The 144179-nt window shown below is 39.7% G+C and overlaps 7 protein-coding genes and 2 long non-coding RNA genes across 21 annotated transcripts in view; 5 read left to right on the top strand and 4 right to left on the bottom strand.

The window, feature by feature from the left end:
• Positions 1-2332, top strand: part of LOC144083692 (voltage-gated delayed rectifier potassium channel KCNH8-like) — a 19779-nt gene extending 17447 nt beyond the window's left edge. Inside the window, exons 13-15 of the mRNA XM_077611711.1 lie at positions 417-529; positions 605-657; positions 728-2332. Of these exons, the coding sequence (XP_077467837.1) occupies positions 417-529; positions 605-657; positions 728-1198 (637 nt within the window). The 3' untranslated portion in view covers positions 1199-2332. The remainder of the gene's footprint in view (positions 1-416; positions 530-604; positions 658-727) is intronic.
• Positions 2333-6341: 4009 nt separating this feature from the next.
• On the bottom strand, positions 6342-29921 carry LOC144083642 (voltage-dependent L-type calcium channel subunit beta-4-like). Of its 4 annotated transcripts, none has more exons than XM_077611635.1 (14): positions 29762-29921; positions 13326-13445; positions 13130-13252; positions 12907-13028; positions 12063-12115; positions 11523-11542; positions 11319-11399; positions 10559-10617; positions 10333-10433; positions 10112-10263; positions 8785-8880; positions 7774-7986; positions 6796-6834; positions 6342-6706 (listed from the first exon to the last, which is right to left on the bottom strand). In XM_077611635.1, exons 1-13 carry the CDS (start codon positions 29840-29842, stop codon positions 6805-6807), a joined length of 1251 nt encoding a protein of 416 aa, XP_077467761.1. In that variant the 5' UTR covers positions 29843-29921; the 3' UTR covers positions 6342-6706; positions 6796-6804. The 4 variants fall into 4 exon arrangements, with proteins under 4 accessions (XP_077467761.1, XP_077467768.1, XP_077467775.1 ...); XM_077611642.1 differs by having other exon boundaries at positions 7816-7986; XM_077611649.1 differs by lacking the exon at positions 29762-29921 and adding an exon at positions 16329-16534.
• An 89-nt stretch (positions 29922-30010) lies between these two features.
• Positions 30011-45474, top strand: cbln4 (cerebellin 4 precursor). Of its 3 annotated transcripts, none has more exons than XM_077611686.1 (4): positions 30011-30073; positions 38358-38713; positions 41041-41157; positions 45031-45474. In XM_077611686.1, the coding sequence occupies exons 2-4, from the start codon at positions 38453-38455 to the stop codon at positions 45226-45228; spliced, it is 576 nt and encodes a 191-aa protein (XP_077467812.1). In that variant the 5' UTR covers positions 30011-30073; positions 38358-38452; the 3' UTR covers positions 45229-45474. The 3 variants fall into 3 exon arrangements, with proteins under 3 accessions (XP_077467812.1, XP_077467794.1, XP_077467802.1); XM_077611668.1 differs by lacking the exon at positions 30011-30073 and adding an exon at positions 31802-31999; XM_077611676.1 differs by lacking the exon at positions 30011-30073 and adding an exon at positions 31982-32064.
• Positions 45475-58850: 13376 nt separating this feature from the next.
• Positions 58851-59727, bottom strand: LOC144082213 (uncharacterized). Its single transcript, XR_013303193.1, has 2 exons — positions 59680-59727; positions 58851-59528 (listed from the first exon to the last, which is right to left on the bottom strand). It is a non-coding gene; the product is annotated as an uncharacterized LOC144082213 (long non-coding RNA).
• Positions 59728-62368: 2641 nt separating this feature from the next.
• LOC144073352 (putative N-acetyltransferase family 8 member 5) lies at positions 62369-65723 on the bottom strand. Its single transcript, XM_077599108.1, has 2 exons — positions 65623-65723; positions 62369-64275 (listed from the first exon to the last, which is right to left on the bottom strand). The coding sequence occupies exons 1-2, from the start codon at positions 65639-65641 to the stop codon at positions 63539-63541; spliced, it is 756 nt and encodes a 251-aa protein (XP_077455234.1). The 5' UTR covers positions 65642-65723; the 3' UTR covers positions 62369-63538.
• Positions 65724-77403: 11680 nt separating this feature from the next.
• On the bottom strand, positions 77404-80744 carry pfdn4 (prefoldin subunit 4). Its single transcript, XM_077611698.1, has 4 exons — positions 80624-80744; positions 79832-79939; positions 79004-79144; positions 77404-77693 (listed from the first exon to the last, which is right to left on the bottom strand). Exons 1-4 carry the CDS (start codon positions 80648-80650, stop codon positions 77562-77564), a joined length of 408 nt encoding a protein of 135 aa, XP_077467824.1. The 5' UTR covers positions 80651-80744; the 3' UTR covers positions 77404-77561.
• Positions 80745-83875: 3131 nt separating this feature from the next.
• LOC144074956 (uncharacterized) lies at positions 83876-84544 on the top strand. Its single transcript, XR_013301036.1, has 3 exons — positions 83876-84129; positions 84215-84279; positions 84469-84544. It is a non-coding gene; the product is annotated as an uncharacterized LOC144074956 (long non-coding RNA).
• A 1374-nt stretch (positions 84545-85918) lies between these two features.
• On the top strand, positions 85919-97565 carry bcas1 (brain enriched myelin associated protein 1). Of its 5 annotated transcripts, none has more exons than XM_077611506.1 (12): positions 85919-86191; positions 88973-89113; positions 89823-89876; positions 91074-91109; positions 91558-91770; positions 93013-93075; positions 93329-93370; positions 93467-93523; positions 94180-94218; positions 94869-94988; positions 95421-95639; positions 96874-97565. In XM_077611506.1, the coding sequence occupies exons 1-12, from the start codon at positions 85955-85957 to the stop codon at positions 96943-96945; spliced, it is 1293 nt and encodes a 430-aa protein (XP_077467632.1). In that variant the 5' UTR covers positions 85919-85954; the 3' UTR covers positions 96946-97565. The 5 variants fall into 5 exon arrangements, with proteins under 5 accessions (XP_077467632.1, XP_077467623.1, XP_077467640.1 ...); XM_077611497.1 differs by having other exon boundaries at positions 89787-89876; XM_077611514.1 differs by lacking the exons at positions 93329-93370; positions 93467-93523 and having other exon boundaries at positions 89787-89876.
• A 5191-nt stretch (positions 97566-102756) lies between these two features.
• On the top strand, positions 102757-111506 carry znf217 (zinc finger protein 217). 4 transcript variants are annotated; one of them, XM_077612213.1, is made up of 5 exons: positions 102757-102921; positions 105442-106790; positions 107623-107730; positions 108678-110003; positions 110599-111506. In XM_077612213.1, the coding sequence occupies exons 2-5, from the start codon at positions 105482-105484 to the stop codon at positions 110709-110711; spliced, it is 2856 nt and encodes a 951-aa protein (XP_077468339.1). In that variant the 5' UTR covers positions 102757-102921; positions 105442-105481; the 3' UTR covers positions 110712-111506. The 4 variants fall into 4 exon arrangements, with proteins under 4 accessions (XP_077468339.1, XP_077468332.1, XP_077468324.1 ...); XM_077612206.1 differs by having other exon boundaries at positions 102917-103021; XM_077612198.1 differs by lacking the exon at positions 102757-102921 and adding an exon at positions 102952-103262.
• Positions 111507-144179: the final 32673 nt, after the last annotated feature.

Raw genomic sequence — 144179 nt, 5'->3', positions numbered from 1 at the left:
AAAAGCTCCAAATTTCCCGTACTTTTGTGTTTTGTTGGAGAACTTGTTAAGACCCTGACTGACGTCCCTTCCTAAGGGGACAACTCATGTACATACAAACTCTTATACACTCACACGTCCGCTCAGTGAAACTGCTCAGGGCCATTGTTGGCTTTTATTGATGCGTAGACCGTGTTGTTTTACATTGTTTTGTCGCCGGTCTTTTGGTCGCCTGTTGTTTGGGTCCGGGCGACCAAAAGTCCGGCACACAAAAGACGGCGACCAAAAGACGGCGACCAAAAGACCGGCGACCAAACGACCGCACACGCTGGTCGCCAGTCACACAGAGACAGACAATCATTAATAGCACCCACGATGCACCATTAGTGATGTTTATGCTCTCTGATTCCCTATTTCTTTTCTCACATGTGCATCAGCTTGGTAGATGGCGTTGAAATGGACAACAAAAGTACTACTCAAGACACAAAGTTTGACTTTCCTCATTCCAGTACGACACAGCGCTCCGTATCCAGCTCGGATTCAATCCCAGGTAACCTAAATCCTTGTTTTTGAACGCGTTTTTCATTATCAATGATGTCTTTTTGCCTGTTCTTGCCATGCACAGAGGATGGCGATGATAGCGACACAATGAAGGCTATCGCAAAGCTAAAGCAAGAGGTGAGAATGCTGCACTCAACCTTGCTAACCTGACATTAATTTGAATTTTCCCTTCCTATCGCCGGGCCAGATGAAAGTTCTTTCTCACCATGTAACCAACGTGAGCCAGGACCTTCAAGAAATGACTCGACTACTCAAACCACTTTTTCACAACCAGTTGATAGCCAGGGCCATCAGCCCACCTTGCATCGTCTCCTCACTCGCTTGCTCCCCGGCACCACCGATTTTTACACAGCACGGCAATGGACGCATCCCAATGACCGAAACGTCAGCTTTCCCGTTCGGTACGAAAGGATCGGACTGTTGCAGGAGGGCGACGGAGTTCGATCCCCTTTCCCGTCCCGATTCACAAATCCCCCTCTCAGCTGGCTCTCCTTGCTCAGCTCCACCGTCGCTTCAAAATTCTCCACATGAGCAAAACCTAATGTCGATCCCCTCCTGGTCCCCCTCTATCTCCTCGCAGAGTCTTGACCCGGGCTCGTCCCAATATTGGCCCCGAGCACAGCACCCCACCGAGGTCAGTTTTGTGGACGAGGGGTAGCCGTGAGCCATTTTCGGACCAAATGTGGGGAAACGGCCTGAGACTGCCATTGGAAATCTATTGGCGCAACGGTAGTCTCTGCTGCGGTGACATAATATGTGATAATAAAAGTTTTATGGCTTTAAATTAAATTTGATGGTTGGATAATGAGGTTCCTACAACAATAATAGAATCAGGGCAGCTTGATTGTTGCATAATGAGGTTTCTCTAACAATTGAATCCCGGCAATCAAACTCATTTCGCATTGTTTTCCATTAGAGGAACATTTAAGGCTCTGGGAAACATAACGAACGCAAATAATTTCATGCACGCCTTCTCGTTTACATCTGGTTGTAAAGGTTGATGCGAGTAGAGAATCACAAATTCACGAGACAATCATCATTCACCTGCTGTATTTTTACAGCTTTATATATAGTAAATCCAGTGGTGCATTTCAGTAATGTAAACAATGGTAAAATAATTGATCCCGGTTTGGGTATTAAAAAAAATCTAACACTTTTCACGTTAAAAAAATAATTAAGTGTGACGATTATAGGGCTGGTGTGCTCTCCCTCAGGTATTCCAACACACACAGACTTTTTTTTTGCAGTTAAATCAACTAACAATATCTTGTTAATGCAATATGTAACATTAAGAATTGGACTGCTAAAAAATATGACATTAATGTTTTAATTTCTAAGCATGTACACTGTACAGCAAGAGCATAAAGTTCCTTATTGAAGGTCCTATGGTGACCCAAGAGCCTGTGTCTCCCTCTTTTGGCAAATCAGGGTATCACATCTTAATTTTACATTGGTCTGTCCCCTTAATATACATAATGGCGTCGTTTTTACCTTTGTTATTTTTGTTTTTCTTTTCCCATTCTTGTATAATTTTTTAATCTGGTGGAAAATTGATATATCTGTATTTATTTTTATTTATCTCAGCCTATAAATTTTACTTTGTACTGTTTTAATCTGTTTATTCGCACTGATCTGGGGCCACGGTGATGCTGTAATTTGTCAGAAAATAATGTTGTAATGAATTATACCAAATTGTTGGACCTGTTTAGCCTGTTGTCAGGAGTGTTAAGAGTTCTATTTTGGTCTTGATGAAGATATTTAATGAGTGATTATATATATATATATATATATATATATATATATATATATATAAATAAATATATAATAAATATATAATATATAATATATTATATATATATATATATATATATATATATATATATAGCCATATTTTACTCACCAAAAATCCTTTTTACCTGTACACAATATCCATCCTCCTTTCTTTCCTCCTTCTTTTCTATCGCCATCGAAGCTAATGCTGAAAGTCGAGCCTGTCCTGACGTATTTCTGGCATACGTTTTTATTCGATTTAGTGCTGAAAATGTTCGTTGCTGGTTGTGACAGGCTGGCTTCCTTTGGAGTTGTCCGACCCTTCTTAATGATGTCCAGCTTTTTTTTCTTCAAAAGTCCGTCTTGAAAATGGCTTTGACAGTAAATCTACAAATGAATCCATTTCTTCTCCTTCAGCCATTGCGGGTTGACAAAACCGCTATTAAATCAACACAACAATATATTTGCTTGTGCAGCTTGCTACAGATACAGCTTGCTAGCTCTGGCTAGTCCACTCTATCACTAGCCAATCATAGTTGGTGAAAGCGATTACGTATCCCTACGCCTGCGACAAGGCAATGACGTATCCCTACGCCTGCGACAAGGCAATGACGTATCCCTACGCCTGCGACAAGGCAATGACGTATCCCTACGCCTGCGAGAAGGCCTTGGTGTCACCAAGCCGAATTCTGATTGGTTAAAGCAAAATGCTTATCGACGCTTGTTTAATGCAGCAAAGCCTGCAGAACTGATTGTCAAGGCCTTGAGGCAGATTTCTGACCCTGGCAACAAATAATGGCTGAAATGTGATTGGTTAAATGCTTTAATATGAAAACACCATACCTGTCAACCTCTGCCGATAACTGCCCTTATAAATGATTATGATTCCCCTTACAAACCCCCAAAAAACCTTACAAACACCGTACGACTCGTATATGTCTTCAAAAATACTGTTTTTTTAAGATAGTATTTTTCTTATTGTTTTATTGTTACACTAGCACATTTTGCCGTCTGGTGGACACACAGTGTCATTGCAGCGTTAAATATTTGATGGAAGAAAAATCTGACGACAGATCCGAAAAGTAGTGCATTTATTTCATCATCAAGCAGACGAGGAAAAGACAGTGTAGTGCAAACATACTCCACTAAATACCTGAGAAGGTATCGTGATAGTCTCAGCCTGTATTTCTGCAAATTGCTCCGTTTTGTATTGCATACACAACCCTCTTGATCAAAGTGTGCTTTAGGTTTTTGTAGAACCCGTTTGGGTTTTGGAAAAAGGAGTTGATTAATGTTAAGAGATGGAGGATAGAAGTATTACTTTTTTTCTACAATTCCTGCCGGACTGGTCATTGCACTTTTTGCCCTGAATGCGGGGCAATGTAGTGCTCTTTAGTTGAAACCCCCCAAAATTGGCCTAGTTCCATTTCATCAAGTTATTATGCTTGCTTTTTTAGTGAAAGAGAAAATTCCAAGGAGAAAAATCATCGGCAGTATCCAGATACATGTCTAGAATTCTGTATTCTGTTAACTTGTTAAAACTGGCTCACAATTGCCAAATGGTTTGACTTCTCTGGACTTTGAAATGTCATTTGAAAAGCAAAGTAACATTTTGCAGAAAACGTACAGATTGCTTTCCCTCATTCATTTTTAACCCAGTTACATTAAACAGATTAATATCGACTTGCATGAAAATAATTATCTCATAATGTCACTTGAATCACTGTACAATTAATAAAGAATGGATTATTTCAAATAGCATTGATCTTATTGAAGATTTTTGTTTAGAAAGAGTCCATCCTTTAGATACCAATGTATTCTAATGTGGAGTACGTATAAGAAAATGGGTGCTTCCTGTGGTTTGTGTGCTTCTCCACAGTTGTTGTGCAGTTGGATAATAATCCTAATCATTATAACTCAGAATTGTAACATTATTTCCATTTTAGGCATTCAGTCTGTACAATGAAGCGGTGATACTGCATACATATTAAGTCTGCATGGGGAAGCTTCTGCAAAGCCCTTCTGATGAAACAGCAATACATTTATGTCATGCACATCCTATTATTTACAATATTAACCAGTGGATGGGATGTAGAATAAATAATAAAGAATACATGAAATGTCTGTTTACACTGTAAATACATATTTGAAGTCATTAAAATGACTAAGTTGTGCATTCTCTTGATTTATGTAAATTCTATTTCAATAGAGATATACTGCAATTCATTCCCTTAAATGCATAAAAATCTGTATGAACTCAAATGTACAATTACACATCTCCTTGGCAGGTGGTATGCAGAGAAAAATGGATGTATTTGTGTAATGTATCCTGACAAATGCCATATGATCAATCTCTTTTTCATACTTTTACAATTTAATTATGTTCAGTATATACATTTCAAGTCATTACCTGATATACGAGAGTAAAATGTCAAAAATACATTACTATAGCTGAGTAAAAGTTAGTTAGTGGTTTCAATCACTCATATACATATACCCCCACACACACACATATATATATATATATATATATATATATATATATATATATATATATATATATATATATATATATATATATATATATATGTATATATATACATATATACATATATATATATATATATATATATATATATATATAAATATGTATATGTGTATATATACACATATACATACATATATACTATACACCATTCGCACTGAGTCACGGGGAAAAAAAACACTGAAAAAATGCAATGCTCCGCCCAGTGCTCGCAGAGACATTACAAAGAGGGAGTTGCGACCAGAGACATCACACGAGGGAGTTGCTGGGAGAGAGACAGTGCCCATGATGTTCTTATGAGCAGCATCTCACGTCCGCTGGCTGCTCGTATATCAAAATTTGTCTCGTATCTCAAGATAAATATTTGCCTGAAATTTGACTCGTATCTCGGATTGCTCGTATGTCGAGGTACCACTGTATGTGTGTGCGTCTTTTGTTTGACTAAGCATTTTTGATGCTTGAATCTTTAATTACAACTAAAATAATATGTGGTCCATTGATTCAGTTTGCTGGAGATCCCTGAATAAAATCACAATGTGCTTTGAACGTGTTTTGATTTTTTTCCCTTCTCTGATTCTGGTTCAGGTATGACTGATTTCATCAAAGATACATAATATGATAATAAGAAATGAATTCTAAGTGAGGCATTTGGCAGTTATACATCCATGACTTGACAAATGAAGGTTTGTTTCCCTATCACGTTCCGAGTCTGTGCTTAACATGCATGGGTTTGTGCAGAAAATACGTAATCAGCTACCACATATGTTTAGTGTAAAAAACAGACCACCACAAACAAACAAACAAAAAAGCTACTTGATATGAGAAGTCATGAAATACGGAGATTTCATCCTTTTCTAGAAATGTTTGGTTCAGTTGGAATGTCTTTTCTCACGGGTGATTCGTGAGAGTGAGGAACCTTCAACATGTTTGTCGTCTTAAGCCCGCTACACACATCAAAATTTGCGATGTGACATTTGACAAAAATTCTCGTGTTTGTCGTAGCGTCAAGGTAGCAACCAGCGCCATTAGTAGCCGGAAGCTGAAACGACAACTATCACTTGTTTGGGGTGACCCTAATGAGGATAAAGTGGTTCAGAAAATGAGATGAGATGAGAACCTTACCAATTAAGTAATATGATGAAGGTAGTTAGTGGTATTGTTAATAGTAATTGATATAAGTACTACCACTACTACTAGTAATATGAGTAGTATTGGCATTGGCAATATATAGTATTGGTGAGTAGTAATTTGAATGCCCATGTGTTAGTTAGTAGTCTTTTTAATAGTAGTGGTAGTAATCTGTAGCAAAAATAGAACTGAATAGTAACACAGTAGTAGTAATTCTAGTGAGGAGGAGGCATTCTTGGTTGGAGTGCAATTATGGAGATTAGGAGTTATTGGACATAGCTGTTAGTTGTAATAGTGATAAGAATAATATAATGAATTAGTAATAGTACTGTGGTAGTATGATCACAATAACGTGAAAAACAGTAGTAGTTGTTTTAATTGTGTAAGCAAAGTACAGGGGAAATGTTGAGAGCGTTCTTCACGTATGTAGTGGGCTTCATACTGAATGACAGACGGACCCAAAGTGGAACCCCTCACCATTGTGTGACGCACAGTGCCAGACTGCGTACGTGTCTGTGTGTTGCAGAAGGTGATCAGAAGGTGTGCAGAAAGCGACCCTGAGTTGTCACATGGCGCCGGGAGCAAGGGGCAGTACTGGATGTCACACTGGGAGAACATTACTCAACTTCCATCCTCTTTGTGCTGCTACTCATGTCGCTTCTCTTTATTCACAATGAGCATGCTCATGCTGCTACTGCACCAAGTTGGCACAATAGGCCCCTCCTGGTCTTCCACAAAGGGACAAAAAGAGAACATTGCAAAATAAAAACTAGGTCATCTAACGGTGGGAAAATAGTTGGCGTACGACTCACCGCAAGTGCTCACTCGATTAACTCTTGAGTCTCAGAGAACTGGAAAAAAAGCAAGATAACATGTTGGTAAAGAATTTCTGTAGCAAAAGGTGCAACACCGATGAATGTTAATGCACAAAAAACACTACCATATGTAAAATACACTTCTGCCAGCGGTACTCGGATGATTCGCCTAAAGACGTCTCGCCGATGGACGTTTAACAGACGGACAGGTCGCCGAATGGACGTTCCGCCGAACGTTCATTTCGGCTGGATTTGAGAGCATTTTGAGCTGTTTGGCGAATGGACGTATATAGACGTTTTTTTGCCTTATCGCGACATCATCGCGACATTTTACCGAGGAATTCACTTCCCTGGGCTCGGTTCTAATGTCCAAAGAGCTCCAGTATTTGTATTTAATCATTAAATGCTGTTTTAGGATGGATTTGACCTGATTGCTGTCATTTCACGGCTCGGTTCTGCTACATCTGCCCGCCCAAGAGTGCTTATTCCCGGGCTGACATGGCCGTCCAAGAGTGCTTATTCCCTGGCTGACATGCCCGCCCAAGAGTGCTTATTCCTGGGCTGACATGCCCGCCCAAGAGTGCTTATTCCCGGGCTGCCATTGACGGTAGAATAATAAATTGAGAGTGATGAGCGGCAAAGGGAAATGAATCATTGATTTTTACTATAATTTGGACAACGCCAGCGGCGGGCCGGATTAAAAATCCTAACGGGCCGTATATGGCCCGCGGGCCGAGGTTGAAAAACTTGCACACACACGATCCGGGGGCGAGCGCGCGAATCCCGTTTCGGCGAAACCTCCATTCGGCGGAACGTCCATTCGGCGACCTGTCCGTCTGTCAAACGTCCGTCGGCAAAACGTCTTTAGGCGAATCATCCGGTCACGTCTGCCTGCTAAATTAATTTCTACAATATCACATTATATTCCTGGACTTTCAATTTTATTTGTAGTAATAGAGGAGTGGGACACAGTACCATGTTGAGAGGAACACATTGTTGATGCTCTTGCGATCTGACCTGTTGACTGGAGTTCGCAGATGGAGGGGTGATCACGTTTTGGTCCTGGACCAGATTAACAGGGGCAGAACAAGGAAGATGGGTTGCACGCCAGTAAATGTCCAGATACTCGGCCAGGTGTTCGCACGCGTCCTCAAGCTGGTTCTCGTCTAGAATCACGTCAAACATCTCCTGGTGGGCCCACAAACAAAAGATCAGCAAATACTGCACAACTCAATCAATTCATGTTCTATGGAATTCCCATTCATTGATAGCCAACCCTGCAACCTTTAATTTTTATGCAGCATGGAAAATATTTCTTTTGTTGTTCCCTATGGGCCTGAAGATGACTTATTTCGCCCAATAAAAGGATTAATTGACTTGTATAAAGGGGAAATGTTGTGGGCTTATTAATACATTATTGGATAATACTTAGAGCACAGGTGTCAAAGTGACGGCCCGGGGGCCAAAGCTGGCCCGCTGCATCATTTTGTGCGGCCCGAGAAAGTAAATCATGAGTGCCGACTTTCTGTTTTAGGATCAAATTCAAATGATTATAGATGTACATTACATTTCCTGATTTTCCCCTTTTTAAAATCAATCATTGCATTTTTTTCAATCCAATTTTATTTCTTTTGTGTTTTTAGTTCAATGCACATTTTGTAAGATCTAAAAAAATATATAGATATTTTCCGTTTTCCAATTTAATATTGAACATAATTAAAAAATATATTTTGTTTCCATTTGAAATGAAAAACATGATTAAAAGAAATTTTCCATTACTAAGAAAAAAAAAGCTCAAATAAACATTGCTTTAGATCTATAAAAACTGACTATTTAGGGCTTTTGATCCAGTTCTTTTAAATCAATTAAAAAAAAATCTAAATATTAGACCTAAAGTGGTCCGGCCCACATGAAATGGAGTTGACATTAATGCGGCCCGCGAACCAACCCGAGTTCGACACCCCTGACTTAGAGTAAAGGACGTACAGGTGGACACTGAGCAAGTTTGTCCCCCGCCATCATCTGGACGTTCAGATGTTTGCTCTGGGACTTCCCTCGAGATTTGATCAGCCTCTGCAGAACCTGCGAGTTCAGACCAAACAAAGATACAAAAAGAGTTACAAATTTAATCAAATCCAGCATTAAAGTTTTAACACACAACAGTTCTTGGCCCTCTATTATTTAGAATTTATACTGCCACTTGGCGGTATTATTTGCAAATATAAAATAAGTTTTCATTGTTATGCTGAAGATAGCCAATCATGTGTGCCCTTAAAACTTAATAGCCCAATTGATTTACTGCATTCAAAAGGTGTGTCTCGTTGAAATTAAAAAATGGATTAAATGGTAGATTTTTTTGCTTCTTAATCCTGAAAAAGGCCACACAATAGCGCAGTAGTTCTTTCCCCTGTCTTTGGTGCATGGGATTGAGTCCCATTCGGTAGCGATGTGAATGTGAGGGTGAATGGTCGTCTGTTTCTACATTTGCCCTATGACTGACTAGCGACCAGTCTTGGGTGTACTCTGCCTTTCACCTGAAGATAGCAGGGATTGGCTCCAGCACGTTTCGACCCTGACAAGGAAAAGCAGTGTTGAAAACGAATGAATCCTGAAAAACCAATATGTTGGTGTTTGGCCTGCTTGGACACACGTTCGTGTTTAAAACACAAGTACTTATATAGTTCAATTAAGGTAATATCACTCAAAGTGAGTAAAAATCTTGGGCTTTTATTTGAGCCAGCTCCTTATTTCCAGTTCCACATTATGAAAATTATTATTAAAACTACATTTTCTCATCTCTGCAACATCCCAAAGATAAATTCGATCGTATTCATTAGTGATGCAGATACAATAATTCACGCATTTGCCACGTCCCACCGTAACTATTGTAATAAATTGCTCTCTGGTCTTCCCATGTCTGATATAAAAAGCCTGCAAATGGTAAAGAATGCTGCAACAAGGCCACAAGGATGGTAAAGTTTGATCGCATTATTATTTACTTTTACAGGCTAACTTGCATGAGCTCCCAATTCACGTACGATGTGATTTCAAGGTCCTGCTTCTCAACTATACTTCTATTGGTGGTTAAAATCAGTGGCGTGAAAATGACTTTTAAACATTCATTCATCTTCCGTTCTTATCCTCACAGGGGGTGCTGGATCTTAACCAACTATGAGGAGTAGGCCACTATAAAACATGTCGTATAACAATAGTTTTGGGATGCACGCCTTCTTATCAAGTGTCACATTAATCAAGTCGATAGTTTGAGAAGAGAAAAAAATAAGGCAGCGAATGAGGTGGGTTTGGGCTTTACTTTGGGTGAAGACACTTTAACGTAGACGACGATGGGAGCCAGGGAAGTTTTGAGAAGCTGCGAAGGGTGGTTGATGGTGTCTGCATCCAGGACAACCAGCTGCAGGGACTTGGCGAGCTCAAAGATCCTCTCAATCTCACTCTGAACCTCAGCTGAGGAGCACAGACAGAAGGGTGATATGAACATTCACAGCAGAGGGTAACAATGTTGTCATTATTCACCGAGGCTGGACCGCGTGTTGGATCGCTCCATGATGGCCTTCTTGTTGAGCACCGAGCGCTTGGCCAGTGACAGGTCAGCAGTTACTCGTGTGATGGAAATCCTGCAGACCAAAACATCGTCAAAAAATGGACATTATAGCCATTTTGATTCATTATGCAGCAAAAAATGCAATCTCTCCTGGCTTTAAATGATCTATTGGTATCCAACAACTACATCTGTACGCACCTGCCATCGAATCTGTGCTTTAGGAAGTCAAACAAGGCTTTCTGCATCATGTCAGTCACCTGCAAACAGGATTTAATTTAACTTTTTTACTCCTCACAATATATGCCAGAGGTAGATAGAAGGAATGTCAAATTTTGCATAATTATACAAATTTAAATACTGCTTAAAATGTATAAACATGCATTTCCACACTGAAGTAATGACAAAAGTACATAAATTGAAAGATTCCACTTCGACTCACGTTTCTTAGACTTAAAATCCGAACATTCATTCGTTCATTCATTTTCGAGCCGCTTATGCTCACAAGGGTCGCGGGGGGTGCTGGAGCCCGTGTGCGGTCGATTGGTCGCCGGTCTTTTGGTCGCCGTCTTTTGGTTGCGGTCTTTTGGTTGCGGTCTTTTGGTTGCGGTCTTTTGGTCGCCCCAACCGCGACAACGGGCGACCAAAAGACCGACGACCAAAAGACTGGCGACCAAAAGATCGGCGACCAAAAGACCGGCGACCAAAAGAACGGCGACCAATCTACCGTGTACCCTGGAGCCTATGCCAGCTGACTGAATTAGTGGCCAGCCAATCGCAGACAACTAGGAGACGGACAGCCATTCATGCTCACACTCAAAGGTAGCGCCAATTTAGAGTGATAAATGAGGTTAACATGCATATTTTTGGGGATGTGGGAGGAAACTGGAGTACCCAGAGAAAACCCACATAAGAACATGCCACCTCCGCACAGTGAGGGCCAACCAGGGAGTTATCTCACCTCGTAGCCTTTCAGCGACGGCCCAACCAGCACCACCGGCCGCATCGAAGGTACAACATCATACGGGGGGAGGAGCTCCGTCTACAGCAGACAAAGATCAACACAGAAATGTTGACACAAACACAGCTCCAAATTGTATGATGTAATTGTCATGAATGGTACAAAGACATCCAATCAATCGCGTATATTTCATGAAACACAAACCTGTTTCTGCTTCTGTTTGGCTTTCAGAACAAACAGACAATTTTGTTAAAAAACATGGACGAAACACAACACAACACTGTTAAAAGTCATGCATTTTATGCATCACATGCATTCAACTTTTTAAATTCTACCCTGTTAACATGGCGTACGTCAGGGGTGTCAAACTCATTTTTTGTCGAGGGCCACGTGGTAGTTTCGATTACATCCGGAGGGCCGTTATGTCTTCCAACTAGGCTGCCAAAATTAATCAATTAATAAATTTGACAGCTTTCTCGATCGTGCTAATCAATAGATCATTTTTGGACATTCAAATTAGTACAAATTGTTTGCAATTATTGATTTAAAATGAGGAAACATAGGAAATAATGTACAATCTCCATTTGAATTTCATCATAAAACAGAAAGTTGGCACTCATCATTTACTTTCTCGGGCCACAGAAAATACTGCAGCGGGCCAAACTTGGCCCGCGGGCCGCCGCTTTGACACCTGTGGCGTACGTTAAAAGACTCGAGCAGCTGTCGCTTGGGAGGCAAACGTACCAGCAGATGGTGGTGTGGATCTCCAACCTCCGGATGATGCGTTGCCTCCTTTCCTGCAGGGAGACAACATTTAAAGTGTCAGTGGACGAATCACCCTCAGGTGGCAATTTAGAGAAAAGCCAGGAAGACATGAGAAGTATATGTGCCAGTTAGGAAGTCTTCATGCATAGCTTCGGGCCAATGACAGCAGGTGGATGACGTCTTACACACAAACTGTGTTGTGGCATGCATTCCAAATTGTACTTTTCCTTCATTTCTTTGATTTTGGCAAAAAAAATGGCTAGAAATAGATTTTAGACAGATAATTGTAATGGCACTTGCTAGCTATACAATGAAATATTACAGTGTTTCCCTTTATTTTTGCTATTTCCGAATTGGATTTTTTTTCCTTATATTTTGGGAAACCTTCCTTTATTATTCATTTAACAATAACAAGTCCCCCGGACACTGTTTTTGTCGTTAGCCAGAAGTTACTTGTAAATGATATTTTTATCTATACATCATTAAAAAACGTTTTTCTTTTATTATTTACTTCTCTGCTATACAGTTCTGAATGTTCAATCCCAGATTTGGCCCTTCCTGTAAGGAGTTTGCATGTTCTCCCCCAGGGCTGCGTGGGTTTTCTCCGAGTAACAATACAGTGCCTTATACTTTATCCACATTTAGCCATCATCCAAAACGGATTAATGTATTTAGGTTAAGGCTGCGGGGTTTTGTTAGAGGGCTATGCCATACCAAAACGTGGAAAAATCAAAATACTGTCCATACGTCCATGAAATGGACCTTGCATTTAATCTGACCATTTTTCTCCTGCAATGTAAATGTTGTCTACATGGCCTCCAACCTTGCTGCTGCCTTCTGCTCCTGTTTGATCCTGATGGCCTCAAGTTTGACGGGACTCGGAATGAACGTGATGTCTGCTCCCTCCTTCACCAGTCGACCGATCCACCAGTCATTGTTGTATTTCTGCAGGATGGCAACGCACACGGCTTTGAGTGTCCAGACAGATTTATTTCGCTTTGCTAAAAAAAAAAGGCAGGCATCTTAATTACAGACATCAGGATTACCTCTTTAATGTGCAGAAAGTCTTTGGTTTCAAAATTAATGGCTGCGCCTTGGACTGGACAATCTTCATCCAGAGCCCCGCAATAACTCACATTCGTTTTCACAGCAAAGGCCACTGGTTTTGACTGCTCCCAAGAAATTCATTTTCAAAACGGAGAAAATTTCAGCCAATGAAAAGGACAAGAATTGAAATTTGACCTTAGCTCTCTCCAGCTGAAGCTGAGCCTGGCGCTCGGCTTCGCGCCGAGACGCCTCCTGGTCGTCCTCCAGGGACAGGTCGGAATCCGAGGGTCGACTAGTGTAGGAATCGGCAGAACCCTAAAGGAAATTTGGAAAAATTCACTAACACTGAGTAGAGTATCGTATTTTCACGGCTATAGGGCACACATAAAAGTCTTAATTTTTTTCAAAAATAGACAGGGCGCCTTATAATCCAGTGCGCTTTATATATGGACCAATTCTAAAATTGTCATCACGATAAAATAAAATAAATCAGTCGATAGGGTACACCATCCTCTACAGCTCTCACAACTACGGCAAGCAGCCCCCGACTCTATTATTTTCCTCATAGAAAAAGTACTGTGCAGTGACTGCTGGGATATATGGTTCTTTTGTCAATACACCCAATGGATAGTGGCCTGGACATCGACATCAACACAGCTTTACGAACCATGGAAGGCAGCGTTGGAATAGTTACGCTAGCTACTAGCTAGCTACTATTTGCGAATGGATTGTGGCCGCCTGGACAAATGTATAAAACTCAGCGTTTTTGATGACTCATTCGGACAATTGTTCAATTCGGACACAGAAAATGAGGACTTCGATGGATTTGTGGGTGATGATGACGTGAGTACATTGTAAAATGGCTAAATAAAGTACAACCGAACTCAGTTTTTTTTCCGTTGCCTTTTTAAAAACGTGTTTTTAGCGTGTGTCTGTATGTTTAAGCTGGCGTATGTTTTGCCATGCCTGGCTGCGTCTATAAAAACGGTGCGTCCTTTGTGGGTGTAAAAAAAGAAATACAGAAATAGCACTCGTTACTGACACTGCGGCTAAAAATACGATGTGCCGTATAGTCGTGAAAATACGGTAGCTATAACATGCTCCCCCAAAATAGTAAATTCACAGAAGAAAAAAAATGGGTGTACATATCGAAATTAGGAAATGCACAAAAAGAATAGTTCCAAAGATCATTATTCTAGGACTAGCAAAGATATTGTCGTTTAAAGTTTTGTGAGTGAGTGTAATAGAAATCAAATGGATTCAACTTTGTTACCCAATCCGCTCTTATGATGGAACAAAGTAAACACCTGTAACCTTCTTATTTTATCAAGATTATAATACAAATGGCCAATGAAAAGCGTAGTCAATAATGGCTACAAAAAACTTTCAGACTCTAAAACGGAGGAAGATGAACTTACTTATTTTTAAATTTAAAGATGAACATGAGGAAAATGCAAATGCTACCAAAAATCATTTACATCTGAAAATGGCAACACTAATCGACCAACATTAGTATTTTTGTTGCAATGTTTGTACCATAACTTTTAAATTTAGAGTGAATGGATGAAATACAAGCTCAGCTATAAATGTATGAGGTATGCATATCGCTAGCTTGGAGACAGCAACGAAACGCAATTCAGCACCTGGGAGTCCAAAGCAGACAGCTGTCCAAAAGAAGCCTAGGAGCACCAAGAAGTGCTTAGCTTCCAAATTGTAAACATTTTCTAAACGTAAGCTTCCCCGTAGCAGAATGCAAATTACTTTCAATGACTTAGTATTGAAAACACCACAGAAGCACAAAACGTACAATGTAGTGTACTGGCCTGTGGGTTTTGTTCTGCCTAACAGGCATTTTTAAGTTCCATCTAATCTTAATCACATGCTTATATTATGACATTGACGTGTTGAGCATAGACAGTGAGGAACCTCCTGCAGCAGGAATGGTAAATGGTAATATGCCATAATATTGTTTGTTACACAATTTTAGGTGCAGTCAAACAATTATGTAAAGGCGCATGTTTATATTTTCATTCATGGGAATGCTAAGCTAATTGTCACTGTACTGAAATGCTCATCAACGCATTTTGATGCATAGATTTAGGAGGCAAGGGTAAAAATGTATTGGCATGATTTGAAGATGGGAATGGAATCATCATTTGTTAAATTATGATTGGATGAACTGGTTTTAGACATTTGCATAAAATGGGAAAGTTCCTTTATACCATGTCAGAAAAGAAATACAGGCTGTGCTTAAATAAGGTTTGTTGATGAAAAAAAGATTCATAAAAAGATAATCCTCAGCATTTGAATAAGGTTTCAAAAGAGAACTTAATTGAATATATTAATCAAACAATTAATCAAAATAAAACAGAACATTTATCCATCACAGCCCAGTTTAAGAGGTAATAAAAGCATCTATTACAGTCAACCAGCCAACATTGTAATATTATTTTTACCAGGATTAGCTATTAATGACTTGCCAACAACTACTAATTCACAATTGGATTGGATTGGATTGGATAACTTTATTCATCCCGTATTCGGGAAATTTCGTTGTCACGGTAGCAAGAGGGTGAGGATGCAGAAATAGGAAAGGGATTTTAGACATAAGTAAATAGATAATAAGTAAGTTAATAAATAAATAAATACATGAATAAATATATAAACAAATACATGAATAAATATATAAATAAATAAGCGTGTTGCTGAAATATATATATATATATACATACACGTGTACATACACATATATATACATACATACACGTGTATGTATGTATACATACATACATACACATATATACATACATACACATAGATGTACATGCATGCATACGGTAGGTCTTAACACTCAGCCATTTGTTTTGTTAAAGAGCCTGACCCAATTATGAGACTTTGGGACTCGGTGTTCAAGAAGTTTACCTCAAGATTTCCCCCACCCCATTCAAACTACAATGAGAGGAAAATAAGGTCAAAATCATCCAAGCTATTTCCCGTTTTCTCAGTCCCTCGGGTTTGGTCAAAAGGCTGCTTTACGAGTGGAGCCGCCAGAAAACAATTTGCCATTTTCCACCTGCAAGAAAGTGTAACTTCATGGTGAATCGGTCTATATATAGAAGCGAGAGAGCTAGCGGGGGATTGGTGACCGTGAGTCTGCCTGCAGAGCGACGCAACAAAGACGGGATCATCGCAACATACCTTATTAACGATCAGTCCGGTAGCGCTGGAGTCAGACATGACTGCCCCCCACCTCCCCTAAGGTTGTACGGGGGGAGATGGAGGGAGGCACCATCAGCCTAAGTGCTTCACAGCTGCCATTGCTGCCTTCCCTACAGTCATTTCCGACACAAAAGTGATGCAGCGACTCCAAGGCTGCTCTGTGTACAGCTCAGCATCAGCATAAGCATCAGCATCAGCATCAGCATCAGCTCCACCCCGATCGAAAATCTCGAGCGTCTGACTGTGCAGCATTGCACGTTGCTACTACGTGTGGCAGCCAATCGCTCATTCAGGACATTCTGGTGTCACTTTTAGAATTCAAGGGGACAGATTTCCATGCCCAGTAGCGCGGTAAACAAGTGGTTGGCACAGCTGGCTTTCAGATGGACGATTTTTGTCTGCTGGAATCGTACATGACATCTCCAAGTGGGCCCCGAGTTTGCCTGGGTTTCTAGTTTCCGTGTGCGGTCGATTGGTCGCCGGTCTTTTGGTCGCCGGTCTTTTGGTCGCCGGTCTTTTGGTCGTGGTCTCTTGGTCGCCCCGACCGCGACAACGGGCGACCACAAGACCGGCGACCAAAAGACCGGCGACAAAACAAGGTAAAACAACACGGTTTACGCATCAATAAAAGCCAACAATGGCCATGAGCAGTTTCACTGAGCCGACGTGTAAGTGTATAAGAGTTTGTATGTACATGCGTTGTCCCTTTAAGAAGCTACGTCAGTCAGGGTCTTAACAAGTTCTCCAACAAAAAAACAATACAAGTCCGGGAAATTTGGAGCTTTTCTTTAGCCTAATAATTACTAGGGCATTAAGTATGACTAAATAATAATTCACAGTTTGTATTTAGGGAATTTGAGCAACAATTTTAAATGGTAATTATCACTTACCTTCCGGGCGACCAAAAGACCGGCGACCAAAAGATCAGCGACCAAAAGACCGGCGACCAAAAGACCGGCGACCAATCGACCGTGTAGTTTCGACACATTTAAAAAACACATGCATTTTAGCTTTATGGAAGAGTCAAAATTTTCTCAAACTGCGAGTACGATTTAGATATTCAGTCCTCCCATGTGGTTTTTCATGTTCTCCCCGGGCCTGAGTGGGTTTTCTCCGGGTAGTCCGGTTTTCTCCCACATTCCAAAGGCATGCAGGGTAGGCTGATTGGACACTTAAAATTGCCCCTATGTATAAGTGTGAACGTGAATGGTTGTAGGTCTCCTCGTGCCCTGCGATTGGCCGGCCATTAATTCAGGATGTCCCCCGCCTCGTGTCCAAAGTTAGCTGGGATAGGCTTCAGCACCCCCGCGACCCTTGTGAGAATAAGCATTTCGGAAAATGAATGAATTTTTAAAGTAAGTATACAATACTATAATGAACTAAAATGTCCCTGCCTGTCAGAACACTCACAGCAGATCTTGGACTTTCTCCCAGGTCCGTTCCCGCACATCTGATATTGCACCACAACACAAAATGAGTGTCTAATGTCTATGATATTAAAAACCACAATATGAAATTGCTTAACGCATTAGTCTTAGTTTGGTCATCATTAATGGAAGCTGAATAATATTAAAATGGCTCTTGCAGCTTTCCATTATTCAGTAGCCAGCATTTGGTGAGAGAGAAAAAAAAATAGTGCACATCCCTGTCTTAAAGCAAAAGAGCAGTCTCGAAGCCCTCCACAGCTGGGCTTGGCTCATCTGCAGGCCTGAGGCACTGAAGACCCTACTTTGGCGTCCATTAGGTTGGTATGCTCTCATCAGCCTCATTTAAGGTCGCTGCCTGTAAATGAAGTGCACTTCACCACAGCTTTTAGCAGAAAATGTCTCAGGGCTTGAGTCCTGAAAAGTTTTTTTTTTTTTAAATGAAAAAGCACACACAAGAATCGAACACAAACACATGCTTTAGAGTGGAAAATACAAAGTGACTATTTTAATCATTAGGGCTGAACATGAAGCAGGAGTTGGGGGTGCCTCCAAACAAGCCAGGGGTTGGCAAGGGAAGAAAGAAAAGGCAAAAAAGAAGGGAAACGAGAAAAAATAACACTGAGAAATAATCGTTTGCCGTTAATCCAATGTTAAACAAAGATAGAAAGTGAAATGATGACAAGAGGATTAAGAGGGAGATGGCACAAAATAAGATTAGCACAATCTTGTCAGTTTTTTTATACTCTTCAGTCAGTCTAATAATAGCTCTGCATTGTCTCCGTTCTCTTTTCCATCTCTACTTCTTCTAATTCTTTTCATTTTTCCTTCTCTTCCAAATTTTCACCTCCATTTGACCACTTTGTCTCCTTTTCAGATGACATATTGCAAAGTTTACTGAGTTTTGATGAACTCCCACCAGAAAAAAAGCAGATTTAAGATCAATCAACCATCTTGACAGACTCTACCTTACTAAGTACTAAGAACTAAATGTCTGTCACAGAGAAAAACACAAAAAAGCCCCCCCAAAACAACAAAAATGATCAATCATTACACTATGCAGTATTTCTTTATGCTCCTGATACTGTCATGCAGTTTTTCGACTGGTTCTTTTTTTAGCACTTGTCACAAGAGGACTTAAAAAACACAAAGATAAACACCAACGCCGTGTAAGGTCGAATAAGGATATTTGGCTTTTGATAGCTTCTTTGTGTTAGATGACATGTCAAAAAGATCAATTGAACCCGAAGAGAAATTAAGACAAAGAGGTCAAGAGTTAATGCCATACATCTGGAAAAAAAATCGATCAATTCATTAGCTTTCTGTGGACATTTCATATTCAAAAAGGAGCTGTAAAATAAGCTTGAGGAAGGGAGTTTGCTAAATTCTCATTTCAATTTGGAGGCAAAAAGGAAGCTGAGGCAGCATTCCGGGCAGAGGTGGATCATAGCATCCCTTGACAATGCAACCAGAGTATGGCAGAGTGGATCAATAGGAGAGCCGCACAAACGCTCCACCCTATTTCGAACTGTTCCACCCTACTAACATTGCTTTGGAATACTTATGCAGCCAAGATACAAGTTTACAGTGACCCTCTATTCGTTGTGGGTTACTGTATGTGTTCTATGCTGAAATTTCCAGAATACGGGATGAACAAAGTTATCCAATCCAATCCAATCCAACTGGGATAGATGACACACCAAAAAAGAGAAACCAATAGAAGCCATGTATTAAAGTTGTGTATACTACAACTTCTTATTTAAAGGTTTCTTTTCTCTTTGCTATAAAGTAATAGGAGAAAAAAATATTCACATTTCTTAGAGTTCACTAAATAAAGATCAGGGTTCGTTTTTCCAGTTCGGAAAATAAAATGAAAATGTTCTGTTTTCACTCACCAAAATGTTCAACCAAACCATAATATTTTGTTTAACATTAAAGTTTTGGGTAGCTCGGCGGCCGAGTGGCGCTTCAACGGTCCCCGTGACCCTTGTGAGGATAAGTGGTTCAGAAAATGAATGAATTAAGGTTTTGAGGATACTAGGTGGGCTATTTACCTCTGGTTGTATATAAAAATAAATCTTAAAACAGCTGCTATTAGATCACACAGAGAGAAGTAGTGTACACAAATACAACAATCCAGGCGTATCTTTTATATCTTTGGGATTTTATTCACTTTTTGCATCTCTAAATAGCACAATGGACTGTAACTTGCAAAAGAGCTCAATTCTGCCCAGCATGATATGGCGCAATGTGTTAGTATACTCTGGAGGAGCACAACTCTAAATTAGGACTTGCCTGTATACATACTACAAAAAAGTAGGTGGCTCACTGTGTGTCATTTCAAGTCACTGAAAGACCAGCCATGTTTTCCACCACAGACGACAAACCCACACGGTAGGAATGCTCTGACATCTTGGGTTAGGCATCCGCAAAGAGAAACACTACTGATGCAATAGGGACAAGGCAATGACGTGGACGCACGCTGACATGCGAAGGCTGGCACCCTTCGAGCACGAAGCAGCGATCCAGGCCAAGATGATTCGCCTTTCATTCACGCTGTTGAGTTTAGACCAACGCAGGGCCACTCCCATCACGATCAACCACTGGTGAGCACTGGTCATGTTGCGTCTTATTTTGTATTCATTGATACTGCTTTCTTCACTTTCATACAATTTCCCTCATAAAGACACAATTCCCCGTTTGATGCTGTTATTTATCATTTAAAATAATACACAGTGAAAAAATTAAAGGTACAACAAGACTGTGCTTGGCATGCGTAATGTATGCGTTCGCACGGGACCATAACATTCATTCATTTTCCATAGCGTTTATCCCCACAAGGGTCGCGGAGGTGTTGGAGCCCATCCCAGCCAAATATACGAAGCAGGTGGGGGACACTCTAAAGTGGTTGCCAGCCAATCGCGAGGCACAAGCTGACGCAAAACCATTCAGGCTCAGACTCATACCCAATCGAGTTAAGGACCGCAACATGCAACACAAAAATATTGCCGTGACATATCCTCACAATATGTTTTTGTCACAAAAAAATAATAATACAATCGACATTTGGCTTGTCAGTCCTTCAACTGTGTGCATAAAATGCTATTCTAAAGATGATGACTCTGCTGAAGACAAGCAAACTGAGGACAAGGATCACTCCAATCCTTCCCTACTCTAAATTCACATGAGTTCAGTAAAGAGTTCTTAAACAAGTGTGTCCTGACCACAATCAAGCATGTGGTAGAAGAAACAGGCATGACAGTAAAGGTAACTACTATGACTTCCAGAATTGTGATGGACTCTAGCAGATCAGGATCATCTCCACCAAATTTGAGATGTTGACAAGAGGGAGTCAAAACAATTCCTTTGGCAAGCTGTCTAGCTCTTTTGAAATCCATACCAAAGAGTGTGAGGGCAGAAGTAGGAAATACAGTACTGGCGAAAACACAAAATGACACTGCACAGTTTCGTTTGGAGATGTGTTCAATTTGTTTCCTGCAGTTTGGCCATTTATTCAACACCGCAGTCACATACTGTATCATTTAATACCGTTCTTGTTCAATTTTTCTCCCCTTTTTAATATCAGTCCTTGAGAAAATCACACCTTTTCCAATATATTTAGTCAAACATGCAATCTAGATGGTCTGGAACATCTGCAACTATTAGAAGATGAATAGAATTTTATAGCCACTATATTGGCTTACCAAGCAGTCCAAGAATAGGTTCAAAAAAGAGAAGAAAAGAAAAGTCTTTCTCACATTTCCATATTCAGCCTCACCCCATCATTTCCCAAGAGCTGTGTAACAAACACTAACCAAATAACTAACCCACATGGAGCTGCACCTAATTGCCCATTGCAGCATTCTCCCCAAGATGACACGTGTTTGCTGCTCAGCTGACCTCTTTCCAGCTCTGGGTTTGAGTTGGGCCTAATTGGTGCCTCTTGACTGAGCGAATGTCAGACTTATCAATATGTAATGGTGCCCTACATAAGCGCACAAGCTCACAATTCTGGCGTTAAGACATCACAACTGCCGCTGGGAACATTTGCTTTGAGCCTTGCTCTTGATGTGTCCCTGGAATAATTGTTTGAACCACCCACGATGCACACAAGCCAACATGTTCCCCAGCAGGACCTCCCCCTTGCATGGATGGATGACAAGCTACCACCAAAATCAGCATAAGCAGTGTTTCTAAACAGGAACGCAATCTTTGGCTATCTCAGCATTGCTGCTTCATCAACTTTAATCAAGGCATTGCACACTGATGCATGCACGCACATACACAAAGAAAGCACTTTGCCCCCCACGGGACAGGCTTTTAGTGCTCCGTCTCATGCACTATTTAATTGACCCGGCACAGGAAGCCCGGCGGTCCCAGATGCAATCCTTCTCCCCCTGAACAAGTACGCCCACCCGCATCATCCGAGATTCTCGCACGACGCCACGGAATGCCTTTTGCTGACTTTTTGCTGACAAACACGCGTGAAATTGGCTTGCTGGCGGATTAGTGGACCTCACAAAGTTTCCTTTGACGTAAGAGGAGTAGAGGTGTTCTTTTTATGCCATTCCCGTGTTGTCATTCCATGCAGCAAAGATACAGGAACAAAAAGAGAGTACTTACTCCGTGGGAGGTGGGAAAGCATCTCTCTTTCTTGATTTCTCTGGCTCTGCTAGGCAGTCATGGTGCGCTCTCTCTCCTGGGCAACATTCAAGTGCACCGTTGCATGAGTGTACACGTTCTATCTCGTGGACTTTGTGCACAGCACCACCGCCCTCCAGTGCTGCTACGTCAGCAAGCCTCTATCTCGTCTGCATATCGTCCTTCTCAGCCTCTCTCCTCCCTCACCAAAGTAACACAATTACAGCACAAGCATCGTCTTCAGCTACAATACTGAACGGCGTTTCGAAGAATTTACCGGCAGCTTCAAGTTAGGCGGGGGACCGATTGGCACGTCCTCCCCACCATTCTGAATTCGAACCAGGTTCTGGCTTTCCTGTGTGGAATTGGATGTTCTGCCACTGCCTCTGGGGGTTTTCTCTTGAGGCACCATTGCTAGCTAGCCAATGACCTGTTGCTTTCAGTAAAGCGTCCATGTTGTTGATGCCAAACTCGAATTAGCCATAATCGTCATTGCACAGTGGTAAACTTGATTGCCAGTGGTGTGTATGAATTGGATAACTTTATTGATCCCGTATTCGGGAAATTTCATTGTGACAGTAGAAAGAGGGTGATTAGACAGAACAACAAAGCAAAAGCACAAAGTACAAAGCAAATCAAAATAAATGGGATCATTAAGAATCACCAAATCAAATCATTAAGACAGAAAAGCAGCAAAAACACAAAAACAAGCAAGAGTGGACGGAGCTACCGCCACCGGCTGCCACTTGAACGGCGCCATCTTGGTTGAGGTAGCAAAGACGGATACAGACTCAAAAAGACGATGTAAAGTTGGACAAAAACTGGAACCACACACAGGAAGTCTTCCACAAGATGGGGGACTTCTGCAGACGGTGACCGAGGTAGAGAATATGCAGAGTCACTCTTCCAAGCTTATCCGCACAGTTCCTCATTAGTCTGGAGCTGAAGACAACAGTAGCAGAGTAGAACCCCTCGACTCCGTTGCTGGTAAGCGCCGACAGCTCTTCCATCTTATCCCATAATGGAATGGTTGGTCAGAAGCGTTGCTTCTTCTCCCGGCACTTTTGTCCAGCTCCGAATTTCCAGCGGCACTGTGTTGCTCCTTCTGCTGCGTATTGTAACAGCTAGTCCCATGTGTGTGACAGCGTAGGCATGGCTGAATGGTTCCAAAAAAAGCAGTAGCAGAAAGAAGCCAGGCTAACAGAACAAGGAAAGTTGTAAAAACATTAAAGTAAAAAGTATAAATTCAGAGTAGGGGTCTACGAACCTGTTCTCAAAGGCCAAAGTGGGTCCTAGTTTTTGTTCCAATGGATCCAGCACCGACAGTTTAATCAATGGGGCTTCTGCTAAAACAAGCAGCACCTGACTACATTTAACTGATTCCACTTGTCAAACAGCAGATTGGTGAAAAGGTGTGGTCTTGTTTGGTTGGAATGAAATCCCGCACTCCACTTTGTGTAGTAGTTTGGAGACAACCCTGATTTAGAAAGTTCAACAGACCTTCTGTGTATGTCATAGAAAGCTGCAGTATCTGGAAAAAGTCCATAAAAGCATGGGGAGAACATGAAAACTCCACACTGAGCGGCTAGAACCCAGGAAAGTGCTCCTCAGTCAATCGGAATGCCAAAGAAAACAGAGTGACCACCAGTGTAGAATCCTGATTAACAATAATTACGTAGGTAAATAATGCAAACCGCTAAAGTTACAATACGTTCCTCAACCCAGATGTTGTGGGATTGAACCCCCCCACTCTACCAACTACGCCATGACTACCAAATGTCTTGTTTTTTTAATATATAGTAGATTATAGGATAACTTTATTCATCCCGTATTCGGGAAATTTTGTTGTCACAGTAGCAAGAAGGTGAGGATGCAGGAATAGGAAAGGCATTTTAGACATAAAAAGATAGGTAAGAGTAAGTTAATAAATAAATTCATGAATAAATATATAAAAAAACACATAAATATACATGCATGCATACGGTAGGTCTCAACACTGTGACAACAAAATTTCCCGAATACGGGATGAATAAAGTTATCCAATCCAATCCAATCCAATTATATTCTACTATATGCATTTATTCTAGCAGACCTTCAAATATGATGGTGATATTAATATTGGGGGTATGATAACAACATGGATTGTCATTTGAACCAACTAAATTAACCAGTAGAGGACATTCAGAGAACAAATAATACGTTTTAAAATATCGCATTTGGCCTTTGCCATAAATTGTACGCTGAATGTTAAATTGTAAAAAATAGATGTGATTTTTGGGGGGGTCATTTTACCACTTTTATAGCACTAAATGACTTCTTTTGACAAGACTGTTACGCAGTTGCTAATCAATGAAAATATGCATACAGAAAAGTCTAATGCGCCAAAGTGCCGACGTGACGCTCCTATTGGTACATTCAGGACTCGGCTCTCTCACCAGCGGTTTAAATACATATTTTACCTCACAGCTTAGCAAAGAGCCACATATGGCTCCCGAGCCATAGGTTCCCTACCGCTGCTTTACGCACTGTGATGTATGACATAAAAGGCATGTATCAAAAATTGACTTTGAAATATAAATCAAGAAGGGCACTCAAATAAAGATGACAATTGTGGAATTTACCAGTAAAGATTAATAATTCATAGAACAGCGGGAAAACGGAGTAGGCGAAGGGGGGCAAGGAGAAAAGAAGGAGCAAGGCTGCCATTCCAAATCCACGTGTAGAAAGACGTGAATAAAACATGAATGAATGAAGGTTCCAACGATAAACAGTAGATGGCTTCCTTTTCGGGAACTGCTGCCAAGCATGAAGTGCACATGTCAGTTTGTCTTTTTTGGCCTGTTTCAGGCCTCCGAGGGCAGAATCCTGCTGCTGGTGCATTATGGATGCACTGGAGCTATTTTAAGGATCTGCTTGGCTGTGTTTTGAATATTTGAGGGAAGTGACATGACACCTGGCCCAGGAGTCCTTTCATACACCTTCTAGAAGTTAAGATGAGTTTAGACTGACTGGATAACGCAATGTTAGTGTGAACCTTATGTCATGGTAAAGCACAAACAAATAATAAATAAATAAATATATAGATTAGGGCAGAATTTGACATTTGGTATTGCTATCTCGGCTTTAATGAAAAAAAAACTTCACATTCAAATTTGCAACGTCATTCAAGGTAAACCACTGAATAGCTGAATGGAACAGGGTGTCATGTTTTGTTTTGAGTTTTTTTTTTTCCACAAACCTGTCTTGTCCTTCTGATTGTCCATTATTTTCACCGGTCCTCATGTGTCAGCTTCCTGTTCCCTATGTCTCGTTAACCCATGACTCATTTCTTGTCACGTCTTTGCCTGTCAAAGTATTGCCCTGATTTGTTTCATACTCTAGCATTGGTTTCCATCTGTAATTTTGGACTGCTTGCCTTAATTTGCTAGTTTTTGGGCCTCTTTAATTGAACTTTTAGAGTTCCTCCCCTCATTTTCACGCCTGCTCGCCCACATTTTGAGACAGAAGGTCCTTCTTAATTATCGAGCCCAAAATAAAAAAAGCTCAAACCAAACCTCTTAGTCTTAAAAAACGTTTGCTAAGGCTATGTGGAAATTTGGGCCTTTTAGAATACCATTTCAAATATCATTCATATTTCTGTGTATTTTTCTTTAGCAGAAGAAGAATGATATAAACACATATTTCCTAGCTCTCAGAATAAAATATGATGAGGTGAATCAAGAATTTACAAAGGCAATATGAGGACCTCCTGCCATTTATCCACAGGAGACACACTGAAGCAAAGAATTTAATTTCCTTTGTCTCGAGGAGATTTTCCCAGCTGGACAAAACATGCCACTCACTCTGTACTGTATCTCGTGTAGCCACTTTTCACATTTCAACAACCTTGAACAAGATTCACACCCTTAGGCTAGCTATTGGAATTGCCATTTGGATTTGTGTAATGATGTTCACAATCAGCAAGCCATTGGTTTTGAAGATATTGATGCATAAGAGGATTTGTTGTTTAAAAGACTTGTCCACAGTAACAAACAATCTGTGTGTCCTTTTCTGTTCCTATGGGTTGAATAAATCTTATCACATTTGTGCATATTTAGGGGTACACGGTCGATTGGTCGCCGGTCTTTTGGTCGCCAATCTTTTGGTCGCCGGTCTTTTGGTCGCCCGGAAGGTAAGTGATCATTACTATTTAAATCGTTGCTCAAATTCCCTAAATACAAACTGCGAATTACTATTTAGTCATACTTAATGCCCTAGTAATTATTAGGCTAAAGAAAAGCTCTAAATTTCACAGACTTTTATTGTTTTTTGTTGGAGAACTTGTTAAGACCCTGACGGACGTAGCTTCTTAAAGGGACAACGCATGTCCATACAAACTCTTATACACTCACACGTCGGCTCAGAAACTGCTCATGGCCATTGTTGGCTTTTATTGATGCGTAGACCGTGTTGTTTTACCTTGTTTTGTCGCCGGTCGCTTGGTCGTCGGTCTTTTGGTCCCCCGTTGTCGCGGTCCGGGCGACCAAAAGACCGCGACCACAAGACCGGCGACCAATCGACCGGCGACCAATCGACCGGCGACCAATCGACCGCACATGTATTTAGGATTGCCACACTGAGATCAGTACAAACGTTCAATTTTCAGAGACACCGAATACAATAGTGTTCTTATGCTAAAATATGGCTTAGGTTGCCAGATTCGGGCCTTTTAGTGCATTCTGGGCCTTATCAGTATTTATTAATAATATTGGGTATATACTGAGTAGATGTGGTTTACACCTATGAGTTTTCTTTTGTCCAGCTTTATTTGTATAAATGATTACACTATTGCATATCTGAGTTTATGGGTATCACCATGACCTATGCTGTGGTGGATGAGATTTTGCTGGATGTTAGGTGTATACTGTCACTCATGATGGTGGTATTGGTCCAAAAACATGACACTGGTTTGGAGTTTTTACATATCAGATTGCTGATAAAGCTTGAAAGATAAAGGATGTGTTAGGGTTATTATTTGATTACATTATTATATATTTGCTTGCAATGAAGAACGCTTTGCTTTACTTAGGATAATTAGTATACATGACATTATTTGCTTGCAATGAAGAACGCCTTGCTGCTGATTATTATTAGTATATATTTGCTGACAATGAAGAAGAATGTTTTTGAGGACCATCGTCCTCTCACACGGTCGTTCACACCGAAGATCCGGAGGACTCTCAAATGTTTTGACTTTGACTTCGCACCAGGTGGTGATACCGCTTCCTCGGATCAGGAGGACTTACAATTGTTTTGACTTCTGTGTTGTCCACAGCCCTCCCTCGGGAAGAACAGACAGACCTTCAATTGTTTTGAGAACTGAGATGCATGTTGTTAATCTTATGTAATATGTAACATGTAATAAATGAGCAAGAGAGGATTCGATTCGGGAGAATGATCTTGACCGAAGACGCGTGTGGATCGATTCTCTCTTGCAGGAACCCGGTTATTAGTCAGATGTCTGTTTTATTACGGCGTGCATTTGGGAATGCCTAATGGTGAACCTATCAGATGCATAGAATTCACAAAATAGGACTAAAGGTCCTGTTAAATCCATATAAAGTCAAGCAAAATGACCACCCGATGGTGCAGTGGTTCTTCCGCTTGACTTTGGTGCGGGCAGTCTGGGTTTGATTCCCACTCTGTGGCAGTGTGAGTGGTTGTCTGTCTCTCTGTGTGCCCTACGACTGACTGGCTGGCTTCCAGTCTAGGGTGTAGTCTGCCTTTCGCCCAAAGACAGTTGGGTTAAGCTCCCGCAACCCTTTAGAGCACATGTGTCAAAGTGGCAGCCCGGGGGCCAAATCTGGCCCGCCGCATCATTTTGTGTGGCCCGGGATAGTAAATCATGAGTGCCAACTTTCTGTTTTAGGATCAAATTAAATTGAAGAGTAAAGATGTATATTAAATTTCCAGATTTTCCCCCTTTTAAATAAATAATTGTATTTTTTTAATCCATTTTTTCTGTGTTTTTAGTTCAAAAATCATTTTGTAAAATCTAAAAATATATTTTAAAAAAGCTAAAATAAATATTGTTTTAGATCTATAAAAAACGGAATATTCAGGGCTTTTAATCCAGTTCTTTTAATCCATTTATAAAAAAAAAATCTAAATATTATATCTAAAATGGTCCGGCCCGTGTGAAATCTAGTTGACGTTAAAGCGGCCCGCGAACCAACCCGAGTCTGACACCCTTGCTTTAGTTTAGAGGATGGGCGGCATGGAAGATGAATGAATGAAAAAAGCAAAGTGAGCTGAGGTTGAATAGCATGCCACATTCATACCATGCTTCATATCATACAAGATAAATCACTATACTAATGGGAAAAATAGAACACTCTGGTGGTTCCTGAAGGTTTCTGGGTGACATCAAGGGGTAGAAAAAAAAAAGCATCACAGAATGGGAAATATGGAGCAAAAAGAGCCCCTAGCGCAATTATTGGTAAAGATAAACTGTAAATAGGCATTCAACAATAGCACCAACATAGCTCCAACAAAAAGCCTGAAGCTGAAATGACACAGAAATTCGTTGCCCCCAAAATGTGCACATAAATGATCACTAACATTTCTGACATTGAAAATGTATGCAAATGATCTCAATGTTGATAGACCAAAACTAACCATTGAAATCGTGGTGAATCCACCTATTCCAATGAAATTAATTTAACAAGAAATGAAAGGATTTACACTAAAACGCCATAAGAGGGGAGCAAAGTACTAAAAATGCAAGCCAGTTTTGAAACCATGTCAAATTGCACTGAACAGTTTTGGAGTTTTTAACAAACAGTGATAACATTTGCTTACCGTATAAGCTGCAAACACAAGTAATGCTACTCTTGTTAAAAAATAACAACATTTTTGTGATAGGCCTTTCTAATCTTTTTTATTTAATTGTTTTTTAACCAATGTATTTTTATGAGAGAATCCTTTAACAAAGAGATAAGGACACAGTAAATCACTCCTCGAGCAACTATAACATTTAAACAGCTATATAATTTAAATGTTGTCTGCTGCGGCAATCAATTTTTCCTTGCATATCCTTCCTGTTACCATTTTGTTGGCAATTTTAACACAAGACTTCAATTAGGGAGGGTTTATTCAGGCAATTATTGTTATTTCTTTCATCCATCCGTCTTCCATAATGCGTGTGTTTTCTGAAGTGAAACATCAACTTGCTTTTAAGATCCTAACCCAAACTCTCTATTTGACTTTTACAATAAAAAGATATTGACGATTGTAAATTATTCCAATCAGATTGATGTTTATCCACTTTTTCTTGAGACAAAAAAAATAAAATTCTGACCGGCTTACCTCCCATGAATAAATTTTCTTGAGAAATTCCCATCTTTTCCAAATAAAACGGTGGGCAAACTCGTCCACAAAGGGCTGCATTGTGTGCAGGTTTTCATTCCAACCAATCTGGTGTTTTACAAGTGTAATCAGTTGATTGCTGTCAAGTGTTCCTTGTTTCAGCAGAAAACTCATTAGTTCAACTGTCTGCACCGGATAGGTTGGAACAAAAATTTGCACCTCCAGGAGCCTCTGAGGACCGCTTTGGATGGCACTTCCTGCCAATGTGTATCCCACTTTACCCCTGCACATGAATACTTATTTTTATTTCAGGTTGTATCATTACAATTGTCAAAAATTATATTCATGGATTTTTCATTTTCAGTCTGCATTTCCATGCCAGAGATGTAACCAAATCTTCCATCTGATATGAGTGATGATGATTCAGAACATTTTTATTTGTTTGTGATGCTTAGCGGAAATGTCAATGCAATCGCATTGGATGGGAATTAAAATGCAACGCAGGAAAACACTTTGCTTCACAGGACATCCAAGCACATCGGTAAACTAGGAGAAAAATAAATGCCATTGGCAGGAAGTAGCTGAGAAGGATGGGACAAATGCAAATTGACAATAAAAACAAAACTGCATTCATTCTATTGCCATCTATTGAGTAGTTTGCCTTGAATTTCAGTTCCATTGGCGCTGTCCAACGTTTTCAGCTTAACCCCCCCAAACACCCACAAAAACCCTTAATCTGTTTTTCACCAGTGTGACTGTTGTATTTAATAGGATTGATGTGATTTTAAATCTAGCTGTCTTTCTATATCTATCTGTCAGGGCGGATCGGCGTGTAAACATGCCCTTAAATTGCATACTGATTAGCTTAGAAATCAAACGGGAGGAAACGCATGCGGTTTAGAGAACATGCAAATAAAAATATGGTCATTTAGTAGCAGTGTGATTGATGGGTGCGTTTAGATACCCTTGAAAATGAAGATTTGACCTTTTTCAAGTCAGTGCACTCAGGTAGGAGGTGCTTCATATTGATGGGAAGCTTCTTGATTTGATGTAAAGCAACGAAAAATGATCTTCATCCAATCAAATGTGTTCTTTGTTAAGGAAATGATGAAAATAATCCAAATAACGCAATTTAACATCATTCTGGAAACTTACCATTTTCTATAAATGAAACAAGAGAGGTGGATACAAAATAAGCAAATATTCTATTTTTTTGTGTTTTGCTTTAGTGAATATCAATATTTCATCATTAGTCAGTGTGGCTTTCTTACAAGGCATTATTGTTCATTGGCTTTAGCAACTTCAGGCTGTGAAGTTATTGAAGTCAGACGGCAACAGCTCCATTTTTTTTCTTCACACACTGTTATTTCATTTCAACCGTCTCACAATGAAAGCAAATGGTGGCATTAAATCAAATTGAACGGAGACGAAAACCTTTTTTTGCATGCACTTGTAGCACGTTTTGGCATTTGACGTTTTGTGTGTGAGATGGTACACTACGATTTCTATAACTTCCAATGATGGTCTGGAGTCTGGTTGAGGGCATTTTGGACCTTCTTCCCATCAAGCCAAATCAGCTTTAAAGGTTTCTGAGCATGGACAAGCCAATTTAAATCGTTACAGATTTTCAATATCATTCAGGTCAATGACCATTCCAGAATGTTAACGTACCGTATTTTCACGACTATAAGGCGCACCACATTATAAGGCGCACCCTCAATGAATGACACATTTTATTTTTTTCCATATATAAAGCACACTGGATTATAAGGCGACCTGTCTATTTTGGAGAAAATTTAAGACTTTTAAGTGCGCCTTATATTCGTGAAAATACGATATGTGATGATGTTATCGAATGTAACGTTATCCTTTGTAGATTTTGAGCAGTGTTTCATTGCCTGATTGAAATACCCAGCCCCTATCACAGATTTGTAACTTTGTTCCTAAGAATATATATATATATAGATAAATAGTCCAAAATTAATGGATAATATAAGTCAGGGGTGGGTAAACTAGTCCACAAAGGTGGTGGTGGGTGCAGGTTTTCATTCCAACCCATAAAGAGAACACCTTTTCACCAATCTGGTGTCTTACAAGTGCAATCAACGAATTGCAGTCAGGTTCTTCCTGTTTTCTGCAGAAATCTCATTGGTTAAAGTGTATTTACTAGATTGGTTGCAACAAAAACCTGCACCTACAGTGGTCCTCGAGGACCGGTGTGCCCACCCCTGCCTTAAGGTAAAGGTTCACTACTACGTTCCGCATTTGATAAAGTCTTTTAGTTCATCTGCTCCTCTTTGAAAGTAAGTTGTTACTTTTTGCAAGCTATTTGGAAGTATTTGTGTATGCAGAAAATGAGAAAACACAAGTTCTCTAGTGGTTGCGTGTTGGTGCCTGGTTGTTCATGTCAAGAATTCCCTCATCATTCATTTCTTCTCCTCCATCAGCTCATTGGCAAAAGTTAAAAAGTCCTACTTTCACTTGAGCCTTGTGCTTGTTAAACAGAGACATTGTGTGTTTTTTCCAGAGGGATATTAGCACTTGACACAATTACATATCAAATAATCAACCCGCCCAACAACACAGGCCTGATTATTCATCTCATTGGGTCAAATGAGGTGGTGTTAGAATGGAGGAGGGAAAATAACGGAATTTTTTCAGCCTTATTACTTGCATTTTAAGCATGTTTGATGTGTCGGGGAATTAATTTCACCACAAATAAGGAAGTCAAATAATTGTGTTTGCCTCGCTGTTGATTAGCTAGAAGATGGCAACGCGCAAACGGCTTCTTCATTTGTTTCTTTGCTAGAGTAGCTTCTGGTCAGTCGCATTTAACACAGTGAGAATGCCGTGAAGGGAAATGGCGAGGGATTCCTCCTCTCATCTTTTGCTAAAGTAAGACTCTAATGTTGGATGATTTGAACTTTGGCGAGGCTCGAATAAAATGGCGCTCATTGACACATACACAGTCAGAGTTCTTTTCATTTCCACTCTTGGTCTTCCTGCTGAAGCCCCTCAAGTTCTTTTGGATCCCTGGTGCTTACATTTTGACATGTGTGATCACTTTGTACCCTCAAACCCACAAATGTAATGGGCAGTTGTACTCAGTAGTCACTCGATCGTATAACGTAAGATAGCATAACAACATAGATTAATGTCATATGATAGCCCTACTTTAGAATTCCCAATAGCATAGGTCAAGGCCGAAGGGTGTCAGACTCGGGTTGGTTCGCGGGCCGCATTAATGTCAACTCGATTTCATGTGCGCCGGACCATTTTAGATATAATATTTAGATATTTTTTTAATAAATTGATTAAAAGAACTGGATCAAGAGTCCTGAATATTCTGTTTTTATAGATCTAAAAAAAATGTTTATTTGAGCTTTTTTTCTTAGTACGGGAAAATCTCTTTTAATCATTATGTTCCATATTAAAGTGGAAAATAGAAAATATTTTTATATATATTTAGATTTTACAAAATGATTTTTGAACTAAAAACACAAAGAAAAACATGGATGAAAAATTTGCAATTATTGATTTAAAAGGGGGGAAATCAGGAAATATAATATACATCTATAATCTTCATTTTAATTTGATCCTAAAACAGAAAGTCGGCACTCATGATTTACTTTCCCGGGCCACACAATATGATGCGGCGGGCCAGATTTGGCCCCCGGGCCACCACTTTGACACCTGTGGCATAGGTGATCACGGAGCATAAATAATTTTAAAAAAATTTATATAATACATTTATTAACAAGGATCTCAGAATGCCATAATATGGCACTGTTTAGTTTAGCCTTTTGCGGCTTGATGTAACATTGCCTCATAATTTCGTGACCATAACACTTGACTTTTTTTCAGTGGTCGTCTTGCTGATTTATTGAAATCCATAAGGGTTATTGAAGAATAGTCTGTTTCTCCTAAAAGTGTAAATTGCTTTGTGCTCGTGTAGCAGTTGGACATATAGGTGTAACTGTTCTAAATTTAATTTGAACCACTGTCGTGAGCAAGTGTCCCCACTGGAAGCTTCAAGGGCTTGTGTGTTGGGCTCATTCCTAAAATGTTCTCGACCCGCTTTAATGAAGCCAAGGCCATCCGTTCCCTTCTGAGGTGTGCTGCTATTAAGTTGACATAGACTGAGATAGACTCTTTGAAATGAATGCCTGACTACATTGAAAAAAAAAACAAAAAAAGAACTTGACAATTTCACACCCATGGCAACTTTAAGATTTGCTTGGACCTTTATGACCTGAAGTAAATTGGATTTAAAAAAAGAAGCTTTTCCTTGTATTGTGTCTCATTATGAAATCAAACAACATTGCTCTTTAATACTGTCCATCCAAAACTACAATCAGCGACGATTTAATGGTGCGTTCCCTGTGTAAAGCATGGTTAAGTGTTTGATTTTCTATTACCTATTACTATTTTTCCTTGATAGAAAATGTTCACGATGTTTGCTGTTCGCAAATTTTAATGACTAAAGTCTGATTTGAACCCTAATTGGACTTATATATATACAAAAAAACATTAAAATACATTCTTTGAAGTTATTTTTATTGTTATATTCTAAATTTTAAAAATAAATCTCCGTGTTAGAGTCAATTTCTGTTCTGCTTATCCTCACCAGGCTCCCAGGGTGCCGGAGCCTATCCCAACCAACTTTGGAGAGTGGGCAGGGGACACACTGATTTGGTTGCTAGCCAATCGCAGACCACAATGAAAGGAAATACCATTCACGTATAGCTAGATACAATTCACAGTCTTCAAACAGCCTACCATGCATGATTTTGCAATGTAGAAGAAAACCGGGGTACCCGGAAAAAACCCACGCACGCATGGGGAGAACGTACAAACGGGAATCTTACGAAACAGGCTATTGGTGCTCAGAGAGAAAAAAAAACATAACCTATATAAGTCTCACCCAAGTATTAGTCACATACAGTATGACAATAAAAGAAAGTTTGTCCCTTGTGGGCCAGAAGTTAATAAACTGATCTCATTCAACATCACGACGCAGCAATATGAAAGCGGAATGCTAAACTAAGTGGTCTTATTCAGAAAGAATAATTAGTGACTAGTACAGATTGATTTGATTGAACACACAACTGCACTCCAACGTTCCCCAGGTTGCAGTGGAAAAGCACAAATCAGATCTTTTGGTCATGAAAAAGTCTTGTAGTGTAAGTTTATCATTCGTTTAATCATTTAAGTTTGCCATAATTTGTAGCTGTGAGAGCAGGGCAAAAAAAGGCAGTAGTACTGTTTTATTTTTACTTTAAAGTTCTTTTTTTGGTCATCGCTGAATATGAAATCACATGTATTTAAAATGAAGGCTCCCAATGTCAGGCTTTTTCAAACTGCTTCTTCAAACAACGATAAGACTTAGTCACGAAAGGCCTTCAGTGTTGAGCTATAAGCACTACGAGAGCAGACAATTGGGGAATAGGAAGCCAAAATTAGGTTGCTCAGTTTCGTCCCTGCAAGACAAGTGCAGCAAATATTCAGTCTCAGATGTTTTGTCTCTTCCTCTTAAAATCCTCCTGAAACCAATAATCCAAGTGATTGTCTTTCTTATTTAGTCGTACGCGTGTGCTGTTGCCAAGAAAGTTGCCTCTCGGGCAAGATGTGTCTCTCACTGCATGATATGTTAGACAGCACTGCAGTGGAAAAAAAAGAGGATTTTCTTCAGCATAATAAATAACGCACCAATTGTTTGTGATGGGTTGGTCTTTTTAATATTAATTTAATGTAATATTAATATTACTTCCATGACTTTCAGCAATTTTATCAGTGCACTAGAAGAATTACTCACTGAACTGCTTTAATTATGAAGGGTCCAAAAAGTACCTACTTTCACCAATGTGCATCAAGCTAGCTGAGTTATAAGCCATTTTGTCAGGAACGCAATTTAATTTTTCTCCTTCAATGGTGAAGAAAACTTGGAAGAATATCTGGATTTAAAATTGTAATAGTTTTTAGAACGCGTTCCATAAGATGATTCCTGTTTTTGTATCTTTACCTGATACACCTTGGTCATTAAATGTCACCAGAGGGGTACGGTCTGGGGATTTGAACCATGCCGACCAATCCGTGTACCCAGCGGCGGTCCGTGCATTTCCTAGCGACGCCTTCAGCTGTCGGAATCAATCCAACCCTCAAAAACTATTTTAAGGCTATAAAACCTCTACTGCAGCTACAGTTTGCGACACAAAAAAATCATCAATAATAACCTCATACAATTGAAATATTATTTAGGAATATAGCCATATTTTACTCACCGAAAATCCTTTTTACCTGTACACAATATCCATCCTCCTTTAGTTCCTCCTTCTTTTCTATCGCCATCGAAGCTAATGCTGAAAGTCGAGCCTATCCTGTCGTATTTCTGGCAAACGTTTTTATTCGATTTAGTGCTGAAAATGTTCGTTCCCGTTTGTGACAGGCTTGCTTTTTTGGAATTGTCCAACCTTTCTCAATGATGTCCAGCTTTTTTTTCTTGAAAAGTCCGTCTTGAAAATGGCTTTGAAAGTAAATCTGCAAACAAATGCATTTCTTCTCCTCCTTTGGCCATTACGGGTTGACAAAACCGCTATTAAATCAACACAACAATATATTTGCTTGTGCAGCTCGCTCCAGATACAGTTTGGTAGCTCTGGCTAGTCCACTCTATCACTCGCCAATCATAGTTGGCGAAAGCGATGACCTATCCCTACGCCTGCGAGAAGGCCTTGGTGTCACCAAATCAAATTCTGATTGGTTAAAGCAGCAGTCTTGTTGACGCTTGTTTAATGCAGCAGAGCCTGCAGAACTGATTGTGAAGGCCTTGAGGCAGATTTCTGACCCTGGCAACAAATAATGGCTGAAATGTGATTGGTTAAATGCTTTAATATGAAAACACACATCTGGAAGCAGTGCAACCAGGGGGGAAAGCTATGAAAGGAAGCTAACAGACAATTTGGAATTATTCAATAAGTATTCATGGACAAAATATAATTAACATCAGTCTGCGATTCAGATATTTCTTAGGCCAGCAGAGAAGTCCTTGACGGCCTTGACGGCACACCACTGCGTGTACCTGATAAATGTTGATCTAACCAATGATGTGCTTTAATACCAAAATGAGATGGAGCTCCATCTTGTTGAAAGTAAGTTGGGTTCCACAATGTAAAACTGTGACTACAATGTGCTTTAGAATGTTACTATATCTCAGCCTACTTTGGACGAACGATGGACATATGAAAACAGGAAGTGGGCATTTGAACACTTCCTTCACAATCACACATTTGGAACGAGCCCAATTACTTTACAATTAGCGAGTGGCGTTCAGCCTAATCAGGGCAGCGATACCTGGGTGGTACATATTTGTTAATGCTGGTCATTTAAATTAATGACTGCATTGAATGCCACAGCATGTTCACCTTCTCCTCTGGTGTACTTAACCACTGATTTGGACATGGATGGCTTATTTAATATTCAATTGGACAGCTAGAGGTCACCAACACTGATTTCCAAAATTTTGAAAGGTTGATGTGGGTTAAGTGGAATAACCAATGTGTCGCATGCTTGTGGGAGTTCTGCTTTGAGCTTCCCAGTTTTTACAATTTCAATAGTGAAATGCTTTTGTTGGGGGAAGAAGCTCACATGACAGTGGCTATGGAGTTTATTGTTTACTGCACAGCACAGTGTAAATATCTTAAAAGTGACATTTTAGGCATTTTATGTCATGCGCACCATTTTAGAGATAGAAGTAAACTTGTTTTGTACCATACGTGCCACATTGGTTGCTCATGTCCTTGTCTAACTCAGGAGAAAAGTGAAGAAAACCCATGCAAACACTAGAAGGACATACAAGTGGGAAGTATGATTTATTACCAGTAAAACCGCAGCAATGCACAGTTCTCTAATTATTTTCCCACACAAACAAAACCAGATATATAAACATAAGAAAACTTTTGAACTGTGGTTGCTGCTGTCCTGAAAGGGTTCATTAGAGGGAAATAATTACTACTTCAAATGTATTTACAGCAGCCTGGCGAGCAAGTGGTTCATGCATCGGCCTCACAGTTCTGATATCGTGGGTTCGATCCCAGGCCGGTACTTACTGCGTGGAGTTTGCATGTTCTCGGGCTTGTGTGGCTTTTCTCTGGGGTACTCTGGTTTCCTCCCACATCCCCATAACATGTAGAGTAGGCCAGTTGAAGCATTTAAATTGCCCCTAGCTATGATTGGTTGTCTGTTTCCTTATGCCCTGCGATTGGCTGACCAATTCAGGGGGTCCATCGCCTTTTGCCCATACTTAGCTGGGCTCCAGCACCCCGGCGTCCCATGTGGGGATAAGCGGTAAGGAAAATGAATGAATGAATGTATTTAGAATCTGTGCGCGCTTAGATGAGTGGGTGCGTGCGTGTTTATATGCAACGCACGCCTAGATTTGGAGTCGGGGGCGCGTGCGCGTGCGCGCATGCAGAGAGAGTGCAGCTCTGCGCGCAAGTTGTCTGCCAGTGCGTCTTTGGATCGGAACGGAATCACTTGACGTGCGTGATACGGTCGAATTCCTCCTTTTAACCTCTTAAGACCTCGCGTCCATATCCAGGATCCGAATTGGGACTCGACTTGATCGATGATGAGGGAGTCTCTGGTGGAGCCGACGCAGGTGGGGACCCGCTAGTGGGACGACGGCTCGTGGAAATGCGGCTGCTGGGCTGGAGCGTGCTGTGGGCTCTGGCCTCGGCGCTGAGAGCCCAGAATGACACGGAGCCCATCGTGCTGGAGGGCAAGTGTCTGGTGGTGTGCGACTCCAACCCGGACGCCGACTGGAGAGCGTCCAACTCGCCCCTGGGCATCTCGGTGCGCGCCACCAGCTCCAAGGTGGCTTTCTCGGCGCTGCGGAGCAACAACCACGAGCCCTCCGAGATGAGCAACAAAACCAGGATCATCTACTTCGACCAGGTCCCCCACGTCTCTCTTTCGTGTGTGTTCTCGTGCGTGTGTCATGTATATTGTGTTTGGGGGAGGAGGGGTCTATCACGATCTATCACTTTGACCCTCAAGGTATTTAACCAAACAACGGAAAGTTTTTTCCCTCTTTATTTGTCTTTTCTTTATGTTATTATGAGCAAAAATAAACTGCAAACAGGCAGTAGCAACAATCAATATTGGAGGTTGGAGGACATCCATCCATTCTACTCACCCATACATGCATTCATCCATCCATCAACCGCTCCAGTTCCATTTTTTACCCATATTTATCTATATATAAAGGTCAGTGGTTAGCATATCTGTCCGACAATCTGAGATCAAGGGTTCAATCCCCGGTGAGGTCCGACATTGCTGTGTGGGGATTGCATGTTCTCCCTGTGCCTGCATGTGTTTTCTCTGGGTACTCCAGTTTCCTGCCAAACCTCAAAAACATGCAGGGTAGGCTTGTTGAGCACTCTCAATTGTCTGTGGTACGTGTGTGTGCGTGAATGGTTATTTGTCTCAGTGTGCCCTGCAATTGGCTGGCAACCAATTCGGAGTGTCGCCCACCTATTGCCCAATCTTGCCTGGGATAGGCTCCAGCACCCTAGCGACCTTAGTGAAGATAAGTGTTTCGGAAAACGAATATATATTACCGCAATTTATAAGAATGTTTTGACTTTGGATGTCAAGTAGCAATGCATATTCAGGCTTCGTTTAATTGTGACCCTGTTTAGGATTCTTCCTGTCGCTATTATCCAAGTCCAATTTTCCAATGTTGCCCTCAAAAACCAAAAATAGAGCAAAGCTCACACACACTAATTTAATGACTGTTTATTGAACTAATGTCTCGTGACATCATTGAAAAAGCCGCTTGCGACGTCCAAATATGTAAAATGAAATGTTGTGATATCTGAAGAAAATACATAACAGTCAGATCCATACACAGGATCTTTTCAGATAGATGAGACAAATGTGCGTATCAATTTTTCACAGTGTTGCTCCTGATACGTAATCAATGCAATTCCATATGAATCGCAATGAATTTATTATAAGAGTGATCTAAATCAATTTTCCTTTCTTTTATTATAATAATAATAATAATCGGACATAGGCTTTGTCATCATCATTGACTCGACAAAAGCTTAATTGTCATCATACCCAGCTGCGTATGACGAAATTGGTAGTGCTTCTCCATAAGGTGCATTTTCCCGGCAAAAGACCCAACTAAGTGATAATTTCAGACTTGTAATTTGGCATTCTGCCATGATGGATACATCGCATCACCCCCCGAGCGGATCACTTACCTCTCACTGTCTCTCACTTACCTTCAGTCAGCCGGTAGGAGGCAGATCACCGCCCAACGTCTTTTCATGTTACCTCACCCCGTTATTACACAGAAGGGATTGTGTGTCGTGTTACCGCAAGTTTAGAGTCCTGATGGATTTGGGAAAAAAACTGTCCTTAAGCCTATTTGTCCGTACTTTGTGAGACCTATAGCGTTTGCCAGGGGTCAGCAGCTGGAACAGGTTGTGACCAGGGTGGTATGGGTTCCTGATGATGTTCCTGGCTCTGCTGAGGTAACGAGGGCTGGCAATGTCTTCCAGTGAGGGCAGAGAGCAGCCGACGATCTTCTGTGCAGTGTTAATCACTCTCTGCATGGCCTTTTTGTCTGCTGCCGTGCTTCCAGCGTACCACACTGTGATGCAGTATGCCAGGATGCTCTCCACAGTGGCTCTATAGAAGGTTACCAGAAGCTTAGTGTCCAAGTTGTTCCTCCTGAGTACCCTGAGGAAATGGAGTCGTTTCAAAATAAAGCAAAACAAAGTATAGAGCAGGGTTAGGGAACCTATGGCTCGGGAGCCATATGTGGCTCTTTCCATGGGTGCATATGGCCTTCCACTAACCTGTGAGGTAAAATATGGAAATCACTGGTGAGAGAGCTGAGTCCCAAACGCACCAATAGGAGCGTCACGTCGACACTGGCAATGACATTACTTCTAGCACCACTTTAATCGTAATTTTGTTTTTCATTACTCTTCTGCATGCATAATCTCATTGAAAGTGATTGGTTGGCAACAGCATAACAATGTTGTCAAAAGCATTCAGAGAGTTTTTGTAATTTAAAATTGGTGGAATGACAAAAAAAATCACACATTTTCATATATTTTAGTTTTTCAATTCTGAAAATGGCTCTCAAGAAATAACATTAGAAAATATGAATTGTTTATGTCTCTCTCTGTCAAAAAGGTTCCCCACCCCTGGTATAGAGTGAAGATGGATTGTTTAATTGATTTTTTTGTTATCTTTTCTTGCAGGTTCTCGTTAACATTGGAAACTTCTTCACATTTGAGTCAGTGTTTTTGTCCCCAAGAAAAGGAGTCTACAGTTTTAACTTCCATGTCATTAAAGTGTACCAGAGCCAGACCATACAGGTACATGCTTCTGTCAGAAAAATGTAATTGTGCTACACTGAATGGCTAATGTGACAGTTCAAATAGGCGTCATTTGCGGCATGGAGAAAACTAAATCAGATGTGAGGTCTTCAGATCTCAATGTGCCAATTTGAGACTAAAATATAAACCTAGTACACAAAAGAAGTGTCCTTCACTGAGCAAGAAAAGCAATAGAAAACCTCAAAGGGATATTAGCCGCATTTAAATAAATAAGAAGAACAGTCAGCTCACTGTAATGAGTGTAATATTTTTTGTGTTGTTTTGTATAGTTTTTTTTCTATGGGGTGTCTCTCACAACGATAAAATCTATTGATCACGAACAAAGCCAGTAGTTTTCTGCATGTATCTTAATCCAAGTATGTGAAGGGGCTCCCAAATTACTCAGCAAGTCACATGACAACTTGCTTTTATGAAGTCCTGATCAATGTTCCCTCTAAGCTGCACACGTGCGCAATTGCGCACTACTCTTGTCTTCTCTGCGCACAGCAAATCATATGGAGCGCACAAAATAAAATCCCGTTTTTATTTTGTTTATTTTTTTTATTTTTTTAGCTGTGAGGCCGACTCGCGAACCACTCATTCGCCGGGCCGCCCATTCATAGATATTAATCATTACATTTTATTATTACTAAATAATTTATGTGTAGTAGACATGCACCTGCTTATGGCAGGTGTGATACTAGTGTGTGCCCATAGCGAGCAATGATGATGTTGCTCACACCAGTACTCAGTGTGCTCAGGGAGGTTGTCTTTCTGCCCAGACAAACAAAAAATTAGAGGGAACATTGGTCCTGATCAGTGTTCCCTCTAAGCTGCGCGCGTGCGCAATTGCGCACTACTCTCGTCTTCTCTGCGCAGCAGCAATCATATGGCGCGCAGTAAAAAAAAAAATCGGATATTTTTTTTTTTTTTTTTTTACCCACGATGGCGCCGTTTAAGCGGCAGCCAGTGGCAGTAGCTCTGTCCACTTATGTTTTTCGTGTTTTACAGCATGTTTTACATGAAAAATTAGAGGGAACATTGACATGCACCTGCTTGTGGCAGGTGTGATACTGGTGTGCCCATAGCGAGCAATGATGATGTCGTGACCGGATGATTCGCCTAAAGACGTTTCGCCGACGGACGTTTGACAGACGGACAGGTCGCCGAATGGACGTTCCGCCGAACGTTCATTCGGCGACCTGCCCGTCTGTCAAACGTCCGTCGGCGAAACGTCTTTAGGCGAATCATCCGAGTACCGATGATGTCGCTCACACTGGTACTCGGTGCGCTCAGGGAGGTTGACTTTCTGCTCAGACCAACGAAAAATTAGAGGGAACATTGGTCCTGATGCACTATTACGTCAAAGCCAAAAATGTGATTGATAGTGTTTACAGGAGTCGTTTCTGATGATAACATTATATCAATTTCAGAAGAATTTTTTTAAGTCGTGGTAAGGATATTTGTGTTTGTTACATTATTGCAACAATTGGTGGCTTGGTGATGAAATGCTTCCTTCACCAGTGATATTGCAACGGATCTCGATGGATGCTCGCATTAAGTGTGGCTGTAGGATTGGGAACTTTTATTCTTAGCAAAGTTGTTGAAGGGGAGTTTGGTGTATTTGTATTTGTTGATATGTCCCTTGTGCCACACAATGCTTTCATTTTGACTCTTTGGCATCTGCTTCTGCTAGAAAAAGGAATTTGATGAGCAATATATGACGAGGTTGGAACTGAATGTGATTTTTGCCACTAAAATAGCCGAGTTTTTGCCATACTAAGAAATACATTATACTGTCCTTGGCGTATTTTGACAAATATCACAACACTGATATTTTATCAAGAAAAGAAAATGTTTGTATTCTTGATTTATTATTGCTTGTTTAGGTGATGTGCTAGCATGGATGCTTGTGAAGTTTAGACATTTTCGGAGGACTAGCAAGCACCTAGAATAGGAGCAACAACAAAAAAACGTCAGCCCCATTCATCAGTGCTGAAAAAGAAGCATTTCAGGAGGCTAACAGCAAGGCTTTTCGGTGACGAGTCCATTTCGCGTGTTCGCATTTTAAAGCGGTATTTCCATCCAAACAATTTGGGGATATCACTCAAGCTGACAGAGAGGATTTTTGAAAGCTTTCTCCAAGTTCAGGAAAGCACATTTATAAAGGCTTTCTATATTGTCCTGATAATGTTACATCGGAATATGTCTTCCAAAACAGCACAATAGCAAAATACCCTTTTCAGCCCTATGTGAGGCGTTTGATGACGTCACGATGGCTAGGCTTTAAAAACAAAAAAACAGGGTTATTTGTTGACTCTCCCTGGTATGCTAATTTGCTCTTTGCCGAACAAAGCTCAATGAGTTTGTCATCATTGCATGTTGAGTGTAAACGTTGGCTATCTAACAGCTGAAACGTATTCATTCGGAAATGTGTCGCATGGTAAGAGACAGTCAAAAATATCTGATGTCAACTTTCAATTAAAATTAAACTCTTGGAACTTTAGTGTAAATCAGCCCTTTTGGCCAAAAGAGCAATTTAATATTGGAATGGGTATGAATATAGGACATTTTCTGAAAGATTTATTTTAATTATTGGACACTCAATAATATATTATTGTTAAAGCCAACTTCTAATTGGTTCTTTCCATTTGCATGGTTGCATTGTCCTCTGTCAAACAGGAAGTAGGCTGCTAATTAATAAATGCAAATGCAGTTTTTACTTTACCCATTTCTTCTATTTTTTCCAAATAATTTCTTCTTTTTTTTCTTTTAACTTTTGGGAATGTATCAGGCATTCATTCTCCTAATTTCTATTCCCGTTAGGAAAGTGAATATATATATATATATATATATATATATATATATATATATATATATATATATATATACATACATATACATATATATATATACATACATATACATATATATATATATATATATACACACACATATATACACATATATAAACATACATATACATATATATATATTCCTATTCAACTAACATTCTATTTCTATAGCATTCAGATGAAATACGTATTTATTGCGTCACAGTCTGAAGAAAATAACTCATTCATTAATCTCTATTTTCTTAAGAACACTCCATAAAATTGAAGTATGTTACAAATGCAACATACTTGTTATGCTATCCATCTCCTGATTACACGAGTGTGTTATATTCTGGGCTGTAGTATGCAAAAGAACATAAGGAGAACATTTCGGGTCAAGAGAATTGAAACATTCACATCTTAGATGCACTCTCGACCAATGTAACGAACGCTTCCAGTGAAACTATCATTTGGTCTTTTCATAGTTTTTGGGTGTTCCATTTAGAAATATTTTATTGCAGGCTTAGCATCGCTTAACATTCTCATACAATCATTGTTGCGATGAATACCTGTTCTCTTTTTTTTACATATATAAGAATAGCTTAATTACTGCATTGATTGGTGACTTTTAGAAGAGTTTAGCCACGAAAAGAAATAGAAAATTATAGCCAGACGGCTTACTGTCTTACTTAGCATAGAGTAAGTAAACACATTTACTATAAAGGCGTTAGACTGAAATATATAGACACAAATCTAAAAACACTGAAGGTTGGATTAAATAACAGAATCTAGTTGAGTAGAGTGGAGTTGGGGAAAAATATGTCAAGTGCTTATTATCAAAGTTACGGTATAATAAGACCTGTATTAAAAAAAAGAGACCGTCTTGTCTGTGAGTCAATGATATGAGATGATATCACAATTTTGAAGAAGAACCTCATTTTCAAATCAAATTAACATTTTGTCTCTCACATTTGAGCTGTATTCTGTGTGTTAAAAAACAATTTGAAGATGTTTTGACTCTCATTGTTTGGCTTAATAGGTGAATTTGATGTTAAATGGGAGGCCCGTCATCTCCGCCTTTGCGGGGGACAAGGACGTAACCCGCGAGGCCGCCACGAATGGAGTCCTGCTCTATCTGGAGAAGGAGGACAAAGTCTACTTGAAATTGGAGAAAGGAAACCTGGTCGGTGGATGGCAGTACTCCACATTTTCTGGCTTTCTTGTCTTTCCGCTGTAAAAAAATAGGAAAACAACAACAGTTTGCAAACTGCGTAACTTCTCTTTCGTCATGTATCATTGCCATAAATGTATATTGAAAGCTGACTGCCAAACAGCATCCAAAAATATGTTTTTGATAATGCTTTCTTTAGCTAGTGCCATTCTGTCATTCACATTGACCACAAAAGGAAGTATTCTCTATCAATCAAACACTTTTGTCCAAGTATATCTGCCTTTCTGCTGACAAAGGTTACGGTGGTGTGGCCAAAATTTACAATATCCTTTATTATTATTTTATTTAATGTAGCTATTTTCGGGGTGCCCGGACATTTCGTCGATGGACATTTCGTCGACGGACAATTCGTCGACGGACACTTCGTCGCCAGACAGTTATAATAACAGACGAATTTAGGGTTGTGTTAAGAGGGTAGAGATTTGTTTTAGTCGAAGAGGAAGATATCGTTTTAATGGCAACTGACACTAATCTCGATTTATTGGCAAAAAGTTTGCACTGGTTTTGCGACGGTACGTTCGATACTGCACCTGACAATCATCAACTTTATACCAGTGCATACTTTTTGCCAATAAATCAAGATTAGTGTCAGTTGCCAATAAAACGATATCTTCCTATTTGACTAAAACAAATCTCTCCCCTCTTAACGAAACCCTAAGTTCGTCTGTTATTATAACTGTCTGGCGACGAAGTGTCCGGCGACAAATTGTCCGTCGACGAAATGTCCGGTCACGATTTTTGTTAGCAAATCCATACTGTTTGATTACAGGTGTTTACTTGATGAAAACTGTATGAATATTGATGTCTATTATGTCACTTATCTGACAGCGCATGTGTAAACTGATGTTATTTATGTTTTCACCACGGACAAAAAAAAATATTCAAATCATCAACATTTGCCTTCAACATTGAACCGGATTTCAATGGGAAGAAACGGCTTGAAGGTTGCTCAAAATTTCCCCCAAATTTCCTGTATGCAGGAGGATGAATGAGCTAAGCAGACTCACTGTACTCAGACAGCATTGTTTTTATGTTTAGCCATTTTTAACCTTGTTTTGTACTGGTATGACAATTAAGAATGTTTTGAAAAAAAGGCATGTGAGGTGGGTCTGTAAAAAAAAAAACTTGCGGCTCTGCTCAACATGTCAGTTTTTTTCCTGCAGTTCGAACAGCAAAACTATGATTTATTAATTTTTAAATCCATCACCGGACTTATGTAAACATAAATTAGATATATGTATCCTTTGGCCATACATGTTCTGCTCAAATGACCCATATGTTACGGAAAGACGTAAGGCGACACATTTGTTTGACAAAATAGGGATGAATCAAAAGCTTTGGTGGATATATGGTAGGAAGCCGAACACAGTCAGGGGCGAAAAGATGCTATAGAACTGAGAAATATATGCGTGTAGCAGAGGCCACAAAAAGGCTTGAATAATTCTGTTATTGTAGAATGTCCTTCATAGCAACTTGCTGAGTGAACTTCAAGGACAAAAGAAAAATCTTGAAATTGCCACAAAAGTATCTTGTTTAATTTGAAAGAAACAATCTTATTTAACTGAATTTAGCATTACACCATTACGTGTGAATGTAACCAGAATAAGTGATTTTTTTTCCATTTCATTTTTACACATGAGCTGAGAATGTTAAAACGTGTTTTTTTAACATCTCCTGTACAGTCAATAGAGATTTTATCATAGGGCAGTGTTTCCATGCAAAAATGTATCTCATCTCATTTTCTGAACCGCATTATCCTCATTAGGGTTGCGGGGGGTGCTGGAGCCTATCCCAGCTGACTCTGGGCCAGAGGCGGGGGACACCCTGAATTGGTGGCCAGCCAATCGCAGGGCACAAGGAGACAAACAACCATTCACGCTCACATTCATGCCTAGGGGCAATTTAGAGTGTCCAATCAGCCTACCATGCATGTTTTTGGAATGTGGGAGGAAACTGGAGTACCCGGAGGAAACCCACACAGGCCCGGGGGTAACATGCAAACTCCGTGACCGGACGATTCGCCGAAAGACGTTTCGCCGACGGACAGTTCGCCGAATGGACGTTTCGCCGAACGGACGTTTCGCCGAAACGGGATTCGCGCGCTCGCCCCACCCCCGGATCGTATGTGTATATGTATTTCAACCTCGGCACAAAAAACAACACAATGAAAAACATCCCCACTTTTATTCGTTTAATAAAATAATAAATTAAACACTTTAATTTTTTCGGCGAAACGTCCGTTCAGCGAACTGTCCGCCGGCGAAACGTCCGTCGGCGAAACGACCGTCGGCGAATCGTCCGAGTACCTGCAAACTCCACACAAATGGACATGACCTAGATTTGAACCCAGTACCCCAGAGCTGTGAGGCCGACGTGCTAACCACTCGCTCCACCGGGCCGACGCAAAAATGTATATCCATGGGAAAAAAAGTTACAGTTCATCAACAATTGGTGATGAAATGTATAAGTTTTATGGTACATTACATAGTACATTTCCCTATTCATTTTGTTTGTCAGTATTTTTTGGAATAACACCATTGAAAAATGTTCGTAACGTGTTGAACCAATGAGATGCAATGAAGACAAAATGTTTCTTTTAATATTCCTATTTGAATCAATAATACGAATGTAAACATTTGATGACATTGTAAACTTTGTGAAAATCTTGGTCATTTGTAATCCCAAAAGAACAAAAGATTAGGTAATATCAAGGCATAAGTAAGGTTTTGAAAGTCAAAAATAATTTAAAAACGTGGCAATTTTCATGGCAAGTTACAAGACATTCTCTTTAAGTAAAATGTTTATCAAAATTAGAAGTACTGTCATTTTTTTGGACTACAAGGCACACCTGACTATACATTTTTTTCTTCATTTCCTGGAATATACACCACAGCTGTCCACATTGTAGCGACCAGGAAATGTCATTGCAATACAGTTTGAAACGGCAAAATTAAATGCAGAAAAAAATGCGTCGGAATATCCATTTTCAAATTAATGTTGGCACCCACCAAGATATTTGTATTAGTGCATTGGTTATGTATGCAGTAGATTTTTATCATTTGATTAATGGATTGTAAGAAATCCAACCACCTTGTGAAATTGATTATCAGCTCTTTGCGCCCTGAACCAGTGGGCAGCCAATCGCAGGGCCCAAGATTGGATCAATGTTTATTTGCATTTTAATTTACCAGTAGATTCGCCAATTGAATGACATTTCAAAAGGGGGTTTGTAACAGTTGAATATGTAGATAAATTATGAAACATAATGGCAAGAACTGAAAAAGAAGAAGAAATCCTTTCATTAAAAGCTTATTCCCACACAGTTTGGAATTAACTGTGACAGATAAGAGACTTTTTGGGGGTTGTACTTTATCATTTGAAGGTGTTTTTTTCAGTAAGGTTTTATCAAATCACAGAGACCTTACAGCTAGTGCAGATCATTTTCGTTTCCTAAGCAGTTATCTCTCTTTTTTTCCTCCCTGATGGAGCGATTGCTCGTGAAGTTTGTTAAGAAAAGTTCACTTAAGAGTTTAAAATTCTTCCGTACAAAATGCTACCTGGCAGTTGTAATAATTTTTATAAACTTAGTTTCTTTCATACATGGTCTTATTTTTAAAGGCTAATTTAACATTCAGATTTCAATATAGGTAGTGAGGTTAGGAAATTCAATCATTTATTTCCGAACTGCTTATCCTCACAAGGGTCACTAAGTGTCACCAGGCAAATTGGTCTTCAGCCAATCGGAGTGCACCTTAGGAAATTTAAATTTAAAAATCAAATCTAGATAGTTATTGTTCCACTCTATAAAGCATAATAATGATCTTCTCATTGACATTCTGCCATTCCCTAAAAATAATTAATGCTTTTATTCTACTGTATTTAAAAAAATATTTGTTGTTGTTGTAATTGTTATTTAATCTTTTAATTTGTTCCAGTGGGTACATTTTCAAGATTTGCAGTTCATTTAATTCCTAGCGGAATGAAACAATTCCAACTATTTGTTGATGAAAAATACTATTTATATAGAGATATATATTAAACACGAACTTAAAAGTGGGGGAGTCATCTCCTGCTTTAGTCATCTTAGTCGTCGTCATGACGCTAACCACGAATGACTTGCCTGCTTTCAGAATAATTCCTCCTTATTTTACTTTTGCATGGCTCTGAGTGAGTTACTTTATGTCAAGCTGATGCTAGCTAACATGGACACCACGAGGACACTGAAAAGTCGCTATCTAATCTGTGTTGAAGGATAGCGGGGTCTGTTTCCTGTCAAGGCAACTATACTATAACCATCAAGAGACTTGAGTAGCTGAAAAACAAAACCCAAGGAGGCCAAAGTGTTGGGATACGTGATAACAAGGGAATGTTTTTCATTTTATTTAGAGTTTATAGTTGTTCCAGTAATCTTCATCCCTTTGCAAGAATTCCCACTCGGGGATAATGATCATTCAAATATTGTAGTACTGGAATAAGGAAAAATCCATATTCATGCAGTAAAAAAAACACTAGATGGGGAAAAAGCAAGTAGGGAAACTGTTGCAGTCAGTGATATTTTATTAGCGTACGTGAAGAGAGAAAAAACGCAATCACCTTGTTGAACTCAACTCAAGAGAGAAAAAGCAAGATTTCTTGAAAATACCGACAAAATAAATGAGGTGCAAACAGGCAGCTACCGAGTCAAGGCCTGTGACTGAATTGTAAGAAATGACTTTAAAAAAACAAGGCTAGAGTGGGTGAAATAAAAGAAATCATGGACTGCAGATGATAGGAGAAAATGAATGCTCAGTGATGAGTCATGTATCCACATTATCATGATTCTAGAGTTTTTGGTTTGGTGTCCTTTCAATGAGATTCATGAAGATGCAGGAAGCATGCAAATTTCCCACATTCACTGGTCATATGGGGCTGCATAGCAGGAAAGTACACGGAGGAAATGGCAGTCATCACAGCTTCAATATATGGATATAGAGTTTTTTTGACACTCTTATTACTCCATAGATTTAACCAGTGGTGTGCCATCAGGGCCTTCAATGCCTTCTCTGCTGGCCTAAGAAATATCTGAATCATATATTATATTTTGTCCATCAATACTTATTGAATAATTCCAAATTGTCTGTTAGCTTCCTTTCATTGCTTTCCCCCCTGGTTGCACTAAATCCAGATGAGTGTTTTCATATTGAAGCATTTGACCAATCACATTTCAGCCATTATTTGTTGCCAGGGTCAGAAATCTGCCTCAAGGCCTTCACAATCAGTTCTGCAGGCTCTGCTGCATTAAACAAGCGTCAATAAGACTGTTGCTTTAACCAATCAGATTTCGAGTTGGCAACACCACAATGCCTTGTCGCATGCGTAGGGATACGTCATTGCTTACACCAACTATGATTGGCTAGTGATAGAGTGGACTAGCCAGAGCTACCAAACTGCATCTGGAGCGAGCTGCACAAGCAAATATATTGTTGTGTTGTTTTAAAGCCATTTTCAAGACAGACTTTTCAAGAAAAAAAAGCTAAGCATTAAGAAAGTTCGGACAACTACAAAGCAAGCAAATCTTTCACAACCGGGAAGGAACATTTTCAGCACTAAATCGAATAAAAACGTATGCCAGAAATCCGACAGGACAGGCTCGACTTTCAGCATTTGCTTCGACGGCGATAGAAAAGAAGGAAGACAGAAAGGTGGATGGATATTGTGTACAGTTAAAAATGATTTTTGGTGAGTAAAATATGGCTTTATTCCTAAATAATATTTCAATTGTATGAGGTTATTACTGATGATTTTTCTTATGTGTCGCAGCTGTAGCTGCAGTAGAGGTTTTATAGCCATAAAATAGTTTTTGAGGGTTGGATTGATTCGCTGAAGGCGTCGCTAGAAAATGCACGGACCACCGCTGGATTTAACGGGTGTTCAGCAATGACATCCTGTATCCTCTTAAAGATGATGATGTATCTTGCCAAGGAGTCAAAGCATTGAAAACATTTCTTCGAGAAAGACTGAACATGGGCTCTATTTTCATGACTGACACAATTACAGATTAGAAATCGACTGATGTGTTTTTTTGTAGGATTAATACCGATTATTTAGTAGTAGTTAGAGGAGGCTGATAACCGATATTATCAGCCGATATTCATTTGCAGTGTAAACTTTGGTGTAAAAAAAGTAATGCAAGCCCTGAACTTCATATAACTTTATTAAATCACATGTCGATTATGATAGGCGTGGCTGTGAATTGAGCATGAAACATCAGGCAGGAGAGAGAGGAGAAGCGTGCCTGCTTCTTAGCCAAAATAACACAATCTTAAATTGATTTCTTCATATTGGCCGGTCGAATTAAAAAGGGAAGATACCAATATTCGTCAAATTGCCAAATATCGGGGCCGATTATCAATTTATGCGAGATGGTAAGGTTTTAATACTGCGAGAAGAGGTGTTTCAAACCAGGTCTTGGCAATTCTGCGCACATGCAAAGGCAAGAACTTTTGAAATAAAATATTTTGTGCCGCTCTGGTCGTGAAACCTTCAACATCAATGACAGTAGCTCAGTGATTGAAAATGTCAAAATAGTAAGTCGTTTCATCAGCGGTGTTAGATTCTGGGTTCTGGCTTTGCACATAATTTGTCCCTGGCCCTTTGCATTTGTTTCTGTGGCCAAGGTGACAGTCAACGTTCAGTTTGAGCTGGTGCACTATCAGTTGGGGCACAGGGTCTAAGTCAAGGGTGTCAGACTCGTGTTGGTTCGCGGGCCGCGTTAACGTCAACTCAATTTCATGTGGGCCAGACCATTTTAGATATAATATTTAGATTTTTTTTTTTTTTTATAAATGGATTAAGAGAACTGGATTAAAAGCCCCGAATATTCAGTTTTTATAGGTCTAAAAAAAGGTTTATTTGAGCTTTTTTTTCTTAGTAAGGGAAAATCTCTTTTAATGATTATGTGCCATATTAAAGTGGAAAACAGAAAATATTTTTATATATTTTTAGATTTAAAAAAATGATTTTTGAACTAAAAACACAGAAAAAAATGGATTTAAAAAATTGCAATTATTTACTTAAAAGGGGGAAAATCAGGAAATATAATATAAATCTATAATCTTCATTTTAATTTGATACTAAAACAGAAAGTCGGCACTCAAGATTTACTTTCCCGGGCCGCACAATGCGCCGGGCCAGATTTGGCCCCCTGCCACCACTTTGACACCTGTGGTCTAAATCAATGCCTGCCTTCAGATATGGGTCACATATGAACAAAGAAATTAGAATAGACCTGACTGTCATGTTATGGTCCCTGTCCGTACCTACCCGTTGCATGCCCTGTGAATCGTGGCAAAATGACTTGACCAACAAGGACATCTTGCAGACATTACAGCAGGCATTGATCGATTTGTCTTCCCACATTTGGGTTCGCCCTGCCATTGATTATCTTTTGCGTGTCACCGTGACAAGCCATGTTATAAAGGACATTTTTCTCTGGTAAAGGATAGTTGTGATAAGAAAAGAGAGGAGGGTAGTCCATTACACGCCTGCATTAGTGACATTAAGGGACAATACCACATCTCTCTGACAGAATATGTCGGCAAAAAAGTCACCCCCCATTGTGTCCAGTTATTAAAATGGGTACTGTGCTGAAATATTGTTTAAAAAATCTAAATTATTACTTTCGCGCATAAATTTAAGAGTGTGGACATTTATGTCTGAGATTAACCAGAACTTCTACGGGGTCTTTTTACACAATTATATATGCTTATACTGAAAGGGATGGTAAACTTGAAGTAAAAATTCATATATTGTTGGATTGGGCTAAAGTAGAGACGCTTTTTAACAACCCTGACAAATTTGAATGAATGAAACAAACAAGGAGAATTTTCAACTAGGCTTTAAAAAGGGAGAAAACAGCACGCTTGTGAGTGCTTGGATTCGATGAGCGTGTGGATCGAACCCTCGACCCCAGAACTGTCGCCATGTAATTTTACAAAAACTAAAAGCAAATTATTGATATATTGCATGCGTCCCTAGAACAACACCATTAACACTAACCATTAATTGAATCAAGAAGAGTTTGACATATATACTAATTGTACTAACCTCACCTGGAAAAATATGTACATGTTAATAGTGTCGAAGGACGCACTGTGTTGCCTTTGTCTAGCAGCAGCTTTTGTACGTGATCGGCTTGTTCAAAACCCCATTGAACTTTTGCTTGTTAGATGGTGGTTCGAGGTCACAAGGGGTGCATGACTAGCTCACAGAGAAGTATTTAAAACCTTGTGACAGACACGGTCAGGTTGTAAGGTCATAGAAAATGAAACCATAGCAAAATATTGACAGTATTTTATAATATTACAACAAATTAGAGGCCGGTGGTTGCGTTATTTGTGTGATGATATTATAATTTTCGCCGAATAAACAGGATTTCTAACAAAGGGGGATTAGACGCATGCAAATAAAAAACCTCGTCATGTGAGGTGCCCCAAAAAGTATTTCAATTGGGAAAGTAAGGAAAGATAGATTTGTTCTACAGAATTATAGCGATGGCTTCAGCTTGAGCTAAAGGGAATAAAATAATTATTACATGAAATAAGAGCAGTGATGGTTTTTGAATGGTTGGCCTTTGAAGCCCATTTACCCCTTTCCTGTGGTTAATTCCAAAATACGGAAACAAAGTACTTGACTTAACTTAAATCACATACTTTTGTTTTCATGTAATGTTGTGCATGTTTTTTTAAATCGCTTTAGAAGTTAAAAATGAAAAAGTTCCACCTTTCTAACAACATTTAGCATGTACGGCTGTGTCAACATTATGCAGGAAAAAGGCATTCACATTTTAATCCCAATATTGTGTACATGAAAACAAATTCTTCCTTTGGCATTCATGAGTTTCAGCAGAAAAAAAATAAATCAAAGTCAAGTCTGAATATGTTTAAAAAAAAGTCCTAGCCTTAAGACAGGATTGCTGTCACAAGTGATACATTGTCGCAGAGCTTCACTTATTGCCTCAGAAAATCAGAAGGAAATAACTTGAAAGCCAAAGAATTGCTCCTTTACCCAAATGATAGCTTTTCAAATGTTCTGATTGTGCCCACACATAATGCATCTTTCTGCACGCTGGGGTGGATCTTAACAACGACTTTAACGTTTGCATTTGAAAACACACATGGGTGTCAAAATAATGTCAAATCTTGAGTCTGGCCAGCAGATTGCAGTTGAAAGTGAAACAAAAATGATGTTGTAACTTTGCAGTTAACTGTTGAAGCATTTACAATGCACTCTTGTCACATTTGATAAATGAAGATAATTAGATTTTTTCACGCGTTTGTCTGTCTCTTTGTGTTGAATTCCTTTGCTAAAAGGTTGCAAAGTACAAGTGGGTGCGCGGGCTAATTCGTAAATTTGAGGAAATAATTGAACAATTGTCATAACTTTATTCATACGGGATGAATAAAGTTATCCAATCCAATCCAATCCATCAACTCTGGTCCTCAAGAGCAACTATCCAATCTGTTTTTCATATTTTCCTCTCCTCCAACACACCTGAATCAAATAATCCGGCTCATGATAAGTCGTCTGGACACCTTGTTGATGAGTTGATCACTTGATTCAGTTGTTGATGATGACCCTTGAGATAAATGTTTACTGTGTACAACTACAAACAATGAATGAAACACAACTTGTCATGTTTTGTTATAATTCTTGAACATTTCAATTTATGAAAAGCATAGCAAAGACAAAACTCCTTGTTAGCGTGAATGGTTACATTAAAATATTAATTATGAGAAGGGAAGAGAGCATCATAAAAGACAACACACATCCCGTCTTCCACCACTTCAAACTGCTGCCCTCTGGAAGGCGCTACAGAGCCATAACAACCAAGACAAACAGACTCAAGGACAGTTTCTTTCCAAGAGCTGTCACGATACTCAACTCGAGATCTGCACCTAGAACTAGATTGGATAACTTTATTCATCCCGTATTCGGGAAATTTCATTGTGACAGTAGCAAGAAAAGGCATAGTTACAAGTTAGACAGTACAGTCGCAAAGGCCACAGAACAACAAAGCAAAAAACAGAAATTACAAAGCAAATCAAAGTAAATGGGATCATTAAGAATCACCAAATCAAATCATTAAGACAGAGAAGCAGCAAAAAACACAAAACGAGCAAGAGTGGACGGAGCTACCGGTAGCAAAAACGGATACAGACTCAAAAGACGTAAAGTTGGACAAAAACTGGAACCACACACAGGAAGTCTTCCACAAGATGGGGAACTTCTGCAGACTGTGACCGAGGTAGAGAATATGCAGAGTCACTCTTCCAAGCTTATCCGCACAGTTCCTCAGTAGTCTGGAGCTGAAGACAACAGTAGCAGAGTGGAGCCCCTCGACTCCGTTGCTGGTAAGCGCCGACAGCTCTTCCATCTTATCCCATAATGGAACTGTTGGTCAGAAGCGTTGCCTCTTCTGCCGGCACTTTTGTCCAGCTCCGAATCTCCGGCGGCACCGAGGTATTGCTCCTTCTGCTGCGTATTGTAACAGCTAGTCCCATGTGTGTGACAGCGTAGGCATGGCTGAATGGTTCCAAAAAAGAAGTAGCCGAAAGAAGCCAGGCTAACAGAACAAGGAAAGTTGTAAAAATATTAAAGTAAAAAGTATAAAGTACAAAGTAAAGTAAAAAGGAATGTAATAAGAAATATGAAAACGTAATAAAAAAAGATAGAAGGGCTGTAAAACACGAAAAACCTAAGTGTACAGAGCTACTGCCACTGGCTCCCGCGTTATGTATTACTATTTATTGATTATTTATTCATCATTATGCGTTCGTTTGTTTGTTATTGAGTCCATAGACTCAGCGAGTGGTGCACTTTCAACAACTTGGCTCTGAACTTCTTCAAAACCATGGAACTCATCCTGGATCCGCTCTGCTGATCTCACTTGGATTACTCATTTATTTATTATTGAATATTTATTTGTCTGTTTGTTTGTTGTTGTCATTTGCGCACTACGTGATGAAAGCTTTCAATCTCATTATACTTGTATAATGACAATAAAAGTATTCAATTGAATTGAATTCAATTTATCTAGTATGAATGTATTTTTTGGGCCACGTGGGAGTTCTTTACTCCTCTCATTCCACTTTAGCTTAAAATACAGATCCATTTCAATTATGAATGCTAGGCGCATAACCTAACAGCAGCAAATCGTATGATTGAAAGTGTTTTGGGCATTGTCAGCATAATATTGAGGATGAGGTGAGAAGAGTTGCTGAGGAATGTTGACAAGCAGGCAACATTAGAAGGAACCTTTGGGCCGACTCGGCAGGAATTGCAAAAAGGGCTAACCGTGATGCCTGCTGAGAGAATTGAGTTCCTTTTTTTCTTCTTCTGGTCCTGCGAGGGGTCTTTTGATCATCTGGTTCCTCATTACCCCTATTGTTGTGTGCAGCGTGTCACCATTGTAGTCTGGAGGGTTTAAACAAAAAACACTTCTCTGGAAACTCAAATCACGGGAATTGTCATCCCAGAAGGGGAAGCAAATTACGTCACCTGCGTAAAAAATTTAAAATGATTGGCGAACAAAATACAGAAACATCCACTAGTGTAAATTGTAGCTGTCCTAGGAAATCGAATATCAATATGAGAATACTTTTGTTTAGTGCTAACATATTGTGGGCCTTTGTCTTATGTATCTGGAACGTACTGTAGGTAAACAAGATCATTATCATTCACATCATTATAGCGGAAAGATGAGTTCTGCTCATGCTGTCGGCACTAAGATCTTGATACCAATGTATTATTTAATGCTCTTCCAAGTGAAAGTCAAGGTTACTAATCGCCTTGAATAAAGAACAGAACTCTTCTTGTGCCTATCACTATTTCCAGCCATTATTAATTGGACACACTCAAAAATTACTTCTAGAAATCACAGTTGTAAAATTTAAAAAGCACCCCTTTTCATTCCCAAAGGAAAAAGATGATGCTAACACCTTTGTTCATTCCAGAAAAGTCAATTTTTATGAGGATTTACTTTTTAGGCATGCTCTTTTTGTCCCTCTCTTTTGTTCTCTATTTTTATACATACAAATACATTGAAATATAGTCAAAATGCATTCAAGTCCAACTTTTGTCACATGCAGCATTAAAAAAAAAACGTACACAAAAGAGTACTGTGAAGCACAGAGGCAGTAATGAATAAAAAACACAAATCCAGTGGTGAGAAAAAACAAAACAGCTGGTCTTGTCAAAGCTCTAATATGCCTTACTGCATCATGGCTTCCATGCTTCACAATCCGGTCAGTAAATCCTTCTTACCTCCTTGTTATTTTGTTTGTTATTGTTCGTGGTGATCGTGTCCAAGTTAAAGCAAATGATTTTTCCCATTACTGTCTTTTGTATTCTGTTCAGAGAACCCTGACTCGGTTGTAATTGGTCGTGACCGGACATTTGGTCCCCGGACGTTTGGTCCCCGGATGTTTGGTCGCCGGGTTCGCTCGCTGTCAAATTATGACAGAGACTTTACTGTTGATATTTTGATATTAGATATTTAGATATTAAACTCACACTCTCTCTCTCACATGATTATAATTTTGAGAGCTGGTTTCAACAGTAACAACCCGGCGACCAAATGTCCGTTCTACCAAACGTCCGTTCTACCAAACATCCGGTCGACCAAACGTCCGGTCGACCAAACGTCCGGTCAACCAAACGTCCGGGAACCAAACGCCCGGGGACTAAACGTCTTTCGACGAAACGTCCGAGTACCGTAGTTGGTTAACACTGCAACCATTATTGGTTTTACATTTCAATATTGACAGCATTTTTGGCTACACCCATGGGTTCTTGACTCATTGCCTGCCGTTGACAAGGATAGACATCAATTTCTTTTAAACTTTAGGGACTGGCTGTGAATGGTCATCTTTAAGTGCCATTGGCGGTGTTCAACGCCCAACCCATTTTGAACCTGGAGAGTTTGGCAGAGGTTATTCGATGTTGGCCTCCACCAGTCAAAAGAGAGAGAGAACGTTTTTTTGAACAATTGTATGTACCTGTACCAAAATATGCCATCTAAAAAAGCTGCATAGTAATTTAAAAAAATACCCACACCAGGAATAAAGATTGTGAAAAAATGGGAAAACATTTGAATTATTCAATGATAAACTCATCCCCTGATGATTAGTGGTTCAAAATAAAGAGCGATAAAGTGATTTGAAAAAGTATAACTGTATTATATACTATATAATACTTTTTATTCTGAAAAAGAGACATTTACACATTGACCCAGGTGAGCTAAATTGTGGCCGGAAGACCTAAATGTCAATCAGAAAGTAGGCATATGGAAAATGTATTTGATTTTCAGATTAAATGAGCACATCACTGTCTGCAACCATGATTTGTTTAAACAGAATATAATCTGACGCATTGCCTCTCTGATAGAATATTGGACAGGCTGTGGCTGTGTCTAGCTCCTCTGGTTTCTTGTTTCGTTTTGGGAGCCATCATTAACTTTCACTCTTCAGTGAATTTGTCTAATAAGAAATTTTAGGATATGAAAAGTGAAAAAAAACACATTATGCCATGTGGTGTTTGAATGATTAAAAACCTGCAAAAAAAACAAGATAAACTGCATGGTGGTACTATTGGATTGGATTGGATAACTTTATTCATCCCGAATACGGGAAGTTTCATTGTGGCAGTAGCAAGAGGGTGGTTAGACAGAACAACAAAGCAAAAGCACCAAGTACAAAGCAAATCAAAGTAAATAGGATCATTGAGAATCACCAAATCAAATCATTAAGACAGAAAAGCAGCAAAAACACAAAACGAGCAAGAGTGGACGGAGCTACCGCCACCGGCTGCCACTTGACCAGCGCCATTTTGGTTGCGGTAGCAAAAACGGATACAGACTCAAGAAAAAGACGTTGTAAAGTTGGATAAAACTGGAACCACACACAGGAAGTCTTCCACAAGATGGGGAACCTCTGCAGACTGTGACCGAGGTAGAGAATATGCAGAGTCACTCTTCCAAGCTTATCCGAACAGTTCCTCAGGAGTCTGGAGCTGAAGACAACAGTAGCAGAGTAGAGCCCCTTGACTCCGTTCCTGGTAAGCACCGACAGTTCCTTCATCTTATCCCATGATGGAATGGTTGGTCAGAAGCGTTGCCTCTTCTCCCGGCACATTTGTCCAGCTCCGAATCTCCGGCGGCACCGAGGTGTTGCTCCTTCTGCTGCGTATTGTAACAGCTAGTCCCATGTGTGTGACAGCATAGGCATGGCTGAATGGTTCCAAAAAAGAAGTAGCCGAAAGAAGCCAGGCTAACAGAACAAAGAAAGTTGTAAAAACATTAAAGTAAAAAGTATAAAGTACAAAGTAAAGTAAAAAGGAATGTATTAAGACATATTAAAATGTAATTTTAAAAAAAGATAGAAGGGCTGTAAAACACGAAAAACATAAGAGTGGACAGACCTACTGCCACGGGCTTCCACGTGACGGCGCCATCTGTGTCATGTTCTGCTGCTGGCTGCTTGTAATTTTCCATGACACGCCCCAGGTGTGTGGCAGTGGGCGGAGCACCCCGTATAACACCTGCGTCCCATCTCGTCAGGACGGCATTTAAAATCAGGCTAGCCAAGGGAAGGGTGTCGAAATATTGCCTTACTTGTTGCCATTGCCGGTGTGTCATCTTGTGCATTTTTTGTTCATATTAGTTGCTAGATGTGTTTGTCTTGGTTTTGATTTTGTGTTTTTCTGTAGGTATTAAGTGGTTTTTTTTTAGTTTTTGTTTCAGATCAAGTCATCTGAACTCATCTCTGCCAACAACCTCCCCTGTTATCATTAGTTTTATTTAACCATGTCTTTCCATAAATGGAAATTAGATGTAATGAAGGTTGTAATGCTTTTTGGTTTTCACAGAATGTAACCCTAACTTTCCTCATTAAGTGAGTTATAGGAGTACAGAACAAAGTTTCTCCTGCTCCCAAATATGTGAATTTCAATTACACAATAAAATTCAGATTCACCCACACAAATGAGTCGAATGGAAACTCACCTGTAACCCTTTTGTTTGTCATTAAATCTGAATATCAGTATTTCATAGCATAGACTGACCTCAATGTCAAAGTCTTATACCCAGTCCTTTATCCTCTTTGTATGCCGTACTCACACAAGTACGCACGCACACGCACACACACACATACACACAGTGTTCTCTTAGCTCCAAGGAATTTTAAACCTCCCAATGTCCTGACACTATTGCATTTTTCATTGGTATTTTAAGCAAAGAGTTATGCGGTCTTAAAAGAGCGCTGGCATTAATTCCTCCGAGGTAGATGGATTCAACTTCTCCCTGGAAAGCGGCTTAACATGAAGTTCTCCCCCACCCCAAATGATTGAACTACTCTTTTCTCACATTTGACTGGCCCGTAGAACAATAGAATGACACTATTCAATGTTCTATGAATTGTAGAGAGACTAGCATTGTTGTGCAAAGACTTGAACAAATTTGTGGATTTTGGTCTTCCAGATGTTACACAGAAGACATGCATGTCTACACCTAAATTGACCCTTGAGACCCTACCAGAATAAATTGATGCTTAATGTTGTTTTTCATTTTCTCCATGTTTTTTTTCTATTTATTGTATTTAAAAAAACAATCTATCAAATCACTAGATTGACTTGTGAGACCCTACCAGAATAAATTGATGCTTGATGTTGTTTTTCTATTTCCCCATGTTTTTTTTCTATTTATTGTATTTAAAAAAACAATCTATCAAATCACTATTTTTTTTGCCCACAACTAGGTATTTAATGTTGATAAAAACACTCATTACAGTGCCAAGTGTTGCATTGATATATATTAAGTCAAGCCCCACTTTGTAGAAAATAATGATCCAACATGCAATGCCTTTATGAATCTAAAGGCTAGATGCTAACATGAATATGAACAACTTTTGTAAATAAATTCCATCAATTTTGGAGCTGTGAAAAGATTCGAAGAAAAAAAATTACAAGTGCTGGCCTTTTGCAAATTGTATTGACGTGTAGTAAAAGCGGTAAAGTTTGCCACCGTCTTCATTGTATCACTATTCCCCCTGTTCCTTCTTTCTCTGAGCCCCCACATAAAACCTGTTTCTGTCCTGCTGCATTCTCTCAATAATTAAAGCAATATAACGACGGGACTCTAGGAAACTCCCATGTGGCACATTAAAATGGGTCGTCCCTGTAAAGACATTCAGATTTACACATTTTCATGTCTAAGAAGCTGAACAGGACAGGTTAAGAAAAAAAAAAGTTTTGCCTGACTTGTGGCATGATTTGTTGAAATAACATTTTTTTTCATAGAACCCAACTGCAGTTACACTATTTTTTTTTGCGTTGAAGTTTGTGTTGCTTTGCTTTTAAAACATGTAACTGGCATGTGTAACCATCCAATTTACTGTAAATCTAGTAAAGTTGGGTAAAAAATATTTTCTAAAACTTGTTTCACTGCAGAGTATCTGCAGTCAGACCCAGTGCGTCCATGGAAAGGTCAACAATGTTGCTGTCTAAGGTTGTGGGTTCCACTGCAGTGCATACACACATCTGAAACAGTTGTTAAGATTAGAAATCAAATGAATATTTAAAAAAAATAGCTTCATCAACCACACAGTATACTACAATATATTAATTCATTAAAAAAATAATGAATAAGCACAATTTGTATATTAAATCAATCCATACATAGTCTGTGCCATTTTTTTTCAGTGTCGTGGAATGTAACCATTGTTTTGTGTTGTGATACAACAATGAATTGAAGTGTTGGGGAAAACATTTTCACCTTAGTTTTTTTTTAGCACGACCACTCGTGTTTATTCCATATGGAATAAATTCATTCTTTCTTTTCTGTCTGTATCAAGTTGCTTCCTTGTGGTCCAGGGGGACATTTGACTAGATAGGACTACTTTTTCCCCTTATCACTCGACCGTCAACTGGAGAATTGCACAACATGACTGCTGTGAATGTATTGGACACAACTTAGATGCTGCTTGTCCTTGAAGATATTTTTCTATTTGAGGAATGGCCATGATGATTGCCTTTCTAGATCGAGTCTTAGTTCTGTCAAAAGATCAATGACATAATTTTAACGATTTTTTTGTTCATTGAGTGCAAAAAGATGTAAGTTTTCCGTTTTATTTCACCTCATCATTCATTAATATACAAACGGGGGTCATCAAACCATTTGAGTTATTGTAGAAATCAATTCATGGAACATTATTCTTTATGATTATTATTTTTTCCAAATCATTCGGCTATGGGGAAGAGAGTCATCTGACAACACAGGTCAACGACCACCATAGACAACTTAACATCGTCTGACTCTGGAATATGTTGGCAGTTCCCTCATGCCTTGCGTGATTCGACTCCTTCAAATCAATTTCCTTTTCCATCAAGTCAAGTACAACCAGTGCGCCCGTTCATTTTAAGGCGATGAGAAGTTGACGGGTGAGTGGCAGCAATGGAGAGGGCTATTATTACACTAACACCAGTGCAAAGCGCCCTCTTTAAAAAAAGAGGCTGATAGTCGCCTCCGTACAAACCCATGTGCGGTCGTTTGGTCGCCGGTCTTTTGGTCGCCGGTCTTTTGGTCGCCGTCTTTTGGTCGCCGGTCTTTTGGCCGCGGTCTTTTGGTCGCCCGGACCCAAACAACGGGCGACCAAAAGACCGGCGACAAAACAAGATAAAACAACACGGTCTACGCATCAATAAAAGCCGACAATGGCCCTGAGCAGTTTCACTGAGCGGACGTGTGAGTGTATAAGAAAGAGTTTGTATGTACATGCATTGTCCCTTTTAAGAAGGTACGTCAGTCAGGGTCTTAACAAGTTCTCCAACAAAACACAATAAAAGTACGGGAAATTTGGAGCTTTTCTTTAGCCTAATAAATAATAGGCCGTTAAGTATGACTAAATAATAATTTGCAGTTTGTATTCAGGGAATTTGAGCAACGATTTAAATGGTAATTATCAATAACCTTCCGGGCGACCAAAAGACCGGCGACCAAAAGACCGCCGACCAAACGACCGAGTACCGTACAAACCTACACAGGATCTAACTTCAGATGGTCACAAAAAGAGATGCCAGTGATTTTCCTCATTCATTCATTTCTCGACTGTACAAAAAGAGGCATCTACTTGAGAGTAGGAATTTATTTCATAAGGTGGGCCGGTAATTGATTTTGCCGTGGCATTTCTTTGAGTCGCAGACCCTGCTTGAGCGATTACAGACCATTTTTTTAAAGCATTGAAGTGAAATAATGTGCTGCACCATCCCAATTTGAAAATGTCTTTTAAAGGAATTTCTCCATGCGCAACACACTGATTCTGGCCAGTTTGGAGATCCAGCGATTGCCATGGGTGTTACTGTGGGATGACGTCTGAATAAAGCCATTCTTTCGTAGGAGGGACATGGCCCCCGTCTGTGGTGAGCTGACATCCAGTATAAGCCGATCGAAGCCCCGCTCTTTGCAGAAGTCCAATGCTCTTTGGGTCAGTTGGTAGCCCAGCTTCCTACGACGCCACGGGAAAGCCACCGCCAAGTGGGACATCTCGCCGCTATCTCCGCTTCCGTCGGGCGACGATCCTGTCCCCAAACCGCCGTTCAAGTTGCCGTGGTGCTCGTCTTCCACCCTCATTTGCGCCCTCACCGTCACCATGCCGACCACCCTGGACGTCTCGCTGTCTCCTGCCTCCGCCACCCAGAAGCCATGATTCGGGTTGGCGAGGTAGTTAGCTTGGATGTCAGCCATGTCTGTGGTGAGCCTCCTCAGCATGTAGCCCTCATAGATCTCGTGGCAGCAAAAGTAGATAAGCCCTGCCCAGGCTGCGCCGAAAAGTAGCCCCTGAAAGTACGAACTGCCTCCCAACACGTAGCCAGCCATGGAGATGCTCAGCGCCACCCCCACGTGGTCCGAGTGGCTCATTGACCTGAAGAAGGCCGGGTATATGTTCTCGCGGATGCTGTCAAAAAAGAGCTGTGTGACCATAGCTTGATCGGAGGGCCGGTATTCCCTGATGGCGAGCTGGACTGGAAAAGTAGGAGGCAAAACTTAGTGGGTCAGCTTTTAAGATCGAAAAACCTTCCTCATGAGTTGTCGGACATGCATACCTCTCAACTTATATGCCTTTACCATATTTTATACGTTGTTTTGTTCATTTCAAATTGTGTTCACCGTATAACAATTTTTGGAGGGGATTTTTTTGAAATACGTTTTTTTGTCAAATTTATGTCATTTTATCCATTTCAGCCTCGTCATTGTCGACTGCATATATAGTCATGCTTTAAGCATGATATGCATACGGGCATTCCCCTTTCACACGTCCGCCTTTTCACGATATAAATATAGCACGTCAGCAATCAATGTGCCCAAAAATTTGATTAAAAAATTACAATTATTGATTTAAAAGGGGGAAAATCAGGAAATGTAATATACATCTATACTTTTCATTTTAATTTGATCCTAAAACAGAAAGTCGGCACTCATGATTTACTTTCCCGGGCCACACAAAATGATGCGGCGGGGCAGATTTGGCCCCCGGGCTGCCACTTTGACACATGTGGTTTAAGTTAACGCCTTGTGGCTTGATTTTTCACAATATAAATATAGCGTGTTAGCAAGCAATTGATTAAAAAATTACAATTATTGATTTAAAAGGGGGAAAATCAGGACATTTAATATACATCTATACTTTTCATTTTAATTTGATCCTAAAACAGAAAGTCGGCACTCATGATTTACTTTCCCGGCCCACACAAAATGATGCAGTGGGCCAGATTTGGCCCCCGGGCCGCCACTTTGACACATGTGGTTTAAGTTAACACCTTGTGGCTTGATTTTTCACGATATAAATATAGCGCGTCAGCAAGCAATTGATTAAAAAATTACAATTATTGATTTAAAAGGGGGAAAATCAGGACATTTAATATACATCTATACTTTTCATTTTAATTTGATCCTAAAACAGAAAGTCAGCACTCATGATTTACTTTCCCGGGCCACACAAAATGACCCAAGCTGTCAGCGTCATACAGCGACATCTACAGAATCTTGAATTTAGTGCATACTGATTGGGCACCCTGTCCACTTTGGAGAAAATTTTATGTGAGTAAATATCTGCCAATGTACGTTTTTTTAATCACTTAATAGGGGAATTACAATCATTAATAAGGGGAGCAATTGATAGGTAAGCTGCCAAAATAACTGTTGTTCTATCAAAGCCATTTCTATTCTAGATAGTTTGGAAGAGGAAATACTCGAACACTTGAGAAAAAAGAATAGAATAAAGAATAACAAGACGACTAATGCCTAACAAAATTGTGTCATGCCGTGTCTAAGCAAATAAAGAAAATAAAAAAAGATTATTCAAAACTTACTGTTGTTTTTTTGGGCCATGATGACGGCTTTTCTTCTACAATTTCCGTGGACTATGAACTTTTTGACGCTGTGCTTGGCCCACAGACTTAAGCTATCGCTAATCAGCGAATCACAGAGGGGATGTAAGTTATTTGGAACAAATCCCTCTTACACCTCCCTCCAAACACAAAACACACATTGCGATCATCAAATGAAGCCGTCGCCTGAGTGGACACGCTTCAAATCAAATAAATCAGTGTTGTTTAGAAGAACGGAAGTCTTTCCAAACGTAATTACTATCTCAGCTGACAAACTCTGCAGACGAGGAGGATGAACACCAAACCTTATTAAAGCAAAGCCTAATTTGAATTGGGTTTGTCTGTGCGTCACCCCATGAATTAACGTTTGTTGCGGTCGCGTCCTCCCCCGTGATTTCTTTAACACACCTTAGTGAAAGTAAGGTTTATAAGGTAACGGACACATAGTGGCAGTGTCCGTGTTTTGCCCAGTAGTGCTTCTCCCTCATGTGTTCTAATTTGCTCTGCAGTAAAACGGCCTTTGGACCCGCTTAAAGCAGCAGAGTCCTTCATGAATGCGGAAGTGCCAGGGGGGGGGGGGTCAAGCCTGTCTCAAAGTCTCTTGAGCCATCTTTTAATGATTTAGGTTCACGCAATCACGTCTCAGAGCTCCTATCCATCCAATAAGGTCTCATCGGCATTCATATTCACCAACTTTTCCAGATGTTTACGGTTTTTCAGAGCAAAGACAACTACATTATCTTAATTCATATAAGTTTGAAAGGCGATTGAGTCCGTTTGAAACAGTATTACCAGTGGTGTGCCGTCAGGGCCTTCTCTGCTGGCCTAAGAAATATCTGAATCACAGACTGATGTTAATTATATTTTGTCCATGAATACTCCAAATTGTCTGTTAGCTTCTTTTCATTGCTTTCCCCCCTGCTTGCACTGCTTCCAGATGTGTGTTTTCATATTGAAGCATTTAACTAATCACATTTCAGGCATTATTTGTTGCCAAGGTCAGAAATCTGCCTCAAGGCCTTCACAATCAGTTCTGCAGGCTCTGCTGCATTAAACAAGCGTTGATAAGACTGTTGCTTTAACCAATCAGAATTCAATTTGGTGACACCAATGCCTTCTCGCAGGCGTAGGGATACGTCATCGCTTTCGCCAACTATGATTGGCTAGTGATAGAGTGGACGAGCCAGAGCTACCAAACTGTATCTGGAGCGAGCTGCACAAGCAAATATATTGTGTTGATTTAATAGTGGTTTTGTCAACCCGTAATGGCTGAAGGAGGAGAAGAGATGCATTTGTTTGCAGATTTACTGTCAAAGTCATTTTCAAGACGGACTTTTCAAGAAAAAAAAGCTGGACATCATTGAGAAAGGTTGGACAATTCCAAAGCAAGCAAGAATGTCACAAACGGGAACGAACATTTTCAGCACTAAATCGAATAAAAACGTATGCCAAAAATACGACAGGACAGGCTCGACTTTCAGCATTAGCTTCGATGGCGATAGAAAAGAAGGAAGACAGAAAGGAGGATGGATATTGTGTACAGTTAAAAAGGATTTTTGATTTTAAAATATGGCTATATTCCTAAATAATATTTCAATTGTATGAGGTTATTATTGATTATTTTTTATGTCTCGCAGCTGTAGCTGCAGTAGAGGTTTTATAGCCATAAAATAGTTTTTGCTGAAGGCGTCACTAGGAAATGCACAGATCGCCACTGAGTATTACCACATAGCAAAGTCATGTGACCTCACTGGACACAATAATTCTGAGGTCCAGATTTGCTGTTTTGGTTGAAAAATACAACTGAACACTTAACAGACACGTGCATGATCTTCTGTTTATGAACAACTAAAACAATGAGCGGGCCATTCATAAACTTCTTCCTTTTTCCCATTTTTGTGTGCAGAAGGTGGGCTTCGTCCTGAATCGGTTGATAGCCAATTGAATTTTGTTTTTTTAGGTTAAGCATTTTTTCTCTATTGTCAGAGGTGTAAAAAATTCACAGTTTAAGTCACGGGTGTCTAGAATTTCAGCATTATTTGGAATTGTTCAAGAGTGTCAGACTCGGGTTGGTTCGCGGGCCGCGTTAATGTCAACTCGATTTCATGTGGGCCGGACCATTTTAGATATAATATTTAGATTATTTTTTTATAAATGGATTAAAAGAACTGGATTAAAAGCCCCGAATATTCAGTTTTTTTATATATCTAAAACAATGTTTATTTTAGCTTTGTTTCTATATTTTTAGATTTTACAAAATGATTTTTGAACTAAAAACACAAAAAAATGATTAAAAAATTACAATTATTGATTTAAAAGGGGGAAATCAGGAAATTTAATATACATCTATACTTTTCATTTTAATTTGATCCTAAAACAGAAAGTCAGCACTCATGATTTACTTTACTGGGCCACACAAAATGATGCAGCGGGCCAGATTTGGCCCCCGGGCCGCCACTTTGACACATGTTGTTTAAGTCAACACCTTGTGGCTTGATTTGACTCTGCTTATAACATTCCTGCTATGATTACAGTGCTTAGAAAGCATTAATCAGGCTTATATATGTACTTCAATTCTTTTACTTAAAATAGGTCAAAAGCACTTGGGTAATTTGCCATTGTGTTGAGCAAAGTTCGGGTCAGTATGTTGCTGTGGAAACAAGCCACTGTATGCATTCACACTGCTTGGTATGCTTGACACATTGTAGATGCATTAAGAGTGCAAACCATTAAATTCCCCCTCATATGCAGGCATCATTTAAACAAACTCCAGCCCACTTTCCCAAAACTTTGGAATTGGACCCGACTTGCCTCTAAAGTGGATATACGTATGCCGTGCAAAAAATACTGCATAAACATCCATTTAGTCCAAATGCCTTTCATTATTTCTCCATGTTCAATGAAATGTTGGGGCTCTAAAGGAAACCTTTTTATCTGTGAGTGCTCGTCAAAGCTAATTGGGGCAGGGATTGGTAGTTTTTTAAGGTGATTTTTGGAATACGATGTAATAAAAGTGACCTCAAAGGTCAACGGCATCCCCGAATTTCAAATATATTGGGGTTTGTTGTAAGAATAAAATGATAAATAAAAACAGGATACAATGAGTTTCCGCGATATAAAGAGAATCATAAAGAATATACACTATATTAAATGTTCAAAGTGATGAACAATATTTTTGGGAGCTGAACACATTGGCACAATTAAACTTTCAATCCATTTTGATTGGGAGAAGCTGCCTGCGAATGGTAGCGACCAAGCCCCCCGCTCTAAATAGATTGGACATCTATGTGCGTCAATGATACAAAAAAAATCCTCCTAGTTCAATATTTTGTTTATAACAAAGTACAATTTCCCTGAACAATCTTAAACACATTTCAGTGGCAGCAAGGCTGCAGGCGAAATTATTATTGTTATTTATTTAGAACTTCCATTACCTGACGGTATTCAATATTCCTCTTAAACATCCACCGTCATTTGACTGAGAGCATTTTAATTCGATGCATAATCTGCCAAACTCTGGCAAAGTCCCCAACTTTATTGATGCAAAAATTAAGTGCCAAGTTTTCTATGCATCAACTCATTATATCTAATGTAACAACTATAATGCACTCAGCTTTCCATAAAAGCCTGACTCTGGGTCACCTTTGATGAGGGGAGAGGAATGCAGATTAAGCTGAGGGGTTGCTTGAGTGCTTGTGTGAATAAATATTGTTTATACCTGTTTATCAAATTTCGTTACTGCTGGCCGATATGAAACAAAAAACAATTTCCCTCACAGGCGGATCGGCGGATGAGTGGTTAGCGCGTTGGCCTCACAGTTCTGGGGCCGTCGGTTCGATTCCAGGTCAGTCCTGCCTGTGTGGAGTTTGCATGTTCTACCCGAGCTTGCGTGGGTTTTCTCCGAGTACTCTGGGTACTCAAACATCCCAAAAACTTGAAGGGTAAGTTGATTGAAAACTCTAAATTACCCCTACCTATGAATGGAAGGTACACGGTCGATTGGTCGCCGGTCTTTTGGTCGCCCAGAAGGTACGTGATAATTACTATTTAAATCGTTGCTCAAATTCCCTAAATACAAACTGTGAATTACTATTTAGTCATACTTAATGCCCTAGTAATTATTAGGCTAAAGAAAAGCTCCAAATTTCCCGGACTTTTATTGTTTTTTGTTGGAGAACTTATTAAGACCCTGACAGACGTAGCTTCTTAAAGGGACAACGCATGTATACATACAAACTCTTATACACTCACACGTCGGCTCAGTGAAACTGCTCATGGACATTGTTGGCTTTTATTGATGCGTAGACCGTTGTTTTACCTTGTTTTGTCGCCGGTCTTTTGGTCGTCGGTCTTTTGGTCGTCGGTCTTTTGATCGCCGGTCTTTTGGCCGCCCGTTGTCGCGGTCGGGGCGACCAAAAGACCGGCGACCAATCGACCGCACACGGAATGGTTGTAATGATTGCATAAAGTTACCTAGTATATGATCCAGGCCAACTGTGACCCAAAACGGAACAAATAAAGATGGGGGAAGTCTGCCTAGTAAACTACGTAAGACATCTCGACGCCGTCTGGTGGTAAGATATAACTGTGAGAGTTATCAGCTCCATACCTGTCATTCCAGAAAGATTTTCCATAAATCATAGGGATTTGTGAGGAAAAAATAAACACTACGGCCGTAGTGCTATAGTGATACGGATTCACAAGTTTTTGTAGAAGCATGGAGCCCCCCCAAAAAGTGAGCGTGTCTTCAGCCAAGTCCGGAAAGTTCAAACTGAGTTTAGGAAATCATTAGCTCTTCCTTGCTGCAATGCAAAATGAACATGGTGGGATGTTGCTTTTTTAAGCCAGATGAAGAGCACTTGAACTTGGCAAGGAAGGCAGTTTCAGAGTACAATGCAATCATGTATAATACGTAGTTCTTTTCAAACATGATTATGCATATTCTATTATTTCATGATTACACTATTGATTTAAAAGTGTATTTTGTGTGTCACACAATAATAAAATGTGTATTTAAATGTTCTTTCTTGTTGTTGCTGTTTCACATAAGAATACTGAAGTCCATATAAGGATTTTTGTAGCCAGTCATACAGATTTATAGAGTCTTAGGTTGGTCAATGCTTAATACGTGGCGGTAGTAGTTATAGATAACGAAAATGACGACAATATTCATTTTATTATTGTTTTGGCAATATATAGCAGCATATCTGACAGCAGTGGAGCCCGGCTGAGCTTGAACATGGAAAGGGAAGAACCCCTGACAGTTCATGATGCAATCGTGGGGTAGATGCAGATAAAACTGACAGAGCAACACGGTCAACAATTCCACAACAAGACTGCTTAGCATTCTGGCTGACAGGATGAAGATTGTGTGCATGCTCTTTATTCTAAGGAACTTGGTATTTTCGCTATTGCAGTTCCGCTAATAAAGTGAGGTGTGTTCAGGTTGTTACATCGGTACTCGTTTGGTCGTCGGTCTTTTGGTCACCCGGAAGGTTATTGATAATTAACATTTAAATCGTTGCTCAAATTTCCTAAATACAAACTGAGTTATTATTTAGTCATACTTAATGCCCTATTAATTATTAGGCTAAAGAAAAGCTCCAAATTTCCCTGACTTTTATTGTTTTTTGTTGGAGAACTTGTTAAGACCCTGACTGACGTAGCTTCTTAAAGGGACAACGCATGTCCATACAAACTCTTTCTTATACACTCACACGTCGGCTCAGTGAAACTGCTCATGGCCATTGTTGGCTTTTACTGATGCATAGACCGTGTTGTTATACCTTGTTTTGTCACCGGTCTTTTGGTCGCCGGTCTTTTGGTCACCCGGACCCAAACAACTGGCGACCAAAAGACCGGCGACCAAAAGACCGGCGACCAAACGACCGCACACGGTTACATCTTGGGGGTCAATTTTCTGTTCCAGGTTGTGTTTATTACACAACAATTTTGATTTCTCACATTCACTTATGAGTGCCACTACTGTAATGGCATTTACATTTTTTTAAATCCTATTTCCCCTGAATCTGACACAGAAGTAGTGTGAAATAGTGTGAAAAGCAGGAAGCTTAGGAAAGAGCCTAGTGGGGGCCAGTAATCAGGGCGTCTGACGTCATTCTGACCAACATGGCTCAGCTATGGTGACTGAGTTAAAAATCCAAAGCACAGAATAGCATTAAAGGATCATTTCTCAACAAGTGGTGGTGGGATGATGTTGCTAAAAGCTTAGCTGAAGTCAACTTTCGATCCCCAAAAAAACGTGTTCATGCAATGAGTACTGAGTGCAGTGTAGTTGCTAAATTGTGCAATATAGTAACACTGAAACACTAAATTATTGCTGGCCTCTCACTCAACAACTAGAGCCCTGTTGGCGTAATACATAGTACAATCCATGCACGATGTACTGGTGCACTTTCAGTTGTTCTCTCTACTAAACATAATTTGCATAGCAGAAAAACAGAGCCATACTGATTCGCTGCCTCGCAAATTGTAAACATATGTTAAAGCCACAGTGGAGATGCTTTTTGCTACAATGCGGAGCGGAAATTTTGATTTAAACAAACAAACAAGTCATAATTTCTCCTTGTTATCCCTCCGTTGTAGCGAACAAGTACGTTGTAAAAGTGTGCCCTCGTGAGAACGACGACGGTACGTGTTGCTGCAACATCAATTGAGGCTAATTGGCTGACAGCAGAGCTGAGTCGGTGCGCGCTAATATGACTGATCTGCTCTTTTAAATGTTTTCTAGAACATAACCCTGCTGGGTTGAATGCAGAGTATTCATCCTTCGGAAGTAAATGCCATCGGAGGAACACTGCGTAACAACATGCATACATTAAATTGGCTCGCTAGAGCCACCCAGAGGTCGTCAGCTTGGCCAATGTGGCCCGACTGATTCGCATCAATGACATTTCCCAAAGTTTGGAGAGTTAACTTTTTCATTTTCTGAACCGCTTATCCTCACAAGGGTTGCGGGGGGTGCTGAAGCCTATCCCAGCTGAGTTCGGGCCATAGGCGGGGGACACCCTGAATTTTTGGACAGCCAATCGCAGGGCATGAGGATACAAAAAAAAACATTCACGCATAGCTAGGGGCAATTTAGAGTGTTCAAATGTGTGAGGAAACCAGAGTACACAGAGAAAACCCACACAAGCCCAGGGAGAACATGCAAACTCCACACGGGCGGACCGACCTGGGATTGAACCCAGGACTCCAGAACTGTAAGGCCAACGCACTAAACAAAAAATCAAAATGGGGAAAAAATGTAATTAGCCAAACAACACATTTCAGTCATTTACTGGTGCCACTAATTGGCTCTATGACAAATGAAGTTATTTTTCTGATGGAAAAAATCGGTACATGGTCGATTGGTCGCCGGTCTTTTGGTCGCCGATCTTTTGGTCGCCGGTCTTTTGGTCACCCGGAAGGTAAGTGATAATTACCATTTAAATCGTTGCTCAAATTCCCTAAATACAAACTGCGAATTATTATTTAGTCATACCTAATGCCCTATTAATTATTAGGCTAAAGAAAAGCTCCAAATTTCCCGGACTTTTATTGTTTTTTGTTGGAGAACTTGTTAAGACCCTGACTGACGTAGCTTCTTAAAGGGACAACGCATGTATACATACAAACTCTTACACTCACACGTCGGCTCAGTGAAACTGCTCATGGCCATTGTTGGCTTTTATTGATGCGTAGACCGTGTTGTTTTACCTTGTTTTGTCGTCGGTCTTTTGGTTGTCGGTCTTTTGGTTGTCGGTCTTTTGGTCGCCGGTCTTTTGGTCGCCAGTCTTTTGGTCGCCCGTTGTGGCGGTCGGGGCGACCAAAAGACCGGCGACCAAAAGACGGCGCCCAAAAGACCGGCGACCAATCGACCGCACACGAAAAAAATCACCTGCTCATTCGGGACCTTCAAATTCATACACCTTTCCAAAATAACCCAAACGTAACAGTATCGAAGCAAACTAATTTTTTTCATTTGTAAATGCAATTTGTCTATTTCATAGATTTTGGACAGCACATTTATGGCAAACAAGGGTAATTTATGCAGGTGTTTTCCTCAGTCAGACAACCCCCACCCCAGTATTTGCTCACTCTCAACTCTCTCCTCAGAGCTTTTGTATTCTAAGCAAAGTTTACACAATGAAACGTAGACATAAAAAATTTCTAAATAATTGCAGTTCTTGCTCAGTTGTCCTGTGACGCAAATGGAAATGCAAGCAAGACTTTATGTTGCACAAGGGGTATATGATTGTTAGAGTGGGAATTAAAAACTCTGGCTTTCCTTGATTTTCCTTCAAGTCCTTCATAAATGAAGATAAAGAAATCTTTAAATAAACCACAAGCTTTTAGCTCGGGGACCGCGGCACGTTCCCAGTGTACTCGCCATTCTTTATTGCAAATACACACACTGACTTGTCTCTCTGGTTGCGATACTTCGTGCCGCAGTGTTATGTTTGTTTTTAGTCTTGGCTGATCAACGTGACAGATGGAAATAAAATGAACAACATCTCAGCAGACCACTGTTGATGTTCATGAAAGCAGAGGGACTGACCTCATTATAGACAAACTAATAAAAGTTTCAAACATAATATATCTTCTTCCAACTGTGTGTGTGTCATTTGCATTTCTCTTAAATGATCGCACACAGCAGGCTTGATGCGTTTCAAATTTCAAATCACTACACAGCTCGCATGACTTAATCTCCTCATGCATCATACCTCAGATCATCGGTCTCTGTGTTATCACTCAGAACCTCCATGAGGTTTATCATCAAGTCGAAGCAGGTGTAATACAACAAGAGCATACTACTACCTCGGATTTTAGACAACAAGCGATCCCCAATCTTGTTCCTTTCTGGCCTCCAATCTAAAAAACAATTGCTTTTCAGCTCATGTGAGATGAATAAAAATTGGCGGACTGAAAATGGTCTGCTCAAATGTGATTGAAAATATGGTTTTGGTCCAAAACGCTTCTTTTACTGACTAACACGACCAAAATCAGATACCCGGTGAATGAAGGTATATTGGCGCGATGCACCTCGAAGCACTTAGCCTTCTTTGATTTGGTAGATTTATGCACAGAAACCCACCCATTGTTTGCGCGCGAGGGGCCATTCCTGGTGGCAATGAACATTTGTGGCCAAATATACAGCACATTTGCAAAAAATAGCCAAACTGAGATTCTTTGAGGAATCTGTTCATCCAGTGTGTTGGGGTTATTCTAGGATATTATTATATATGTGCGCATTAATCATTATATATGTGTGGAATATTAATCATTATGTGTGTGAATTATTAATCACATGTACATATGTGAAACATTAAAAGCTTAGTACAACGTTACCAAGAACACTTCTACCCTGCAGCTGGCTCCAAGGTCATTTAATTGTTTTGAGGACTATTGACCTGACAGATCACCCAGTCCTGGGCCGAGGACTGTTGATCTGAGTTCGCAATGAAGATCTGTGAAGGACTCTTAAATTGCTTTGACTTAGATTCCGGCAGATGGCGATAATTGAATCAACTTCCGAAAATAATCGCATATTGTTTTCAAAATAGTGTCGCTCGTTTCACCTTTTATGGAAATTGTTATGCTTACTTCTGCAAATTCTTACGCAGTTGTTTTTGGTTTCCGACCTGATATGCAATGGTTGTTGCAGTTGTTTTTTGACCTTAATTGTGTTATTCGGTTAGCTTATGCAATTGTTTGAATAAGATAATCTTAAGTGTTTTGATTATGTGCGACTAAATGGACAGAAGAGGATGCCTTTCTTCAGAATGCTCCGGTGGCAAGGACGAGCCAGGATCGATTCTCACTTGCAAGTTTAACGCTAGATTATGTCTCCGATGTCTCTCCCTTCATTAAAGTATACCTATTAATAAACCTATCACAGTGCCTTCAGAACTTGCTGAGGTCTCACGAATTCTTTACATATGGCATCTTATTTTAGGGGTATTATGACTTTTGCACCACCAAAATGGTAAATGTTGTGTTCCAGGTTCTATCAACAACCTCAGTTTTATGGTATGTATGGGTTTTGCACGCACTGTATGAATCTCATTCATTCATTATCCTCATAAGGGTTGCAGGGGGTGCTGGAACCTATCCCAAGTAACTGTTTTCACTAGGCGGGGGACACCCTGAATTGGTGGCCAGTCAATTGCGGGGCCCAAGGAGACAGAAAAACGCACGCTCATACCTTGGTGCAATTTAGAGTGTCCAAACGGCCTACTCTGCATGATTTTGGGACGTGGAAGGAAACCGGAATACCCGAAGAAAACCCACGCAAGCCGTGGGAGAACATCCAAACTCCAGCAAAGGTTGTTGTGGATACTCTGGTTTCCTCCCACATTCCAAAAACATGCATGGTAAGATAATTGAACACTGAATTGTCCATAGGTATGGGTTTAAGTGTAAATGGTTGTTATCTCGCTGTTCCCGTGATTGGCTGGCAACCAAGTCAAGGTGTCCTTCGCCAACTGCCCATAGTTGGCTGGAATAGGCTTCAGCATTCCTGCGACTATTTGTCAGGATATGTGGAATGTAAGGTGAATGAATGAATGAATGAGGAAGTCTCAAGGCTGGTGCCTTTCCATGAATGTAAGGCACAGCATAAAATCAGCAAACAGTAGCCCCCATATGTGGATTTGTTTGACCGTCTTGACATTTTGAATGCGCGCCTAAAAGCAAAGGGCAAACACAATAATGTTCTTTCAGTGTAGCGTCCCAACAAAGATCATGCAGCTAACACTGAGGAACATAGAAAGATGAATAAAATGACCTCCACGCTCGTATTTTTGTTGTCATAATTCGTTTTCCTTATGTTTCGGCAGTTTCGCTAATCATGTTTTACTGCTGACAGTTAAAAAAACACTCCTAAAACATTGCGGTCACCTTTCTCAAAATATTTTTGTTGTTGTTGTTATATTAGCTTTAAATTATTATTTTGATTTTTTTACACAGGTGGGCCAAAAGTAGGGACATTAATTTAACTGTATGGAAGCCATATTGTTTAAAAGCTTTGAATGTATTTTTAAAGAAGGATCTTTTTTTTTAAATAAGTGTCATTGTAATATATATATATATATATATATATATATATATATATATATATATATATATATATATATATATATATGAGTTTTGATACTCATCAGTATTTCTCCACAATTTCCCCTTCCACATTTGGTTCCTTTGTGTATATTATATGTATTTGTGTATATTTGTATGCGTGTTCGTTTTATCTCATTATTTGAAGCACTTTGTGTGGCATTTGGATGTACTATGAAAGTAGCTATACATACATATACTAGTTTTATTTCATTTGATGTACTTGTTTTGGTTTCACCATTGGAGAAACAGCGTCGCCATGTGGTTTGTTTTTGCAGGCACCGTCACTTAAATGGCATATATAAACGAAGGCTGTCAAATTCGTTGGAGTTCAGGGGGTGCATTCATTCATTTATTTTCCGTACCGCTTATCTTCACTAGGGTCGAGGGGGTGCAGGAGAAAAGCGTTCGCAAAGACAAAAAAATGACACCGATTACAAGTAATTTTGATGGGTTAAAAGAGCACTATCATTTTTTAAATGCATGCCTCCCCTCGTGATGGTCACTTCCTGAGAATACTGGATTTCATTGACATTTTTTTCCACTAATTTGAAAATAAATTCATTTTAAAATTTAAAATGTATTAAGCAATATATATTTTTCTGTTAGGTTAGGTAAAAAAATAGGAAGACAAACTGAAAAAAATACATTTGAAAGGCATTTATTTATTCCTGCTTTTTTTCTTCCATCATTCTCCTTGTTATTCTTTGTGTTAACATTGCAGGTCGGCTCCAAAAAGACCTCCTATTGGTGTCAAATGTTCTGTAAAAGTCCTGGACTGGGGGTTTGTCCAAAATTTCGCTTCAGCTTTCGTCCGCTTCCAAGTTGATGTTATTGCCAAATTTGGCATAGAGCTGCACCTTCAGTTCTGAAAGTAGCTGCTGGATGGCTGACACTCGCTCTTCTAGCTTTTTGACCTCCAGCTCCAATTCTTCCTGCTCACAGAACCACAGGACTAGAATTACCCACATTGGGGTTAAAATGCAATTTTCAAGCTATGTCAGTATGTCATTTTATCTCCCAATTGTTAATCCTAACAAAATAAAATTTGAGGGCAGATTGGGAGAAACCGCATGAATTCTAACAAATGAATATGAGCTGCCTCTGACTCATTTAAATAAATGTGGTTTCCTAAGAAAACGATCAAAATTTCGAGATGCGACCAAGCCAGGTGGCCATGAGATGAGAGGCTGTTTATCATTGTCGCGCACTGTCTTTTTTTTGCCGCATCTCTTTCGTGTATAACTACTATATCTACGAGGACTGAACGATTTATTCAGACAAGTTTCGACCAGGAAACGCACAACGCACAACGCGCATGCGCAGGCAAAAAGAGGGCTTTCTGGGTAATGAAGTATACTCGTGCACACAACACCCATAGGCAATGGCACCCTTTCTCAGAATAAAACTTCATTACCCACAATCAATACGTGGGTAAGCTCAGCCATTGCATTTCCTCTTATTCTTTCTAAGCTCCCGCGATCGTTCTTTCAAGACCATTTCTCGTTGGCAAGTGGTCGTGCGTTATCCTATTGTGAGGACATTTGTGTGCATCATTTTCGGAATATTTTGAAGGCAATACAACAGCAAACAGTCCATCGATAGCGAACGTGAGGGTGGAGGCGTGGCAAACCGCTAACCCGGAAAACGAAGGTAACAAAAGATTAAGACAAAACTAGAATTCAGTTTTGTGTAAAGTTACATTAAATGTATGTTTGAGTGTGTCTGTATATATTTATCCAAGTTAATTTATATTTGTGTTCGTTTATGAGTGCCGTGGATCAATTCATTTCAATGGGAAACGTTCGCTCGAGTCACGAAAAGCTCGACATACGATCTCAGTCTCGGAACGGATTACGATCGTATGTCGAGGTACCACTGTATGTAATTTTATCTCCCAATTGTTAATTCTAACTAAATAAAATTTGAGGGCAGATTGGGAGAAACTGCATGAATCCTAACAAATGAATATGAGCTGCCTCTGATTCATTTAAATAAATGTGGTTTCCTAAGAAATGCGCATTGTCAAAAGTATTTGCTAACCTGCCTTGACTTTCCTAAAAATATAAGTGTCACCTCATTCTTAGGCAATAATGTTAAATATGATTTTAAGACCTGATTGTAATTATTTGGATCGCTGAGCGATTACTTTTGATAAAACAGTGTACATAAAACAATGAGAACTGAATCGGATTCATTATATTTTTTTCATCTTACATGTACTGTAGCTCAGTTTTGAACCTACCTTAGCGGCCTCCAGCATTTCTTGTGTTTCTTCTTGCGTGTGACTAATAAATACGTCGCCAATTTGATATGGAACCAACAGCGAGTCGTCGTCAAACATCATTATGTCATCGGCAGCATCCTGCAAGTTCTGCAATGACTTCTGCAAAGCACAAGCATGCATCAGTGATGGGAATTGGAAAATAGCTAACAATATATTTCAGTTTTACAATTAAAAAAATATTCATTTCTTTCCCGTCTGCATTTGCAATATGCTTAAATAAAACTCTTAAGGCCCGGCGGCACGAATGGTTAGCACGTGGCCTCACAGCTCCGGGGTCCTGGGTTCAAATCCAGGTCGGTCTAGTTTGCAAATTCTCTCCGGGCCTGTGTGGGTTTTCTCGGGTACTCCGGTTTCCTCCCACATTCCAAAACACATGCATGGTAGGCTGATTGGACACTCTGAATTGCCCTTAGGTATGAATGTGAGCGTTAATGGTTGTTTGTCTCCTTGTGCCCTGCGATTGGCTAGCCACCAATTCAGGGTGTCCCCCGCCCCTGGCCCGGCAGTCAGCTGGGATAGCCTCCAGCACCCCCCACGGCCCTAATGAGGATAAAGCAGTTCAGAGAATGAATGAATGAATAAAACTTAATACTGGATAATTGTTGAACAGTTAAAAATATGATTGTTGAACAGAAAAATATGATGAGTCCTTTCTAGATTTAAGATGGATGGAAAACGCCAGATTGCAGACATACGCAATTGAAAAAAATACTAACTCTAAGCCTTATGAGCGTAAAAATGGACAAAACTGAATACAATCCCACGATTCAATACGTCAGCACTCACCTTCTTCAACTCAATTTCTTTTTTGAGCTCAGTCATTTGATTCGTGCTCCTGGCGAACTTGTTGATCTTCTGCTGGTCCTCGAAAGTGACATTGACGTCTTCGACTCCCTGCAGGAGAGAGATGGCTTTGGTGCAGTCTGAACAATAAACACGGTCAGCTTGGCTTTGCTGTAGCTTGCATCAATTTTGCAAAATTGTCAGTAGTCTTACATTTTCTTTATGTAGGCTTCTAATGCGCACTTTACCCTTAAAATAGATGTCCGCCTAGTCACTGAGCATTATGCAATGATTTTTAAAGTCACTGGTATTACAATATGCGCCCAAATTTTTGCAAATATACATTTATATATATATATTATAGAGGCAGACAAAGTACTGGTAGTAGTGGTGGTGCATCCCTATTTATTGAAAGCACGATTATAGCTTATCTGCATCCACGAGAAAATGGAATTAGATCATAAAACACTGCAATCAATATCGAAAAGGGAAAAACTGAAGGCAAAACTAAGTGTTGATTTGTCTATATCTCCCAGAATGACGATGAACAAATTTAGCTCTAGAAGAATAGATGCAAAATCAGCTCTGAATGTCTAAATAATAAGGCGAAATCCGAATGGTGAGGCAGCAAATTGACGATTAACTATTGTGATTGACATGAGGGTGTGACTGCGATTTAGAAATATTCGAAGCTCGGTCTTATCTATCGTGTAAATTTCTTGTTTATAACAACCGATCCGCCGCTACTCTAAATATTTAAAAGCGAGACAATCGTTGTTTTGAATGTATACTTACCACGGGACCCTTCATGGTTGCAGCCATTGTGTCTACCTCGTCTATCCCGTTTGCCACAATAAAACCAAACAGCGCCCCTAGCGTGCGGAGGACCACAGCTTTCTCCACCGGAAAAAAATGCCTTCAACACGAACAAAATCCCACGAAAGACGTTATTAATTATGTCAACCAATCATTTCCACCACAGTTAAAAATACCTGAGGAAATGTTCCAAAGATGAATAATTTTTCTTGTCCTGTTGTAGGAGTTCATTTTTAAAACTGATCCTTCCTCATTTTTGGTTGTTGATTTATCATCTGTCATCATTTGTTTCCTCCTCTATTCTTTATGCAGTACATGCCAGCATCACTTTTACTTGCAATTCAATGCGTTTGTGCCATTAAGCCTAGAAAGGAGTGCAACAATGGAACAGTGGCTGGCTTGACCACACCACAGTGTGACACTTTTCATCATGCCCACCATACAGTTCTGCTTGGCCAATGGTAATAGGACTCCTGTCAGAATGACAAGCAATGGCAGGATGCTTCTCATGTATTCTGAGTCAGAATTTCTGACACACAGCCAAGAAATTGGAAAGCAACCGCCCTGGACAATGAAAGCATCATTGTGGCACATGAATACATTGCCAACCACTTTGGACTTCCAATAACTTCAAAATGCTCCTCTTTACCTGCAAAGCTCAACAAAACCTGTCCTACAACACATGTCAGACTTCATCCATCATTACACTTCCTCAAAGAACCCGTGTTCGATCGATTTCGGTCTCGTCAACTATCCCTCGCAGAAACGGTTCACACGTTGCTGAAAAATGTTTCAGGTGTTACAGAATGAGTGCATTGTCAATATTTCTCCAGCAAACAGTACTACACCCAAGCTCAAATATTTACTGAACACATCTGTAACAGCATCATTAATTCATTCTAAAATATGTGCTTGGCATCAAGGCAATACCATAATAATAAATATATGAAGTGAAACTCTTAAAGTTGAACATAATTCTTTCTATGGGCAAGTTTCAATTATTATTTTTATGAACAATTAGATAATTTATTAGTCTAAGAAAAAATCACAATTTGATGAATCTATTATTTTTTACTTTTTTTTAGTTATTGTTGGGGTTATTCTGGGATATAATTATATGTGTGAATTAATCATTATATGTATGTGTGGAATATTAATCATTTTATGTATATGTGATGCATTAATCATTATAAGCAGACGAAAGCTCAGTATAACAAGGACACCTCCCCCCCTGCAGCTGGCTCCGAGGACATTTAATTGTTTTTCGGACTATTGACCTGACAGATCACCAAGTTCTGGGCCGAGGACTGTTGATCTGAGTTCGCAATGAAGATCTGTGAAGGACTCTTAAATTGCTTTGACTTGGATTCCGGCAGATGGCGATAATCGAATCAACTTCCGAAAATACTCGCATATTGTTTCAAAATACTGTCGCTTGGTTCACCTTTTATGGAAATTATTATGCTTACTTGTGCAAATTCTTACGCAGTTGTTTTTGGTTTCCGACCTGATATGCAATTGTTGTTGCAGTTGTTTTTTGACCTTAATTGTGTTATTCGGTTAGCTTATGCAATTGTTTGAATCAGATAACCTTAAGTATCTATTAATGAACCTAGCATTCATACAAAGTTGTTTATACATTACAATTATATATGTATTGTATGTATATACCACAGAATTTGAAAAACCACCAGAATTTTATTTTTATTTTTAAGGTCAATGCAATGTTTTTGTAGTTTTTAAATATATAAAATTTTAAAATGTAAATTTTAAAAGATTAAAATAAAAGGACTGCCTTACAGAGCCACTTTAATGTATTGATAACTTATAATATTTGGACATTATGTCATTTTCTTTTGGGGGTTTACATGCGAGATTTGCACTGCAACTGAAATTCTAACATTGGCCTGTGAAATTGCAAATAGACATTTTTTTCTTAAAATGATTGAGTACAAAACAAAAGTTTTATTTAAAAAAGCTATTATTGTTGCCACTCGCATACACTGTTAAGTTAACCTATATAAAGTGTGGAAAAAATCCAAAAGGCGGGGAATCCAACTCCCACCTTCATGTGCATAGCACATCCCACAATGCTTTCATTGTGCTCAAACATTCCAACAAATTACCATCAATACAGCACGCTTAGAGTTCATTTAAATAAAATGTTTTTCCCCAGTGGAACTGACGTGGATGTTTGCTTTTAAGCAGAACAAACACAAACATTCAGGAGCTTTTGTCCCTATAATCATGACACATTTCTATTGCAAAAACAAAGAGTGATGAAAGAGAGGAAAGAGTTGATGAGTTGACGTCTTTGACAGCTGAAAGGTTGGCAGTATTGATGTGCTGATGCCCCACTGTGTGCCCTCAGGGAAGTATTGTGCTACGGATGCAGTGCTAGATGATCTCATCACAGGGTTCTCTGTCTTTTCTGATGAGCGCTGATCAAAAAGAGCCATTACTTGCTCTTGACAATCTGCAAAACTATTTGCTTTGAGAGGAAATATTGTGATTTTAGATATTTTAAGCCACATGTCAATTTTGATTCGATGGAACAGTAGTCCTACTTTGAAATCAGCATCAACAACAAGAACAGTCGGAATGTCATTCAGCTGAGCAAAGATTCAACAAGGCAAGGATGTTCATACACTAAACTTTAAAATAGGATTGTAGCAGTATTTTTTTTATTGGGGGAGGAATAAAGACTTTTTTTAAAAAGATACCCCCATAATTATTAATTAATTCAAAAGCTTCAGTTGGCAACGTTTACTCTCCATTGTAGTGATTGGTCACTTTTAATGGTAGATATAGGTAAGATATAGGTATATATATATATATATATATATATATATATATATATATATATATATATATATATATATATATATATATATATACATATATATATATATATATATATATGTATATGTATGTGTATGTATGTATATATATGTATATATATATATGTATATATAACAAATATTACTAATTGAGTTACTAAAAGAAAACAAATTTTCTCCTAAAACATAACTAGAAGGGGTGAAATAATGCCGATAAAGCCAATCCGTTCTAACATTTTGCCGTATTTTTAAAGTATTGTATTGTCTTTACTTGTTAATTCACTCATGCTGAAACCCGAAAACATGCTTTGTGTGCGGCTTGCCATGTAAACATCCTCAATACACATCCTGTTGCTTCACAATATACTGTGCTCTTGATGAAGGAGGCTCACAGAAGGATCAGTTTGAACTAATCATGTGTCGTTGTCCATCTTTTGGGTTTTTCATGAGGAGGAAATCCAATTGATTACTTACTTTAATAGTCACACCCATCTGCAAAGCACACATATAATGGCCTGTCAGCAATAGTCGCAAACAAACTTGGGCAGGAGCAGTGAATCCACCCCTTTGTTAGGGTGACACTCCACCTGTGGTTGACTTGCAGAGTAGGATTTCCCATACTTGAAGACTTGAAGAGCAGCTTGGGTAAGGAAACTGATGATTACTTATTCTCAAACGCTAGGCTTCAAATTATATGACCATTTGTGTGCTTATGTTCTCTTGGCTTCAGTAAGGCTCAATATTTAAATCTCAAGTATGGGCAATGACCATTCCAAGACCAAAGATCCAAGCCAGGTAAAATGGTGAAATTCATTTGTAGGCCATTTAGTAGTACTGATAATGAAGTGTATGATGGTAATAATATGGAAAAACCATTCACATTATGTTACAGCAATTATTTGGGGTATTTGAATATGACCCAATTGTGGAGATATTAGTTTTTACAGTCCCCGTTAATTACTATTCTCTGCTATTTGTTCATAGATTACTCAAGATGATAAACATGGAGAGTTAAATGGCCAGGCAGTGAGCGTCACATCTAATGGATTTGATATTGAGGGTAAGTTTTTGACATGTTTGGTCCATACCACAATTTTTCAGGGATTTGAAAATTGTTCTCTAATGTGCTATATGAGCTATACCATGTGAAAAAACTTAAATGTTAGCTGACTTGCTGTGTATATAACGATAACTATCTTAATTACGAGTACATGACATATTGGTTGGAAAGAAAACTTGCTAAAATTTGTATTCTTATGGTTGGTGTCATTGGACAAAAAACCAATAAATGTATTTATTCATAAAAATATGTTATAATATATCATGTCAAAAAAGCCAAAACATTTACTATTGTATTTTCTGTAACTCTTAAAAAGTGTTTAATTACCTTTGGGTCCAATGAAGCAACCTCGGAAGGGTCAAAATATTGTTTTAAATGGTTGATTTTAATATTTTGCTTGTTGAACAAAAGTCAAACTTTTTTAAACCAACAAAAATGTAAATAAACACCATAGAGAATTAATTATTTATTCAGCTCATTCCTACTTTTATATATCAGAAATTCCATAAATCTTTTATTTTAACAGTGAATAGGAGAATATGTGAGTGTTATTATTTGATGGCAAAAACACAACAACTTCATATACTCTACCACACTCCTTTATTGGGACTGTTATTTCTTTTTTATATATATTTGGGGGGAATTAAATCTTAAAAAATGCAAAATAACATTTTTATGCTATCACACATAACTTTAGAATCATGTCTTTCTTCCATACTTTAGTTTTACTATGACTTGTCAAGGTCATTGTAGCATTCCTCCTTGTACTGTATAATTATAACTTGTTAAAAACTGAAAACTTTTCCTTATCTAAAACCTATTACTTATCTAAAACCTATCGTTAGGTGACCAATCAATCTTCTATTTTCAGGGTGAATCCTTTGGACTTTGCAATGCTGTTTATACAATGAATGTTTCTTCTGCTCTCTATTATGATCTATGGGCGTTGTCGCTGAAATGGACTATTTAATCTGTCATGGTGCAGTTATTGTCCCTGCAATGAGAATTATCCCAGGAGTAGATATTGACACACTGCTGATCGAGCTAATCTCGTGGTCATGAGCAGACCAACCTATGTTTACTTCTGGGAGGATTGTCCTTTAAAATGAAAATTGCAATATCATGCTATGCTACGCTAACTCCAATAACTTAAAAATGCTATTAACCAACCCTTCTACAGCAAGAATTCTGTTTCATTAAATCAATCCAGTGTACAATCCACATCCGTAAACATGCAATTAGGCTCCTGCTGTTTAATGAATAAATGAATCAGGCTGTAAAGGTCTTAATCTATGGATTGTTGATTCTCGACCATGGATCAGTCATATGTTTCATACTCTGTTTATTTATCCCTCTTCTATTTATGTAGTGGACAGTTTGCTGCCAAACCAACTAAATGGCAATGCGCCAATGTTAAACTCTGACTTGGTCGAATCGAACAGTCAACATTTTGAAACAGAAGATGGTCCTGAAAAGCTGGCTGCCAACCCCAAGAAAGAAGAAGTAAAACGGGAGGAAAAGGTGCCATTTTTTGACAAAATATTTAAAAAGAAGGATCTTGAGGCCCCGGTTAATACAGAGAGTGTTGCTGAGAAGCATGAGAATGTTTCGAACGTGTCCTGTGTCCCTGCCAACGAAACACAACTGGTGAGTATTTTCCTTTTAGGGTTTGGGTCTGGGTAATGAGATTTGAGTTGAGCTGATTAATGTCTAATGTGTTTGCAAGTGTGGGTCAATTTTAAGGCCAGGTTTTTGGCTTCATTTTTAACTTTAGTCCTCAAATTCTCACAAAATATTTTGGCTTCAGGATGGAGAAGGAGGCTCATCAGATGAAACACTTGTTAGGGAGGCTGAGGTCATGAGGAAAAGAAATGACACATCATGCGTCTACTTTGAGCCGCTGATCACGGTGATGGAAACAATCTCAGAGGAGGAAGAACATTTCATTCTAGTCAAAATGGAGCAGGTCTACGGAAAAGGTACCAATATTTCTCAAGAAGATTTGGTGCTTGAAGACTCTTCGAAAAAGTACGCTGCTTGGAACCAAGAGTTGTCAACCATTGACGAAGTTCCTGAAGATGAATGATGAGCTTGTTACATTTCAGAAACCCAGAAGTGAAATCTACATAAACAAGCATGCCGTCACAATAATGGAGCCGGAATGTTCAGCTGCTGATTCCGACCCATCGTTCTTAGAGACCAATATTCCTCTTAAAACTGAGACAAACTCTGGAAAACTGATATGCGCGGAAACCGATGGAGTTCTGGAAAGTATTGAAGACAATACATACACCTATCCGAGAATCATCTCCCCAAAGTGAAGTCACCGAAGGATCTGCAGAAACTGTACCAAACCACTCAGAATCGTTCATCCAAATCCCAACAGTACCAAAACAAGCTAAGGTGTCTCTCAGAGGAGAATGAACGTTCACATGAGGATGAATCTGTTGTGTTTATGGAGACTATTGTTTAGGGAATGTCCAAGAACCCTCAAGTTTGTAAAATCACATTCGCAGAATGGTGTAATTTGACAGCAGAATCATTGACAAAAGCGGAGCTGGTTTCAAGAAACTCAATCGAAGAGGAGCCAGTTGAAGAAAACATTGGGAAAACCAGGAACAAAATGTTTTTCTTCTCTTTTTTCTGGTGACCCGTCAGAGAAGATTGAGAGCAGCTTAAGATATTTTAAGACTATTATTGAGCCTGAACTTTGCCTTTTGATCCCAGAATCAACATCAGAGATAGCCACAGTAGAAAAAAAGTCTAAGGAAGGTTAGTCAGACCAGCAGAAAATGAAAGCTTATTAACAAATAAGACTGGAGTCTCTCTCCAGACTTTACAGTTGAACATGTTCACCAGGTTAATTATTCACTTTAGTAAATCGATTATAGTAGGAGTGCAATACAAAGCCTATTTTCTGCTGTGATCATTTTCTTGGACTCATTGTTATAATACTGTTTTTTTATTATGCTGTGTATGTACTCTTACAGTACATGAAATGTGACTGTGAGGATTTTTTTTCTTTTCTTTTCTAGCATAAAGTTTCTAAAACATATCTGAGTTGGCACCTCTTGTTTGAATCTTTGACCCGATCTTTCTGTGTTGAGTTTTTCCTATCGTTTAACAATTGAAGATTATTTCACTGGAAACTAAAGGGAAGTGTCTACCTTCGAGGGGTGAATGATAGTAGAAAGAGGGTTTTTAAAATCCAAATAATAATAAAATGACACCATAAAAACACTGTTCCTACATCATGGTTTATCTATAGCGGCAGGTCTAGGAACCGATTAACCGTAATGAACCAATAAATTTGATCTTCAAGTAAGCGATGAGTAAAACAGAAACGTCGTGAGATCAGCTCCTCTACAAAAGCCAGTAGGCCGACACTCTCTGTTTCTTCCTTGACAATGTTTAGTCCTTTCTTTCTGATTCTGATTGGTGAAATGAGGCTTTGTTCTTCCCACCTATATTGTTGCATTCTCACACTACACTGTGATTCCACACACAAATTTATCCATTCAAAGGCTTAATAATCACCAAGATTTAGACCCCAAGAAGAGCTGCTGTGGCCGAGTCCTTGTCACTAAAGATTCACTACCTGTAGATTTGTGTAATTTTATCTCAAGGGAAAATAAATAATTCTCCACCAATTAGGTTCTAGTGTTGTGCTCAAAACCAAATTAGTATGTGAAATCTAGAGCCTGTTTAAACTGAGACGCAATGGTATTAAGAGAAAAAGCCCCGCTACCGATTTGTTTGGACACAGTAAGAGCTCAAGTTTGACCTCAGTCCGAGAGACAGCGAGAGTCCTTATCAATACGAGTAGTGATTAATAATATATGCGAATATAAATACTAACTATTGCCTGACGGGGAAAGTTCTACGTCTTATCACCTTGCATGATCGGTACGCAGTTACCTTCAAGCTCTGCATTGTGCTGTGCATGAAGTTGACCTCAGTCACTCAGGGAAAGAGATCCATCTAACATTTATTGGAATTATTTGGTTGACCTTTTATTAATCATCTCCTCAATAAAGCTAACAAATTGCTGGTCACTGACGACCCCAATTCTCAACTAGAGAACAAGATGACACAATGACTCTCGGTCTTAAGCCTTACAACACTATTAGATGAAGTAAAAAAATCAATATTCAACACGTCGTAGGGCCTCATTATTGAGACACACCAAGGTTTTGGATCTTCTGACAATTCTTGAGACACGACCGTCTGACATAGTTGAATATAAATGAGTAGGGTTGAAGGGGGGGTTATGCGCAATCATAATGGGGTTATTGTTTGCAATGTGCAGAGTAGGCAGAGGCATGGTTGGAATTGTGCTCCCATCTCAATGCTGCTATTAAGACGCTGCTGCATTGCTTTGCCTGTCCATAACCCCCCCAAAGGCTAACTCTGTGTGATGGTGCTTAGGAGACAGCTAACCAAAAGCAAGAAGCACTGACAGAAGCTGAGGTCGGGACTACAGACCACACTGACAACGCTAACAGCACATCTGCTGAAACGGAGACTAACTCAGAAGAGAGTCCAGTTATGAATTTCTTCAAAAATTTAGTAAGTTATCCATTTTAAAAGTCAATAAGAAAATGTGATCATGTGTGAATTTGGGGAATTTTTACTGTTCTCTTTTTTTCCCAAAACCAGGCTAAATATGGTAAATATTGGTGTAAATTTATCTTGATCTAGCTACTTAAAAACAATATTGTCATGTGAATGGCTTCCGCTTGCTGATATTGAATGTAAATTATAATAATTATCAATAGCAGCAATGATACTGTATCTACCGACTAACAAACTCTCCTCTGATGTACAACAGGCGGCCATTGTGTTTCCTCTTCATCATGCCGTTGTTTGGAACGTGTGGCGTTTTAAAGAGTTTCAGTGCCCTCGTGCCAGGATAATCAAGGCTTAGAACATGCGGGAATGTGGTGGCACATTGTTGGAGCCATCGCTTGAGCTCACAAGGGAGGCCTGTGCAGCTAGAAGTTTAGATCGGGAAAGATAGAGCGAGTGCAGGCCTACGCCATCTCCACAGTACAATGGTGCCCACTTTGTCAGCATACATAGTGTGCAAACATGGCCACACTTAGACTCATTCTTATTTTTGTATACTGCCATTTACTTTACGTGCCTTACGTGCAGCCTCAACGTTTTAAATTGCTTGGCTTTTTATTTTTTTGCACTTGGGCACAATGTTACTCTATTTTATGTTTTTCTTTTATGACAGAATTTAACGCTGACTGTCCCTTCCGTTGTTCGGCAGATGACTCCCACTAAAACATCCAAAAAGGAAACTCCTGAAGTCCCAAAGGATCAGGTGACCAATTAAATTGAATCATAGAATAATCATAGATGATCACAATGGATCAAACAGGACATCAGTCAATGCTTGGTCATAATACTGTCATACATCATTGTCGAGCAGAAACCTCTTATGTCTAAATTGACTATATTTCACATTTTATTCCACAAATGTACAAAATACTAATGATCCAACTTAAATCATTTACTTTTTGTTTTCTGAAAAAAACACAGGGACATCAAGGATTCTGCTCGACATCCATTTAATATGAATCCATTCATTTACTTAATTATTTTTTATTTATATCACTGTCTAATTGCAACTTCATGAGTGTACTTCCTATAATCATTTTCATATTTCATAATTTTCACATTTTAAATGTTACACAGTGGCTAGGTGATTCAGTCATTTATGTGAGCTAATTTTTAAAATTCAATGATTTAAAACATTTACTGCCGACATGCATTGCTTATGCAATTATTGCGCCGTAAATAAAAAGGAATCAGTTTTAAAAAGTCAGTCAATGTTTCTAGCTTAAATACTAACTTAGTAGTTTAATTATAGCAATGTATCGTTGTCACAAGTAGCGTTTTACTTATTGTTTTGTTGCAAAATGGAGTACATGTATTATTCAGCAGAAAGACAGTATATGTCATCTGAATTTTTTTCAATGAGCATTGTTCCTTTAATAAAATTTGAAAATGACACCACATATGTATATATATATATATATATATATATATATATATATATATATATATATATATATATATATATATGTATATATATATGTATATATATATATATATATGTATATATATATATATATATATATATATATATATGTTCATTAATATGTGCTGTCCCTCATTAAATAAATCAAACTCGCCAGCCAATGCATTGAATAAAAACCTTATTTACTGCCAGTCACCAAATATGTAAATTTGATCCCAAATAAAATGCAGCTATAAATAAACAACAAGAAAGTGCTCTCAGACTTAAAAGTAAAGTTAGAACATGAATGGAGTAGTGTTGCCTTTCATAAGACAGCAACATTGAAATCAGTAAACGAGTTGTGGTAAATGATATTTATCGAATCCAGCGATTTTGGTCAGACAAGCCTTCTTTTTGTTGCGGCTGAATATATTTTTATGGCTTGTGGTCATTTTTGCTTCTCGACTCTAAACTGCTGCCTATTTTGTCGCTAAACAGAGGCAGAGGGAGAACCAGTCAGCGACAACCACCACTGTGAGCATATTGTCTATTTCCTCCTAAAGCCAAAGGGCTCCTTTTTGTTTGTCTTGGGTTCCCCTTCTGTTAAAGCTCTTTTGTCTTGACAGATTCTTACACAATCTTGATGTTTCTGACTGTAAAGGGACAGTTTAATACCTTGCAATCACCCCTTTATTTTAGCACATGAGTACATAAGATAGTTGTTATGGTCTGGGGATCCTAATTGAAGTCTCAGTTGGATAATCTTTGATCGTTTTTGTGTGTTTTCTGTGGGTATTCTGGCTTTTATACAACCTATTTGAAAAAAAGGTGAACCTAAACTTCTAAATTGGTGTGAATGAATATAATTGTTTATCATGAAGTACCCGGAGATTGATTGGCTAGAAACTGATGAAAAACGCTATAGAAAATCGTGTTTAATTTCCATTAAAAACCTGAATTCTGACACTGTTTCCCTCCCAAGGTTGCACAAATTTCTGATCCTCCGGCGGCTTCCAAGGGAATGTTAATCCCACCACCTCCTCCACCAGAGCTTCCAAAAGTGGAAGTCAAAGCAGAGCCAGGTAGCAAATCAGCAAAGCCCACCACCTCCAAAGAAAAAACAAAAGCTGTGGCAAAGAGTGCCGAATCCCCCAAATCAGCCAAAGATGTTCTGAGCAAATTCTTTCGTCCAAAGGTAAATGAATAATATTGCATTATATATCACACACTGTATCTGTGGGTGTCAATGTTCCTGAAGTGTATGAGTTGAAGGTACAATCAACACCCCATAAAAGTATGCCATTGGCCTCTGTCTTGTGGAACCCAAGTTTCTACAAAGGGATTCGCTTAGTATCATCATTCAAGAGCAACATTCTGGACAAGATAGGATTAAGATGACAAAGTTAGAATTTCAGCATTATTTGGAATTGTTTACATCAAGGGTGTCAGACTTGGGTGGGTTCGCGGGCCGCATTAACGTCAACTCGATTTCACGTGGGCCGGACCATTTTAGATATAATATTTAGATTTTTTTAAATAAATTGATTAAAATAACTGGATTAAAAGCCCTGAATATTCAGTTTATATAGATATAAAACAATGTTTATTTTAGCTTTTTTATATATTTTTAGATTTTACAAAATGATATTTTAACTAAAAACACAGAAAAAATGGATTAAAAAATTACAATTATTGATTGAAAAGGGGGAAAATCAGGAAATTTAATATACATTGATACTCTTCATTTTAATTTGATCCTAAAATAGAAAGTCGGCACTCATGATTTACTTTCCCGGGCCACACAAAATGATGCGGCGGGCCAGATTTGGCCCCCGGGCCGCCACTTTGACACGTGGTTTACATGGTGGTTATTAGGTGAGTGATATTTGATGTTCATTGAGAAGAAAATTCATCATTAGCCTTCTCAAAATAGAGTGACAGAGATACTAGTACACATCCCTATAATTTGGTCTTTTTCCCCTTGCTATTTTTCAAATAACATTTATGCAGACGAGTGGATTTGACTTTTTTTATTATTTCCAATCTCCTGAACATAAACGTCACATCACTGGCGGAATAAGTTTTGAAATGATATTGTTCTTTTTTTGTATCGCAAAAGTATGGAATTGTAAGACTTTTATATTGACTATTTTTAGCAGAATAAATAGCATTTTCCTTTCACTGTAAGATTCATCTTTCATGATATTTTTTTAATTTTATTATACAATTATAAGTGACTAAACTTCAAGTGAAGGTTATTTTTATTGTCTTATTTGGAAATTGATGTCTTGAAGTTACTTCAAATGAATTTCATTTTGCAAACCATGCATTTCATGCAACTATTGAATGTGGAAGGAGTTTTTGGTGAGGTTTGCCATGAATAACAATGCTTTATAGTTCCTTATCTTTTGATAAGAATTGTTTCAATGTGCTACAGACTAACAAGGAGACAGAGCTGCAAGCAGCAGAAGTTGAAGTAATTTCCATAGTAGAAAAACAGGTAAACTCATCCAGCTGCACACTGGAAGCGCGTATACCATATTTTCACGACTATAAGGCGCACTTAAAAGTCTTAAATTTTCTCCAAAATAGACAGGGCGCCTTATAATCCAGTGTGCTTTATATATGGGAAAAAATGCCATTCATTGAGGGTGCGCCTTATAATGCAGTGCGCCTTATAGTCTGGAAAATACGGTAAATGTATTTGTAGCGACTTACACTGAGCGGCAAATGTACAATAATTTCACTTGCAGGAAATGTCCGATGATGTGCAACAAGCAGTAATAGAGGTTGAGGTATTTAACTGACAGTAAATATTTGACTTCTTTCATTTATGATAAGAAACCCTAACGAGCTTTGAAAAAATGTTTTTATTTGAATTTGCGAATGAGGCTGAAGAACCTCAACAGACACCAAAGAAGGCAGCACTGGTGATTGTAGTGGAGAAGGTAAATAAGCCAAAAAAATGTGCTACTACCAGTTTATCTTTCTTTTGCAGCTGCTCTCATGACGTGATTTTTGGCGGAAAAAATGCACGTCTCAAGTAGCGTGTGGGAAATTGACTTTTAAATTGCGTGTTTAGGTGTACAGATGAGCGTTCATTAACAAGAAGTCTTGGAAAATTTGACTCAGAAATAAGAACATTTTACCAGTTTTCTAGAAATTGATTTAATTCTGTCATATGCCTTGCACTGCTGCTATTTAATTGGAATAAATCTAATATAGCCAAAGTATCGTATTTTCTGGAATATAAGTCACATTTTTTCATAGTTTGTTCTGGGCCTGCAACATATAATATGTCTTTTTTTTCAGTTTGACTGCCAACATTTTGTGTTTTTTAGGCTATAGTTATCAGAAAAATGGTTAATCTGTTACATAAACGATTATTTTGACTGTGTTTCACTATTTTCCTATTACTATTTACTGTATAATATTGTATAACTCATACTGCAGTGCAATTTATAGATTTTTTTCTCTTTCATTGTGTATTCTTTGGCTCTTGTGACTTATAGTTCGAAAAATATGGTGACAGCTACATTAAGTGTTGTAATTCTCTTCTAAAGTTGGAATATTTGATGTGAAAACAATACAACTTTTTCTACAGATGATGGTAGCGGCATCACAGCCGGAGGTAGAAAACGAGGTAATGAGGTAGAAAGGTTACATTTTGTGTGGAACATTCCTACAGTACATGCATACTGTACTATAAAATGGTATACGTACTGTTTTATCTGGATGTGGTATTTCTCTGCTCTATCAAAAAGATGAATCCTTCCAGATTTTCCAAAATGTGTTTTAATTTTTGCAAGGAATTTCTTCTTTTCCCTAGCCTGCATCAGTTCATGAACCTGCACTTTTATCTACTCTTTATCTCCTTGATATCCTCTTTGATTTGCAGATGTCCACTTGGACTGTAATTTATACGCTTGTCTGGTTATTGGGTAAAATTATTCATCCAATTGACATAAAACTTCAGAAAGAGCACATTCCAGTTCGGTGCTGAGACCCATGAAGGTCAAGGAATTTCTTTCACCTTGAAAATGTGTAACATGACATCTTCTTTCTTCTTCTTCAAATGATTAACTGATCATTTTCTTTCCGCTCTTGTAAGCACTGTCTTCAGTTTGGTGTAATCTAGGTGTGCTGCTTTTCTATTTTGGTTGGGTTTTTTCCCTCTCTAAAATCAGATTTCAGTTATAGGTGCCCACTTTAATGGCGTGCTTATTATCCTCCTTTTAAAATACCTTGTGTTTATGATTCTTTGTTTGTTTTTGTTTTTTTTAATGAGAAAAGGTGGATCCCTCTAAAGCTGGGACTCTGGAGGCCACTGCCAGGCCGGAACCACCACCTCCTGTTCATGAGGAGAAAAATATGCCATCAAAGTCCTCCTTCCTGTCTTTCTTCAAGCCTAAAGTAAGAAAATCGTTAATTTCTAGGTCACTTAGAAAGATATCTTGTGGACATTTTTGTTGCATCTGGGATGAAATATAGGATTCTCTCACAAACTTATGAAATCATAACAACGAACTCATTCAACTTTTTTTCCGGAAGCCAATCACTGAAAATGTCAAGGCAAAATTATACCTCTACAGTATATATTTTCTACTTTTAAATCATGTCATTTTTATTTTCTTAAAATAGGGCAATAGCATGGCATAACACAAATGTACTTTCTTGACACACAATAGGTAAGAAACACTTTTCTATCAAAAGTCTGACCATTTAGAGTCATAAAGTGTGTTTGTATTGTAGCAGGAACAAAAATAAGCAGAGGGAGATGGCCTCAGTCAAATAACGAAACAAAATATCTTCTTTTTAAAGCACATTGTGCTCCACTTCTTTCAGGCAAGTGAACCCAAGAAGTCGCGCCCTGATCCTGCCAAAGCTGCAGAAGCAACTGCCGTGGTGAAGGCCAAAGAGGAGCCCAAAGCAACAGTCAAGTCACTTGAGATGGTCGTAGACGACAAAGTGACCTCAGTGGCCCCCAAAACTGCCGACGGTGTCCCCAGTGTGGCCCGGAAGCCAGAGAAGAGAAACTCCATCCAGCTCTTCTTGAAGCACCTGGTAAATTGAAAAAAAAAGAAAGAAAACATCAAAAAAATTAGAAAAAAAAAATTACAAACTCAAAACTTAAAAAGGCAGTTATTTTTAATGATAATATGTTATAGCATTGTTACCACTAGATGGCAGGACTACCTCACCCGGTGGAATAAGTCAATTTAGGAGACTGCCTAACCCCCGTTTTGCCCAAAAACATACTACTACTATCTGAGAACAAAGTTGCCCAAGATCAGCACTTGTTGAGACAAAAACAAAAAATGGGGGGCTGACCAGGAGAAGAGACGGCGACTAAGAACATTGAAATCAATTAAATGAAAAAAATGGTGGGTTGTTAAGCCTGCAGTCATTTACAGTGGTCTTAGTAACTCAAAATTGAAGTGTATCCCTGCATATTAATGAAGTGCCCCACCGGTTAATCCAAGACACAAACAAGACCCAGACTTTTGGGAGTCAACCCTCAGACAAGACAAAGACCCTCAACATATGGTTTCAGGACTGCTATTAATACCAAGACAGGTCTTCAGAGTCACAACACTAACTGTTGACCGACTTTGATCCGTTATTTTATCTTTTGGGGGGCCACGTGCAGTATGTAAAGTACCTGAAATCTCACTGCCAACGTCTCTTGTCATGTGTTGAATAAAAATATTGTTAACTATTCGTGGATGAACCCATTGCACCCCATCTGTTATGATCGCGGCGCGATCGGGGAGATTTGGACCCAGGCGCGGGGAAGCAGGCTGAGACGAGACGGGCTGTTCTCATGACAGTAACTTTTAATGACTCAAAAGGGCTTTAGAAAACAACAAAGGCTTGGAACAAAATGTGAGCATGGGGAATAGTACCTTGTAGCGATTGTGTGCCGTAACACAGAGGGTGTCACGCAGGAATATGCAGGAACGATCCGACAATGACTAATAATATGCGTGGTGCTTAAATACCCATATCAGGAGGTAATCACAGATTGTTTGCAGCTGCTCTGACCTAACGGCAAGCCAGGAGGGACAAACGGGCCGCTCCTGACACCATCCCTGTTTATGACATGTTTGAAAGGATAACTAAACCTCAAAATATTTGTTTCCTAATCAAAGTATATATGATGTCATGCTTTATTGTTGCTGAATATCTAATAACTGTATGGTTTCCCCAGTCTACAATGTTTGAAAGCAATTTTCTAAAGAAACACTGACAATGTTAATGTCAAGAAAAATCTGATGCATGTTCTACTGATCTACAGGGCCAGAAACGTCATTCGACAGACGCCGGTGTCCAGACCGAGCCATTGAACGTGGCTGCAGCAGCCAAATGAAACCAGAATCAATTCCCAAGTTCTTCTGTATAGACTCCTCCTTATCGTTATGATTCTCTCTGGCTCATGTCTCCATTTTGTGGAGCCTCCGTAATAATAAATGCTTCCTTTTTTTATCCGTTTAACTGCTTAGAGGCCTATACAATTGGAGGGAATGAAAGTGAACAAATAGAGTGGAGTTAGTTGAAGATTTATAATGTACCGATTCGTGACTATGTGGGGAAAAGGTCTATTTTTTTGGTTTATTTAAGGAATTGACACATGAAATGGCATATGTATATGTAAAATGTTCATCGATTATTGACACTACTTATTAGACCATTGCTATGAATCACAATCGTTATTGTGTCTGGAGATACATATTTGCAATCTTAAAAAAATATTAACAAACTCAAGTGGGAATGAATGCAAAATGATTGCCAATGTCGTGCAAGTAGTTTGTATAAAATGCAACTGATTCTATGTTCAAAATGAGGTCGCGTCTATGTGAGCTGTCATTTAATGGCTGTCCTGTGGCATTGTCCTCTGCAATTAATTTGATGCTTTTGTCTGCTTCACAAAGTGTTTACGTCTTTTAAGGACAATAAAAAGGTTTGTTGTTTCTTGCTTAGTGCAAAATATTACAACTTCAATCAATGCAGTCACTTCATAAAACAACTGCTATGAGTCATTGGGTTTTGGAAGATCTTAAGAATGTGTGTATGGGTGTGACGAACTTGTGGGAAAATGTGTGACAACCAAACACTTGCTCTATTTTCGCAGTCAAGACTGGAAGAATTTGACCTGGATCCATTTGTTTCTTTGGTCTCCTCTAAATATCATTCTAAAATTAAGTAGGATATGTCCACAATTGGCGGCCAGGTGGGGCGAGTGGATAGCATGTCGGCCTCACAGTGGGAGACATGGGTTCAAATCCAGGTCGGTTCACCTGTATGGAGGTTGCATGTTCTCCCCGGGCCTGCGTGGGTTTTCTCCCGGTACTCGGGTTTCCTCCCACATTCGAAAGACATGCATAGTAGGTTGATTGGACACTCTAAATTGCCCCTAGGTATGAGTGTGAGCGTGAATGGTTGTTTGTCTCCATGTGCCCTGCGATTGGCTGGCCACAAATTCAGGGTGTCCCCCGCATCTGGCCCAAAGTCAGGTGGGATAGGCTCCAGCACCCCCCGCAACCCTCGTGGGGATAAAGCGGTTCAGAAAATGAGATGAGATGTCCACAATTGATGCTGACCAAAATAATTGCTATAACTGCATGTCTCACAAAACTTGACTCATTTGGCACACATTCTTTTGAGTTCCTTCATGGTTCAATTGTACAGTTGTTGCCTGGTTTTTCAGTCACCGTTCGTGTAGTCTTCATGACGTCATTCAGTATTTTAGTGCAGAAGAATACTGACCCAACCTAACTATCTTATCTAAAAAAAGCATTTCCCCCAAGCCAGGAGACAGATCAACAATGACTTTTTGTAAAAAACGACATAGTATATTAAGGCTTTTTTTTCTTAAAAAAAGACATAGTATAGTGAGGCTTTTTTTGTAAAAACCGACATAGTATAGTAAGGCTTTTTTGTGTAAAAAAAAACGACATAGTATAGTAAGGCTTTTAAAAAAACCCGACATAGTATAGTAAGGCTTTTTCCCCCTAAAAAACGACATAGTATAGTAAGGCTTTTAAAAAAACGACATAGTATAGTAAGTCTTTTTTTCCCTAAAAAACGACATAGTATAGTAAGGCATTTTTTTTTAAAAAAACAACATAGTATAGTAAGGCTTTTTTGGTAAAAATGACATAGTATAGTAAGGTGTTTTTTCTTAAAAAACAAGTAGTATAGTGAGGCTTTTTTTCTTTAAAAACCGACATATTATAGTAAGGCTTTTTTTTCTTTAAAAAATGACATAGTATAGTAAGGCTTTTGTAATGTAAAAACGACATAGTATAGTAGTATTTGTTTACACAATTTTCTTCCATTTGTTTTGCATTAACTATCAAATCTCCACATTCTCATATTCATTTGACAAGTTATGACATTTCATTGCAGGCCCTCGTGGGAACGGCTATGTGTATAGAATTAATCATTCAAAGGATTAGCAGCTGCATAGACCACCATCCAGGGAGGTTCATCCCAGGACGTGAAGCTCAATGGACGGCCAGGCCTCGGTGGGGTCATCCTGTCGCCTGTAATGCGCGTCACCTCGCTGCACCCAGCAAAAGAAATGTGCTTCCCGGTGTAGAGATATTTCTATGAAAAATTGGAGATGACAGTTACAAATAGCAAGTGAGTGCTTCTCCAGGCCTGATTCAAAACATCGGCGGCTGCAGGCTGAATTTTGGGAGGCATTGTTATGGAGATGCTCTTTCAAGGTCTCGACAAAAGGCATCTGAAAATGATACTGGCAGAACACTTGTGAAAGCCCTATAATGAGCCTGAAAATGACATTTAATGAGGCTCATTTTAAAACAACGAAACCTTTTTTTATAATTACTTTAAAAAAGATGCATGACAGTTGCGACATAGTAGAATATAGCAGGTCCTAATTAAAACAAAAGTGCTTTACCGACTGCAGCCATGTAGCGGGACAAGTTAAAGAATCATATTATTTATATAAGTATGTCTAAAAATAAAATATTGTATTAAAATGTATTTACCTTCCTTAAAGGCCATTGTATTGATGGCTGAATGTAGCATGAACACAATGTAAAACACATCATGACATTGCATTATTATTGATCTCAACAGATAATCATTCAAATAAAGGCAGTATACTCAATATTTTATATTATTACCTCAGGAAAGGAGGTTAGCATTAGTGTTGTGATTCTGGTAAAAGCATAGAATTCCAGTTCAAAATGAATTTACTGTTCTTTATATTTATTTATTCTGTTTATTTTATTTCTTCCATTTGGCTATATGTTTAATCTCGCTGTCTTTATATATATATATATATATATATATATATATATATATATATATAGTGTATGTTATAGAAAAAAAAATGTTGTTATTTGTTGTAGTGTGGAATTCTAAAATGAAATCATGATAGTCTATCCAGAAATACTTCTGAATTTAAAAAAAAACACCACTGTACACAATTTTAGATCCTCTAGGTGACAACATTTGAAACCTGTGTGGAAGCCATTACTCATCAACAGTTATCTCATGTGTAAACACTAAAGTCAGAAAAGTCAAATTCAAGAATGTTTCCAGTGATGAACGATTCAAAAACGGCTTTAATCGAAAACACAATGAAGGCTACAAGGGTTGTGGAAGGAGACCTTATCCAATCACTCTCTTTTTCAAGAGCCATCATGAAAGAAGGGGGTTGGGGGTCATGAAACTAGAGGAGAACAAAGAAGTCAGTTGCTCCTGACAAGGCGAGATAAAAACAAAACAAAAAAACACATGCCCTTATGCATTCATCAATCTCTTGAGCACATGTAGAACTCCTTTACTGAGTTTTCTTGCTGGAAGGAATTTAATTTTTTTTGCACATTTGGACAGAGTCCACGAGAACAATAGTCCAGTCTGATGAAAGTAAACAGCAGTTAATATTTCTTTATTTCCACTACTGAATGCTAATTAGGAGGGATCATTAAAACCATATTTGTATTGTGTAAAACATGCAGTGTCTAAGAAAGGACAAAGTCTACTACTAAAGTTTTGTTTTTTGTGTAATTGTGTATGAAGAGGATTGATATATTTGTGTAATTGTGTATGCAGATGATTGAATCTATATATAATTTATATATAATAATAGAATCTTATATATATATATATATATATTTGTGTAATTGTGTATGCAGATGATTGAATCTATATATAATGTATATATAATAATAGAATCTAGGCCAGGATGTTCGTACACTAAACTTTAAAATAGGATTATAGCAGTATTTTTTAATGGAGGAGAAATAAAGTCTTTTTTTAAAGAGACCCCCATAATTATTAATTAATTCAAAAGGTTCAGTTGAATGGCAACTTTTACTCTCCATTGTAGTGATTGGTCACTTTTAATGGTAGAATATGTGGTACTTTATATATTCATATATATATATATATATAATTATTTTACCTTGTAGCGCATTAATATTTTGATGTTGTAAAAATAAAGTGAAAAAAAATCATCCTGACAATTCCCTACATATCATGCAATTCATCAAATAGCACAAACAAGTTCAAACTTGAATCCATTTAATACTCATTCTCATATTCGAATGTTATTATCAGTATCACCAGAAAGATGCCAAAAATTATTGCACGCGATGATAATTGTTAACGTTCTTTGTGTGTTCAGTTAGGTGCAAAATGTTTTTTTCAAGTAGTTAAAGGCAGATTTTTGTCTATTTATATATAGATACTAGTAAGACTAGTTGTGTTCTTACACAAATCCCATATTCACCTTTTGAAAATGAAATATAGAGGCTGACAAAAGGTGGAATGCAGAGAGAGTAGTAGTCAAACTTATGTACTTTGGCCTCACAAATGCTCTTTGTTACAATTTTCCTCAGCTGGGCGTGCTTCCACATAAAGCTTGCCTTTGACTTTAGGCAGCCAGACCGTGAGTAGTGTAGTGTGGCCAGCTGAATATACTGATTGATTGTATCATTGTACTACTGTATGTGTGTGGCTTTTAAACTGCTATCAATGCCTGCTGTCTGGCTACTTTGATGGGTGGAGGATGGGTTTGCTTTGCTTGGCTTCTTCACACTCTCTTCCATCTTTACTGGAAACTGGAAAAGGGTGTCAAACTCAGTTTGCTTCGTGGGCCACTTTAATGCCAACGATAGATCTCATGTGGGTGGGATGAGTTTATTTTTTTGGCCTAAAAAGTTAATTTACCAGCCGCCATTGACGGTGCTAGACGTCCAATCTACTTTGACCGGGCGGGGCGAATGAACGAACTGGATTGGACGTCTAGCGCCATTCATGGTGGTGAAAAATGAGCATCCACCGCCAGTTTAAACGAATTGGACATTTAGCATTGTCAATGGCAGGCAAGGAGTTCATTTTGGGTCACTTTTTTCTACTTACAGTAAATTTCGAATAATGTCCAATGGTTTTTCGGGATGCTTCTTGTTCGTTTGTCGGTTTCTGCTGATTTTTGGGCATTTTCAGGTTATAACCTATTGGTTTCAGGGCATTTTATGTCTCCTTTTTAAGCTGTCATTGAAGGCGCTGAACTAATGTGATTGCGGATAGGAAATTCAGCAAATTTTAGTAGTCCACGCTAATGAAAAAATGAAATAAAAGTATTTAATTCTGTACGTAGATTATGAATGAGCAACAAAGAACAACACCACGGGCCGGACCGCAGTCCCCTAGCGTACCACTTCCAGCCCACGAGCCGCACCTTTGACACCACTGCAGTAAATTATCACATTAGGGATATAAAAGTCATATATATGAACGCGGTTGTAGTTTTATTTATTTATTTTAAGGAGGGGGATTAGTTGCCCCAATCTCTTGAAATAAGAGGAAGCTGACTGACTCAACCAACCTGCTTCTGTAGAAAAAAAACAAAAAAACAAAAAAAACTCCTCATGTAACTGTGAAAAAGTTGGAGATGGCCCCTCCTCCACCCACACATTGTGGTTTAAGAAAAAAAAGAGGAAGAAGTAACTGAGCTGAAAAGGTGGTTAACACTGACTTTAAGTGAGTTATTAATGCCCACGTATTGTTCATAATGAATAAAATAATGAATGAGGGGGGTGTGGGGGTTCGTGGGAAGGGGGGGGGGGTGTACTTAGGCATAGACAGACGTGATCAAATCGCTCTTTCGCAGCTGATGATTATCGTGACGTCGACATGGCAACAAGCGCCGGGTAACTAAATTGCCAGTTCCGTCAACAATTAGTAAATTACATGTTGAAAAAAAAAATGAGTCGGAGTTATCTTTTTACTTTCATCTCAGCTGTTTGTCGCCACCACGTGACATCCCTCGTCCTCGGAAGGAGGACGCGCGTGCACGTAAAGCGAGGTTAGTGTGTGTGTGTGGGAGGGGGGGCGTCGTGCACGCGCCTCATCTTCTTCCCAACGGCTGACTAAAATGATTGGAACAATTTGTTGGGGGCGGAAAGGTGAGTTGGGGCGAGCAGGATACAAGTTATCAAAGAAAAACTTGCTCAAGAGCAGAGATCACCTCCCGAGAAACAACAAAGCAAATGCCAACAAAAGTCGATGTTATTAAACCGGAAACGGGAGATGAGAGTGCTTCGGTTTGCTTTCTTCCTTCTTGATAAAAAAAGCAAAAAAAAAGCAGTAACTTGTTGACTGTTAAGTCGATGTTTGGACCGAGAGCGCACGACAGATACGCCCGAAGTAAGTACTACACGTCCCGCAGGAAAGGGGAAAAAGTTTGTCTTCTGAATGTGGAGGAAAGCCAATTTATTTTGAAAACATGTGCGCGAGAGGAAGATAATAGAATTGTAATAAGACGTTTCTTAACTCAAGTCGGGACTCGAGAAGCGAATGATAACGTTAGCAAAGAAGACGAGCTTCCTGGATGGGACGCTGGCTAAATTGGCAGTTATTCACTTTTGTTCACCTTGGAAGTGTATAAGGATAGTTTGGCTTGTGCTTGACAAGGTTCTGAGAGTGCGTTTTAGTGTGGATCACGTGATGGCAACGAGTTTTGGACTGTAAACGAAAGATTAGGTGAGTTTTCGCGAGTCTTGATCGTTTAGCGAGCGATTTACCTAGTGCCACACGTGATGACGTCACCCATTCATTTAAACCATCAGTTAGTTAAATGGCACTGAATGTCTCGTTGCTTTGTTCGCTTTTGATGATTTAAAGACATTTTCCGGCAGTCAGGATGGATGATTCAGTTATAATTTGGTAGAAGTTACATAATCACTGTAAAAACAAAAAAACTGAATTGAAATCAATGTGTGCTAGTCATTTTTTTTCAATGGCCTCCATTGAGGTAATAGAACTGCTATTCAATGAACATTTGTTTATTTTCTGGATGCTTTCCCTGTTCAAATGGATTGGACTCCTACTAGTGACAAACAAATTGAAATTCACAGCAGAAGGATGAAAAGAGACACACACGATTGGACATCCGTCCTTGTCAGGGCCACTGAAAAAGGTTAACTGTCAATTATATCAGAAAAAAAACACTCTTGATTGAGTTCATTCAATAAATGTATATTGGGATTTGTATATTTCCCTAAAGTAATTACATAGAAATCATGTGTTTTAATCTCATTCGTTCCCCAGAGTTAGTCTGCCAATCAATTAATTAATCAGTCATTCAGGATCGTAAGTGTGGTTGTGTTGTCATCTGCAAAAGGTTATTCAAAGTAATTAAGGAAGAGAACGTGGAGATTATTGGAATATTTATAAAGTACACTAACTAACTAACTAACTAACTAACTAACTAACTAACTAACTAACTGATTTCCACAAAGTTTTAGTGATCATGGCCTGAGCAATTCTCCATTTCATTTGTGAAATCATTGTCTGTTCATCAAATTATCAAGCTATTCAGCCTTACAAAAGTAGGGAAACAGTTAATTTACTTTATAGAAGCCATATTGTTGAAAAGCTTTGATGTCTTATTGTAAACAATTATATATGCAAGCAGTTCAGTCAAATGCAACAGAAATAATGGCCCCAACTCTATTGATAACTAATCAACCCTGATAAGGCATACCTGTGAAGTGAAGACCATTCCAACTGACAATCTCTTGAAGCTCATCAAGAGAATGCCAGGAGTTTGCAAAAGGGATAATCTGAGCAAAGTGTGGCTATGTTGAAGAAACTAGAATAGAAGTTTTTCTTCTTCTTCGTTGAGTACATAATTCCCATTGTTCATTCATTGTTTATATACCTTAAGTGAGACTCTACGATTGTAAATGGTCATGGAAAAAAACGCAAATATGGTAGGTGTGTGTAAAAATTTTAGGCCTGTGTGTAAAACTCAAATATTTTAAAGTAAGCACATAAAAATATATAATACATGCATGTGTTGAAGCTTCAAAGAGAATAGTACCATGAACTTTTTTTAGTCTTTATCAGTATTTGAATTGTGAGCTAGATAATTTCAGAGACCAGAAAAAGTGATTGCAATTGGAGGATCTTGGTAAGTAAAATACAAATTAAAAAAACAGTAGTAATTGTGTAAATAAAAGGGACCCTATTGGTTGGTATTCCAAATAAATTAAACCAAAAAAAATAATTAATTAAAATAAATTAAACCCCGAGTTCATAAACTAAATAATTGTAACAATTATAACATTTTAAAATAATAAAGGAACAAGCAAAAGTGTAAACTTTGAACCTGTAGCAACAACTATCTGAACATGACAAATGTCATAATCCCAGTTTAAAGTTTTATTTACTTGAGAAAATAACATTAGTTCATTTGTTAAGCTTGTTGATTATTAAAAAGCTTTTTCACTACGATGGTCATACATTTTCTTCATGACATGAATAGTTGTGATCAAAGTTGTGTGTCATTTCTGACCAAAGCACTTGTTTTATTTGCTCACAGGCTCTCAGTAGTTTTCACTGGACTGTTGCGCTAGCCGACAATGCCAACTCGGTCTCTGCTGCCGTATGTGGAGAACCCAGAGGGATCCACCCAAGAGAGTTTGATTAGCAACAGTGCCAGCATCCCGGGGTCCGGCTCCAGCATGACTCCTCACGCCACCTATCCTTCAAAGACGGTTGCGCAATGCGGAGCAAACGAGTTGCCTTCGTGCATGTTTTGCGACAAGACCTTCGACCACCAGGATGAGGTGGGGCTCCACGTTCTAACACAGCACCCCACGACTTTTTTTGAGCCCGCCGTGCTCAAAATCGAAGCAGAATTTAGGATCCCGGGCCAGAGACCTCGGCCCAAATCGAGCAGCTTTGATCTCGACAAAGGGGAGGTCCACGCCTGTGTCGTCTGCGGCCTGGTGTTGCAAGACGGCGCAGAGCTGGAGACCCACCTGAGGAAACACAAGGACTACTTCACCTATGGCTGCAATGTGTGTGGACGGCGTTTCCGGGAGCCCTGGTTCCTGAAAAGCCACATGAAGATGCATGGAAAGTCAGGAGCCAAGAGCAAAGCCATGCAAGACCAGGAGCTCCCCATCACCGTCAACGGCGTTGTTCAAGAGACCGCGTCCGAGCCTGTGACCACCGCCTATAAAATGTGCATGGTTTGCGGGTTTTTCTTCCCGGACCACGACAGCTTGGTAGAACACAGTAAAGTACACAATCGAGAGTCGGGGCCGAACAAAGAAGAGTCCGAGTCAAAGGACGCCGCTCCTGAATCGTTGACCCGAGAAAGTTTTTTTCACAGTCTCAATCTCACTCCTTGTGTGGCAGGCAAATCCTTAGAACCTCAAAGAGCGTCCAAATGGATTCCTCAACTGGATCCTTATAACACATTTCAGGCCTGGCAATTGGCCACAAGGGGCAAGATTGCAGTCGGTCCCGTCACTGCCAAAGAATCGGGCCCGGAGCCCAGCACAGACAATGAGGACGGCGTCTCTGATAAGGAGCAAATGAACTCTACCTGGGCCGATTGTCAAGGAGATAAAAGTATTAAAGAGGTTCTGGGCAGAGAGCTGAGATCTCAGCGGCAGGCTGTGGCGACGATCCTGCAAAACAATTCGCCACTCCCGCAGCGAAGATCCCTGATGCAAAAGAGCAAAGAGACTGAGAGGCCCACCACATGCGAGGAATGCCAACGCACCTTTAAGACTTACCACCAGTTAGTGCTTCACTCCAGAGTGCACAAGCGGGAGGGGGGCGTAGAGGAGAGCCCTGCCCCGTCCACCGAGGGAACGTTGTCCAGAGCGGGTTCAGCACCCCGCGTCGATGATGAGACTGAGGAAGGCTTTGACACAGGTGTGTATTCATTGGTTTCCCTGTCTATTTGTGAAGGAGTAAAATTGGGCAGTTTTGCGAACTTCCATCAATCATTGTAAACGCACCACACACAAAATATGACTCATACCTGTCAACCTCGGCCAATTGATCTCCTTATTAATGATTGCAATTCCCCTTATTAAGCGATAAAAAAACGTACAGATGCAACACGGCACATATTTACCCACATAGGATGCACTTAATAGTGTAAAATTTTCTCCAAACTTGATGGGGTGCCCAATCAGTATGCAGTAAATTCAAGATTCTGTAGATGTCGCTGTATGACGCTGACAGCTTGACTGTCTGGGTACATTGCTTGCTGACACGCTATATTTATATATAGTCAAAATGCGGACGTGACTAATGAGCATGACCAAATCATGTTTAAAGCATGACAATATTAGCAGTCGACGATTACATTTTCGTCTGCTACCAGTGATCGAGATGATCCGGATTAGAGCCGAAATGGGTAAAAATAGCTCGGTTTTTACAAAAAACGTACTTAAAAAATCCTGTAAAAAAGTTGTTATACGGCATACACAATTTGAAATGATCAAAAAAACGTATAAAATACGGGAAAAACGTATAAGTTGGAAGGTATTGGAATCAATCAATGATCATTCAAAAGTATCACTTCATCAGAAATTATTTAAGAGCAGAAAATAAGATGTCACTCCCCCAGTTACTTTTTAGTTTCATGATTTTTATACAAAAATATAGAAGAAAGCAGGAACTTACCAATATTTGCCGAGTTGACGCTTGATGTCCTCATCTTCCCACTCCCTCCCATCCCTGTGCGCTCTTGTTTCAGGTGAGGATGGATTCTTTTCATCTAAAGACCGTTCAAAACACTGCAGCTACTGCGGAAAATCTTTTCGCTCAAGTTATTACCTCACAGTGCACCTGAGAACTCATACAGGTAAATTCCGATGCTTATATTTTTCTAGTGAAATCTCTGAGGTTTAACATAGAGAGTTACTTGGAATATTTCTTGGAGATTTGAAAAGTTTTCAATTCGGCTTCCATTGGAAAAAAATCAGTTACGGGTACAGACTTAAGCCATTATCTCGTTCAATTGAATGACCTTACCACACCATTCATATGCAGTAGTGTGAATATGGCCCAATCCATGAAGTACTGTATCAATCAAAGATGGGGTGTGTGTTTGCCGTTCTCTAGTTTAACATGTATATGAATATCTTAAAACCTTTCGTGCGCTATGGAATGCAGAAACTGCTCGCCAATGAATACGATTTGTGGTTTTTAGCGCATCGTTTCATTGTGGTCAGGAGACATTAAAGCTCAGTTGGCCGGTCACTAAGCCTAGATGGGCCAATTGTTCCCTGCTGTGCACCGTCCGTCACCGCTAAGCACTTGCGGCACTTAAGTCTTTGGTAGAAAGCTATTGAGGGGAGATTTGAATAGAAATGTACTCATTTAAGTGTTGCTCCACACAATGTGTACATCGATCAAAGCACGTAAATGACACTGCAGTAGATGGAGAATCTGCACATCTAAAAAAGTATGCAGCTTTTTCTGACTTAAGTCCATCCCCCTTGTGATCGGCTTCGTTTATAGTGTAATTTGGACTCTAAATTGTCACTGATGGCTAGTGCTTCTTTATGTTACAGTTTGAGTTTGTTTGATTCTGTCACCATATTTTTTTTCTTTATCATATTCGTGAAAAAAAAGCCAGTTTACATGCACGCCGGTTTTACCGTCAAGTTTCACGCGGTCCTCTTTTATTTTTTATTCTCAGGAAATGTGTTCAGAGTTTCATTAACAATCACATGACGTTTTTATGACAGCTCTACTTAAATCATACTTTGCTTTATCTTCTTCCTTGTCAACCTTCCCGTGTATCAGGTGAAAAGCCCTACGAGTGCGTATATTGCGATTATGCTGCCGCCCAGAGGACATCCCTGAAATATCACCTGGAACGGCGTCACAAAGACAAACCTTTCGTGGACGTCCCGACCAAACCCGTCACTCCGGTCCCCTCCCCGAGTGACAGGAAAGGAAATTCTGCAGCGAAAAGATCCAAACTCTGGCTGCCTGCGGCCAAGGGAGAAACACAGGATGAGTTACCAAGCCCCGAGGGTGAGCCCGACAAAAAGACTGCGGAGAATAAAGAAGAGCTTGAGAAAGTAATTCTTAATCAACCTTTCAACTCAACTAAAAATATGAGCATAGAGTGCCCCGTAGCCCTTAATCTGAAGGTGGAAAACGAGGAGATTAAAGAGGAGAAATGCGAGGCCCCATTAAATCTGTCCTTAAAAATGTCTCTCGCCATCCCTGCCAGCACACAACCCAGAAACGCATTAATTTCGTCTGTGTGTTCATTTTGCACGTATAAAACCATTTATCCCGAGGTTCTGATTATGCACAAAAGGCTGACTCACAAAGACGAGTGCAACCGTGCAAGGAAGAACACTTGCGGCAAGCGGAAACGCCTCACGGGCTGCCCACCTGCGCTCTTGGGAAAAGACGTGGCCCCGCTTACCATGATAGACAGACGTCACCCTCGCCGAACCAAGTCGCCGCCTCCTCAGCCTGCAAAAGCCAAAGAAATTCAAAATTCCAACTTGTCCCATGCTCCAAAGCGGATCCATGCACCTTTTTACGTGGGTCCCCACGAGAGAAAAGATGTAACAGACAATAAGGAGCCCAAGCCCGTCAAAGATTCCGCTCGATTAAGAAAGTCAAGCCTGCTAGGCATGTACCACCAGACGGAGCGACCGACGACTACCTTGACCGCACTGGCGGCCGCCGAGAGGAGTTTCCCGGAGAGAAGTGCCGCCATGTGGAAATCGGATGCTGCCCACCTCTTCCTGTCTAGCCAGTTTGGGAACCTGTCCAGGATGGGTGAGCCATCCGGGAAGAGGTTAAAGACAAGTCAGCCCGCAAGGGGTGCGGCCGCCACCGCCCCTTTTAGCGGATCGTCCGCTAGCAATGGACCCCATCGGCTGCATCTTCCCAGGGATGGCGTAAAAGCGACGTCACGGGGGTTGCATCCATCTGCGGACCACTTGGCTCCAAGAAAGAGCGCGTCCCTGAATGTCGGAGTGGGCTTGGCAGCCGAGTGGAACATGATGAACCTCTTGCATGCCTGCACCCCCAACAACCTGGCATCACTCTACCATGGCGTCCCAGTGAGCCAAAACCGCATGGGGCAGGCTAACCCAAGAGCAGGTATGTAAATAAGCGATCAAAGGCAAAGGTTGGGGTTGGGGGATGATGTCGGGTGCTTTCAGACCTACATGTGTTGAATCTAATGTGGATTTGTAAACTTGAACTGTTTCCACACAGTTCTCTTTTCTTTTTTTTTCTATGGTACATCATAACAATCAGTATGAACTCTAATATAATGATTGTCTGATTTGCCAGTTGGGACAGATTGTTTGGGCAGATTTTGAATAGGGCCTAAAAAAAGAATCCAATTAGGGATGGTTTTCTATTGGCTTATTTCACTGGAACTGAACTATGAAATTTAACACGCATCACAAAGAAAATGACACTTTGTGCCCAAAGGTGCAAAGTCCATTTCCTTTGTCGACGGCCTCCTATCGTAATGCTAACGGTTAACCGTCTTCTAATCAGAGTTTGTCAGGTGTCGAGCAGTTGTAAGCGCTTTGAGTAGTACGTTAACGCCTAATCAATTAGCTGTACCAAAGAGAGGAATCTAATTGGGCAAATTCAAATGCTGGAATGTGTTTATGTGAAAGCACTCCGAGGGAACTCCATGGCAAAATGTTGCGGACCCTAATGTGGTGAATGTCTTCTTCAGGGGGAAGAAGTATGCTGTTCCAACATTTACCATCTATCCCCATCCTGCCAAAGAGAGAACAAGTATCCCCCATATCCAATCAACCCTACGGGACCTCTGAAAACACCCTGTAAAAGTTCAAAACACACTGAAGGACTTCTAAAGAATCTTTTTTTTCACGCGTGTCAGACAAATGAGTTCTTTTGATGATCTGAAATCATTTTCATATGCTGCTACCTTATTTTGGAAATAGATTTGGGGGCATTATGCCCCCCTTGCACCAGAGACCGGGGGGAAAACCATATACTCTTGTATTTGTGGTTCCATTTGTTTACCCGCACAAATGTTCATCTGAATTGACCACATATTTGTGTGGTTGTTTAAGTCTGGTAAACCTATCCTGTGTGAAATTTTACTACTATGTTCATTATTTGGAGCTCTTCTCCCAAAGCTCAGAGATTGTAATATTAAACCTTGAGGCGCAAGATGGAATTTATGAATTGCGGTAGAATTACTTGGCTTGGTTTTTTTTTGCGTTTGACTGAGGGTGGACTGTTTTTTTAAAATGGTCCTCAGATTTGGTGGTTATTAGTGCTGTGTGTTATTTCTCTACGGCACATTTTCTGTCACTTTTCAGACTTGAAAATGCTATTTAATTTCATAAGCCAGTTGTTAGCTTTCAACATGACTCGAGTCTCGGGGTCAATGTGAATAAACCATGAGCCGGATTTGTGCCACTTTGAAAAATGGTGTTAAGTTATTTGTTTTTTTTGAAAACGTTTGTAATTAAAATGATTAAAACTGTTTGAGATTAGTATTACACATGAAATAAAGAAAGGAAAATAGGTGCATATGAATTGCTTTTTTTGATATTATTGGCTGTTAGTCCGATTTTGCGAGTGTGATTAAAGCACAGGGCCATTTGTGTATCTGTCATGTATTTTTTTGAAAATATTTTAAGCCCTTTCATCTGATTAGGGGAATGACAGTAAAAATCAAATAAAAAATACTTGCTTACAGTACATTACTGTGATTTAAATACAGAATGCACTAAGTTACATTTCATATAGGGTTGTGCTCGACAATGCTTTCAAATTTCTACCACTAGAGGGTAATATTTACAAAGTTCTGTGTTGACTGAAGCTCCATGGACCTGGCCAACTCAATATGCACTCCTTTGCCACCAATAAGAACTGTGCAGACATGTTAAATTTGATTACATTGTTTGTCTGGATTAAAAATAAACATTTGGCTCATGCTCAGTTTGGTCTATTGTGAGAAACAGGCGTCTCTGAGAAGAACACTATAGATAGTTTAGCTACAGATCATTGTTGTCAGGCTTCTAATAGGCTTGAAAAGGTTCTCTATCCTTGTGATGTAATTCGAGGCAACCAGAATTGTTGCCAACGATTCTATGTCCTTGGGAATATATACTGCAACTTGCTAAAAGACTTTACCTTCTTCCAGGTGGCAAAAGTTCTCCAATGGCACCACCAGAAAACAAAAACTTTGGTGTGGTTGGACGAAGGTAGAGCATTTGAGGAAACAGCCTGAAGGTCTAAAAGTGTGTTTTTTGAAGAGCCTTCTTCCCTAACAGGATTCTTTGACTTTAATTACCATTTTTTAACCAACACTTTTTGGGGGTATAATTTCAGGAGAGAGGATGTAGGGCTTTGACGGGTGATTTTATTTATTTTTCAAAAAGTAGACTAATTCTACAGATCGATTCTGTTAACATGAACATTGAGGTATTGGCTAGGTTAATTAAATATTACATTAAATACATTAAATGCATTTTTTTTAAATGATTAAAATTCCAGACTACCCTAATTTGTAAATCAGACAATTATTCATTTCTTTATTTGACCTATAACCTGAGAGACATTGTCAATTGCAACTATGAAGGCATTCCTCTTTCTGACAATAAAATAGAAAGAAGTCTAGTTGAGGCCCAGCCATTATCTTTTGATCTGTTTAATAATCATCCCCAATTGCAAGTCGAGCTGGCTTTATTTACTTGATTTTTTTTAAGCTTTACTTTATTTTATTTTATTAAACGATATATGTCAAAGATAAAAACCTAAATGTTCAGGCAAGCCTCCCCTGACCAAACTGGGAATTTGTACTTGGGTCAAATGTGAGCAAAACAAGACTGAAACATCTTGAGACCACTTGACCATTCAACAGCATCAATAGATGAATTCTCAGGCGATTTATATTTACTCATAATGCTGAACACTATGTCAGAAATAATGACTTCTCTATGGACAATTAATGTTCTACAATTTTTTGAATACCTTCAAAAATCAAACTTGGAAATTATAATATAGTATATTTCTGCAGACAGAATATTTCAATAAAATATACAGCAATGTTTTCCAGGCCCTTTTAAGTCAATCTTAATTTAAAAATAATATACTACTAAACACACACAACTACATTCCTATAACTATATAACGAAATCTTAAGAAAGTGAAACGTTTGCTCATAAATATGTCGTGCTTCTGGTTCGAGTCGACACGTGGGTCAAGAGACTGCCCATTTCTGGCCTGTAGCAGCACAACGGCTGTATTTTACCACCTAAAACAGGCCAAGTATGAGAAATGCAAATCCATACAAGCGGAACCGCAGCACGATGACCGACGAACTCCAGCTAGAAAGCATTTTACCGTGGGTGGAAACATTTCCCGAAGGCACCACGTATGACATGAAAGTGCCACGACGGAGAGCAATCGCATAGTAAAGGTTCACTCAGGTTGTATAACAAAACTCTTGGTAAACTCAGTAGGACTTTTAGTTTTACTCTGCAATTGTTTGTATTCTGTACAAAACAATTTGGACATTAACTCAATGGCTGTCATTGAAAGCGATAGACCTCCAATCCATTGGCAACCCTCCCATCAACTTGGAAAGTAGACTTTTGATGCCAAACCTCCCAAAATGGACATCTACTAGTTATCAAAGAATTTAAATTTACAGCAGATGGATTAAAAAAGAGCCACATGACTGGAGGGCGATCATTATCAATGCCTTCCAGTAAACATCATTTTAAAGAGTATAAATAGACTCTATTGGCTCTATTGGTGCTTGTAGTTGACTGGGATAGGCTCCATCACCCCCCGCAAATGAATAAATAAATATACAGTAAATGGGGGAGAGTAATTACTACCATAATGAGGTCTGTTTGATCCTTGGATTTTGATTTTTTTGACCGTTGATGTGGAGCAAATGAAAAATTGCACTGTCTAGCACACATGTGTCAAAGTGGCGGCCCAGGGGCCAAATCTGGCCCGCCGCATCATTTTGTGTGGCCCGGGGAAGTAAATCATGAGTGCCAACTTTCAGTTTTAAGATCAAATTAAAATGAACAGTATAGATGTATATTAAATTTCCTGATGTTCCCCCTTTTAAATCAATAATTGTAATTTTTTAATCCATTTTTTTCTGTGTTTTTAGTTCAAAAATCATTTGGTAAAATCTAAAAAACATATATAAAAAAGCTAAAATAAACATTGTTTTAGATCTATTAAAAAACTGAATATTCAGGGCTTTTAATCCAGTTCTTTTAATCTATAAAAAAATCTAAATATTATATCTAAAATGGTCCGGCCCACGTGAAATCAAGTTGACGTTAAAGCGGCCCACGAACCAACCCGAGTCTGACACCCTTGATGTAAACAATTCTAAATAATGCTGAAATTCTAACTTTGTCATCTTAATCCTATCTTGTCCAGAATGTTGCTCTTGAATGATGATACTAAGCGAATCCCTTTGTAGAAACTTGGGTTCCACAAGACAGAGGCCTATGGCATACTTTTATGGGTTGTTGATTGTATCTTCAACTCATACACTTCAATTTTTTAATCAATTTTTTTCTGTGTTTTTAGTTCAAAAATCCTTTTGTAAAATCTAAAAACATATATAAAAAAAAGCTAAAATAAACATTGTTCTAGATCTATAAAAAAATGAATATTCAAGGCTTTTAATCCAGTTCTTTTAATCTATTTATTTAAAAAAATCTAAATATTATATCTAAAATGGTCCGGCCCACGTGAAATCAAGTTGACGGTAAAGCAGCCCACGAACCAACCAGAGTCTGACACCCCTGGTCTAGTAGATTGAAGACTTTCAACTTTGGGCTTTTTTTCTTGTCCCCTCCCTCCCCTTTGAGCAGACCACATCTGTTTGCTGTCTGCTCCCCTGGGCCAGCACTGTGTAATCTATTGCATTAGCTCACATTAGTGCATATTGCCCATGGGCCTCGGCAATCACGGACGCAAAATGAGCATTTCACTTAGCATCACCCTCATATTCCCCCGCATTGCGCAAACACGCAGCGGCCGTCGCCAGTCGACAACAGCTTATGACATCCGTCCTCTGACTTTTTTTTTGTCTGTCTCTGGGCCTGCCAGGATATGTTTTGGGTTATTTCTTTAATGGTGGTTTTGACGATAAACAGCTGAAGATAGTTTATTTGCTGGAATACAGGGACATCAGGAACAACAGATTGTGCCAGATGTTTACCTCCATCTTAAGACCCAACAAGAAGACAACATGACAGGCCCTCCTTTCATGATCATCAGAGTCATAAACCTTAATTAGTGTTTTTCTGCAAGAAGTGGTTGCTTATTTACTGAACTTCAAGTGAGATGAGAATCCTTATTTATAGGAATGCGTGTTTGAAATATTAAACAATGTTACCACTCTATTATTTTTTATGCTGAGCGAATTCAGAGACTAAATAAAGACAACTTTTATGGAGAATCGCAGTGCACTGGCAATAACCGAGGCTCGTAGCTATGCAAAACATAACATGGTGGAACGATCGCGCCAGTTACTGTATAACTGGATAACTTGAATGAATATCCTTTACGAGTCTTCATGGAATTCGTTCACAGCGTGACAAAAGTCCGCTTTGAAATTCATTTGAGGGACTGTTTTTACACTTTTGTCGGTGCGGACGTTTTGGTTAGCATTTGATTAAGAAAAAAAGCTCTGCAGTTCAATTTTTATTCACCGTATGTGGATGTTTGAGAAGTGTCTGTGAACGTACATAATTTTAATTGAGGGAGAACATACTGGATTTGAACAGCTAAGTAATTGGGGAACAGCATCAATATGAGCGCGACGACCCAACTTTATGGCATTAAATTGTGTTTTTAAAGCTATACAGTTTCTATACAAGTATATGAAGCAACTGGGGTCTCGTGTACTCCTGCAGTCTCAAACTTTGAAGTTTTAAATCTATAATAAGAAGTTTCATACTCGCATTATGCTAGTCTCATACCTGTCAACTTGCACGTTTTTTGATCATTTGAATTTTTTTTACCTAGGTCTACAATGTCTTCTGTGTCTGTCTTGCTATTGCAACCAAGGAAATTTCCCGAATAATGATGAAATAAAGTTCTAATCTAATCTAAAAAATGTGTACACTGTATAATAACTTTTGTACGGGAAAAAAATGTTTTTAAAAAGGATTTTCTTTGAAAAACCGATCTTGTCATCCCCATTTTGGCTCTAATCTGGATCATCTCGGTCACTGGTAGCAGAAAAAATGACATCGTCGATTGCTAATGTTCTCATGCTTGGAGCGTCAGTCAAGTCCACCTTTTCACTATATAAATATAGCGCGTCAGCAAGCAATGTATCCAAACAGTCAAGCTGTCAGCGACATCTACAGAATCTTGAATTTAGTGCATACAAAAGGTGCACCGACTGATTGGGCACCCCGTTCACATTGGGGAACATTTTAGACTTGTGAGTGCACCCTACGTGAGTAAAGATGTGCCACGTTATGCTTGTATAGTTTATTATTGGTTAATAAGGGGAATTGCAATTGGTTGAGTTTGACAGGTATGTAGTCTCCTTGTCCATTTCGCGATAGTGTCCTTGTCCATTTCACGTGTGAGGTCTCGTCAATGGTGGATCCACATTTTGAAGGAAGTCTTCGGTTTTCTTCCTCTCAACTCTTGTGATCGTCAAACTGCCGCTTTCATCACTCCTAATTGTTGCCTCCAGATTGTCAACTTGCATGAATTAGCAATTGGGCCAAATAAAAGGCAGTCGAGTCGATTGTCGCACATGCTGTCAAGGATATCGAGGCAGAATCTGGGCTCTGGCTGTGATAGCTCATCATCTTCAGCCTGCGCCGTTCCTCTGAGGAAGAGGAACGATGTAGTGGTTCCCGCAAAAACAGCCCCTGGCCTCAGGAAAGGGATTTGGGTGTCTGGAGACAACAGAGGCCATATGGAGTGAGCTGAGATAGCAGGGCACATGTACAGAATAATGGATGACGTGTCATGTTTCATGATGCCCAGAAGCCATCAAGAGACTCGGTTTGGGGAATTCAAAAGACTCATATACAGCAAAAGTGACTGTTGGACCATTAGGCTTTTTGGGCACTTATTTTCATGTTGTCAAGGCGCTGATCTTATAGTCTAGTGTCAATGCCTTCAGGTAGATTTGAATGGGATTTACCTCTTTATGTTTCTCTTTTTTTTAAATAATAATGGCTAAAATTATTTTCTCCATTGACCCATTTTAGCAAAGTGCCACCAACCAGCCAATTAGACTGCTTAACTCCAGATGCAAGATTATATCAACATTGTCATTTTCAGCCTGCAGTCAAGCAATTTTCGTGGCATCCCAGTTGTGATTGGTTTGGGGGATTGGTAAACTAAAATCTGATTGAAATATCTTGTTTTATCACTTTTTTCCCGATCACATCACTTCTCAAACTGAACTGAAACATGCTAATCGAACTGTTATGGCTTTAAAGATATTGTTTTTCCTGTGTATCTAGATGCAGATGTACTTTGTGCTTTTGCTTTGTTGTTCTGTCTAATCACCCTCTTGCTACTGCCACAATGAAATTTCCCGAATACGGGATGAATAAAGTTATCCAATCCAATCAACTTCATGCAAAAGATTCTGAATCCTAGTAGCAGGTAGCTTGTTGAAAAAAAATATTTTAAGCAATACAGTTTGTGCACGGCCCAGTGGCCCGAGTGGTTAGAATTTCAGACTCTAACCACTCGGAGTTTTGAGATCAATCCCAGGTTTGGACCTTCCTGTGTAGAGTTTGCATGTTGTCCCTGAGCTTGCGTGGGTTTTCTCCAGGTACACTGGTTTCGTCCCACATTCCAAAAACATGCATGTCGGCTGGCTGAACACTCTGAATTTGCCTTGAATTGGCATGAATGTTTGTCTGTCTCCTTGTGCCTTGAGATAGGCTAACCACTGATTCAGGATGTCCCCAGCTTGGGTAGGCTCCAGCACCCTCGCGACCCTTGTGAGGCATGAAAAATGAATGCAAAAAGGCCAGACTCTCTATAATTACCTGTTTAGTATGTGGAGTTTAGTAGTGTACTCAATTGACCAATTTTTTTTCTTTCCTTTACAGACATTGCTTGATGTTTTCATTTGCAAGAGTTCATATTTTGATACTCACTGAAAGATTTCACATATTACATAGTTTTGTCTTCCAAAGTGAGTTCAGCCCGTGACGCATTCCCACTGGTGTCCAGTGCCCTAAGGCCAGTGGTTTCAGTATACATGACTTAGTCCTCTTCCCGGTCGGTGTGTATGTGCTCCTTCTACCTGCATGTGGAATAAGCTCGACAGTAGACCTCTGTTTCCCGCACAGTGTCAGAACCACACTTAAGTGCTGTTTCCGATACCCATGAGTAAGCCCCATAAAAGCCGAACCGCCACCACTGCAGCGTTATTGTTTCTCGCGGATGATTGATTGATGGATGAGGGTTGACACTCCAATGAAGCTATTTCCACCGGCATTTCTATCTGATGATGTGCAGCGTATATTTTCAATCCACGCCTCATTGCTCGCCTGTGTCATTCCTGGAACTTCATTTACACCACATTCCCTGAAGGACCTTTTTTTTTTAGCCCCATCTCCCTTTTACTCTCCCCGGCTGCTCTTTTTTTTATCTCCTCCCTTTTTCCGTGCCATAAAGTAATGCTATTTCTCATCGACTCTGGAGGGGTATTGGATAATTTTTGTCAGGGAACGATAAAACCGAAGGCATGGAGGGGTTATTTACAAGAGTCCAAAGGCTTCCAGTTGAGATGGCGAGTTAGAAGAAAGGGCGGTACAATGGTGTACGCGCGATGTGGTTTTACATTCGGGCAATATCGCTCTGGCCTTATCTGCGGTGACCAAATAGCTCTGTTGCGTATTCTCCCGAGATGTGGTCCAAAGGCAGAGAACATGTTTGGTGTGATAGTTCAATGACAGCGTGATGGAGGTGCCTTTTTTGCTCATATGGGGAGCAGATGGTAAGCAGGCATCACTGCGGCAGGCAGGCTTTCTGGGATGGCAGCCATGTGATTCCCCCTCGGGTGACATCGGAGCCTCCGACAGAAGCAAATGTTGTCTGTGCTGACTTGCTACGCTTTACAGTTTGTACTGGGACACGAGAACACGTTTCTAGCTACAGTTTAAATGAGGATGACAAATCAAACGTGTCCGGTCAATATTTTCCAATTGATATTTAGAAAATAATCATGTGTCATGGCTGAGGAGTTAGCAGGTGCACCTCAGTGTTGTGAGAACATGGATCATGTGGGGTTTTCTCCAGGTACTCCACTTTCCTAAGATGGCACGCCAGATTGATTGATTCAGATATCCGCTACAAAGATATTACACAGATCCATCTGGGAAACTTCCAATTGAGATCTTTTTCTTGGGGGGGTCTTGAAAAAAAAATACATGGCTGCTGATTGGATGGTGGCTCTTCTCGTCATCTTCTCGACCAATCCACATTAAACCACAGATTGGTCAACAAGAAGCGGGGAAAACATTATTTTCTGTCAGAAAAAAATGTTTTACTGCATTTAACTGAATTCTTTGCTTCTCTTTTACTCAGAAAATTAAGTATATTTCACAGTCCAAACTGTTGACATTACCAGAATTTCTTTGTACTCCGACATTGTTTACAACCTGTTAGTTGTTTCCTGGTCAAATCTGAAGCTCCGCCTCTTTCTCTTAATTGGCTCGCTCATCAGAAGGATGATCAATTTACCACAAATTACAATTACAATTAAAAAATAGTGTTCTGTTTAATTCATATTCCATAATGCATTTATTTTGTCTTATGCAAATGTCGACCTTTAAAGACATCGTTCAAAATGGCCCTTGCCGCAATCTTCTAGTCAACAGACGAAACCAGCTACAAGAAAAGAAACATTACTTGAAATAACAGTATTATTACTATGTTTCGACTGTAAAAATCTGGCGTAATGTAAAAACATCAACCAAGAGTTGTCCATGTGATGCATTCAATGTGCATTAGTGTGAAGTTGATCCGGAAATATGACTAGTCGAGCGAGACACGTGGATGAACTTGCACGGTCCCCGCATCCCTAATGGTTTCCACTCCGTTTCTTTTATGGTCACTCAATAGGTGAGGGAATTGTGTCTCACCACAATGTTTGTACATTAAGCAAGGTCTCCCTGTCTACATCTGGAAGGAGAAGTGATTGGAGCAGAGGGTGATATCGCTCATGCCTACATTGGTGTGTCACCCATAAACCACCTTTGGGAGTACTGTTGCTCTTGCTCAAGGGCAATTGACTTCTGTACTTATGGTCCATGGATAAGGGAGGGCAGGTGCGATTGTATGTCATCCGTTACCTCAGTCACACAACCCACCGCAGTTTTGTTCAGGGACTGTTATCTTACTTGGGTTTAAGGTGTTTTAAACTTTTTAATCATTGAATATTTTGAATCAAGCCAAGCATGATCATTGATAAGTCTATAGTCTTGTAGAGAACAAATAAATGGGCATCTTTACAGCCAATTTTACACTGTATGATTCCTGGTTCCACTCGAGAGTGGTCAATGTTTGGATTAATTCCGATTATGAGGGGTCTTCTTTGTCTTGGGTTGTGTTCCAGACCTCTGTAGTTGAAATATGTACGAGAGTCGGAATGCGTAGTCTGTAAATATTTTAGCAAAAATAAGTATGAGTTCAAGAGTGCCTGCTTCTTACGCCTAATATTGATCGATTCTTATGCCATGGCCAGATGATAAGGGGTGCCTCCATGGGTTATTCCAAACAAGCAAAATCATTCAATATTTGTCTCACCAAACCAGAATTTTGTTTGGAGTGGTCTTGATGTCTTTGGAACGCAATTGCGTAAACAGCTGACAGGGGTCTTGGTCAACTCCTTGGCTCAGGTCTCGCGGTACCCGGACGTTTGGTCGACGGACACTCCGTTCGACGAAACGTCCGGGGACCAAGTAAGTGTCTGTCGACCAAACGTCCGTCGACCAACCGTCCGTCGACCAACCGTCCGTCGACCAAACGTCCGTCGACCGAACGTCCGTCGACCAAACGTCCGTCGACCAAACGTCCGTCGACCAAACGTCCGTCGACCAAACGTCCGTCGACCAAACGTCCGGTCCCGAGGTCTCGCGACTCTATTTAGATGGACAGCCAGCTCAAGGAAACGTCCTGGTGGTTCCAAACATTCTGACTTAGAGCTGATGGAGGCCACTGTGCTAAGTGATATCTTCAAAGAAGTAGATAAAAACAAAATGGCTTGCTTCCAAAATCTATTCCTACAGTCATACAGGTCAAACGCAACGTTCCTTTGATGTTGCGCTTGGTTTGTGCTCATACATGTCATGTCAACCACAGCACAAGTACCTGATAAAACTGGGTGTGTGTCTTTCCAAATGATATCCCGTGAACAATCTCAAACCTGTAGACTGGAAATTGAACCAACACAACACCGTTGACGTGACATGTAAAAATACACCACAATTACTTTTTGAAAGGCAGTGGCAATTTGTCCAGAAGTATTTCATTTTTAGCATTTCTTTTTCTGAAATGATTCAGGTTTCCACACTTCTGGCGAGCCCAACATTAATGGGATAGTGAAGCAAAGCGCTTTGTACTCTTTTGATTGGGTGACACGGAATCATAAACATCACAAATGGTGCAATTTGCACCAAGTATCCATTGTGTTTCACACAGCATGATAAATGCCGGTACTAGAATGGATGGAGACATTGTTAAACGGTAGCCAGGCCTGTAAAGCCACCACAAAACTGCCTTCACAAGTGAAAAATCTAAGCGCTTATATATATGTTCACACATAAGCTTGAATCCTGCTCTTAAATGCTTCACTCCAAACCATTATCTGATTGCAGAACATTTACATTTAGCCGTTTGTTCCACCCGTACTCCAAAAAAGAAAAAAGAAAAAGCAAAAGGAAAAAAAAGAGCAAATGAGCTGCTACAACCTGAGCAAGGAAGTTAGACATCCATCCCAGAGAAAGCAATATCTTCTGTCTGCTAATTCATTGTGACACTGAATACTACACAGCACGAAACAAGTATCCTGAAATTGGGTTATTCTTCCTACCTGCCAGTAATCCACTTGATAAGCACTATACATGTAGATTTCAGGGGAGCAGAGCAATCAGATTAGTCCTTACCGAACTGGGATTTTCCGCCTAAATTGGCTGTTGTTCCTTGGGTCCCTCATTGTATCAGGATGATTGAAGGGAAACAAATGATTTGACTTTGCACCAGATAAACCGCCCGAGGCTCACGAGCAGGCAAACGCGGAGAACGGCACGTGTGTTGGAAAGTTACAAATGCGCAAATAGGTTTCATGTTTCATGTAACGCCTCTGAGGACTCCAATTTAGAGACGCCAATTTAGATGTATCCTACCTGCTGTAGATAGAAGCGCAAGTAGGGGGAAAGACAAACTTTCTCAATGTTTCTTTATTGAATAACAAAGACTAACAGTCGGCGAGCGAAGGCAAAGATTAATCCCTTTCCTGAAGCCGACTGGGGCTAATGAGATTCCGGTCCCTTGGTTTAACGGGACCAGTTTATGAGCACTCGGGAGGGAAGGCAGCGAGCTGAACGCTAGCGTCAGCATTCTCGTACTCTGTTATGCCTCGGGCCAGCTGCAAAAAAAAAGAAGATGTAGTAGCTAGGGACGGACGGCGATCCCGAGCTACGCGGTTCGATTCCCCGCTCCAACTGGAAAGAAACAATACTTGCTGTGTAGCGCTGGGTGTTTTACTGCCGGCTTTACTCAGTCTCTGCCATTGGCAGTGATCACTCCGTCATTATCGCATCAAACACATTTTTTTCTTTCCTTTTTTATCCATTCTTGAATGCCACGCGAGTGTAAAATAGCGATCTGTGGAAACAGTTAAAAAGGAGATTCAAGTCCAGTTTTGCAGTGCTATAAATTGTCCCCCAAGAAGAAACTAAACAAGAAAACCACCCTTTTCTTAGCTAAACTCTTGTGTCTAATTTAGGCATTTGTATGTTTGGTATTTTAGCTTTGGGTCAGTTTCAATTTGTCATTGTTCAACATCTTTCATGATACTGGTAAATCGTATTTGATTAATGTTCAACTGGTTTATTCTGTGTTTAAATGCCTTCCTGGAAGCCAGGGCAAATTAAATCCTCTGTCTGCACCTTTATCTAGCTCCAGACGTAATGGATTCTTTAAATGGGCGATGTCTATTCAGTTTTGTATTTTTATGTCTAATGTTTAAGGTACTGTTTCATTATGTCAAGACGATTGTGAAAAAGGCCATTAAAAGCCAAAGCAAGGTTGACTTTGTAAAGTGCTTGATGTTGAATGCAGTACGTTACAATAGTCATCGCGACGCGCCTTGCAAGTGTTCATGTTTGCTGCAACCATGAAAGCCACATATGCATATTACGCTGATTTATGTCCCCAAAGCAGCATTGTGTTGCATTGCGAGTAACCAAACTCGCCTGTGCTGTTTTTGTCCTTATTTTCTAACATGGCACGCCAATACCCCGGAGAGCCAGTCAGAATCAAATGAAGCAGGTGCAGCTGTAATATCCTGGCAGTATCCAAACATTTCCCTTAAAAGGAACTGGCACACAGGGGCCTATAAATTAGGACCCAACGCCGCTCAAGATGTCTAGCTTCCAATAAGACTGTACCCAGAGCAATAAACTTTGACATTGCCGTTTGAAAAATGCCTGCCCTTTTTCATTGTCAAGTGTTACAAATTGATGAAATGAGTTCATCGATGTTCCTCGGTCATTATCCCTCCAGTGGCACTTTGTTTTACAGACAGTGGGAAAAGGGAGCGTGCAGATTAGAGGCCTGGGCACAGTTTATCAAACAAAATCTAATATCATCCATAAGAGAGGGAATCTGGAAATCAATACTTCATTACTAAATTGTTAGTGGGGGATGAAGAGTGATTGTGCGAGTTCAGAGATGTGTCTCGGCGGCGGGGGCATCGGAAGTTCAATGTCACCTGGGAAGTGATAAGTAAAAGCACTGATGGGAAGAAACATTTCTATAATGGTCGGGTGCAAGAGGAGGCCAATGGTCCGAGTACAGAACACACAATAGACATTTTGCCATTGATTGGTCCAACTATAAAGACAGAATGGCTTTAAGAGTGGATGGAGATTGGGGGGTGGGGTGGGTGGATTGGGGGAATGGAGCGAGAATTACTGAACTTGGATCTTACCCTTGTCCCCGTTACCTGTTTTTGTGCATTGCGTCAATTCTTGGGAAATGTGTCCAATCAATCAGTTCCTTGATGACACGATGGCAATGATGGTATGATCTGGTTTGTCTTTGAGATGACTTTGTTATATCATGTTATCATGTACTAGTGATGGGATGATACACTTGAACTCAGGGTACAACCTCGAGGTACACGGTCGATTGGTCGCCGGTCTTTTGGTCGCCGATCTTTTGGTCGCCGGTCTTTTGGTCGCCGGTCTTTTGGTCGCCCGGAAGGTAAGTGATAATTACCATTTAAATTGTTACTCAAATTCCCTAAATACAAACTGCGAATTACTATTTACTCATACTTAATGCCCTAGTAATTATTAGGCCAAAGAAAAGCTCCAAATTTCCCGGACTTTTATTGTTTTTTGTTGGAGAACTTGTTAAGACCCTGACTGACATAGCTTCTTAAAGGGACAACACATGTACATACAAACTCTTATACACTCACACGTCGGCTCAGTGAAACTGCTCATGGCCATTGTTGGCTTTTATTGATGCGTAGACCGTTGTTTTACCTTGTTTTGTCGCCGGTCTTTTGGTCGTCGGTCTTTTGGTCGTCGGTCTTTTGGTCGCCCGTCTTTTGGTCGCCCGTTGTCGCGGTCAGGGCAATCAAAAGACCGGCGACCAATCGACCGCGCATGCAACCTCGATAGGCCAGGGTTACAATCCCTGTAAAAATAAAAATAATTGTCATTGAAGCTTGCATAAGGCCCTGTTTTTAGTGGTGAGACCTGAACTAATAATGCATTTCATTAGTCCCATCCTTGGCTGTAGAAAGAAGTGGTCCTCTTCTCTACATCCCATCTATCTTGACATGTCAATCAATCCAACAATCCAATAGATCAAAGGCAGCCAGTTAGCCATTTTCAGAAAAAAAGGGGCGGGCTGCTAATAGTGACCAACAAATGGACTCAGCCCGCGAAAATAGTGTAAATTTAAATTAAGAAAAATAAAAAATAAAAATGGATATTAGAAGTTTTTGAGATTATTTTTTCGTATAGCTCGCTCCAGTTTTAATCTATTATATAAACTCTATTGGGAATCATGTTGAGCCACGTTTATTTTCGTATTTTGGCTCATCGCACGATAAAGTCAACGAGTCTAGATGACCTAACTACTTGAATTGACTCAGATGCCCCGAGCCAAAATATTTCCCTAATAATACGTCTTTGGTTTCAACTATGCAGAGACAAACTGCTACAAAAAGGATTTGTATCGCACAATTTCAATAATTATATGCATCTGCGTGCGTTTTTGCAATAGATGTTTTTAATACCTTTTGACAAGATTCAATCATTTTATTAGTGTTGAAAGATGCTGACAGTGGGACTTTAAATACAACATAAGTGTACTTAGTAGTAACACATTAACCATCTTGATGATTATTTTTAATTTTGGATGGAATCAAAGACCAATCTGTATCTATACGTTTTTGCTTGCATTTTGATCAAGTTCTTTTCCCGAGTTTAAAAAGCGCTCCCCCAGCCACTGCAAGAGATAAACATTTTTTATCGCACGTCTTTGACGTGGGTGAAGCGAAGCTGACAGGCCAGTAACGGGGGCCGCTTGCTAATGATTTTTGAGCAGCCCCCGACTGAGCCCTAAATGTCTGCGATATCCATAAACAACTCCATACTGTCCAATTAGGCAGACAGAGATGTACTGGGCTGTCAGACAGATTTGCATGGCTAAGCACCTGAGATCCAGAGGATGATGTGGGATGTGGGTGGGGGTACTAAGGGGGGAGGGTTCACTGGCCAGAGAGGGAATGAACGTGCACAATAGATGACTTTCATTACAACATTACTGCCTTATGTAGTACACACTCGCCCAATTACCAACCAGGATTAATTGAACGCCCTGCCTTATTTTCTCAACCCTTGCTGATACTCTTTTCGTCCCCCTCCTTCTTTCTGTCCAGCTCCGTCATAAAATGGTCCGAGGAGACATTTTGAAAAGAAGCCTTGAGTTTGTTAGGGAAAGGCTTTGTGGGGCCACCACTGCGAGGGCGGCCATTTGCAGCATGTCAAGCATTGGGAATAATTAGAATTTATGCGTGCTCATCAATCCCGCCTTCATCGTCTCGTCCACTGTCTTCAGACCTCTGGGTTGGTCTGGAGGGGCGTCTAAGGGGGGGGAGGGAGGCTCGCCGGTGCATGACTCATCCCAGAGCGCGCTTGATCTGAATGAATTATGCCTTTTAGATTCATTATGGCACCTTATTTCTCCTCTATGTCCTCCCCCCTTGTCTGCTCAGCTTGCAGCAATGAAATGTACAAGACAGGCTACATATTTTATAGTACGCACCCTGTCACGCACATGCAACCTGGAAACAAGAACCAGTACTCACGGTATAAAGCACAAAATCACGCCATTTTCATGAATAGCCCACCTCTTGAATTGCGCAAAAGAAAATGGCGATACAAAAGAAATTCCGTGAGCACCTACACTGATTTTTGATTTTTTTTTCAGATTTTGGGGCCAAATGATACTTTCCCTCTCCTTGTTATTGCTTGTTATATTTCCATCAAAAAATAGCATTTTAAGACGGACTTGATTTGAGATACTTTCCCCTTCTTCTGCCAAGGTGGGGTTCAGCGTGGAAGAGGCCCGCTGCGAGAAGACTCACAATAAGGCGTCGTGAAACCACTTTAATTTGACAAAAATCTAATTGATCTCACGCTGTTGGGTGTACGCGACTATGACAAGTGCTAATGGGATCGTTTAAGATGATTTAAAACACAAACGACTCCTGACTTTGTGCTCATTAATTACTGCTAATTATACAAAACAGCTACAGCCTTGGCGGGGGGAAGAGCATTTGGCTGTCTCCGAGTTGTGAACATCAGGTCTGAACTAGCGGATGTGCACATTTCCCTTCTGGATGAATGACTGCTAATGTGTGGGATGCAAAGGAGCAGAAGCCGGCCGGGTAGGGAGATTTGGACCACTTCAATAGCTCTTCATTTAATTTGTCATCAGTTACTTCCAAAAAGGAGGTTTTCCTTCTCTTGAATAATAATCTTTATTTCTACTGTTTCATTTTTTAATAGAAAGCTCATGACAAATAAGCTATATTGATGCTATTATAAAACCCATTTGACTTCTTTGTATTTAAATCATTGCTTATATTTCTTTAGGCAAGCCTTGGTGGGGGTACAACTTTCTTATTGCTTTTGTTTTTTTTACTGTACACTGAGTTTTTTTTAATCTGGTGTCAAATCACACATACAAAAGTAACTTCAAAATACATGATTGACAGCTACAATATATTACATTTACAATTTGGAAAAACACATTTTTTTGCTTTGATTATACCGTATACTTTAAATCGAGAGGCACACTGTTTATCGGAATTAATCACATGGATGTCACACACACACACATACACACACACACACACACAAACTCACACACACACTCACACTCACACTCACTCTCTCTCTCTCTCACACACACACACACACACACACACACACACACACACACACACTCACACACACTCTCTCTCGCTCTCTCTCTCACACACACACACTCTCTCTCTCACGCACACACCCTCTCTCTCACACACACACACACACACACACACACACTCTCTCTCTCTCTCTCTCTCTCTCACACACACACACACTCTCTCTCTCTCTCTTTCACACACACACACACACACACACACACACACACACACACACACACACACAGACACACTCCCATTCATTAGAAAGTAGTAAAACAACAAAACTAATATCCTTTTTTTTAAAAGGTAAGAAGATTTCTATCTAACTCAAATTTATTGAATGCTGTTGAACTGGAACTATAGAATACGTGCTATGCAATTGAATTTATGAGTTTTTCACCAAACCAGCCTGATAAACAATGTTTTACCTTACTTGGAAGTCCGGTAGATACAGAAATAGCTTTTAGTACTTTAACATCAACATGTCAAACAATGACTGTCTGCCCGGCATATATAATTCTAATTTCTATTTCATAACAATACTACCACTCTGTGTTAAGTGATGCAGGCCAGTGAGTTTTTGTTAGATGTGCGAGCAAATGGCATCCATTTTTTTCGTTCGTTATTTTCTTAAATTTGCATGTGCTGGTCCATCATAACAGAGGGATTAAAAAACTCAGATGCTGCTCAATATCAGTCGACCACCATCTTTGTCCTCCCAGCTGAGCGCTTAACAACGCGGGTACCTTTTCGCTATTCATTTATGTGCGGTCACATTACCTATCCGAGTGAGCGTACAAAAAAAAGGTGATCTGCAATATACTTACAAGTAATTGCACCAGCAAGTGGTCAATCTCAACGCTTGTTTTCAGCCTCCATCAGTAATCAAGGGTTAATTTCACACTTCAGTGGAGCGCCCGCCTTGATCTCTATTCGGTGTAATTAAATCTGTCCAATAAAGGGGTCGCTTTTCCTTTTTGTCCTCACCCATCTCCTAATCTTCTCCATTTTTATTGTTTTACACTCATCACATCTCCTCATTTGAACTAAGGCCCATCTTCTTGACAGGCGGAATCCAAGTCGTAAAATTAAAACATTCCTGAGCTAGACTGGTTGAAGGAGTGTAACGGCGGAAGAGGAAATGCAAGCTGACACATGGAGTGTCCATTTTCCTTGTCTTTTCCTCCCTCCCCCTCCTCATTTCGGTAGAGATTTGACCCTGTCAATCAAGCCTCTTGACAAGTTTAATCACGGTGCGCCCGCCGCAAAATCGCTGCTAAATGGGAATGCAAATAATATGAAGCGCCTGCGTCTTTTAAGAATGCTAATCAAGGCGACTAATCAACTGACAGCTCACTCAGGGAGTCCATTTTTTTGTCTTATTTCTTTAACTCACGTCAAGTAGAAAACTCGGTAAACTTTGCGGGAGTTTAAGATGAACTCTAGCAGAAGCTCGTGCTAATTTAAATGATAAAACGGGATGGGATCTGTGTGACGTGCGATTGGCTGGTGAACACAGGAATTTCTTCTAATGCAGGGATGTCAGACCCTTGGTTCGCGGGCCGCGTTAACGTCAACTTGATTTCATGCGGGCCGGATCATTTTAGATATAATATTTAGTTTTTTTTAATAAATGAATTAAAAGAACTGGATTAAAAGCCCTGAATATTCAGTTTTTATAGATCTAAAACAATGTTTATTTTAGCTTTTTATATATATTTTTAGATTTTACAAAATGATTTTTGAGCTAAAAACACAGAAAAAAAATGGATTAAAAAATTACAATTATTGATTTAAAAGGGGGAAATCAGGAAATTTAATATACATGTATACTCTTCATTTTAATTTGATCCTAAAATAGAAAGTTGGCACTCATGACTTACATACTTTCCCGGGCCACACAAAATGATGCAGCGGGCCAGATTTGGCCCCCGGGCCGCCACTTTGACACGTGTTCTAATGGATCATTGCTTGGATGGTTGACTTTGTTCAACATGGAACCTTGTCATGTTACAAGAATTCCACATTCAAAAGCTGGTTTTGTAACAATGATGGTGACGTTTAAGTGACTTTTTAATGTCAATCAAAAGTTCCGTTCAAATAATTTTAAGTATGTATTACCGCGTTTCAACATTTGATTAAGCAATGGATGATCATTCACCCGGCAACACATTTTTTTGTACCCTAAAGTTACTTTTAATATGAATCAAGAGTCATTTCAAATCTGTTCCACTTCACATAAACTTGCATTTTAAAATAAACAAAGCATTTTTCACATTTTTGCACATGACCCAACAATGTAAATGAGTCTTCTGCTATGATTTGCAGCACGAGTCAAAGGCTCCGGGAAGACTTTGAAATGTTGATTCAATGGTGAGCCGCTTCGCCCCTTTTGCACTTTAGAATAAAATACAACTGATCTAAGTTTTATGCACTCTTGAAAGTTCTGAAGGTTCCCTCTTGTCCCAATTGTCAAAGGTGTCAAGGCTACTGAGGAAATTCCATCATAGCCTGGGAAAAAAAAGCGTGGGCTTAGTTTTAAAGTCCATAAATCCTGCACGTCTGCTCACTTGGATCCATAACATCTAAAAAAAAAATCTAATAAAATAAAGGAATCACTTTGAGTGTTAGCTTTTTTTGTTTGATCATGTTTAAGTAGAGCCTAAATTCCATGTCTAATACTGTCTTTATGATCTTGAGTCTTTAATGTTTTTTTTAGGGACACAGTGAAGTTCACTTGCCTCTCCACATGATTTAGATAGCTTGGTTTCTCACTAGAAAAAAAAGATCAAGTTGTATCTAACACTTTCAACAGCCTGAATAATAAGTATACTCGTGCACACAACACCCATAGGCAATGGCACCCTTTCTCAGAATAAAACGTCATTACCCACAATCAATACGTGGGTAAGCTCAGCTATTGCATTTCCTGTTATTCTTTCTAAGGAAAGAAGGTCCCGCGATCGTTCTTTAAAGACTATTTCTTGTTGGCAGGTGGTGCGTTATCCTATTGAGAGGACATTTGTGTGCATCATTTTTGGAATATTTTGAAGGCAATACAACAGCAAACAGTCCATCCATAGCGAACGTGAGGGTGGAGGCGTAGCAAACCGCTAACCCGGAAAACAAAGGTAACAAAAGATTAAGACAAAACTAGAATTCAGTTTTGTGTAAAGTTACATTAAACGTATGTTTGACTGTCTGTATTTATTTATCCAAGTTAATTTAAATTTGTTTGTTCGTTTACGAGTGCCGTGGATAAAGTCTCCCCGAACATCCCCCCTCCGCCTCCGTGTGTGTCGTTGTCTCTCCCCTCCGTGAAATGCGTCTAATTTTACATCTATTAAACACATTTTATTACTATTAAACCACTCGTTATTTATTACTTTGTCAATATATGGCGAATTAGAAAAAAAAACATTTTTTCCAATCCAATATCCTGTTTTTGGTGTTTTTTCAGAGGGTTGGAACCAATTAATTTGTTTTCAATTCATTTCAGTGGGAAACGTTTGCTCGAGTTACGAAAAGCTCGACATACGATCTCAGTCTCGGAACGGATTACGATCGCATGTCGAGGTACCACTGTATATATTGTTTCAGGAAAATGCACAGAATTTAGGAAAGCCAAAACTCCGAACAAAGTGCAGCCCACAACAAACTAAATAGCACAACTTTAAATTACCATTCCATTTCTTTTCCTTCGTGGTCCACTGGGACACATAAGATACATTTGGATGAAACTTATTGGCGATAACTCAGTGGCAACAGGTCAACCCTTACGGAACTTTCAGGCGAAGATCAAATGTCCAAACAGTGGAGCTGCCTGGACTAGACATCATTAGGCTCTTTAGTGCCTTACAACGGCCAAGAAGACTGACATGCAGCCAATTTAGCCATGCTAGCGCGTGGCTACGAGGGGTCTGCAAACTCCCAGTGGAGTAATGATGCTCTAAACCTGTCTCGGGCCTTCACAGCCACTAAACAAATGCACTCTCAAGTTTGGGTAAATGTACACTATCTTAAACCATGTTTACCTATTTGAGCGCCCGCCAGGTTTTGTGGAACAAAAATGTGAAGCCATTCTTTAGAATCAGATTTTCTGTCAGGCTGGCCAATATGACAAATATGTCATTAGCAAAGATTCTTGACATCCAAACTGTGAACTCATCAAGCAGCCGGATGGATGCAAACATAAGGAGGAACGATGCCCGGTATTCACGGCATCCGGCTAACCCGGGCCCGTAAATTGGCAGGCGCGCCTAATGATGCTCCACCAAGTGGGCGTGGATGTCGACCGAGCGGACCTATTCCAAATGGGGCCAATCCTTGTTGACAAGAGAGCCGACTGGCCCAGCAGCGAGCCCATTGTTTGGACACCCCCGCACCGTGGCATTTGCCGCTCTTCCGGCGGACAAATGATGGTCACTCTGCCAGGGAATGTCAGTCATCAACTCACTGTCACTTAGTTCACGTAGCGAGCCCTTGACAAGTTGATGAATAATTATCAGAAAGGGTAAAATGACCCTTTAACGACACTATTTCAGATGCTACAACAGAACACTACGGATGCTTTAGAAAATAGAAATAACGTTCGTTCGTTTTCTGAACCGCTAGCAGGGGGTGCTGGAGCCCGGCTACTTGAATCGATGGCCAGGCAATTGCAGGGGACAAGGAGAGAAAGGACAACCATTCATGCTCACATTCATGCCTAGGACTAATTTAGAGTGATCAATTAGCTTAGTGTTGCACCCTGCATTTAATCTTAAAACAGGGAGAAATAATCAGAACAGTGATTAGTTGTTGCTTCTTCAATCCAACTTTTACTGTTATCTTTATCAACACAAAAACCCATAATATACAATTACACCCATATATATATATATATATATATATATATATATATATATATATATATATATATATATATATATATATATATATATATATATATATATATATATAAGCAACACATTAGAACCCAAAACATAATGTACAATTACACCCGTTCAACATACGGTCATAACTTGTTATATCTTTTCTTTTCACAACTTCGAGAAGTCCTTCTCAACAATCCCACAGATCAAACAATGAAATATCAATAACATAACTTCCTTGCTATCACCGTCATGACACTCAACAGGATAATGGCGGCCCGAAGGTAGCATGCTGAATGTTATAGCCATGTGCATGACCCGAGACTCGCACATTCACGCTCGCAATTCAAAAGTAAATAAACATGATCAAACATTATCTCCTTTCTCACACACTAAACAGTGTATATTGCAAACCACAAACTTAACCGGCCTCTACAACAACCAGCATACCTTAAAACGCAGGGAGAAATAATCAGAACAGTGATCCGTTGTTGTTTCTTCAATCCAACTTTACTGTTATTGGGAAAATCTCCCGTGTTTCAAGCTATGTGCTCTAAGGCATCAATAATCGAATACTGATACTCTCTTTAACATGTCACACTTGCTATGTGGATCAAGGCATCAACAATCGAACACCGATAAACACTCAATCCAAACCAGCCGCACATCCTCAACACGCGATCGCCAATAAATCAAACACTCTAGCATGTCACATTAGCATGCATGTTTTTGGGATGTGGGTGGAAACCGGAGCACCCGGAAAAAACCCACAAAAGCCCAGAGCGAACATGAAAATTACACATAGTGAGGGCCGACCTGGGATCGAACCCTCGTCCCCAGAGCTGTGGAAAAAGAGAGAAATCAAATTTTAACAGATATACAGTGGATATAAAGCTGTCATTTTATTCATCTACTCATGCACAGATACTGCCATTTAAGACATAATTAGGGTTCAGTGTTTTGATCAAAAATGGATAGTAAAGTTCTGCCCATTTTCTCAAAAGTCTCCTTGTACGAAGACCTGAAATGCCTGAAAATAGCGTTGTTTTTTTAAATAGAGAAACGCTGGATTTATGTGAAACGGTCCACAATTAAACGACCTGTTAGCCTGTTTCATGTATTCCAAATCTGTTGGAGAATTGCATTGAGACATGAATTAAAATCTCCATCCCTGCCCGTATAGGATTTCTGCTCCATACTGCGTATCTACAGTAAATGGAAGTAGTTGTTTAGCGATGGCACATAAACAAAAGAAGCACTCTTACAGTCAGTCATGATGAAGCCACCCACAGCTGCCACTGGGACCCCCATTAAGTGCAGTGTTCCTGAGATGCTCTGGTCTTATCTGATCCATCAACAAGACGTTGCCTGGCATGATTTATCTATGCCACTTACTTGTTTTCATTTTGCCCGGGGGCTGCTGCCAGCGTCAGAGGCGTCGCTTCTTCTTCTTTTTCTTTTTTTCTTTTTTTTTCTTTTTTTAACGTGACAGCTCCATCTCAAGAGAAAAGATTCCCCATGCAAAAACAGTGCATCATAACAAATAAGGCCTGGGCCACTTAAGTGAAGTGGTTGCGTTCAAGACCCATTTTCACCACGTCAGGCAAATGAGACAGCGGCATGCCCGAATGTGCTTTGCTTCTGTGCTCATCATGCATTTGTCTCCAACTTCTATGCATTAAAAACAAGCTAAATTCGAAATAATCATTCCATTTAACAAATATTCTTTTAGCTTGTTGCAGTCTATTTATCCACCTATTGACAATCCAGTAATCTGTATATTTTGCTGCAATTATTAAATGTAAATATTGTACTTAAGTCATTTTGTTTTCACTCAGTATCTAATAAACATGTTTTTCACCTTTAATATTACACTAACAGACCCAAAACAAATATAATAATAAAATAAAAGAACAAACTACCAGTAATAATGTAAAAAAGAATCTACCTATGCAATGCAGAAGTAATGACTGACTTGATTTATGAATTCCATCACGAAAAAGGGTTCGTCAATTATTTGGTGCTGGTATTTGGAAGTCCAAATGTTTTTTTTAAGACCTTAAAGGCCTCTGCTGGCCTAAGAAATATCTGAATCACAGACTGATGTTAATTATATTTTGTCCATGAATACTTATTAAATAATTCAAAATTGTCTGTTAGCTTCCTTTCATTGCTTTTCCCCCTGGTTGCACTGCTTCCAGATGTGTGTTTTCATATTGAAGCATTTAACCAATCCCATTTCAGCCAGTATTTGTTGCCAGGGTCAGAAATCTGCCTCAAGGCCTTCACAATCAGTTCTGCAGGCTCTGCTGCATTAAACAAGCATCGATAAGACTGTTGCTTTAACCAATCAGAATTTGATTTGGTGACACCAAGGCCTTCTCGCAGGCGTCGGGATACGTCATTGCCTTCTCGCAGGCGTAGGGATACGTCATCGCTTTCACCATCTATGATTGGCTAGTGATAGAGTGGACTAGCCAGAGCTACCAAACTGTATCTGGAGCAAGCTGCACAAGCAAATATATTGTTGTGTTGATTTTATCGTGGTTTTGTCAACCCGCAATGGCTGAAGGAGGAGAAGAAATGGATTTGTTTGCAGATTTACTTTCAAAGCCGTTTTCAAGACGGACTTTTTCAAGAAAAAAAAGCTGGACATCATTAAGGAAGGTCGGACAACTCCAAAGCAAGCAAGCCTGTCACAGGGTTGGATTGATTCCGATAGCTGAAGGCGCCACTAGAAAATTCACGGACCGCCACTGCATCCAGGTGCCAACCGGAAAGTTCACAGATTTTTATTTGAATGTATTTACCACAGTACTGTAACTACATTGAAAGTTAACATTCACGGAGGCGGTTTGTATATCACCGTCAGACTCAGTGGCAATCGAAGCTTTGTCTTCCTCCCTGTTTGGTTCCTTTTGGCTCCCGCCTGCAATGCACTCCCGTCGGCTGCTCCTGTCACACACCACTCTAACTCCAGTCATGGGAATCGACAAACTCAAACTGTGAGCACATTGATCATGCCATTGATATACTATGCTTGCAATTATTGGCTGTGCTTTCTACTCAATGGGCTGGCTCAATATTTACATATACAGCACTTTGTTACAGATGTAGTGCTTTACTGAATAAGCAATGTTAACTCGGGTTTCTGAAAGAAGTATTTTTCTGCACTAAAAGTGCACGAGATTGGAAGGTGCACCTTCAATGAATGGACTATCTTAAAATGTGTTTTGTATATAAAGCGCCCTGGATGATAGGATGCTGTAGTAGTAGTAGTAGTAGTGGTGGTGGTAGTTGTAGTAGTAGTAGGGGATTGTGTTATACATCCACTAGATGGAGCTATAGTTGTAGTGGTTAGGAGTTGTATTATACATCAACAAGATTGAGCTGTGCTAAAGGGAAATTCATACAATGATTAACCAATATTGGTCCATAAAAAAGACACTACAGCTTTTGAGAAAAGAAGTCTTTTAATTACAACTTATAGTGCAGAACATACGGTAAGCATAGTCTTGCATGTAGAGGAGAGTGGGGTAAGTTGAGACAGTTTTTACTGAAAGTGTCTTTAAAAAAAGATCATTCCAGTAATTGCTCCAACTAAAATTTGTACAATATAGAGTGTAATAAGATGCATCATTGGGAAAAAAGCATATTTTATATTGCAAATGAACAGTGTGTGAAATATAACTTGAAAAAAAGTGGTTTTGTGGCACAATTTGCCCCTGGAGGAAGGCAAATTGCACTTTTAGAGAAAACTTGTGCTATTCATTAATAATTTAAATGTACTTTTATGTCCCCTTTAAATGTTTTTTTCAGTGTTATACAACAATTGCAATAACTGTCTTAAAGTGCATTATTGAGATTAATCTGGATCGAATTGTGAAATGAATCGTATCGCCAGATATGAGGCAATACACACGTCACATTTCTTGCTATAACTCAGAGATTCAGCACTCAATTGTCTTTGCACATATTTTCAGCATGTATCTTCAAACACATTATATAACAAACAAATGATTTATCTTATTTCCATCATATCTTCCACCTCCCCAAATGTTCTCCAACCTAAAATTAAAACCAAAACCAAAACAAAAGCATCAGTCTCCCTCGTGATGATAAAAACAGGGTTGAAACTGACAGCAAAAGACATCCTATTAGTTTCCTTAATGATCTTTCTGTTTCTTACACTTCCGCCCACCTTCCCTTGTTCCGCATCCTAAATCTACAGGCGATGGGACGCTTTGTGGTACATTAAATAAGAACTGTCACCCTGGGCGAGTTGCAGCGACGAAGCGTTTACTCTGCCTCACATTTCCTGGCACTTGGAATTATTTCCTTCATGCCTGATAACCAAATTACAATATGGCAGGTCTCCCCGGAGCCACGGGATTGTTAGTGCCAGCTCACGACATACTTTCAACCAATGTGGCATTTCATGTACAGCTGCCAATCAAAGGCAGCGGAAGGGAGAGATGTAAATGAGGGCGGGCTCGACGGTGTTCAATTACGCCTCTGAGCTCGGCATAATCCCCTTTCCCGCTGACGGACGGACTGACAGCTCCGCGTAGACTTTCCCCTCTAATTTTCCTGACTTGGTTGTTGCCTTATAGACGGAACAGGGTGTGGGGAGATTTATGTCACTTCAATATTCGGAATATATAGCCCTACAAGAAATACTAGCTAAAAGGTTGACGTGGATTCAGGTGAATTCGCTCCAGGGCCTAAACATGCAACATTCTTGGGAAAACAATGTTCTCCTTTTAAAAGACAGAAGACGGTGTCTGTGCTGCACATATGCTAACAAACCTTTGGAAACGTGACAAATTAAGAGAATCTGGGAAGTGAGCCAATGCCTTTTTTTCTATTTGCTCCTTGTATACTCTGAAGATGCCTCCTAATCCTTATATAAAAGATGAATTGGGTTAACTCACATGTGTCAAAGTGGCGGCCCGGGGGCCAAATCTGGCCCGCCGCATCATTTTGTGTGGCCCGGGAAAGTAAATCATGAGTGCCGACTTTCTGTTTTAGGATCAAATTAAAATGGAGTATAGATGTATATTAAATTTCCTGATTTTCCCCCTTTTAAATCAATAATTGTAATTTTTAATCCATTTTTTCTGTGTTTTTAGTTCAAAAATCATTTTGTAAAATCTAAAAATAAAATTAAAAAAAGCTAGAATAAACATTGTTTTAGATCTATAAAAAACTGAATATTCAGAGCTTTTGATCCAGTTATTTCAATCCATTTATTAAAAAAATCTAAAATGGTCCGGCCCACATGAAATCGAGTTGACGTTAATGCGGCCCGCGAACCAACCCGAGTCTGACACCCTTGGTTTAACTCATTCTCTGCTAGATTCAGAGTTGCTCCATTGGTTTTTTTCCGATCTTCGGTCTTTTCTATACTAGTAGGTCTTTGTATTTGTTATACAATTGTTGTTCCACGAAAAACTAAAACCAAAATATTCCGCAATCATCAGTCCTAGCGCAGTGGAAAGACTGTTGCGCTACCTCAGGCTCAGAAATTAACTCCTCGGGTAAAAAATAAGTCATAACTAAGCATGTCAGCACATTTTTGCAGCCTAATGACGAAACCGCAAGAGATAAAAAATTGAATTGAATTGAATTGAATGCCTTTATTGTCATTTTACAAGTACAATGAGAACTTCACCCTAAAGTGCACACATAATAAGTAGTAAATTTTCAATGTGTTCATTGGGGATCTCATTTAATTGACTCCAGCTATACTGTATATACACTATTGTAATAGTAAAAATTGTAGTTCTGCTGTGGCAAATGTTTCCAATGTGACACTATAATGTCAGACTTACAGTATGGCATACAGAGTGGCAGTCTCTGTTTAATGGTATTTGAAAATAATAGATTGTTTTTCTTCGCAGTGGTCAGATTTATGTCGTTCTAAAAGTGGCACTTTTGTCGCCTTGCGAGGGGTTGATAAATCAATCCATCAAAAAATTCTTTGCGGTGAAACTCAATCAAGAAAGGTCATGTCGGCGGGAAAAGAACAGATTAAATTAGCATTGAATTAGACATGGAAAGTGAGCTCTGTCAAAACCATCACTGTGCTCAGCACAATTAGAATATGTTAATTATGCATTTCATTAAGGGGCCTCGGCGCTCTTTGAATGTGAGATGAAATGTCACTGGTGTAGGCAGCCGAAAAATGGAAGATTGCCAGCCACAACTTTCTTTGTGCAATGTGTGACACCTTCATTAACATCAGGGATTGCTAGTCTGATTAGACTTTTTGTATTAAGCCTTCGGGCTCTCAAATGCGATGCTTTTCTCTCTCCGTTCTGATGCGTTGCCTCGGTCCCAGCTCCATTTCTGAGCTGATCTTGTCTTTTATTTCATTCTTTGTTTAAAATTTCCCAACATCTCGTTGCCTTTGCGAAGTCTACGCCATTCACCGCCTCTTTGTTTCACCTAATCTTCCTCACTTTCAACCACGTTGGATTCAACCCGACAAATTCCCACACTTATGGCTAATAACTGAAATTCTCATATCATCCTTAGCCTTGTAATTACCACCAACTTCCAACATTTCATAAGTGTTACGATCGCGCAGAGACGTCGTGGCACGATCGGAGGGATTTAGACCCAGTAGCGGGGAAGCAGGAGGGGACGAGGCGAACTGTGATCATGACAATAACTTTAATAACTCAGGAAGCCTTACAAAATAACAAGGACTTGTACATCCAAAACGAAACAAAACTGGAGCATGGAGACAGTACCTTTGCAGCGATGTATGCAGTATCGCGCAGTACAATCCGACAATGAATACCAATTCAGTCATGTTTAAATGCACATCCGGAAGTAATGAAGTCATGAATCATTCGCAGCAGCTCGGACCTAACGGCAAGCCAGGAGGGACAAACGAGCTGCTCCTGACAATAAGTTCATCTAGTGAGGATTAAGTAGATGATTAGGAAGGTTATGTTTGGGAAATGGAAGGCTGTGTTTGGCCATTGTTTCAGTGATCATGAAGTACTTCTCCCTGCGATTGCATGGGTTTATTTTCCCAGAAAAATCATTTGGACATGGTAGGTGTTACTCGTTCTTTATGACAAAAGCCAACGCAAACTCCATATACAGTGGTACCTCGTCCTACGATCAACTCGTGGTACGACATGCTTGTGGTACGACATGCTTGTGGTACGACGAAAATTTCGATCGAATAATTCGCCCGCGATACGATCAAAATTTCGAGATGCGACCAAGCCAGGTGGCCATGACATGAGAGGCTGTTTTTGCCGCATCTCTTTCGTCTAAACAGATATCTACGAGCACTGAACGATTTATTCAGACGAGTTTCGACCAGGAAACGCACAATGCGCATGCGCGGGCAAAAAGAGGGATTTCTGGGTAATGAAGTATACTCGTGCACAAAAACCGCCCAATTTTAGTTCTATTAAACACATTTTATTACTATTAAACCACTAGTTATGTGTTACTTTGTTAATAGATGGTGAATTAGAAGAAATAAAACATTTTTTCCAATCCAATATCCTGTTTTTGGTGTTTTATCAGAGGGTTGGAACGAATTAACGCCCCCACTCCTCTCTCTGTCCGTCTCTCTCTCTCTCTTCCCCCTTTGAAATGCATCAAATTTTACTTCTATTAAACACATTTTATAACTATTAAACCACTAGTTATGTGTTACTTTGTTAATAGATGGCGAGTTAGAAGAAATAAAACATTTTTTCAATCCAATATCCTGTTTTTGGTGTTTTTTCAGAGGGTTGGAACGAATTAATTTGTTTTTAGTTCATTTTAATGGGAAACGTCCGCTCGAGTTACGAAAAGCTCGACATACGATCTCAGTCCCGGAACGGATTAAGATCGTATGTCGAGGTACCACTGTACAAGGGCAGCCCAAAGTCAAGTTTCGAACACTAACCTTTCAAAAGCAAGGCAGGCTTGCTAACCACTCTACGACCACACCACCCTCGTTAAAACGAGATTAGATCAAGTATGACTTTGTAGCTGGGTAAATAAGATTGAATTACTCGGCTGGATGATTAGATAGAGTATATAGACGGAGAATGTATTATAATGCATCCTGTGACATTCATACATAAGCGATCCGGCAACTTTAAAAACTTCATTAAAACGGAATGAGAAGACTTGGCGGCGCACCCCCATTAAATTCAAACGTTCTGGGACGACATGATGAAAGCTTGAGGTGGGAGCTCTCTGACAATTTCACACACTTTGATGACACCAGATGATTCTTTTGTGGCGAATGTGAATGGTAGCAATGATTGCCTCTCGGAGAGCTCATCTCACAGATGTAATATAGATGTCGCCAATGACTGACTACCTGCTGCTTGCTTTGTCTTTGCACCTCCCACCTCGCTAGCTGAACCACAAGATTGTCTTTTTATGCTAACCGCATAGGACGAGACCTCTGCTATCATCATGCGCCTGCAGCGAGGGATCAATTACTTTATGTCTTTACGCTTTGCGGTATAACGGTCTGTCTTGTAAAATCAATCTCGACCTGGCTATTATAATTTGATAACAAGATTTCCTTTCAGTAATGTACTAGTAAGGGACACAAAATTGACTGTTTTCTGTTGGAAAAAAACGATTCAGAAGTGCAGGTGGCTTTTTATGGATGCTTTTCATGCAATCCTTTTATGTATAAGGTAACACTGAAAACTGCCTTTAGTCACTTTTCAACTAATCAATGAAGACGTGTATGTGTGTATGTGTGTGTGTGTGTGTGTGTGTGTGTGTGTATGTAAATATACGTAGGCGGCCTATCCCTCTCTTATTCCTCAACCCATTTTCACACACTGTTGAGGACAGCCTGTATTTCTTTTATTACTTGAAACAAAGGAGTTTTTGTATTTTATGCCAATGTTTTGAAAACATTGCAAAATTCTAAAAATTGCTAACTTGGGTTAAGTTGTTGGAAAAATACATTTTATTTGAGAAAGTGATACATAACTAATATCTAAATATTCTACTATAAAGTCGTTGGGGTCACCAATGACCCTACTTGATTATGTATTAGTTGCTGAAATAGCTTGGTCGCTTGAGGGTTAACATACCATTCAATTTAATCGATGGCAATTCTACTTAAGGACAGTAACTAAGAATGTTATCTATTCATTTATTGTGAAAACCGCTTATTCTGGTCGCAGGGTGCTGGAGCCAATGCCAGTTGAACCAGGCAGACTATACCCTAAACTGGTCGCCAGCCATTCATTCGTAAGGCACACAGAAACAGACAAGCGTTCACACCAGTGTTCCCTCTAAGCTGCGCGCGTGCGCAATTGCGCACTACTCTCGTCTTCTCTGCGCAGCAGCAATCATATGGCGCGCAGTAAAAAAAAAAAACGGATTTTTTTTTATTATTATTATTTTTTTATTATTTTTTTATTTTTATTTTTTTACCCCTTTCCCCATGATGGCGCCGTTTAAGCGGCAGCCAGTGGCAGTAGCTCTGTCCACTTATGTTTTTCGTGTTTTACAGCATGTTCTAGCATGAAAAATTAGACGGAACATTGACATGCACCTGCTTGTGGCAGGTGTGATACTGGTGTGCCCATAGCGAGCAATGATGATGTCGTGACCGGATGATTCGCCTAAAGACGTTTCGCCGATGGACATTTGACAGACGGACAGGTCGCCGAATGGACGTTCCGCCGAACGTTCATTCGGCGACCTGCCCGTCTGTCAAACGTCCGTCGGCGAAACGTCTTTAGGCGAATCATCCGAGTACCGATGATGTCGCTCACACTGGTACTCAGTGCGCTCAGGGAGGTTGACTTTCTGCTCAGACCAACGAAAAATTAGAGGGAACATTGGTTCACACCACCACTGATTGGGAATCGATCCCAAACTGCCCGCATCAAAGTCAGGATCATGAACCACTACACCATCAGGTGGCCCACGTTGGATTGGATAACTTTTAACTTTATTCATCCCGTATTTGGGAAATTTCATTGTGCCAGTAGCAAGAGGGTGATTAGACAGCACAACAAAGCAAAAGCACAAAGTACAAAACAAATCAAAGTAAATGGGATCATTGAGAATCACCAAAGCAAATCATTAAGACAGAAAAGCAGCAAAAAGAGTGGACTGAGCTACCGCCACTGGCTGCCACTTGAACGGCGCCATCTTGGTTGCGATAGCCTAACCCGGATACAGACTCAAAAAGACGTTGTAAAGTTGGACAAAAACTGGTTTATCAGTTTAATAATAGCCTTTTCATTTTCTTGAATTGTCACAGAATCACACCCATTGGAAGACTGATTGCAAAGTAAAATAAATGAATGATTAATTCATTCAAATGTGATCGTCAATGTTTTATGCAGTGTCTGTGTGTGTGTGTGTGTGCGTGTGTGTGTGTCAGTCCTCAGATTGTCAGGTAATTAGCACGATATCACGAATTGGCAAAATGAAACTGTCCATTTTAAATTTGACCCTCTGATATATGCAGGACGGAGTGCTCACCCGGGAGAAATTGAGTGCCTGCTAAAGTTTACCACAGGTGTTGTCATTCCGCTCTCACGTCTCGCCGTTGAGCGTTTGTCACATTAAAACCTCGGGAGCTGTGACAGGTGTGCTCCTGCGAGAAGAGAGCTAATTAAAATGTATCAATCAGTCGCTCAGCAACGCAATTTTTCCTCCCCACTTGATCCATCGGATGTGGACGACAGTAACAAAACGAACAATGAAAAGCTCCCCGTCGCAAAATAATCCACTTTCAGGTGCACCACTGCAGGGGCCAACTCGATCAAAAGAGAAAAATGGAAGTGGGTGTCCAAGGCCTAAATGTATTCCATGGCCAGAGAATGAACCTGCCGCCCATGTGACACATGATTTACACAGGAAGAGGCCTGTGACTCTCTACAATGATAGATCTCCGTCCAAGTCTGCCTGGGCTCACTCTATGACACATCATCCTTCTCTTTTAGCTCATAAGATAGAGATGGATAACAAAATGCGCTATTGATTTCCCTGTCCAACATGCGGCTGCCTTTTTAAGACTCCACGTCTGAATTTTGACCACAGTGACAAGTGCCTCGCCCGTCACCGTCGCCGTTGCTTACATTTGCATCATTAGATCCATTTGCTTGCTCGACATTAGCGCCGCGCTCTGCATGCTAATCGGCTACTCGAGGAAAAACACAACTTTAAGGCTGGGGAGCTGTTTCTCGCAGTTGCTCGATCCTCATGGCGATGGATGCGTCTGCAGGAAAGCTTTGTGTCTACTTGACTTCTGTCTGATAATCTGGTTGGCTCACATCATTTAAAGTTTGCTTTGAATTTACAAGGATTGATTCGATTGCTTTTTTGGGGGGAGGGATTGGTCTGAAGTGGCACCATTATAATGCTGGTGTTTAAACACTGCACGGGTTTCCTGCCTATTGCAGTGCACATCCGTCAAGAGAAGCAATATTTGACACTTACGTTGAGATCTGCCGGCAATGTGGGAAGAAGCCTCGAGAAAACTCACAAGCGGGTTCGAGCTCGGATTGAAACCTGTGGCCTCTCCTTTGTGACGGGAATAGTGCTACCACCATGCTGCCAAATCAGAACCGGCGCTTGGCAGGCTTTTGCCATAACTATGCGTACGCCATCAAAACCCTTTCAGACCAATAAATACACAAATTGCACCTATTTTTTCTCATGCAGTGAAAAACTTTTAAAAAAAAATTCTTGTTGACCTTTCCA

Source organism: Stigmatopora argus, chromosome 1 (assembly GCF_051989625.1).
Source record: "Stigmatopora argus isolate UIUO_Sarg chromosome 1, RoL_Sarg_1.0, whole genome shotgun sequence".
Classification (NCBI taxonomy): domain Eukaryota; kingdom Metazoa; phylum Chordata; class Actinopteri; order Syngnathiformes; family Syngnathidae; genus Stigmatopora; species Stigmatopora argus.
This window is presented reverse-complemented; position numbering and strand designations above follow the sequence as displayed.

Excerpts from the sequence above, each read along its gene's own strand:
- cbln4 (XM_077611686.1), top strand. The coding sequence starts at position 38,453 with ATGCGGCTGCTGGGCTGGAGCGTGCTGTGGGCTCTGGCCTCGGCGCTG. Across the intron at positions 38,714-41,040 it reads GGATCATCTACTTCGACCAG|GTTCTCGTTAACATTGGAAA; the intron begins GTCCCCCACGTC and ends CTTTTCTTGCAG. Across the intron at positions 41,158-45,030 it reads ACCAGAGCCAGACCATACAG|GTGAATTTGATGTTAAATGG; the intron begins GTACATGCTTCT and ends TTGGCTTAATAG.
- znf217 (XM_077612213.1), top strand. The coding sequence starts at position 105,482 with ATGCCAACTCGGTCTCTGCTGCCGTATGTGGAGAACCCAGAGGGATCC. Across the intron at positions 107,731-108,677 it reads GCACCTGAGAACTCATACAG|GTGAAAAGCCCTACGAGTGC; the intron begins GTAAATTCCGAT and ends CCCGTGTATCAG. Across the intron at positions 110,004-110,598 it reads GCAGGCTAACCCAAGAGCAG|GGGGAAGAAGTATGCTGTTC; the intron begins GTATGTAAATAA and ends TGTCTTCTTCAG.
- pfdn4 (XM_077611698.1), bottom strand. The coding sequence starts at position 80,650 with ATGGCTGCAACCATGAAGGGTCCCGTG. Across the intron at positions 79,940-80,623 it reads CAACCATGAAGGGTCCCGTG|GGAGTCGAAGACGTCAATGT; the intron begins GTAAGTATACAT and ends TCTCTCCTGCAG. Across the intron at positions 79,145-79,831 it reads AAGAAATTGAGTTGAAGAAG|AAGTCATTGCAGAACTTGCA; the intron begins GTGAGTGCTGAC and ends TGTGCTTTGCAG.
- bcas1 (XM_077611497.1), top strand. The coding sequence starts at position 85,955 with ATGTTAAACTCTGACTTGGTCGAATCGAACAGTCAACATTTTGAAACA. Across the intron at positions 89,877-91,073 it reads CTGAAGTCCCAAAGGATCAG|AGGCAGAGGGAGAACCAGTC; the intron begins GTGACCAATTAA and ends GTCGCTAAACAG. Across the intron at positions 94,219-94,868 it reads AGCCGGAGGTAGAAAACGAG|GTGGATCCCTCTAAAGCTGG; the intron begins GTAATGAGGTAG and ends TAATGAGAAAAG.
- LOC144083642 (XM_077611635.1), bottom strand. The coding sequence starts at position 29,842 with ATGCAGCCCTTTGTGGACGAGTTTGCCCACCGTTTTATTTGGAAAAGA. Across the intron at positions 13,446-29,761 it reads AGAAAATTTATTCATGGGAG|GGTTCTGCCGATTCCTACAC; the intron begins GTAAGCCGGTCA and ends AATTTCCTTTAG. Across the intron at positions 6,835-7,773 it reads AATGTGTTCCTCTCAACATG|TTCTCTGAGACTCAAGAGTT; the intron begins GTACTGTGTCCC and ends CTTTTTTTCCAG.